The sequence below is a fragment of the Callorhinchus milii genome, unplaced genomic scaffold (assembly GCF_018977255.1).
Source record: "Callorhinchus milii isolate IMCB2004 unplaced genomic scaffold, IMCB_Cmil_1.0 Scaffold2, whole genome shotgun sequence".
NCBI classification, from domain to species: domain Eukaryota; kingdom Metazoa; phylum Chordata; class Chondrichthyes; order Chimaeriformes; family Callorhinchidae; genus Callorhinchus; species Callorhinchus milii.
This window is the reverse complement of record NW_024704743.1, coordinates 116,431,485-116,575,663: the sequence shown is the minus strand read 5'-3', so window position 1 is coordinate 116,575,663 and position 144,179 is coordinate 116,431,485. Positions and strand designations below refer to the sequence as shown.

The 144,179-nt window shown below is 42.5% G+C and overlaps 3 protein-coding genes and 1 non-coding gene across 4 annotated transcripts in view; 1 reads left to right on the top strand and 3 right to left on the bottom strand.

Moving 5' to 3' along the window:
• Positions 1 to 69,652, bottom strand: part of ankrd12 (ankyrin repeat domain 12) — an 87,635-nt gene extending 17,983 nt beyond the window's left edge. Inside the window, 4 exon segments of the mRNA XM_007897250.2 lie at positions 1,068 to 1,229; positions 8,909 to 9,056; positions 12,687 to 12,835; positions 69,467 to 69,652. Coding sequence (XP_007895441.2) covers positions 1,068 to 1,229; positions 8,909 to 9,056; positions 12,687 to 12,773 — 397 coding nt within the window. The 5' untranslated portion in view covers positions 12,774 to 12,835; positions 69,467 to 69,652.
• On the bottom strand, positions 724 to 795 carry trnaa-cgc. Its single transcript has one exon. It is a non-coding gene; the product is annotated as a tRNA-Ala (tRNA).
• An 11,936-nt stretch (positions 69,653 to 81,588) lies between the features above and the next one.
• ndufv2 (NADH:ubiquinone oxidoreductase core subunit V2) lies at positions 81,589 to 108,567 on the bottom strand. The gene is made up of 8 exons (XM_007897253.2): positions 108,484 to 108,567; positions 93,704 to 93,769; positions 89,607 to 89,669; positions 88,962 to 89,078; positions 86,180 to 86,348; positions 85,138 to 85,247; positions 84,444 to 84,520; positions 81,589 to 81,821 (listed from the first exon to the last, which is right to left on the bottom strand). Exons 1-8 carry the CDS (start codon positions 108,523 to 108,525, stop codon positions 81,728 to 81,730), a joined length of 738 nt encoding a protein of 245 aa, XP_007895444.1. The 5' UTR covers positions 108,526 to 108,567; the 3' UTR covers positions 81,589 to 81,727.
• Positions 108,568 to 114,403: 5,836 nt separating this feature from the next.
• On the top strand, positions 114,404 to 143,909 carry acss2l (acyl-CoA synthetase short chain family member 2 like). Its single transcript, XM_007897254.2, has 18 exons — positions 114,404 to 115,097; positions 117,904 to 118,099; positions 126,025 to 126,116; positions 126,802 to 126,905; positions 127,588 to 127,660; positions 127,823 to 127,898; positions 128,896 to 128,989; positions 129,813 to 129,950; positions 130,942 to 131,112; positions 132,414 to 132,547; positions 134,821 to 134,953; positions 136,219 to 136,275; positions 136,378 to 136,458; positions 137,324 to 137,432; positions 138,710 to 138,778; positions 141,185 to 141,361; positions 142,729 to 142,803; positions 143,225 to 143,909. The coding sequence occupies exons 1-18, from the start codon at positions 114,968 to 114,970 to the stop codon at positions 143,350 to 143,352; spliced, it is 2,037 nt and encodes a 678-aa protein (XP_007895445.1). The 5' UTR covers positions 114,404 to 114,967; the 3' UTR covers positions 143,353 to 143,909.
• Positions 143,910 to 144,179: the final 270 nt, after the last annotated feature.

Genomic DNA, 144,179 nt, shown 5'->3' with positions numbered 1-144,179 from the left:
CTTTACTTTAAATAAGTAAAATAAAGAGTCCACAGTAAGTAATTTGTGGATCAGTCTGTGGAAGTAATGAACTTGTAGCATTTTCACACTCAAGACCTTATGTTCTGAAAACATTTACAAAAATACATTAAAATTAATTTTTAAAATGAATTCCACTTCTTTAAACAAATGGTCATTCGGGTAGTACTTTTAGAATTTAAAAAACAAATTCAGAGATTCTTGATACTGCGTAAAAGGATGGTGGAAGCAGATTCAATAATTCAAAAGGGAATTGGATATATACTTGGAAAGAAAACATTTGTAAGGCTATGGGGAAAGAGCAGGGGAGTCGGGACTAATTAGATAGCTTTTTTCAAAGAGCCCAATGGCCTCCTTCTGTGCTGTAGGATTCTATCATTCTAAACTGTTCCTGTGCTATGATATAAGATGTGCATATTAAGACATAATAAGAATTAATAATCGTTGTATTTGATATAGCGCCTGTCACATCTTCGAGACATCTCAAAGCACTTCACACAATATACTGTAAAGTGAATTTATTGTACATTTTGTGGGCGAAATTGCAGTGCCCCACAAACAGTCATGAATTGAAGTAACCAATTTTGTTATTATTTTTAAGGAATGTTTACACCCAGAAAAGCGACCCGCAATTGACTAACAACTGGTTCCTACTTACTGCTAGGTAAACAGAGACGTGAGGAGCAAGGAAACTTGCCCAACACTTGGCCCTGCCGGGAATCGAACCCAGGTCTCTCGCTTGCGAGGCGAGTGCTCTAACCACTGAGCTACAGGACTCTACATCCTACTATATTTAGTGAGCTTATTGGTTCTCAATGTAAAAAGCAGTCCTTCCATATAATGAGCTTTAGTTTGCATACATTTTCATACCACTTCATGACTATCAATTCCAAATACTAAAAGTAAAAATCACATTACCTAACTTGACTTTGTTTTAAATAGTTTTGAAAAAAAAACAAAATCCTCTATCTCCCATCCTTTCCTAGAATGTTAAAATTTTGACTATACACTATACACTTCACAAGGAAAAAAATTATGGTTGGTATGACCTGGACTGTTATCTCGTGCTGTCATCTGCATCACTAGAGCCATCTGCTGACGCTCCGATAGTGGATACCCGATCAGTATGCCCCCAAGTGTGGCCTTGACAGGAACAGATTTCTTGCAGCCAGACTCCTTTTTCGCTTTCTTTTTCTCAGGGGGTTCCTTTTCTGCAATTATAAAAAAATCAAACAAAGTAAGATATATTTCTGAAAGCTCAGACTGACAATTGTTTGTTAATAAGAATAAGGAATGGAATGCACCCATCAACAGTTCAAAAACGCTATTCCCAAACATTCTTCTAAATTATGTTACAGTAGTTGATATTGTAAGGTATTCTTTAGAATATGTAATTTGTTGTTCCCCTTGTCCACACACAAAATGACAGAATCCTAAATCGTAAAGCTGTAAAGGCAGAAACAAATCCTAACATTGATGAAATAAACAAAATACATACTGAACTCATCACCAACTTTTATTTGCTCTACATTGTTTCCTTTCCTTAGTTTCAGGGCTAAAAGCATAGCCACTGATAATGCAGTAGAGGGAATGAGGGACATTCAGTAACCTGGAGTCAGCTGAGTGAAGTTGGTAGGTAATGGAATGAAGTGTAAGCAGGTCAGAAAGTAGGGAGGTGCCAGAGCATGAAGTGATTGGTAGAGGAGTATGAGGATCTTGAAATCGATCAGTTCTGCAATAGGAAGCCAGTGGAGTCTGTCAAGGACAGGAGTGATGAGGATATGGAGTTTGATGCCGGTGAGGACACAGGAGGCGGAGTTTTGAACTCATTGGATTTTTATAAATTGTGGAATTGAGGAGATCGGTGAGGAGGGGATTGCAATAATCAAAGCAGGAGTGACAATGCATGGATAAGGGTTTCAGTTGCATTGGATGTAAGGTACGGATGGAGATGGGCAATGTAACGGAGGTGGAGGGAAGTGGTCCTGGTTAAGGAGGTTAGAGCTGCCAGTGAGAAGATGTTGACGGAAGCCTCAAGGATGGCTTGCATCTTATCAATATGACAGAAAAAAAAGTGGAAAGTTGGTGTTCATCCAGGCCTTGATATCTGGCAAGCAAGAGGACAGCACATTGCTGGACCTGGCATTAAGGCTGGAGTAAATTTGAGTGGTAAGCATTCCAAGATGCTATCTGAGGGAAGAGTGCTATATAACTGCGAATTGTAATTGCTGTTGTTGTTTCCTTCCTCTCACATAACTTTCTCAGCCAAGAGGAGGGGTAGCAGGAAGCCAATTCCCAAGACTACTAATTTCACAATGAATTGTACTTTTATAGCACCAAACACCCAAGATAAATGAGCAGGTAGAAGAGGGAGTCTGAGTGTTGGCCAAAGGTACAGTCAAAGCAATTTTTTTTAAAAAAAGGTTTGAAAGGCAGAGATGTTACTTTAGGACATGTTACTAGGAGATCCACAAGAGCAGCTTGGGTTGATTGACTGATGTGTACCCTCTGCTCAACAATTGCTCTCAGCAACATGGGCAAGATTAGGAACTCTTCATGTGCCAAAATCATTGGCATAAACATGATGGAAGCTGCTGAGGGGAAGGAAAATAAAGTAATTGAAGGAAAATGGATATTTTTCTTTCAAGTAATAATTATTTGGAGACAGGAGCATTTTGATTGGTTCTTCAACTCTGCTATAGACAATTACAGCTCAACGTGTTGTGCCATCTTACTACCTTCCAAACCAACTCCAGGTATCAACTAAAATACTTGGAATGGATTTTTTTTAAGATGAGTTTTGCAATACCAAAAGAAGAACTTTACTACAATAGTACCATAGTACTGAAACACAAAATGCAAGATATGCAACATGAAATGTGTTAGCAGGCGGTGTTAAGTTGAAAGATTCCACTCTCCATACCCTTCAATATTCCTTCTCTTCAAATATCTATCTCAGAGATTTCATGTACTTTGCTTCAACATATAACACAAACCCTTTTATATAGTAAAATTGATCCACAACACAGGTCGTGATATACGACAATGCAATAGAAGCTCAAAAGATGTTCTCATGTATAATAAGCATTTGTTCCAGCCAAATGAGGCACACTGAGTTTCTCCTTGCAGCACAGGATGGATACATATGGTGCAGCTGAAGAAATCGTCACAACACCTCATACAGATTTTAAATTAAAATTTAATCTGTATTAAAAAGTGGCCAGAAAAGAAGCAGCTACCTTCTGCTGCAGAAACACAATGGAAGCTGATGAGGGGAAGGAGGATAAAGTAATTGAAGGAAAATGGATATCTTTCTCTCAAGTAATGATTATTTGGAGACGGGAGCATTTTGACCTAGTTATATTTTCTTCGGGGAGGGGGGGGGGTGCCAGGGAGAAGAGAGAAAGGCATTGGCAAATTGCCTCCGCACCTTAATCTGGTGGTGAAGTTGATTTTACCTGCATATGTTGTGTAAGGTGGTATTAATCGTTCCCCCCAGGTTTCACTGGAGTGTCTATAGATCAGAATCTATAGATCAAGAGAATGCAAAGAGCAGTATAAAGAGTTCAGCAAGTTCCAGTTGGGAACTTAAGAATGATGCATTCGTTGCATACTCTTTAACATGTTCCTGGCTAATAGGAATTTCTGGCTTGATGGCTATTCACAAATAATACTTTTTTTTAAAATGATTAAACAATTCATAAGCATTTATAATGTGAATGAGTGGTTAAACATTTTTAAAAAGATTGTTGCAGAATTAGTTCACAACAGCCAAAACTAAAAATCCCTGCCTCTGCAGAATGAGGACAATACCACTTGAAACAGAGTCACTTCAGAGAGTAACAGTCATTATTTTCAATAGTGCCCATAATCACTATTAATAATAATACTTGCATTTGATATAGAGCCTTATCACATCTTTGAGACATCTCAAAGCGCTTCACAGAACATATTGTAAAGTGAATTGGCTGTATATTTTGAGGGCGAAACCCGGCAGACAATTGTGCACTGCAGTGTCCCACAAACATGGATTGATTGACCAAATAGTTATTTTTTTAATACATAGACATAAATGACCTACTCCTTTTATGATTTAATTCTGGAAAATTCAACCTATAAAATTGAAAGATCAAAACCAAACTGAATAGTTTGACTGGTTCAGGAATCTTTCTTCGCTAAGATCAAGACCAATAACCACTTAAAACCATGAAAAAGTCACGTGTGTTCCATCTATTATTAGATGCATCAAGAGCAAGAGTCTGAAATCAAAATTTCCAGCCTTGTGACATTGGAAAATTAAATGTCTACATCTGACCAACCAAATGTCAAGTTGAGGGAACATGACCAAGATCAAGACAAAAGGGACTTTCCTTCTTATTTCTAGCATGGTTGGTTGAAAACGTGATTCATTTAAAACCAACCCAGAAAATAGGTTTTGCTTTGTATTTATAGCATCCACAATTAGAATAAATTGTGTGATAACATAGTTGCATGAGAATCAGATTTGGTCATGTGGAAGACAGCCAGAGAAATGAAATCACACCACAGTTAAATGTGATTTACAAAATAGGCACCATAGAAGGTGCAGTTCATGATCACCTATAAGCTGAAATCTGAGGCCAATTCTACTGATTGCCCTTCCAACTTGAAATTCCTAAAAATAAGATGGAAATTCCTAAAAATAAGAAAGGGAAAGTAAGAGAGAGAAAACGTGGGCATTTGTTTATAAGGCACAATTGTACCACAAACCAAACCATATATTTTAGCCACAAGAGGCACTCTTAATATATCTGATCCAACTTCATGCAGATTTTAAATTTCTGCTTTTCGTTGTATACTGGACATAACCATTTGTTTTATGCTAAAAATGAACTAACAAAAATGTAAACTTACTTAGAATGTAATTTTGATCAAATTGCTAACTGCACTATACCAAGCCAAATCTCTAACAATTTCCTGATCCGAGCTCAATCTTAAAATCAAAAATACTTCAGCCATAAGACACAGTTTATGCATTTTTATAAATGACATTTTCCTTCTAGTTTCAAGTTTGAGTTTTTGAAACCAGTGATTTAAAAAGTAGATAATTTACTACTGGGGTCTGCTGGTGTTTAACTCTCCTGTGATACAAAGTGCAATGTCAGGAGATGTTACAAGCAGTCTCAACAAGAACATAAGAAAATAAAGCAAAGGCTATTAATGTGTGCAATCCACTCCTAACAGACCATGTACAATTTGTACTCTTCCTAATTTTAAGAATGACCAGAGATTTAACAATCATAAATTTATCTTCCGTCACCCCATCAAAAGACAACTGAATGAAATTCCAACCCCAAATTACATCCTGATCTTCAAAAATGTTTATACAATCAGCTTAATGTAATTTTGTTGCAACCCTCAAAGTTATATCATTTTGAAACATTCACCTATTCCAACAACTGTCAATGTGTGGAAAATAAAAAACAAGTTCGACCCAGAAATCTCACAACCACAACAACAAAATTACATTTATAGAGCACCTTTCACGTCAGGAGGATGTCCCAAATAGCTGTAACCACCAAGTAATATGACCTGAGGGATTAAAGCCAGGATAGCTGTCATCAGACAGAGAAGTTAGTCTTCTCGTATAATTTAATAATAATAATAATAATAATAATCCTTGCATTTGATATAGCGCCTTTCACGTCGGGAGGACGTCCCAAAGCGCTTCACAGAACAGACTGTAAAGTGAATTGACTGTATATTTGTGGGCGAACGCGGCAGCCAATTGCGCACAGCAATGTCCCACAAACAGTCGTGGATTGAAAATGACCAATTTATTATTGTTTTTGGTTTTGGAGGGATTATTATTAGGCTCTGTGTGGAGTAAGGAAACTTGCCCAAGGTTTCGCCCTCTGCCTGGGATTGAACTCAGGTCTCTCACTTGCAAAGCGAGTGCTCTAACCACTGAGCTTCATTCCAAGAAAGGTGGTTACCAGTCTTAAAAACTTTCCAGAGCTTTCAAGAGCAAGAAGGCTGTGTACATGTATTTTGGTTGCAGCTGAGTAAGGCATTTTGTAGTTTGACAAGCTCCTGGATTCATGGCAGTTCCTGGCAGATTCTATTCAGCTAGCTGTATTCGAATACATGTATTCCCCAGAAAGACGTAAAGGAATTTGCCCATTGTCCAGAAATGGGTTAAAACCCTTCAAGGCACTCGAAGAGCCAGCATCTAGGAAGAACTGAAATCCTTGTTAGACACCCAGACAGTCCATGCTAAGGCACCTCAGGTTCTTCCAATTTAGGAAAAGCTAAGTGTCCCCGTGTAGTCATTGCGTTGTTATCACCACAAATGGGATCAGTAGAAACACACTCCAGACCGTCCAAAGGAGACAATGTTGAACCCAACCAGATGAATCAGCATGGCGTTGATACAGTACACATTACTGCTTAATAGTACTGTGTTCAATGTTTTTACAGGCTTTTTCTTTCATTTGGGAGACCTTTTGCATTTTGGCACAGGACTCTTTGGTGCAGACTGTGCCGAGGTATATAGCACCTAAAATGCCCGCTGGTACTGATAATTGTAATTGGGTACAGGAGTTTTAAGCTTTTCGCAATGGCCTGGGGCTAATGGAGGATGGAGGACTGAAGGCAGATATGACATGAGTGTGTATCATAATTGGGCAACTATGATTTCAGCTCCGACACATGGCCTGCTAGAATGTGAAAACATGCCATGTGAAAGCTACCAAAATGATTCTGCAGCTGGGTGACTGCAGAATCATTTTGTTAGTTTTCACTCTTCTCTCAATATTAAAATTTCCTACCAAATCTCACTGGTTAGGTTAATAATAATAATAATAATAATAATCCTTGCATTTGATATAGCGCTTTTCACGTCAGGAGGACGTCCCAAAGCGCTTCACAGAACACACTGTAAAGTGAATTGACTGTATATTTGCAGGCGAACGCGGCAGCCAATTGCGCACAGCAATGTCCCACAAACAGTCGTAGATTGAAAATGACCAATTTAATTATTGTTTTTGGTTTTTTGGAGGGATTATTATTATTAGGCGTGTGGAGTAAGGAAACTTGCCCAAGGTTTCGCCCTGCCTGGGATTGAACTCAGGTCTCTCACTTGCAAAGCGAGTGCTCTAACCACTGAGCTACAGGACTCCACAAGGTTCTTTTATAATGGTCACTTGGACAAAGTGTTGGAAAATCAGGATCTGAAAGAAACGAGCAAATTGGATGGGAAACATAGTATAATTAAAAAAAACACTAGATCACTGAAAGGAGGAATAAGTGAAACCGTTCCACTGAACAATCAATCCTGCAAGGAACGTCGATGCTGCATTAATTAGGAATTGGCTGAAAGGGTAACTAAGGAGTCAGGTTACAGAACTGCAACAACATTGCAGTTGGATGATCATCACTTGAAACCTTCTTTGGATTTATTGCCTTTTAATTTGCACCATTTCTAAAAAAAAGAAATTGGTCTTCTTTTGATGTTGAGGATGCTGCCAAATACCAGAGCGCATTGGAATTTTTTTACTTGGCAAATTTAAAAAATCAGCTGGGTCCTAAATGGCGAGCACCAGGAGAATTGTGTAGACTAATATTATGTGTAAGGTGGAGAAGTAAGTTTTTCCCATAAGCAGCCGTAAGCACTGGGTCTTTTCCCTCTTTCGTGCAAGTATTACAATCCTCTATAGATACAAAGGGAGATCTCTGAACATTCACTAGTATACTGTAAACCTCACATAAGTCATATCAGTTGGGACCATACATTTAATATGATTTATGGAAAGGATGAATTATGTCAAACTTGCATAGAATATAAACTCTTGAACGGGACTTGGGCAGATGTATGACTTAAGCGATTATACGATTTATACAGATCAGACTTGCATGAATTTTACTGTATTGACAGCACTGCTCGTCAATTCAGGCTGTACATTCGCCATTGAAGGCATCCTTATAAAGAATCTTCTGCAAAATTTTCCCAACATGACAATTTGCTCCATTATAATCAAGTCAAGTACCTGGACTCCAACTATCAGGAAGTTGTATGGTTGGAATCACCAAAAGCCACATCACAGGGAATTGTTCCAAGTAAAATACCTGTCTCTATGTTGTATTTCCAGCAGTTGTAAAGCATAAAACACAGGAGCAAATGACACCTGAGAAACACTAACATCTTCATTTGAGCATAAATGTGTTTATTCTGTGGTGCTAGTTACAATGTTCTAGGTCGGTTTTCTTCCTACTACTCTAGTGATTAGCACTAGAGGTAGTTAATCAGAGAAAGTACAGTAAACCCCAACATCATGTATCCAGAATTCTGAATCAGCCCCACCACCCTGTGTTTTCAAACTCCCGCCAGCCAAGTGATGCCCACAGCTTGACTGATTGGTTTCACCGAGGGCCTGAATGGAGCTGCATCGAGTCAGTGATGAGTCCAGAACTATTGTTTTTTCGTCTATTTTATGCATTTAAAATTCATTTTTATGTTGGACTTTTTCATTTTTTCTTTATTTTAAATGCTAAATATATGGATTAGTAGTTGGCCAAAAAATCCAGCTTGCCAAACCAAATCCCCAATATTAGTTGAATGACTGGGGGGGAGGGGTATTGTAGTCTAAAGACACCTAGCCAACAGTACTAATGATTTAAGGCAAACAAACTTTAAGGGGGGGGGAGGGGGGGGAATACCTTTGCTACATGGACGGCATTTGTAACAGGCTTGAAGGGTTCAATGTACTCTTCCAGTTCTTATGGTACAACGATTTTGTATTCTATAAGCTAAATATCTTAGTTTTTTTTCTCTACACAATGTAGTAGTATGCATAGGTTACAATTATTTAAATAAGCTCTCATATGAAACAGCTTAAAGGGAATGGTTTACCTGTGTCGGAATCCCTCTGCTCACCCCTCGATGGACTAACAGTGAAGGGAAGTTTACGCTTCATGGAAGACTTTTCTTTCATCTCTTTCTCCAACTCACTTCGATCTAATTTGGGTGTTCTGTTGTAAGATGAAATTTTTTCTTTATTCTAGAAAAAAGATATCAGTATCAAATGGTAGTCAAACAGTTAATTGCCTTGTTTAGTGATTGCCATCCAAGCAAGTTAAGATTTGAAAGAAGAAATCATTTGGAAGGAAAAATCCAACCTGTGGAAATTGCTTGTTCTCACCTACTCCATTTGACATAATGGCATAGATGAGATAAGCTAAATTGCATCTGACTTGGTCAGGCTATCTAGACACCCTTTAAAGAGTTAGCTGTAGTGTGGCGAGGAATGATTTAAAGCATACAAGGTATTGGCAATTCCCTTCAACTGACTTTTCCAGTTGGCTGTCTGTTTCTGTCACTTTTGCTTTGATATAATGTTTTTAATTCGACTTCACAGAAATTCTTATGTACAGGATATTCCCTGCTTTAAGTTAGACTTCCCTGTGGGTGGCTTACCTTCATGTTCCAGCTGGTTCTCGTTCCAGCTGCATTGCTTTTTGAAGCTGGCATGCAGAAACATACCCACCACACTTGTGGGGGAAAACCAGAAATCTTTCCAAATGATTGCACCCTGAGCTCTGCCACATTCCCACAGGAAGACTCTAAGGAGAGTGAGCATCTAGTCACTCAGTTCAGGCAATTGTAAAGAACGCACGTGACGAAGAGACAGATGGGACACAACACACTCCGCCCCTCCCCCCGACTAGGCCCAGATCTAAATTTTTGCATGGGCTTCTCTTTTCAGTCTCGATGACTAAACCAAGCATTACCTCGCTGTCAATTACATTGTTTCCATTGCTTTGTAATTTTTTTAAAAAATTCAAACATAAATACATCATTGGCTATATTCTGTGCATTGAAGCTTAAAAATGTCTTTTTTGCAAGAGCTCATTCATGTGCCTGAGACATAGGTTTGGAAACTTTTTTTTAGTAAATGACAAAACAGTAACAAGACTTGTATCTCTCCAAAATGCTAGATATTGCTTGCTCAAGTGATACAGTCACAAGCAATAGTCAGCAACAAGGCAATCAGAACTTTCCTTATAACTAATTCAAGAAGTGGCTTTGATACCAAGGCCAAAACTTTAGTTCTTAACTAGTAACCGACAAATACTTTAGCCCTAACTGCCGTTTACAACAACTTTTTAGCTTGTGGCATAAACTTGCTTCTGCCACAAACCAGGATAGTAAGGGCAAAACATTAGTAGGTACTATACCAATGTCCCTGAGGGCTGTACTCTCCAAATATTTGAGCACTTGTTTCTTAAAGTCTATAAAATCCCAGCTCAGTGTAATAGCTGAATTATTATAGAAAAGGAGCACAAGCTGCATCACTTCTGGGACATATGAAAGATAACACACCCCAGCAAATATGGAATAAGCACATTATTCAGTGGTCAACATTTCTAGTGGCGAACAGATTTATTTTCCTATCCTGAAAGGGGAAATAATACTGCACAAACAAGGTCCCCATTTGTTCTCAACCCCAGTCTCGTCTCTCCAATTCCATAGAATGCATCCACAGTTGCCTTCAAAACCCAGTTTTTACTGCCAACTTCAATTACCTTCACACTTAATTTAAGTAAGTCTACTTCCATTGATGTAAAGAAAGGGGGGGAGGGTTAAAAAAAAAAGGAGTTGGTAACTGGGATGGTAGGGGCAAAACAAATGATTCAATGACTAGGCTTTGACGTCAAGGCTGGCCAACTAATGTTCCATGCTTGCTTTATCCTGTAACCACTTTACAGCAGATTGGACATTCGTATTTTAGTCCCTTATCAGATTTCGTATCCTTTAATTTTCAGTCTCTTTTTGAATCCAACAAAAATTCACACAATGCTAATAATTAAGTGATACATTCTGTTAACAGCTGTGATTGGAACTAGTACGCCTTCTTTCAACTTGCATAAATTTTAAATCAAAACTTTACATTCAAAAGATTTGTAAAACTTTCACCATAACTAGAAATTTGGATCTCATATCCTTAATCAAAATTGGACACTAATTATACACTAAACTAATCCTTATATTTGATATAGTGCCATTTATGTCAGGAGAACATCTCAAAGAATCACCCCCAGCACTGGATTTGAGCGTCAGCATAAACTACGTGAATTTCAAATGCTGACATGGGACTTGAACTCGAACCTTTTGACTCAGAGAGTGCTACCGACTAAACTAAGTTGACACGCTTCACAACATATTTGACCTTTTCGAGTTCAAAAAGTACCCCTCGACAATATAAACTTCCACAGAGAATACATTAAGATTAGGTGTCAGCTTGGCTCAGTAGTAATTCTCTTCCCACCGAGTCAGAAGGCTGTGAGCTCAAGCCCCAAGTAAGGACTTGGAATTCATAGTCAAAGTGACACTTAATGCACTGCTGGGGTGTGCTGAGTTGTTGGAAGTGCTGTCCTTCAAATGAGACGTTAAGTTGAAGGCCTGTCTGCCTGTTCAGGTGGATGCTAAAAATCCCATGGCAGTATTTGAAAAGAGAAGGGAGTTTGGTCATTCACATCACTGCAGTTTGTGGGGCATTTTGTGCAAGTCAGCTGCTGCATTCACCCACAAAATACAGTTACTGCCCTTTACAGTATAACCTGTCAGATGGAATGTGAAACATAGGAGCAGTCAGCTATTTTGTTAATTGGAAGTTGTCAATCCATGGGTGCCCAGGCTAACAATCCTCCAGATTTAAATAAGTTATTTGCTTCATTATTATTTGTGGGATCTTTCTGGAACAAATGGCTGGCCTGACCCACTCCAATTTTTTAGGCACCTCCCTACCCCACAGCATTAAGTCAGTCAGTACTTTTGAAATAAATCCATGTACAATCTCATTTTGCAACTCAGCTTTCACACTGATGCCACTGATCTTTTAAGACTTTTTTTTAAAAAACAGAATCTATGAAATATGGCAGACTGAAAATAAATCAATGATTTAATACGAAACAAAGGGAAGGATGAGTTGAGTGTGTGAGGTTCTACTCCAAAAAATTGCTCCAGAGTAGTTTCCAATTTTTTAGCCTTTTCATTTAAAGTATTTTCTTCATAAATTAATTACTTTTCACCTTAGGTAGCAAATTTGAAATTACTACGGAACATGCACTTAGTTCCAACTCACTTCTAAACATGTAGGTGTTCAATGGCACCCAGTATGATTAATGTAACTGTGTGCTTTACTTGACTTTTAAAATTTGGCAACATATCTCATGAAAAGTGTAGTTAACATAAATCATACTGACTGCATGCAATATATTACTGTCAAGTGCCTCTGGTATAGGAGATAAAGCTGCAGTTTAGGGACTAGAAATTTTTGCTTTCGTCTTCTGCATTGCTAGAGCCTGTGTTAATGTTACAATAGCCACCGTATTGTGTATTTGCCTGTTCCGTCCCCCCCCCCACCCAATTCATGCTAATTTTTCCAACACTTCCCACTTAAAGGGGGGTGGGTGGGGGGAGCGGTTAATCAAGTATTTTCTTTTTACTGATAGTGAATGAGACTTCATCTATAGCTTTTTCCCCCCCATGCCAAGATAAAAAGCAATATCTACAAGAAATATCAATTTTATAATCAACATTAAGAGTCACCAAATTTGAATATGCCTAGTTTTAATAAATAGAACAGATAATAGATTCCACTATGTACAAATTTGAAAGCATATCCTACCTTCTTTCCAGTCTGTTTTTCAACCATGTTGCTGTTGCAGTCAGAGGTTTCAGTCTGTGCTGTTCTGGATGACCCAAATTTGGGCATTTTACAGCAATTTTTCCTCTCAGGTGCCCGTTTCAGGCAACAACAATATGGTCATCCTTTATCTGAAAAGCAAAGAGTAAATTATTTGACAAACAAAAATGGAGTTTGTCTTGCTGCATTTAGTGTTTCATGTACGACCTTCTTTTAACAGTATTTGAGGTTTATTTTAAAGTTGACAAATTGGTTATCATTCTTATACTGTGCGCCCATTTCGCCCACAACATATACAGTCAATTCACTTTACAGTATATTCTGTGAAAGCTTTGAAACGTCTAGAAGACATGAAAAGCGGCATATCAAATGCAAGGATTATTATTATTATTATGAAAGTATACTTCCAGGGGTATGAAGCCACATTTAACAGAATCTTTTCTGTTAAATATACTGTAAGATATACAGACAAACTAATAAAGCCCACTACAGACTGATACTGACCTCACCCAATGGCCAGATATGAATATTACAGACAGAGTGGAAGACTATCTGCATATCTATACCTAAAATTCCTGGTAATACATTAGAGGGCCTGGAATGGGGAAGGTAAATCCACAGTTCATCATCCAAGAGCAATGGCACACAAGTTTACAGAAGGTTGACCACTGGAGAACTCACTCCCTTAACGCAGCATTTAAAAAGCCATGGACACCAATCCAACATTACTCTGGTCACTTAATGAAAACGTCCATCATTCTGCCTTTGATTTTGTCAGTTCTATTAAATTTATTCTTTTGTGCACCGAGTTTTTTTAATATAAAAGTTTCCATGATAGTATTCAAAAACAATTTTAAAATTTCCAAATGTTTCTTAAAAAATAATTTCTGTTACAGATAAGTTTGCAAAACCCTTCTCATCTTTGGTGTTGAGAATCTGCCTGCATTGTTTCAACCTACAGCTTGGTTTTAAAACTTCGATTTACTTGCCTAAAACTGCCTAATTTTTAATAATTTGACCCGGGATTACCATTTCATCAGAGTGGACGTATTATTGACCATCAATGAGAGGGATTATCAGAGGCTCTACAAACCAGGAAGAAGAGTGTATACATGTCAATTGGGATTTGTTCTGTAAATTGGACTAAAATATACTTTTTAAAAATTGTATTGCTTTGACCAATGATGTAATCTCTATTTGACACACTCCCAAAGAAAGGTAAGCTTTATTTAGCAATAATAGTCATGAGTGAAAAAACAGAAAAAACAGCGTGTGAGGTTCTACTCCAAAAAATGGCTCCAGAGTAGTTTGGAGAAATTTTAAGATGCTGTTTATAATGGAATGAATACAGTTTGGACATGCATTTGAACACTTCCAATTAAATTTAGCTTTGGCACAGCTTACCAGTATGAACTACCCTGTCACTGTATTTGTCTACCAGGAACCACCTTACATTCCAAGTCTCACCGATGAACCATATAGGCTGACAAGCTATCAACAATGGCTTGTATTGCTGCAGCCTAATGCCATCTTTCCTCAGAGCACAAGAAAAACCCTTTCACTCTTCCTACAAGCAGGATATTTCAATACGCATAAAGTCATTTTCAAATGAGGGCTTGCTTAGTAAACATTTCATTTCCCTAGATCGTTTTTTTAATTAAAAACGAAACAGAAATAAAAACAATGGGTTCAACTTGAGTGTACATACATGCAAGAGGGCGAGAGATGCAGACTAAATGCAGATGGTTTATAATTCATAATAAAATAATCCTTGCATTTGATATAAAAGCTTTTACATCAGAAGGATGTCTCAAATAGTTTCACATGATTCATTGTGAACTGTGACTGTATTTTTGTAGGCAAACGCCTGTAGGACGTATACAAGTCAGGACTGAAGCATGGAAAAGAAGCCCATACATATTAAAATGTACATGATTGGGAGTAAATATTATAATTTCCATAAAAGTGATTTTAAATTCATATTTTCCAGACCAACTGTTCATTAAATCATTAAATATATTGTGCTGGGCAGTGAAGCAAAATCCCAGACAGAACGCCTACACAAAATTCTAAAATTAATTATGCGCACTAAATTTAATTGGAAGTGTTCAAATGCATGTCCAAACTGTATTCATTCCATTATAAACAGCATCTTAAAATTTATACTGCTGAGACTAAAGGATGGTTTGCCAAATGTGGGAACACAGATGGTCTAAGGGGCTATACTAAAGTTGCAACCAACCCCAGGGGCTATTTTCATGTTTACCATTTCTCTTGTCAAGCTGCGCATAAAAAAATACATGCTACTATCTTTTACCAACACTCCCACAGTCGATCACGATTAGGCTTTTCCTGTATTCTCTGATATTTAGTTGTTTTCTTTTGAATAACTCGAAAAGGCCAAAACAAAGTACTGTATGGAAACAGTGAAAGCGGGTTTTACACATTTGTGCTCTCCCACATACGTACACACACAGAAACACCCACCCAAGGTTATCACATTACATATTCAAAGAACTTAGTATTTTACCCTTTCCCTCATGTGAGAATGCTCTCACACACCATGCACATTTATGTGCCTCCCCACCTCATGTGCTGACAGCATCATCATCCAAGGATACACACCCCACCTCACCGAGCCAGTCTGGAACCTTGGCGTCTTGTTTGACCCTCATATTCTTTCTACCCCACATCAGTGTCATGACCTGCTCTGCCTTCCCCCACCTCTGTAACATCATTCGGCATTGCCATTGTCTCACTCCGCAGGCTGCCGAAACCTTCATTCACGCATTCATAATATCTATGCTTGACTATGCAAACTCCCTGCTTGTAGACCTCCCCAATTCCTCCCTCGATAGGCTGCAGATCATCCAGAATTCTGCAGCCCCTGTCCTCCTCCGCACCAGGCTCCGTGATCATATCACTTCCATCCTTGCCCGACTCCACTGGCTAACCATCACACAGAGGATACAGTTCAAGATCCTGATCCTCACCTTCAAAGCCCTCCATCGCCTTGCTCTCCGCTATCTCTGTGACCTCCTAAACCCCTACCAGCCTGCTCGCTCCCTCCGCTCAGCGGGATCTGGCCTGCTTCACATCCCCAGCTCCCCCATTGGTGGGCGGGCTGTCAGCCACTCTTCCCCCACCCTCTGGAACTCCATCCCACAGTTTGTCTGCTTCGCCCCCTCCCTTGCCTTCAAGAACTGTATCAATACCTTCATCTTCGACCATGCCTCCGGTCACCCTCCTTCCCTCCACCTTACCCGATCCCCAGCTCGGGTCCAAAACACTGATTGTCCAGTGACTTGGGACATCCTCCTGACATGAAAGGCGTTATACAAATGTAATTTTGTTGTGTTTTTGCTTTTGGTCTTGAGCACCTCCCTCCCACTCCTGCCTATTCATCAGATGGCTGTCTCACATCGCAATCACACCACACATTTGTGTAGTTTCTCAAATATGCCTATTTATTTCTACCCCACCCACACAGTTTTATCATGCCAGGTTTTGGAAAAACAAACAAATTTTCTTGATTTAAGTGTCAGCATTCCTGCAAAAAACCAAGGTACTGAATGGGTGTCAGTTTGGCGCAGTGATAGCACTCTCACCTCTGAGTCAGAAGGTTGTGGGTTCCAGTCCCATGTCAGGACTTGGAACTCATTGTCTAAGCTGACACTAGAAGGCAATGCTGAGGGCGTGTTGCATTGTCGGAGGTACCATCGTTCAGATGAGATGTGAAACTGAGGTCCTATATATCTATTCAGGTGGATGTTAAAAGATCCCATGGCGGTATTCGAAAAAGTGATGGGTGGTTTGTGAGATACCGGGCAGCTGTGTTTGCCTACAAATACATAGCCGCTCCATTTCACAGTAAATCCTGTGAAGCGCTTTGGGACATCTGATGTGATAAGGCACTACACCAAATGCAAGCATTATTATTTATGTGCCCGGCACTAGACAAATTGATGTAGCTTAGTTTTCATTTCTGTTAAGTCAATTGACTTGCAGCTTTCCACATTCTGATCCAGGTTATATTATAAAACTAAATTTATGTAGAACATCATAATAACTTATTTTCAGACAAAGTCCATGGTCACACAATCCAAGACAACAGTAATCAAATTGACTAGCATTGTAAAAAAAACTAATCTTCGCACAACATGAACAAAGAACACTCGATTAGGGCAATAAATATCTAAATGCTCCCAGGAAACTCTTTAACAAATTACTTATTTGTATCGATTAAAGAAATATATTATAGAATAAAAGTGAGCCAATTAACAAATAAATAACCTAGTAAAATGACCACACCTTCCTTCAACTGTTCTGAGCAGGTTGTTCGGACCACCACACCACAGAATATGGAATGCTGAGATACAGCCTGTCTTATTAACCAGTTAGTTGATTTTTCAATGGATGTGATGCTGCTGTAGGGTGAGAAATCTAAATGGGTGCTGTCTACATGCCAATATTGCACACCCTCTTACACTCAGCTCAGAGAACCAGTCCTGGGTTGGACAGGACAGCTCTCTTCTAGCACTGCAGTGGAGTGTCTGTCTGCTTTGACCATGAGCACAAAGTCCCAACATGAGGCTTGAACCTGCAAGCTTCTAACTGAGAGGCACTACCAATTGATCCAATCTGATATTCTTTCAATAGGATGAAACTTGGAAGGAATTTTGTGATGCAGAACATTGCTGGGAGTATCTCTTTCTAGCAAACTGAATGCTTATAATGAGCTTGAGTCCTAACCACAAGCCAATCTAAAAATCTTTTCAGACATATTTCATGAGTATTAGAATCCTTCAATTGACTGAAGTTAAGGATGAACTAAGGCACAGTCACACCTTCTAAAGCAACACAAACCTCAACCAACTTAGGATTTGAAAGTGAACACACTTTCCACAATTAGATATGGATATTTTATGTTGATAATTAAAAAAACAATTTTGGTTTGTTAAATAAGTACACGTTCACAAAGTTTGTTTGTACTGACACCAGCATGGGCTCCTGCTGGCACTGGGTGGGGGGAGGAGAACAGAGATATGCTTCCAGAATACGGTCAATCCAAAGCAGGCTAAGGAAAGACCATATGACTGACATGGTTCTTGAAAGTCACCAATCTCTTAAAGCACAGCATCCACTACTTAAGGCACATTAATCCACAACAATCTTTTCTGAGAGTGTTGTTCTGATAATATTTACAGTATTTTCAAAGACACTTGGGTCCCAAATCTAAATGGAAGAAGTAGTTATCTTTCCAGGAAATTGTCACAGTTGGAGATAATAATAATAATAATAATCCTTGCATTTGATATAGCGCTTTTCACGTCGGGAGGACGTCCCAAAGCGCTTCACAGAACACACTGTAAAGTGAATGGACTGTATATTTGTGGGCGAACGCGGCAGCCAATTGCGCACAGCAATGTCCCACAAACAGTCGTAGATTGAAAATGACCAATTTAATTATTGTTTTTGTTTTTTTGGAGGGATTATTATTAGGCGATTATTATTATTATTATTAGATATTATTATTATTATTATTATAGATAACACACACTGGTGAATCGGCACATTTCAGCATACAGTAGTATAACGTGAGTTTGCATCATGATCTATCAGAACCAAGCAAAATAGGTTACATCATTAACATAGCACAATTTTGATCAGGATGCAGGAGCTTCCTCATAAAGAGGGAGAAGATCGCATTATTTCACTCTGTAAGCAATTACAAATGCTACTAACTTTACCACAGTAGTTTTGAATCGTGGATAACAACAACAAAATTATAGTGCGTCTTTCATGTCGGGAGGACGTCCTAAGGCGCGGGACAGTCAGGGGTCAGAACCCGAGCATGGGGGAGGGATGGTCTAGGGGTGAGGGAAGACACAGCGGTGGGAGGGCGACCGAAGGAAAGATCAAAGAGGAGGGTCTTGAGACCGGTCTTGAAGGAGGCAAGGGAGGAAGTGAGGTGAAGGGACTGTGGGATGGAGTTCCAGAGTGTGGGGGCAGAGAGGCTGAAAGCCCGGCCACCGATGGTAGGGCAGATCGGGTAGGAGACATGGAGCAAGCTGGAGCCCGCTGAACAGAGGGAGCGGGCAGGTTGGTAGGGAGTCAGCAGGCCAGAGAGCAATGACCATGAAAGTAAGGACGAGGACCTTGAATTCGAGCCTCTGAGGGATGGGGAGCCAGTGGAGTCGGGTGAGGGTGGGAGTGATGGGGCCATGGAGACTGGTGCACGAGAGTACACAAGCTGCAGAGTTTTGGATGATCTGCAGCTTGTGAATGGAAGAGTTGGGAAGGCCGATGAGGAGGGAGATTCCATAATCGAGCCTTGAGGTGACGAATGTGTGGGTGAGGGTTTCGGCAGCCTAAGGGGTGAGGCAGTGGCGGAGTCTGGCAATGTTGCGGAGGTGGTGGTAGGCAGTGCTGGTCATGGCGCGGACGTGGGGGAGAAAGGACAGTTCAGAGTCAAACAAGACACCCCGGTTCCTGACTGGCTTAATGAGGTTGAGTGTGCAACCGTGGAGGATGATGCTGCCAGCACCTGAGGTGCGCAGGCACTGGCCTGAGCCAATCAAGAGGGCCTCGATCTTGCTGACATTGAGTTAGAGAAAGTTGGCCCTCGTCCAGTACAATCGGTCAGGATGCCAGTAGTTCTGGAGTTGAGGGTGGAGGCAGAAAGATAGTTGGGTGTCATCCGCATACATGTGGAAATTTATCCTATGTCTGCAGATGATATCACCAAAGGGGAGCATGTAGAGGGTGAAGAGGAGGGGACCGAGAACAAAGCACTGAGGAACACCGCATGAGACGGTGCGGAGGATGGAGGAGAAGCCGTTTGCAGAGACGAAGTAGAGGCAGTATGAAAGGTAGGATCTGAACCAGTCAAGGACAGAACCTTGAAGGTTGAGGTGGGAGGAGAGGCAGTGGAGGAGGATTGAGTGGTCCACAGTATCAAAGGCCGCGGAGAGGTCGAGGAGGATGAAGAGGTAGAGGGAGCCCTGGTCACACATGGTCAGGACGCCGTTTGTGACCTTGACTAGAGCAGTTTTCATGCTGTGGGCCAGTAGCTGTAACGTGTCAAGCGAAGGTTTCTTCAAGGTGGGGGTGATAGTGGCTGTTTTGAGGGGGGTAGGAACAGTGCCAGATGACAGGGAGAGGTTGATGCCAGCGAGTAGCGAGGCAAGGAGGTAGAGCTGGAATTTAAGGAGCGGGGTGGGGATGAGGTCCAGGAGCAGGTGGTGAGCTTCATGGAGGATATGGTTGTGATGACAGAGGAGGGGGTGACAGGTTCAAAGGTGTAGAAGGAGGGATGTGTAGTGTGGGGGTAGGGGGTAAGGAGGGGGTGGAAGTTGGGAGGGCAGTGGCAGCTGAGCGCATTCCCTCGATTTTGGACTCGAGGAAGTCCAGCATTTCCTCGCAGTGGGAGTCGGAGGAAAGAATCTGCGAGGCATGGTGGGGAGGGCGGAGGAGGCGGCTGAGAACAGGAGCCTGGGATTGCCCTTCACCTCCAAGATTAACCTGGAACGGAAGGATGATTTGGCCGAGGCGAGAGTGGAGCGGTAGGTTTTGGTGTGGTCCAGCCAGATGTGCCGGTGGACTGTTAGGCCAGATTTGAGCCAAGTGCATTCGACAGCCCGCACCTGGCCCTTGAGCGAGCGGAGGTGGCTGGTGAACCACGATAAGGATTGGGAATAGAAGGCAGTTCGGGAGGTGAGGGGAGCAAGGGCGTCGAGTGTGATGGAGAGGGTGCTGTGTAGGAGAGTAAACGCAGAGGATAAGCTTTGGGAATGAGAATTTTGCTTCAGTATTTCTTCCCACAAACGCTTACATGCTTGAGTTCTGAAAATATAGAAAAAGGGTATCCATATTTGATGTCTGTACTGGTCAACTTTTCTATTTTTGGGCGGGAATTTACTTGGGAATTTATACAGTGAATCACAAATTAATGAAGGCATTTTTCACACACTAAGAAAAATTTCTGTTACATCAGGCTGTAGCATGGAACATATTCTTAAAAGCCAAATACTTCGCCGTGACAAGTGAGCACACAATGCTTTGGCCAAAGGAATAAAGCCTTGGAAAAAGATTTACAGTAATAGACATGTATAAGTGATAATAAGAAACACACTTTCCCCACAAGAGTTCAGTTCCTCTTTTAGTCATTAAAATTTGTTCAGGTTGACATGAACTGTAACTGAAGATACATGATTGACAGGGGCTCAAAATGTCAGTTAATTTCACAGAGAACCTCAGTTTATTTTCACCCACAATATATAGTCACTACACTTTACAGTACATTGTGTGAAGCGCTTTGAGACACCAACAATTTGATAAAGCGCTATTTCAAATCAAGGATTATAATAATAATACTTGTATTAGATATAGCGCCTTATCGCGTCTTCAAGAGTTCTCAAAGCACGTTACAGAATATACCATAAGGACTATATATTTTGTGGGTGAAACTCGACAGCCAATTGCTCACAGCAGTGTCCCACAAACAGTCGTAGAGTGAAGTGACCAATTATTTTGCTGTTGAGGAATTATTACCCCCAGAAAAGCGAAATACCAATCGACTAACAACTGGGTTCCTACTTACTGCTACGTATACAGAGTAACACATTCCAGCAGCTGCAAATACATCAGACAGGTCTGACCAGAGTTCTATTGAGCATAAGCAGGACTTCTGGATTCAACTGATTTGGCAAGATAACCAAGCATTCAAACACTTTGATGCCATCTCACACCATTTAAATGTGATGAGCAACAAATGAATATTGGAACCAACAAAGCTATTTCTCACCTCTTCCCACTGTATATTTTGAAAGGAAAGCCCTCTTTTCAATAAAGGTAACTAAACACCAGACTACATATTTAATCCTAAATTCAAAGAAGGGATTCAAATGGTGCGGCTACATTTAAAACATCCAATTTTAAGGATTCTAACTTCCAAAAGACATTCAGATAAAGATTCTGTGGCTTAAGGCTCTAGATTGCTTTCGATGGAGAAAAGACTGGATCAGTAAGAAAGGACAAGAGTATATACATTTAAGTAGGCTAAGTGCAGAACTGAAGGATATAGGAACATAAGCTTAAAATTAATATGAGGAAGGCGCTCCCAAGGATTACTTTCATTTCAATCTTCCCTGCCTTAAATATGTGCCGATAACTGCATCCTCACCTATTGCCGCTGACACAACCAATTGCATTCATGGAACTCTCAGAACCCTGGTTTGATTTGGAGACACTTAAGAATGGTGATGGTTTTCTGCAGGATTCAGGGTGTAATGAAGGGTACAAGGGGTGACTTTTATGCTTTAATGGCAGAGGAGGCATTGTGCTGGACTTCACCCAGGCAATTGCTGCCTTTCTGCACAGGATCAAATCAATGGAGGGAACAATAACTAATTGTTTTATTTTTGTAGTTTCCTGTACATTCATCATCTTTTGAGACCACCTTCTGCGCGTCAGTACTCAGCTTGGGAACACACTTAATAATAATCCTTGCATTTGATATAGCACTTTTCATGTCTTCTAGATGTCTCAAAGCGTCTCACAGAATAAACTGTAAAGTGAATTGACTATATATTTGTGGGCGAAACGCAGCAGCCAATTGCACACATCAGCATTCCACAAACAGTCGTGGCTTGAGTGACCAAATAATTATTTTTTTTGTGTGAAGGATTATTATCCTGAGAAAAGCGATCCACCAATCAACTAACAACCAGGTTCCTGCTTACTGCTACCAGAGGCGTGTGAAGTAAGGAAACTTGCCCAACATTTCGCCCTGCCGGGAATAGAATCCAGGTCTTTTGCTTGCGAGGCGAGTGCTCTAACCACTTAGCAGTTCTATTGGACAAGGGGAAATTGAGAGAAGGGCCCCCTCACCACGCCGTGATAAGTGCTGTCATAACAATTTAAAAACAGTCTAAAACTATTCAATTATCAGCAATGGAAAGTTATTCTTAAAATGCTAAAAACTAGACTGATGGAACATTGCCATGAGAACGCAATATTCCGAGAAGCACATCTACGAACTGGCTCATCCAAATTTGGTCAATGACACTGTCTTGATATTTGGGAGGGTAATGATTATTCTCCCCCCCCCAGATATTTGTGATGTGCTCTCTGCAGTTGTAAGCAACTGAATAGTTGGATGTTTCAAACAGTTTCCCTTTTGTTGGTAGAATGTTCAACACACCACTGGAATAAGTTTCAACTCCCCAAATCATAGAATTGCAGCACAGAACTAGGTTTTTTGGGGGCTTACAATGTTTGTGTCATCTTATCAACTAGAAGTTACTGCACTCTAATCCCAATTCCTTGTTCCCTTTTAGTGTTTCTCTTAAAATGTTATCCTATTCCCTTTAAAATGTTATGGTGTCAGCTTCAATAATTACTTGTAGCAAAGTGTTCCATATTCTAACAACCTGCTGCACAAAGTGCCTTCAAGCTCAACTCAACTCTCCCACTCCTGAGTTTACGTATGGCTCCTCGTTCCCAAGTACTAATGCCCCTAAAATCCAATTTACTTTTAATTAATCACTTACCTTTCAGAATTTTGAATCCTCTATTAAGTCCTAATACAGTTTCCCAGGGAAAAATACTAACTACATATAGCCAATCTGAGTAATACCCACAAGCAAGAGACCTGGGTTCAATTCCCGGCAAGGCGAAACCTTGGACAAGTTTCTTTACTCCACAGGCCTGATAAAAATCCTTCAAAGAAAACAATAAAAAAATTGGTCACTTCAATCCACAACTGTTTGTGGGACACTGCTGTGCACAATTGGCTGCTGCGTTTCGCCCACAAATATACAGTCAATTCACTTTACAGTCTATTCTGTGAAATGCTTTGAGACGTCTAGAAGACGTGAAAAAGTGCTATATGAAATGCAAGAATTATTTATTATTACCCACCTAGCCCTAATCAACCCCCATCTTTGAGCCATGTCACTAATTTACCTTCAACACAATGTGCCTCAAAATTTCTGAACCATATGAGGCTCCTTAACAAACACCACCTACATTTCCCTCCTGTATAAATTCCTTATATAAAAATAAATAATAACCTCATGTTTGTGTTACTCAGGTGGATTTGAAATGTATGCCACGTACAAAAGGGATTAACAAGATAATGCTCACGCAAATTCAAGCAGCGGTGTAACCCACAGGAAGCATCAATGCTTTGCTCCACAGCAGTCATTTCCACAAGAACATCAACAGCCAAGCTTATCACAACATCACTACTAAAACAGTACATTAGTTTTAGCTTTTCTCAAACATAAGTGGAACTCACATGCAGAAATAGATCACCGCATTGGAGGTTGTTGAAGTTGATGTTTGTTCTGCAGTGAAGGTGACCAATTACGTGCTTGTCACCACACATGGAAAAAGGCCATATTTAAACCATCCTCAATCAATTTCCTTCATGATTTGATTACAATTACCTCGGCTCATAGCTGCTAACCTTAGATCATCAGGATTGTGTTTGCTTTTGCACTTATCTTACAGCATTTCATCAGTTTACAGAACAGTGAGAGCAAAAACTTCACCCACATCAAGCGGTACACCATTCCATGAAAGGTTATTTTAAAAGTGGTGCAATGCAGATTTACTCTGGATTAGTGAAACATTCTGATGTTACAAACATGAGAGTTTGGGCCTTCAGCCACTGCATGGCAAATCTCTGGGTCTCCCTGCCTCAATCCTCTGTAATTATTTTTATTATCCAAGTCACTGACTACAACAACAAAATTACATTTATATAGCGCCTTTCACTAGCACAGTAGTCGGTTGAAATGAATAAACTCCTCATCCCAAAATTCTCCCCAAAGTAGTAGTTCTGACATACATTTATTTTGCTTGTGACTGTAGGGTCTGCCTTCTCAAGTCATTTAAGATATTAAGAGCAAGTTGGGATTCAGCTCCCAACCCAAGAGCACTCAAAACCTCAGACAGTATAATCTTGACATTTTTGGAAGAGCAAATGGAAAGTTGGGGTTATACTCATTTGCAGCAGTGGACAATCACCAACAGCAGCAAATGTTCTGGTTTCCACTGGATAGAACATGTCCTTTTCAGCCAACCCATTGCTGTGTGGACGATGCAGGTTAAATAATTAACTTCACCATATGCACTTTACGTAGGATGACATTGCTCGGCACAAGCTCCTCCATCTTAGACAAGAGCCAATGGGAACCTTCCTGCAGTTAACATGCCTTGAAATTCACCTGTTTGGGCAGAGGTTGTAGGACCAGAAACTAATGGGTTAAAATGTGATGCTGCCGATTTCTAGTTTAACACTAATGGGAGTAACAAGTTTTTTTTACTCAAAAGCTGAAACAGCTGACAAGTAAATGGGTGTGGTAACATTGATATATGACCAATTAATTACTATATCTGGATACAAGATATGCTGAAATGGGGTGCATTCAGATTAAAACTGTACCTTGTCCAATACAGAAATAAATACTGCAGTTTAAAATTGACACAGGCAGCCATTTCTTGCTGCTTGATGAAGCTAGTATTTACACAATGAATGCAGTATTTTGAGCCAATAAATAGACCAACTGTTGCTTCTATTGCTGACTCACCCTCTAGCATAACAGATATCTCCTTACTTACCTTGTCCCTGAGTGGGTACTGGCAAAGGAAATTCCATATAAAAGTTCTTGTAAATGTTCAGAAAGGTTCTCCTTTTCTCTGTAGAAAGTGCTGACTCTTGTTGGAATACAAGGATGCCAGCTGCCTTCACTACCTCATCCAAGTAGCCATTGTCAACATGCAATTGTGAACAGTAAATGTCGCAGTGCTTTTGGCTGTGGAATATCAAAGCTCAGCCTGATAATGTTCCAAGCTAACAGCCATGTGCATTTTCTAGAAGAGGTCAATGGATAACAATCAAATACTAGCCAATTCTTTTCATCCTTGTATTAAAGTTAAGTAGTATCCCAAATATGTGCCCTGGCTGAATTAAACCTGCAAGGCACATTTACATGGCAACCCCTTGATAAAGCACAAGTCTGCTTATAATGCGGGTGTTCTTTGAACCCAAAGTTACTGGAAGTGTAGGGTTCTTCAGTTTTCAACGGTCTGGCCTCCTGCGCGTGTACATAACATTCCGACCAGTCAGTTACGACCACTCTCCTGAGTTTCTAGTGTAAGAAACACTCACAAGAGTGGTCGAGGCTGAGCAGTCAGCTTTTGTCTGCTTACATGAAGTCTGCCAGTCCCCATCGGAAGTGATGTCAGCAGCAATGTGACAATTCGTAAGTGGGACAGCGGCCATTTTGTTCTGCAGAACAGTTAGAACTTGGGGACTAACATTATGGAATCATTGCATGTATTATAGTTTACAGTGCCCGTTATCCACCAGCCCTTCAAGATTACCTCTTTTTAAAAAATTGTATTTGGAATTTCTTCTAAATAAAAGCTTGAAGGGATTTGGGAACAGAGCAAGGCAATGGGATTGAATGACCCTTGCTCAGAGTTAGTGCCGACTTGATGGACCATATGGCCTCCTTCTGCATTGTAAATGTCTATGGTTCTAAGATACCGCTGGGGCCTACACAGTGGACAAAGCAAGCTAGATCAAAGGAGTTGCAGCTTTTTTTTGAGGCGGGTTTTGATTTTGTAGTGAACCTTGCACAAAACCTATACTGCTTTGTTAGACCCAATGCTGAAATAGAGCTAAATTGGAAATTGAATAGTTTATTATTTATCCAAATATGCATATACAGCTATATCTTTTTTGTGCAGTATTTACAATATTAAAGGAAGCTAAACATTGCAATGCAGTCACTTTGTAGTGCACATGCAGTCTAGCATTATTTATTACAACAACAAAATGACATTTGTAAACTGCCTTTTATGTCAAGGGGACGTCCCAAGGCTCTGGACAGACAAGAGTTACAGACCCGAGTTGGGGGTCGGGGTGGGTGGAGGGCAGGGGGGAGGCAGGAAGATCGAAAGCATGGTTGAAGTGGGAGGCCTTGAAGGTGGCAAGGGAGGGGGTGAGGCGGAGGGATTGCGAGATGGAGTCCCAGAGGGTGGGGGCAGAGTGGCAGAAGGCCTGCCCGCCAATAGTGGGGCGAGCAAGGCGGGGGACGTGAAGCAGGCCAGAGCCCACTGAGCGGAAGGAACAAGCAGGATGGTAGCTGGCTAGGAGGTCCCGGGTGTAAGGGGGGGGGGGGGGGGGGGAAGAAGCAAGACTGTGGAGGGCTTTGAAGATGAGGACCAGGATCTTGAACTGTATTCTCTGTGTGATGGGAAGCCAGTGGAGTTGGGCAAGGATGAGGTTGATAGGGTCGCAGAGCCTAGTGTGGGAGACGACACGGCTGCAGAGTTTGCATTCATTAAACTCATAATAATAATAAATAATAAATAAACTCATTCCTTAAATATTCATGGATAGACTGGATTCAACTGCAAAATGCACAAAGCCACATTATTTTACGGTACATCCTGCAATATGCTTTACGTTGATCTTGATGACGTGATAAAGGGCTATATCAAACACAAGAGTTATTTGTTATAATTGTTAGGATTATTATTATAATAAGAGAGAACAGGTGCATTTATTATTGCAAATCCAGGCTAGGAGAACATCTGAAAAGTAGCAATCTAGACAGTTGGGCACCGTTATATTCCTCTACAATACATAATGTGCTGTTTCTATGCTGTGATCTGCGCACAAACAGAGAGTTCAACACATAAATACATGTATTACACAATCATGTAACATCACCCAATTGCTACATGCCAGTTAGTGCTGGAAACTGCACCGCACTTGCAAACATAGATGCTACTGGTCTACGGTGAGGTGCCTTCAGTTTTATTCCTATCTTTGGAAACGCAAGGTGAATACAGAGGAAACAGGCTGTGGATATACTGCAGATTTAGCTGACAAACTGCAGTGCCTATGTTATTAAAGGCTAGCAATGTGTGTGTGGAAAATGCGTCAATGGTGTGTGCAGCACTTCATTTAAAATTTGCAGCACCATTGTAAATGTAACCCAGCATTAAAGACCCACCTCCAAACAGGTTTGCAATTGTTTTTTTTAAAAAATTCAATAAAGAAACTAATACAATTAGAGGCAAGAAAAGGAAGGCAAAACTGGAAGATAGAAAATCAAACAGATTGGACAAATTTCCCATAATAATATTACAATTACCAAAATCCTATCAGTTTTAAATATTCGGGTCCTGAGGCATTTCACAATCACATTTTATAAAAATCCTTGTACATATTACACAAAGTTAAACACTGATGTAAGAAAATATTTAATCAAAAAGGTTATGAAAAACAATTTTGCCGTATCAGATAGCCAAGACACCCTTACCCTTCCCTGCTGTATTTATCCTCACCATAAAGTCATTTGAGTCATATTGTTACACAAGGCCCACTCTGGCAAGATCCAGTCTCATTATTGAATAATAATTTACTCAAACCAGCAATAAAACTCCACTGGAAGCCAGAATACATAAAATGTGATGATGAAAAAAAACGTTCAATGCTCTAGCAAGCTCATTAAAGGTCAATACGTATTCAAAAAAAGCCTTCAACCCATCTTCAAAGAAGTCTGCCTTCCCATAGTGGAATGGCTGTAATATATTTTGTACCTCTTCATAATATTAGCCTTATTGTTCCTAATCTGACACATTGGTATTTTAAACAAAATCTTTCTTAAAAATAGAAATACACATTTAAGAAAATCACGCTCATTGGTGAAGGATGGCAACACTAGGTATAGAACATTTTCTTATTTTTTTGTTCAGCCGAGCTTCTGACACTTACACAAAGTCTATGTGATTCCCCGTCGTGGGGCTTGAACCCACAACCTTCTAATTCAGAGGCGAGAGTGCTACCACAGAACCATGCTGACACACAGCTTTACAGTAATTACTGTGAAGTATCTGCTTGGCAGGCAAACAGCAGACATTTGGTGCACAAAATTCTATTTAAAGCCATGAAGTTAATGAAAAATTTACAGCATCTGTAAGATTGTTGGCTAGGACACGAGAAAAACTCCCTTGTCTTTTGAAATACATTTAACATCCTATCGGACTAAAGATAAGTGTACAAAGTTGCGCTCTCCCCACTGAGTGACAGCCTAGACAATGATCTGAAGGCCCAATGTAGGGCTTGAACCCACAAGAAGAAGCTAGATTACTACTAACTATACCAAGCTGACAATATTAAGTTGATGTGTTTTACAATATGCAAATGTAAGGGTGTAGAGAAGAGGATGCTAAATAAATTTTTATCTCAAAATAAGTCAGTTTAGTCAACTCTCCCTCCAGCAGCTTAGTAAATGCAATGTGTGATTTGATATGGAGATGTGCAAACCAGGAAGGTCCCAGATTTGACCCTCGTCTGTGTTGAATTAACTAATCTCAGCTACGGCTGAAAAAGAAAATGATTAACAGAAGGAAGAAAAACAGGAAAGTTCACGAGGCAACAGAAAAATACATGGCAGAAGAAACAATAGAGCAATCAAGTCAGAACTTTCCTTAGTTTTTAAACAAGGAAACTGTGTGCACCACTCGTACATCTAAACAGTTACAAAAGATAAGTCAATACTAGCTCAATTACTTTTCATTTATAAAATGTTCACCAGTAATCAAGTTTTCAGTTTCCAATATATATTTTTAAAAAATTCAAAATTAAATACATCATGTAGCATTTTGAATCAGATCAAATTCAGTTTTCAATACATTATCGGGGAACTAACCTATCTGGGTGAGGAGAATATCACCCAGAATATTTTGTTAACAGCATGTCTTATGAACAAAAAGGAAGTTTATCAATCATCTTCGACTCAATAACATCCCCATGAGGTTCATCTAGATGCAGACAGCTGTGAAAGATCTCCCTTTCAAAAATATTCACATTCAAGAGCATTCAAGAGTGTTCTTCATCTGAACAAATCTTTTGTGATGTTACACTTGATACCAGTTAACCGTTTGCAAAACAGCTTTTTGAATGGTACTTTACCAAAGACCTTTTGGAACTCTAGACATACTGCACTAAGTCATTTCTAACTATTAATCACCTCCGTAAAAGGTCTGAAGTTAGTCAGAAGATCTATCTCTTCTGAACCACACTAACTACTATTTATTAGGTTATTTTCAAAGCAACGCTTTTTTTAAAAAAAATCTTCAGATATTGATTCCACAAATGTGCAAAAGTTCTGGCTGCAGTTACCAAGTACCCAATTGGCCTCTTGAACGCAAGGAACAAATTTGCCCTTTCCAGTCTTTTGAAAGCTTCTGTATGTTCATCGACTGAGACATCTCTCTCCTCTGCCTCTGTTCCACTCCCCCTGAAAACCACTGTTATCACAACCCTCCTAAAAAAATCCACCCTTGATCCCTCTAATCTCTCACACTACCATCCCATCTCCAACCTACCCTTCCTTGCCAAAGTCCTGGAATGCATTGTTGCAGGTCAATTTTGGTCATACCTCTCCCTCTACTCCTTCCTTGAGCCCCTGCTGGTTGGTTTTCACCCTGCCCACAGCACAGAGAGCTTATGAAAGTCACAAACTACATCCGCTCTATCTGTGACCTGGGCTCCCTCTGCTCCTGGACTCTCTGCAGTGTTCGACACAGTCAACCACGCCATCCTCCTCCACTGCCTCTTCTTCCTTATCCACTTTTGTGGGACTGCACTCACGTAGTTCAAATCCTACTTAACCAACCGCCTCCATTTCATCTCGGCAAATGATTTATCCTCCCACCCGGTCACATGCGGGGTACTCCAGGGCTCCATCCTTGGCCCTCTTTTCCTTATCTATATGCTCCCTCTAGGCGATGTCATCTGCAGATGTCAACTTCCACATATATGCGGATGACACACAAATCTATTTAGCTTCCTCCAGTACCAACTCCAGGTCTGCCGATATTCGATCAGCTTGTCTGGCAGACATCAGGACCTAGATAAGTGCAAACATCCTGGAGCTGAATGTGGATGGAAAGCATATTCCTTGGCTCTCGTCAACGTCTTCACTCCTGCGGATCTAAACTCCTCAACCACCCTGGGCTCTCCATTAGACTCACCGAACCAGTGCATGATCTAGAGTCCGGTTCGACCATCAGCTGTCCTTCCTTCCCTCTCCACATCTGATCCCTGACCGGGGCTGCCTTCTTCCACCTCTGCCACATTGCCAGCCTCTGACCTGTGACCCCACATGCAGTCAAAACCCATGTGCATGCATTTGTCACCTCCCACCTGGATTACTCAAATGCACTCCTTGCCGTTCTCCCCAGCTCATTCGTAAATCTGCCGCAGACAAACTTACACGGACCAAACTCCGTAACCATATCTCACCAGTTCTGGCCAGGCTCCGAACGGATCGACTTCATGATCTTCAAATCCCTTCACTCTCTGACACCTCCCTACCTCTCCAACCTCCTCACTCCCCAATCCACCACCCGGCACCTCTGTTTGACTGGCACCGGCCTCCTGCTCGCCCCTCGCACCCACCATCGGAGGTGGTGCTTTCATTCATTCAAATTCATTGAACCTCGCTGAATCGCTTTGTGGTTTTTTTTTGGGGGGGGGGGGAGGGAGCAGAGAGAAATGGGTCATGAAAAATTGCTAAAATAGAAAAAACTGACTTTATACTCTGCCAACTGGGAGCCCCAAATGTACACAGATTATATAGCTTTTGTTTTGAGTAAGCATTTTCAGTTGCGATTTAAGTTCATTTGAAATTGAAATGACTGCAATACGTTAGTTTATTCAATTTAAACTGCAATAGGAAAAGATTAAATTGAATGCTCATGTTGAAATAAAATGGGCAACAAAGTGCAAAACATTCAGCCTTAGTGCTCGAATCTCTTTGTATTGTCTCAAATTTGTTCTGCTCAATACATTCTTGCCACTTAATGACAAATACTATAAGTGCACGTTTTGTGCAAACTTAAAACAAGTCAGTAGAAAGTAGTTCACTTAGTTGCTACTAATATGCTGCACATCTGTGAGGCATTAACTTTGGAATAAATTTGCTGCAGTTGCTGTTGATCTTTGAAGTTTGAAGCCTGCTCTAAAAGGGATGAGGAAGCTTTCAGTGAAAGGAGCTTTTCTTTGTCTGGAAAGAAGATATTACTGCTGCAAAAACATTGCAAGTTACTCTGATAAAGCTTGGGCAGGGAATCACAGTTTGAGATAAACGTGCCCAATGCACATAAACATCACTACAAAAGGCAGTAGGAAGAGGTATATTTGCAATTGTAGAGCTTGCAGAAAGGAGTTTTGGCTTTGGTAGAAAGCTTTTTCTTTTTCAATGCATTTTACTCTATTGCTTTGTCTTGGGACATTTTTGGCAGAACACTAATTCATGCTCTATATCAAGCATAGGATTAAAATTTAAGGCCATAGTTGTACTATTAAATATTAGTTTGATTAATGCAGCTAAACCAAAGGCATCAAAGGAATTCTGACAAATAAATCTCCATCAGAAACATGCAACTTTTTAAAAAGAATATGTTAGCTTGATTTTTTACTCTAAATCCATCCTGTGCAGAGCATTAGAAAATGGCAAATTAGGGAGCGATTTAGCAATAGTTTACCAACTTAAAAAAAAAACTTGCCAGCAAAAAAAAATACAGATCACTAAAACTTTATTCTGAAAATTAACCAATGTGCTACTTTAAAAATAATATAAAAATTGGTAGATAGAATTAACAGATTTCTTCCAGGAATATAGACATAAGATACCTCTGAGGATGGTGTTTCAAAAAGCTACTTTTAAAGGAATAATGAGAACCTAACTATTTTTCCAGGGCTGCTTTTGCACAGTATTGAGACTGCCTTTTGGAACATATTGCCTTAGGCCTGGGAAAAGGCCCCAATAGAAATTGAAAAGGTCATCTAAAATGTAGAAGGGAACAAGCATTTTTCAATCAAATAATGAATACTGAGGTGGGAAGTTAATGTTTCATTAATGATATAAATATATAAATACAGTGAATTCACTTTACAGTATATTCTGTGAAGCGCTTTGAGACGTCTAGGTGTGAAAAACGCTATATCAAATGCAAGGATTATTATTATAGTACTGTCCACTGCTCTAGTGGAGAATGCTAGAACCATCACATATGATGGGCAGAATTACCACATTTGTGCGATAAGCATTCTGGAATTTAAACACACTTACACATTGCTGAATATGCACAGAAGCTACTGATGTGGTAAACTACTTACAAGTTACGGAAGGGCAAAAGGGGAACATTTAAACATGTAAATGAGTCTAAGCTTACCTTAGTTCTAAGTAGATAAAGATGTTTTAGAAGTAGAAGTTTCTCAGATGTTTGTATAAGGTCAAACACAGAACCACAATACAATGCACACCACACAACTAGCAGAAACAAGGAACAATAACCATAAGTTGCTTTATTTTTATAGATTTTCCTCCAAGTGCTCTAAGAAACACTTAGTCAGAATTGAGGATTAAACTAGATTCTGAGTGCATTGAACTAAGTTGACTTGAATCACTCCACAGGACCGCTGCCTAGACCAGAAAAGCTGACATAAGGTATTGAATTACAAGCTAAAGCACACATAACATGGGCCTGGAGCCAAGTCACCTTTTACTCAAACCTAATTGGAATTAATTTACTTTCAGAGTGGGGTTTAAACTGGAATCAAAATTAGGACGTATAATGAGGACCTTTTAAAGAGCTTTTAGAGAACATTATAATAATAATAATAATAATAATCCTTGCATTTGATATAGCGCTTTTCACGTCAGGAGGACGTCCCAAAGCGCTTCACAGAACACACTGTAAAGTGAATTGACTGTATATTTGTGGGCGAACGCGGCAGCCAATTGCGCACAGCAATGTCCCACAAACAGTCATGGGTTGAAAATGACCAATTTATTATTGTTTTTGGTTTTGGAGGGATTATTATTAGGCTCTGTGTGGAGTAAGGAAACTTGCCCAAGGTTTCGCCCTGCCTGGAATTGAACTCAGGTCTCTCGCTTGCAAAGCGAGTGCTCAACCACTGAGCTACAGGACTCCACATTGTGATTAAGAAAGTCTCAAAGTTCTGGTAAACATCACCTAGTAGTGGAAGAAAATCATGACCAGAGATTTTAAAGACCACCCAAAAAATCAAAGCTGAGAAAAGTGGAATTATCGAACACTGGAAGCTGAAAAAAAAGGATGCTTGAAGAGCCCAATCAAATTCAAACATTCGAAGCTTCATAGGTTACAAATTGCTTTTTACCTCAACTGTTATATTTGAATAAAAACTGCTGGTCAAAGTTTTTGCATCTGGAAGGTTTGATCAGGCAGGAATTGCTAAACATAAATCTATAACGACCAGTTCAAAACACAACACTCTAAATTTGAATAAAACCCATTTTTCTTCCCCTGAGGAAGTCTAAAGGTATAAAGCTATTACTGAAATATGATTTTTGTTAAACTACATTTGAAACTTGCAAGAAATTTTGAAAAGCAAACAACATTTAGATGGTAAGAATAGGTTTTGGAATTTCAAACATGGTCAATGAAGTAGCAAATTGCTGTTCAAAGATAGTCCAGACTGTTTGTTTCAGGTTACTTACACTATCGGATTCTAGTGTGTTCGATTTGAAAGGAACCTGCTCACTGCCAGAAGGTGCTGTGATGGCTTGGATAAAAATTGCTCTCAGCTAGAACACACTTTCTGCTAGAAAACAACCCAAAAAATGAACTTCCATTTATATAGCACCTTTCACATCAGGACGATGTCTCAATGCGCTTCACAGTGCTGGATGTGTCACCAGAGTCAAATGTGGGAGGGATAGGGAGGAAAAAGATGACCGAAAGCACTGTCAGAGGTACGTTTTGAGACCCACATAATAATAATAAAAATAAAACTAATATTTGCATTTGATATAGCACTTCTCATATCAGGATATATAAACGTGCTGCACAGGATATTCTATAAAGTGTAGTGACTGCAATTTTGTAGGCAAATTCAGCAGCCAATTAATGCAGAGCAATGTTCCACAAACGGTTAGTTTGGATAAAATGGCACATTCGCTTTTAAAAGAGTTACTTGGTCAAGGGATCAGTTTGCAGTAGAATACCTAATTTAGCAATTCCACTAATTTTTAAAAAAATTAAATTTAGAAAGCACAACTGTTCCTTGTCCTGGTGCCCAGCCTGCCATTCTAAGATTTACACCAAACAAGAATCAAGTCATGATTTCCCACACCCTTCACTACGTGATGTAAATATACCCTGTTAGTATGGTATATTGCACAGGAGAAATGCATTCAGCATGAATAATATGTGCTTGACTGAAATGTCAGTCAAGGCTGACTTTCAAATGTGATGCTGGGGAACACTGCATTGCCAGCAATGCAATCCTTTAGGTGAGACGCTAAACTGAGGTCCCATCTACTTTAAAGTGTACATTAACGATCCCATGACAAAATTTGAAAAGAGAAGCGAGTTTCTCCCGATATCCTGGCCAACATTCCCCCCAGATGTCACGTTCAACTATGAATAATCAACAAATTACAGACACTTTATAAAGTATTTGAGATGCTCAATATTACAGGTGCTCTATGAAATGCCAGGGTTATTACTATTATTAAAAGTAATTGATTTGTAAAAAGTTTGTATTCTTTTATCCAAAAGATTTAAACCAAAATTACGCATGAGCGCTTGAGTTGCTTGAGGTGGTTATTGTTTTGGAATAAAACACCTCGTCATCTCAGATGCATTTAGACTCTGAATGGGGAGGCGGAGAAGAGCAATTTATATTCCAGGGCAGTGCAGAATCATTTCTAATAGCTTCGGCAATACCATGAACAATACTGTGAATTTTGTCCTTTTAAACCATAGGGGGAAATCCACAACACAGGCAGCAATGCAAAAATAACTGTATACTGCACATTCCAAGCCATGAATCACAATGTTTTCCCTTGCTGTGGACTTTCCCCATTATTTGACAAAGGCCACGACAAGCCAGAGGCACAAAAGATTATTGACCTGCAATGTAATTGAGAAGCAATGGGGTTTAACATTTAGCATTTTGTGCCAATCTAGTTATTTAAATGTTACAGATGCAGCATCTTTACAGAAAGCTATATTTCTAAATTACCCATCACAACCATCACAATGTTTTTTTTAGATACTGCAATGGGTATGTATTCTCAAAGTTAGATAATTTCAGTCAACTATATTTTCAGGATTTTAATTCTATTCATGAATTCCTTTTTCTAATAGAGTTGAGTCCACTTTTGGAAAGTGCCCTCTAGACTTCAGGCAGCTGCCACTTCTAAACAACCCGAAGTTCAATGGATGCCTTGTTCTGTGGGATTTCCTGATTTGGTAGGGCTTTGCTTCCGAATCAGCTTTTATTAAATTCGGTTAGTACGAGGTTCTGCTTTAAATCAATGGCAAGATGATATTTTCTGTTGCCCTTCTGTTTATGTGCTGTAACCAACCACAATTTCATAATATTCTACAGAGAACGTGAATATTATAGATCCACAGAAATGTACAGAAGGTAATAATTTGCCGCTTTAGGTTTCTATGTGCTCAATTTGACTGTCAATTGGCTCTTCTATATCTCTAGACTTGGATTATTTATGCTCCCTGTAACCTGAATTTACTAAATATTTATAATTTGCATCTTGAAATTTCTGTTGCAGCAACTATTTTTGACTTGGAACGTGATGAATGGCAGGCGCACATGCACTTCCCTGATGTGTAGCTCCCTGCAATCCTGGCAGACCTCAGCCAGCCACGACCCAGTCAGTCATTTTATGTCGCTCGTAATCTGGTCATTTATGTTGCAAACTTTCCAATGGACACTCACTGAAACGAGTGGACTATATTCGTTTGTGGCAGAGATGACACTTGCAGGAAACATTGCAGTTTGATTCAAATCAGGAAAATTTAATTATTTTTTTAACATAAAATACTGTGGGTACTTAGAAAAGTTATGGGGGTGGGGGGAGAGAGTTTGGAGGAAATATTTTGTTACAAAAATTGGGATGGGGGTAGGAGAAACTATTTCATTAAAAACAAGTCTTCAGAACAAATACAGTAGTTGTACTTTTTTGAACATTTATTAATTGTTTACTTCAGATTTTTTTGCAACAATAATAATTTTAGAAATAGATTTTGGAATCTCCTTTCAAGTCCTGATTTATTGGTGTTGGACAATGTAGCAACAATTCCCCCCTTCCTCCCAGTGTTTAATTTAATTGCAAGTGCAATCATGTCACCGTCATAAAATTCTGAGTCATCCTCTGCAAACTCCATTACATGTATAATACAGTAAATAAATGATTTAGTCCTCTGCAGTGATCTAGAAACTCCATTCAGGACATGGGACTACTCTGAAGCGTTTCTTCAGACCTTCATGCACAAAAGCACACAATAATACTGGAAGCTTCAATAAAATTGGTTTCTAAAGCAGTGCTGTAGTAAAACAGATTATATTATTACGTACGCTCCCTGCACATTCACTGCTGTAGACAACAACCACGAGTCCAGTACGAGTATTTTATTCTGTCACATTGACAACCCACAATAGCACACCAGCCTAGGAGGAGATTGAAAATCTGAATGCGCCATGGTTAAATATCAGGTGGGGGAGGGGAGAGAAGCGTCTAAATCAATACTCAATAGGTTCACATCTAGATTTCAGCTATGCTAATTACTAAGGTGTGTTGGAATGAGTGGGGAGGGGAGGAGAGGGGGAGAAGGCCATAGGCACATTCGAGAAATAGGAATTAGAAAGGGCGAGATGGAATGGTAGAGGAGGTGTTTCCAGAGGTTAGGGACATAGAGACTGAAAGTTTGGTCTTCAGTCTCTATGCCACTAACCTCTGGAATGCCCCTGCCTTCTCTGCAGCAATGGTGTGGTGGAGAGGGCAGGGATCAGTAGCAAACCTGAGTTAGCTGAGTGGAGCGTCGCAGAGTAGTAGGGGAATATAATAGATTTACTACCTACGATTACAAAGTACAGTGCTTCCTCTAAATATTCTAAACCATTTCAGGAATAACTAGAATACAGAATTAGTCGGTGTTGCATTCTCAGCAAAGAGGTCAGATTTGGGCAAGTGTCTTCTCTGCTCTGATCTCCTGTGAACCTAGTACAAGTACCTATCTACACAATTTCAATGATTTTCAATGCAATTTTATCATGTATCGTTATCTCAACTCTCTCAGATAATTGAATCAGATTGAATTAGAGTGATCATTTTAAGACCCAGTCTTTCTCTCCATTCCCCCAAAACATTTGTGCGCACATGGCTAATCTATTTATGGTATGCTATCAAAAAGCTGAATGTGAACGAAGGTAGGCAAAGGCTAATGATGCTGGTGAACCATAACTAGGTGCGATGACGAGAGAGTGAATAATTGGACAGATGAGCTTTAGTGACTTTTCTTCTGATATGGAATTTCTCTAGATTGAAATTGCTTTTTTAAAAAAAAGTCATTCTTTTATCTAGGGAATATACTTGAAAATCATAAACCTAAAATGTGCTGTATTACAAAACATAATTGCCCATTTTTGTGCAGGAACACGTATAGCGGTACCTCAATCTGCTTTCCTGATTGCAGTGGTTGATTATCAGCTCAGTGCCTGCCACCCCCTCACCTCCCAGACTCAGTTCCCAGCTGCTCCCCACATCCAGTGGCACGTCAATTATCTGACAATTTCAAATATCCACCGGCTAGTGGACCCCTCCATTATGCCGGATAATTGAGGTTCCACTGTGGTGCATTTTGTAAGCCAAAGTACTTCATGCAGGTCTGTAATTACTATGATCTCTGCAGTTTCCAATTCAATTGGAAAAGAAGCTATGTGTCTAGAGTGAAGAGTATTGTTGAAAACTTTGCTAGGGGAGGAAAGAGAAAGTTTCATATAAATTTGTGCTTTATAAATTATAGTTATTTTAACAGTGAAATCTAGTAATTAGCAAGTACGAGCAATAGTAGAGAAAATTAACAAAAATTATAAAAGATCACATTTTGTTTATGAGTAATCTGAGTAATAATCATTGCATTTGCCATAGTGCTTTATGCTATTGACACATCTCATAATGCTTCATGGGATTTTATGTGAAGTGTAGTGACTGTATTTGCAGGCAAACAGCCATGGAATGAATGACATAGTAATAGATTTAGAAGCATTGTGTTTATGTCCGTTAGTCTGAAATGCTGTACTCTGTCCAGTGTCTTGGGACGTCCTCCCAACGTGAAAGGCGCTATACAAATGTAATCTTGTTTTTGTTAGCAGTTACTCAGCTACCATCAACTTTAAAAATCAAGATTTTAGACTCATTGCCACCTTGAGCTAAAGATTAATCATATATTGTGTTAGAAACCCATGAAACAAGTCATCTCTTCAGCCTGGCCTGAATTTGAACTTAGGTCTCAGGAGGTGAAAAGGGCTGAGCTTTAAATCATTGCACTTCCAGTTGGTACATTTCTTGAACACATTTTCAATAAAAGAGCCGAAAAAACCAATCTACATTGATTTCTCTGCAGAGTAGTTGGCTAAAGTGTTTTTGAAACAAGCAGTTATGTTAGTGGCTCTAATTGTTTTTATAAAGCTACCTGTCCTACTATTATTACTAGAAGCTGCAGATTTAAATAGTTGAGCTGCAAATGTACTAACACCACAGTTTCCATTTACAGTAATTAATTTCTCTCAGTCCTGATGAGGTGAAACTCAAGATACAAAACCAATGTTAAAGATTGAAGACATGGAGACTAAAAGCCTTACAACAACAGTATGTGGATCGATTTTCACCTTGATTATTTAGAATGTTTTTCATTTTCTCCCCTACCATCTTCTTTGTTTCCTGCGTTAGCTTTCTGCATGAGTAAAGAAACCCAACCAGGCTGTGCTGAAAGTGGCAACCTTAACAACCCAGAGGCTGGGATGACAATATCCCCCCCCCACCCAAAGTATTCCATAAAATTTGATTTTTTTAAAAAAACTGTTTTGCTGCCATACATCTACATTTAAAAAATTGCCAGTAGGGGCTCTCTGACATCTGGAATATTGAGAGAACACCATCTTCTAGCTGGTACAGCTCGGGTGTGAATTTAAGGTAGTCGAAGACGATGGCCAAATTCTTTCACGTCCCAAGTTGAATGAGTCCTTTGCAGTTCCAACCTAAACTTCAATGTACGGTCTATAAAAATCAAATGCCCTCATCAAGGTATCATCTTCCTTCTGGAAGACATTTTAATCTTTTTTTCCTCCCATAAGGGTGTACAGAAGACATCATGGCTAGAGTGAATCCAAATGCATGAGAAACATTCTTGTTGGAATTTCTGATTAAAAAATATTTCCAGACTGACTCACTCAAGACCAGTCATAATAGAAGCTAAAATATATACAGCACAAAGGCCTCAGGTCAAATCTAGCTTGGGAATTTCCAAACCACTGAGTTCAAAATAATTTTGAATAGTATAGACAAACTCCTATTTAAATAAAGTTAGTACTGAAGTAAAACATTTTCTATACTGTAACGGTATTACCAAGTTTAGCTGTACTATCATGCAGAGATTCTGAGCAGAAAAAGCTGGTTATGCACCTTTCCGAGGAAGAACACCAGTGGAGGCCTGTGAGTCCTGCTGCTTGTCCAGCTAGGGCCACCTTACCCTTTAGGATATTAGCTTGCAGGATTAACAGGAGTTCAATGGGAAGAATCCCTGTTCCCAGTGACTGCTCCTCCATTACCACAGCAGACACACCTGGCTTAAGAACTGGACAAACAAGATTGCCACCAAGTTGATTAATAAAATAATATAGCAGATTCCCAGTACATTTTATAATTAAAAAAACTTAATTTAACAGTTCTGGGGAAGTAGATTCCTGGCTCCTTATTAAAAAAAACTAATCTGCATTTGGCAGCATTTAGCAGAGCTGTGAACACACACATTACTCCTCAGCCACTGGTGAAAGTGATTCACATTAGGCAGTATAAAATGGGGCTTCCCGCTCTACATCCATTTTCTGCTGCAAGAGATGTCAAATCTTCCAGCAGTATAAAATGGGTATTAAAATTTAAAGCTCTAGCATCCAGACTGCTCATTGCTCCACATCATCAAATAAACAATGTTGTGAAGAACGCACAGCACGATGTTCATCTGTGAACCACAAATCTTGCTGCTTAATCTCTTCAAATTGCAGTCCTGTAGCTCAGTGGTTAGTTAAACCTGGTTCAATTCCTGGCAGCACAAAACCTTGGGCAAGTTTTTTTTACTCCATACGCTTGATAACAATCCCTCAAGAAAATAAAACAATAATAATTTGGTCACTCAATCCACGACTGTTTGTGGGACACTGCTGTGCACAATTGGCTGCTGCGTTTCACCCACAAATATACAGTCAATTCAATTTACAGAATATTCTGAGAATCACTTTGAGAAGTTTTAAACATGAAAAACGCTATATCAAATGCAAGGATTATTATTAATTTTCAAGCCTGCGTTTTCAGGGAACAGCTAAATAAATTCCCTGTATCTAGAAAAGCATCTTCTTCAAGGTATTAATTTTTATGTCACATTATGTTCTTGTTAGGTATCAATTTTAATGCCAACAAAGGAGCAGAATTGTTCTGAATTTCCAATTACAATCAAATAATTATTAGACATTGTTTTTGTACAAAAGATGCTTAAGGAATCTCAAATCATGTCATCTGAATGCTGAAATCCTTTGCTCGAATCTGCTTCAAAAGATTGAACATCTCAATCGTATTTTGTATTCAACATCAAGATGCCTTCCATCAAGAGATTTAAGAACAGGTGAAGGCCTGGATGCAGGTCACATACCCATCTTTTTGGTGCAAAGTCTTGGCAGCTGTGACAAGAGGATAAGAGGAAAATAACATGCAGAAGAAGCATGTATCCGGGGGAGGGGGAGAAAGGAGCAATTAACATGGGAATACATTTTTCAAAAGTTCTTCTAGTAAAATAATATACTTACTATGTTCCAAAAAGCTATAGGTTTCCAATGAAATGTGTAACCACAACAGATAAATCCTCCCCACCATGCCAAACAATTTTACCATTTTTTTAAAAAACCTCAAAAACTGTAAAGGCCAGCTGGTTCAAATGAATATCTTAGAGAACTACCCCAGACATGAATGGAGCACACAGCGCTAGAAATCATTTAATTTTAGGTCAGTTTGACATAGACAAATGAACCAGTTATTATTATAACGACATCTAATCCATTTCCTCACTCTGCTCAGACAAGGACACACTAAGGCAGGAAGTGCTGAATCCTGCAGAGAACACAGCGCCAGTGAAAATTTTAATCCCAGCTGCTCAGAGAGATCACCAGAGACCTGATTTGTATTCTTTTCTTGGGTTGATCAACTACAAAATACACTCTCAGCATTTTCAAACACAACCATCCCTTTTATTTGAGAAGGCTCCATTTTGCAGGTGCCCAAAACTAAAGAAAATTTAAAACAAAAATTAAACAGAATAATAGGTTAGAAAAAAATTCTTTACACACAGAATGTGGTTGGAATGTAGCATCTTTTTTNAAAAAGGGAAGTAGGCAGAAGCTTGAAAAAGATGAATGATAAAGGGTATCAGGAGCAAAGAGGAGAGAGATTACATTGTTCAATTTGTGTGGAGTAAATCAGTGCTAAACCCATTCCTGTGCTGTAATATTATATTTTATATGTATAGGTATTTAAAGTGCAATGTAGACAACTACATCAGATGCTAATCTACATCAAGAATCTATTGTTAAAACTTGTATTATATGCCTCTCTTCCCCGCCATTTTCAGACCTTCAATCCATCATTTGACAAGAACTAGAGACCACGTCAACAACCTCCTCCCAAGAAGTGTGAAGAACGCATGTTGCTGCTCCCTGGAGGATTGGATCAAACCCCAGGATCTCACTGGCTGCAGGATAATGTTTTAGGCATTTCTCTCTTCCAGTCTGAACTTGGCATATGGTTTTACTGTAAGGGAAGGCAAACAGTTTTGGTTGCTTTCCATTCCACACACTTTTACAATTTCATGTTTAAAACTTGGTTATCTTTATTGCCATGTGATCTAATCTTCTGTTGTGTCCCTGGAACAGAGATCCAGATGGTGCTTTGTGAAGCAGTCACATGTCTAGACAAGTGACCTTAAATCAATGGAGTCAATAAGCACAAATTATGGATGCTATATCATACCAGTTTTATTAAGGTTACAACCACAATAATAACCACAATTAAACTTGCATCCACAGTATATCTGTTATTCAGAGGGATGTGGATTGCTCATTTACCTCATAGCTGTTTATGAGTCTATGCAAATCGTTTCCCTATGGCAGTCGCAGCATTGGACAGTAATTATGCAAAGTGCTTTGAGATAAAGCACTATAAAAATGAAATTTCTTTCTTTTCTTGCTTTCATTTCACTTAATTACAGAATTGACAACGGAAATCTCTAGGCCAAAGAAAGATGCAGAATAAGATAACCTACACAATATAAAATGGGAATACAATAACATTACATTTGGTGTAGTGCCTTTCAAGTCGAGCGGATGTCTCAAAGCACTTCACAGGATATACTATCAACTGAAGTGACAGTTTTTTTTAAGTCGGCCAAGTGTCTGACACATGCAGAAACCCATCATCTTGCTTAAGTGTATCCAAACATAGCTCCATGCATGGAAAATCCAGATATTTATTGGAATGCGCACTCTCTCCCTAGAGGGACGTATCCTGCTTACGCAATTCCGGGAATTATTAGGCGCAGGTTGGCAGGAGCCAATACTCATAGTGTGTGTTGGGGATACTGCTGGAGTCTAACCAGCTAAAACTGAATAGCTTACCGTAGAAAGTACTATCTGGCAAGGATACCTGCTGCTTGTCCAGTTAAGGCCACCCTACCCATGAGGGCTTTGGCTTGCAGGGATAACGGCCTGAGTGGGAAGAATCCCTGCCCCCGGTGACTGATCTGCCTTTCCAAGTTCCGCCAATGAGCCAGATGGGTTGGGTTGTCATTAGCAATGCCCTGGAATATGTAGACATCCTGGCTCAGAAACTGGACTACTGAGACTGTCAGAGAATTGGCTTGATTCTAACATTCCATAGCCAAACACGTCACCTTGGAGCCAGTTCAGCTCCAAGAAGACCCCCACTTATCTCCCCACTAAAGAGGGTCACTGGTTGGTCATTAATGCTCTGCTGAAAAAGATGGAACAGAAAAATCAACCAGGATTCCAATTGTCCTCCAGTGACTCTTGCATTTAAGGATATGGATGAAGACATTATCCTATTTTATCCGCTCCCCCGTATAGACGCAAAAATATATCCAAAGATTGGGAAAAGTCCTTCGGATCATCATCAGCAAAATGATAATTATAATCCTTGGATTTGATATTTCACCCACAAAACACACAGTCACTACACTTTATGTCTCTTGGTCACCCTCTTGGTGCATAACCCACAGACATGGGAGTCAACTTCCACAACCTTCTTCAGTTGAACGTCAACAAGACCAAGGCTCTCCTGATTGGCTCCCGTCAGGGCCTCCTCACCTCCTGCACGGATAGCATCACCAACCACGGTTGTACACTCCACCTCGCTAAGCCATCCCGGAATCTTGGGGTCTTGTTCGACCCTCAACTATCCTTTCTTCCCCACATCTGCGCCATGACCTGCTCTGCCTTCCCTCGCCTACGCAACTGTCTCACACCGCAGGCCGCCGAAACCCTCATACACGCCTTCATTACATCGAGGCTCGACTATGCAAACTCACTGCTTGTTGGCCTCCCCGACTCTGCAGAACTCTGCAGCCCGTGTCCTCTCCCGCACTAGGCTCCACGACCCTCTCACCTCCCTCCTTGCCTAACTCCACTGGCTTCCCATCACATAGAGGATACAGTTCAAGATCCTGGTCCACCTTCAAAGCCCTCCACTGTCCTGCTCCCCCTACCTCTCTGACCTCCTAACCCCCTACCATCCTGTTCACTCCCTCCGCTCAGCGGGCTCCAGCTTGCTCCACGGCCCCCGCCTTGCTCGCCCCACTATTGGCAGGCAGGCCTTCCGCCACTCTGCCCCCACCCTCTGGAACTCCATCCCACAGTCCCTCCGCCTCACCCCCTCCCTTGCCACCTTCAAGACTAAACTCAGGACCCTACTCTTTGACCGTGCTTTCGATCTCCCTGCTTCCCCCCCATTGCTCTCCACCCTCCCCTACCCCAACCCCCAGCTCGGGTCAGTAACTCTGTCTGCCCAACACCTTGGGACGTCCTCCCGACGTGAAAGGCACTATTCAAATGTAATTTTGTTGTTGTTTATCATACATTCTGTGAAACGCTTTGAGACATCTCAAAGAAGTGATAAGGTGCTATATAAAATGCAAGGATTATTATTATATTTTATTATATATGGCAGGGCGAAACCTTGGGCAAGTTTCCTTACTCCACACGCCTAGTAATAATCCCTCCAAAAAACAAAGCAATAATAAGTTGGTCATTTTCAATCCACGACTGTTTGTGGGACACTGCTGTGCGCAATTGGCTGCCGTGTTTCGCCCACAAATACACAGTCAATTCACTTTGCAGCATATTCTGTGAAGAGCTTTGAGACATCTGGAAGATGCGAAAAACGCTATATCAAATGCAAAGATTATTATTATTATATAGAACTGTATTATGTCATTGAGATGTCTCAAAATGCTTCACAATTATATTACCTCAACTACGCAAGTCTAAGTCTCTTTACTCCACACACATACCTCTGTTTACCTGACAGTAAAAAGGATCACGGTTGTTAGTTGATTGGTGGATCGCTTTCTAGGGGTAATAATCCCTTCAAAAATTATAATAATTTGGTCACTCAATCCATAACTGTACGTAGAACACTGCTGTGTGCAATTGGCTGCCGCTTTTCGCCCACAAAATATAGTCACTCCACTTTACAGTGTATTCTGTGAATCTTTTTGAGATATCTCGACGACGTGATAAGGTGCTATATCAAATGCAAGGATTATTAAATTAATTAACTGACACTCATCATCTCAGATCGCACATGGATATGGTACGAGAAGGCAGATGGCATCAATGGTACCATATTCCCAGAACATGATGGGTGGGGGGGGGTACACCTTGGTGAAGGGCTAAGGCTCAGTGCATGTTGGAAAGAGAGAAAAACAAGATAAGTTAAGAAATGGTGAGAACACTAATGAATTTTAATTGCACGAATATCAGGCTGCAGAGGTGGAACAGTGTTTGAAGGAAGTTTAAGAGGAATATTTGGAGGAGGAACGGCCATTGTAAAAAAAAACTAAAACTCAAGGAAGCAACAATGACAACCTGACTTTAGTGCAATTAAAATTCATTGGTGATTTCACCACTTCTCGACTTTTCTTGTTTCTCTTCTTTTCAACATGCATGATGACCATATCAAATTTGTTCTTCAATATTGCTTGAGATTTCAAATGCTATGAACTAGTCCCATTTCTGCTGTGGGCTAATTGTATAGCAGCTGTAATAGTTGGTTCTAATTCTGGGTCCTGGACTAATTTCTGGCCGTTGTATCATCACAAATGGCTGTGAAAGTCTATACAGAGCAGTGGGTGAAAAGTTACATTTCTGACATGCATTGGCAGAGTGAACCACTCAAGTTCCAGGCACACAAGAGACAGCTGCTTGCATGTTTGGCAGCTATGTTCTTACTGCACAAGATCAAGAAAAACTCTTGAAACTATGAATGCTGGAAATTCCAAGCAGTTTCTGAAACAGAAAAATAAATTAATGGTGGATATGACTATATATCAATTCTGATGATGGGGCATACATGAGACATTATTTTCTTTTTCAGGTACTGCTTCACTTGCTAACATGTACAAGCTGTGTTAGCTTGATTCACAGCTTTTTTTTATTTCTCCTGAGCACTTTAGCACTTGCGTATGGTGAAAGTTAAAACAACTTGCAACTGACACTCATCATCTCAGATCGCACATGGATATGGTACGAGAAGGCAGATGGCATCAATGGTACCATATTCCCAGACCATGATGGGTGGGGGAGGGTACACCTTGGTGAAGGGCTAAGGCTCAGTGCATGTTGGAAAGAGAGAAAAACAAGATAAGTTAAGAAATGGTGAGACCACTAATGAATTTTAATTGCACGAATATCAGGCTGCAGAGGTGGAACAGTGCACCAACAACTTGCACCATTCATGCTGGATAGTATAATAGATACTCCACAATTAAAGTTAACAAAAACGCATGATAATCATATAGAGCCTCAAAGGTTTATAGCATTTATAAGAAAAACAACAGTGTATATATATAATTCGACATCACACAAAATACAAACTGGCTACAGTACCAACTAAAAACAAATGTTCAATCGGGAGTTATACTGTTTGCATTGAAATAGTATTTCTAAAGCTCTTTTAAAATAATCTATTTAATAGAATTTACTATACTAGTTTCACTTGAAATTTACTCTGTGTGTGTGTGTGGGGGGGGGAAGAGTAGGTCATATTTACCAACTGAGCTCTTAACTTCTTTAGTTGGCCTGTACATTTCACATAACATGTAGGAGCAGGAGTAGGCCATTCAGCCCTTCGAGCCTGCCCCGCCATTCAATCATAGCTGATCTTCTAATCTAACTCCAGCTAATAACCTGACCCAACCTTATCCCCATATCCCTTAATCCTTTTTGCAATAAGAAATCTATCTATCTCAGTGTTGAATATCTCAGTCTTATCCTGCACACTAAACTAAATCTGCAAAATAAAATAACTTTTGGTCAGCAATCTACTAAAAAANTTAATGCAAATATAAAATTTGGTAACTATGGCATAGCAGAATAACTCGAAGAAATGTGCACAACTGTCCATACATCAAACTTATGAAATTTAAGGTAGGAAAACCCATACAAGCACAGAAGGACATTTGGCCCATTGTGTATATATGTTTTTTTTAAAAGCAATCCTTTCTGTCTCATTCACCTATCCTTTCCCCATACACCTGCAGTTTACTCCATGTTTAGATAAGAAAGAGCAAAGCATAAGACACTAGTGGACAAGAGTTCATCCTTTAAAATGATATAATCATTTTAAAATATACAATTAAATGATATTTAATCCTTTATGTAACAGTTCTGTTGATGAAAACTATTTTCAAATTTGTATCTATTCATTTGCAGCTTTATTTTTCCGTAAAATGCAAACCACTTATGTGGTCACAACTTTCACTACAGAATACAAAATGCACACGACTTGTGCAACATCTCTAAATTGCAAGCACACATATGCAAAAGAATATCTGCCTTCCTTTTAATGAATCATCATTTTACAGTTATTTAGAAGAAATAAATGCATGCACACATAGATGTGCAGAATCAGCACCGGAAGAGCCACACCAGCTTGACAGCACATCCTTTATTGTGGTGCTTATCCTGCCTCCGGAGCCGCAAGCTAAATATATTGTTTGAAGATCACCGAAACATCCCAACTAAGTGTACCTTCTGAGAATTCAGTTTCCTCTCCGTCAGACTCGGTATCTACACTAAAATCAGAACTGATGATGCTATTGGGATCTGATGATATTTTACTCCCATATTTAAGACACAATTATAAATTAAAGGCTGTTAAGTTATTTTTAAATGACTGAAGAACCTGTGGCAGTTTTCTCTTTATGCTACCTTAATATTTCTTTCAATCTCATAATTAAGAACAGGTTGAATGTTCTGTGCATTCAAAATGAGGTTAGGGTTCAGCTCTCATTCAATTAGTATCTAAAATTATAACATTTAGTAATCTAGGAAATTCAGTGTTTGAGTTCTATCCATTTACTATACTGGAAAACAGCACAGCAGCTCACCAAGATATTTTGAAAAAAAAGGATATCTGATCAAGTCTAAAAACATTTTGCAATAATAATAATCCTTGCATTTGATATAGTGCTTTTCACGTCCTCTAGACGTCTCAAAGCGCTTCACAGAATATACTGTAAAGTGAATTAACTGTATATTTGTGGGCGAAATGCAGCAGCCAATTGCGCACTGCAGTGTCCCACAAACAGCCATGGTTGAGTGACCAAATTATTATTGTTTTTTTTCTTGAGGGATTACTATCAGGTGTTTGGAGTAAGGAAACTTGCCCAAGGTTTCGCCCTGCTAGAAGTCAAACCCAGGTCTCTCGCTTGTGAGGCAAATGCTCTAACCACTGAGCTACAGGACTCCTAATGAGTTCCTGATCCAAAACTAAGGAACATCAAACTGTAAATTGAAGGAAATAATATGCTTAAGAGTTTCTTTTTCCAAGAGAATTCTCTTCAGCTAATGGCCAGGGAAAATGACCTAAACAACTGATAATCTGAATTTCCTGGAAAATTAAATGATATATGATTTATCACACAAACAATTTGATGAACCCTCTCAATCTGCAGGAAATGCAAGCTTAAAAGATGCTATACGCAATTGGTTGCCAAGTTTCACCCACAAAATATACAGTCAATCCACTTTACAGTATATTCTGCGAATCGCTTTGAGACTTTCAATGACCCAATAACACTATATAAAATGCAAGGATTATTATTATGCATATTACAGATTAAAGTGGGTTTAACGGTTTCAGTTCCCATTCAATAATTAGTAACTAAAATTATAACATTTGGTAATCCAGGAAATTCAGCGTTTGGGCTCTATCCAGTCCATTCTGATAATAGATTCTTACTAAAGTTCAATGACTGGAATAAGACAATGACTAAAATTTTGCTCAGTGCTTTTAAAATGGAAGCAAATCGACTTGTTCTAAACGTGGTACATAAAATACTATAAAGGGCCAGGCCATCTTTCTGTTCTGAATGCTACAATTCCAGAATTGCTCACTTCACATGCAGTGTGAATGCCCTCAATATTATCAATATTAGTACTAACTCAGAAAAAAAATGAGTTAATTTTTGGCTCTTCCCCTACTCTCCAAGGGCCTCCTCTATTCACTTGAAAATGATATTTGAATTATTGTTCCTCCTACTTAAGATACATTTTGGCACCTGCAGTTTTTCAGCCATTATTCATGTTTAAGCATGGATAGTGAGCGATGGCCGACTATTTAATCCTGGGGAAGGAGGAGCAGGAGAACAGATGAGCCAGACCTTGTCCTATCATCACCAGACCTCAAACACGAGCTGACTTCACTGGATAACAATCATTAGAGAATCCAGACTCATTTTCCCCTCCTTACCCCAAAGATGCTGAGCTAAATTATATGGCCAACGTTCCCAGTTGAGAAGAGCTAAACTCCTTTCTTCCCTACATTTCAAATGCCTCAACCACTAAATTAATGGAGTCCTGTAGCTCAGTGGTTAGAGCACTTGCCTTGCAAGCAAGACACCTGGGTTCAATTCCAGGCAGGGCGAAACCTTGGGCAAGTTTCCTTACTCCTCACACCCAATAATAATCCCTCCAAAACAATAATAAATTGGTTATTGTTAATCCACGACTGTTTGTGGGACACTGCTGTGTGCAATTGGCTGCCACGCTTTGCCCAAAAATATACGGTCAATTCACTTTACAGCATATTCTATGAAACGCGTTGAGACATCTAGAAGACATGAAAAGCGCTATATCAAATGCAAGGATTATCATTATTAGTATTATTATTAATAGATTCACTGAGTCACTGAGACGTAACAAAACTTTTAAAAGATGTGTGAAATATTGTAGGGTGGAAGATGAAACACAAAATGCATTCTGAAACATCAATGGAGTGTCCCTGGATTTTACAAACATCTTTGAAACATCGCAAAGACGTGATAAGGCTCTATAACAAATCCAAAAATTGCACAGTCGTTAGCTATTTACACAGAGTACTTGGGGAGATGAAGCAATAATTACAAACTGAAGCCAAACATCTGGACAGGAGTTAATGAGAACACTGAAAACCCATTTGGAGGATGCCAATCACTATGCTCGATGACCTGATGTTTCTAGTGCAAACGATCATCAGCAGATTTCTAGTAAGACCCCATCCTCAGGGTCGGACTTGCAGTGTATTTGCCCCACCTCTTAGAAGTCCATTTACAAATCGTAGACAAAAAAATTATAAATAGTAAACACCAGAAAAAAAATCATACAGGCCTAATGACTTACAACATTTACTCATTCTTAAATTGACTGAGTGGACAAATTTTAAAATGTCACAAATAATAATAAAAAATAACCCTTGCATTTGACATAGTACCTTTCATGTTAGGGGTGGGCAATGGGGGTAGTTTCAAAGAGCGTCACAGAATTTTACTGTAAAGTGTCAGGACTGTATTTGTAGGCCGATGTAGCATTCCCTCTGCTCACAGCTATGTTCTACAAATACCCATGAAGTAAATGACCAAGGTTTTTTTTTAATCTGGGGAATTGTTGACCTGGACACTGGGAGATGTACTTTCTTCAAGTAGAGATAAAATTAACCTGAACAGGCCAATAGGACCTTGGTTTTATCTCATCCAAAGTACGATACCTCTAACAATGCAGTGAACCCCTAGCACTGCATTGGAGTGTCAGTCCTCACGATCCAAGTTCAAAGTCCCAGTGTGGGGCTTGAACCTAAATCCTTTTGAGATAAGAATAGGTGGGGCGAATTTCCTTACTCCACACTCCTCTGTAAGTAAGTAGGAACCTGGTTGTTAGTCGATTGGCAGATCGCTTTTTGGGGGTTAATAATCCCTTCAAATTTTTTTTAAAAAAATTATAATTTGGTCACCCAATTCACAACGGTTTGTGGGAGACTGCTATGCACAATTGGCTGCCACATTTCATCCACAAAATAGTCAATTCACTTTACAGTATATTCTATGAAGCGCTTTGAAACATCTCAAAGACGTGATAAGGCTCTATAACAAATGCAAGGATTATTATTACTACAAACCAAGCCAGGTTGACAGGGATGGATTTAGAGCAATGAGCCGAACAAAACTAACAAAAAAATGCTTCAAATAGAAATTCATTGGAGGCAGTACCTTAAGCAAGTATCTTAAGCAAATACTTCATAGTATTTTGCGGAACACAGAAACAGACAGGAAAAGGCCACTTGACTAATCAAATCTAGTAATTGTAAAGATGGATACATAGTCACTACAATTCATGCATGCACTTAATTTCATTTTAGCAGTTTTAGAAGTGTACCCATTCAAGCGCAGAAAATAAATTAACATATTTACAATATTTTCAGCAGTCAGATTGAAGACCTCATCTAAAACAACTCATGTACAATTCAGTTTATTTGTGGCAACTCAAATTCTGTTCATACAATAAAGACAAAAACATAAATTGGATTGGCAAAGTTGTAAATTAATCTGAATATTCTGAACCTAAAATCAAATTTACATTTTTATTTAGGGTCTCAAAATGGCTCTGGCTCAGTCAGGTGGCGCTGAATCAATAATTTATCATAGTCCTGCACTACCATGTAACCTATACATAGGCTTGCTGATTCTAATATTAGAGAAAGTTCAAAAAAAGTTATTTATGAAGTTCCAATTTTCTAAAGTCAAGGAAAACATGCTTTTTCCATTGATCCTATGATACACACCCATGCACTTTGCAATCTGAATGCCCACCTCTGGTCTCAGCTCCATGATCACATGCAACCACAGCACAATATTTCTTGTGATGTTCGATTATCCATATTGTTTGCCTATCAATGGAACAGGTCCCAATTACTGTGGATAACTATATTATACAACCATTTCCACCATTTACCCAATAATTATCCTTTACTTAACTCACAACTGAGATGTGAAAAAAAGTCGAATAGTATTTAAAGCAGGTTTTACCAGTTGACATCGCTTCACTGTACAGTAAAATCTGATTACTGAGCTATTTTAAGTATTCAGAGCCAACCATCCAGCCATCTGAGCAGTATTAGTACATCTGTGCCTATTATAGACAGACATCTGCAGTAAAAGCACACCTGCAAGTACTGAAGATACTTAGTCTACAGATTCAGAATTTATATATTTTACCGACATTCCAGAAGTTTCTTTACAGAAACTTTCCAACATCTCATTGGAAAGACGGCACTTCTGACTGCACAACCCAGACCATCAGTCTTGAGTAGACTAAATCCCACTGGCACTTGAACCCACAACCTTCTGACCTAGAAGTGAGAGCGCTTGCAAAATATAAAACTAAAGGGAGCCATTATGAGACACATGCAGTTTTTTCCAACAACCTGTCACTAGAGAGTAAAGCGGCAGGGCCTTTGGATGCTCTAATGATGACAATTCCATAATAATGTCTCTACAGAGTAATGCACTATTTTACTTCTCACAAAAGTCTAATTAATGGAGCAAATCACTGGCGCCTCTAGGTTATAGAAGAATCCTCAATAGTTATAGCAAAGGAGTCTATACAAAAAGAAAATGAAGTACAGTCTTACCCATCATCTCAAACCAATTTATGTCGACATTCTGGTTATAACAACCAGAAAAGTGAAGTCCCAATCTCTTCTCCGCACATTAATACTTAAACCTTACTGTTTGTCAATGTTTACAAACTTTGGCACACTTATGTCAACAAATTGTTTAGGTCCCTTACAGTATTAAAGGCATTGTTTTATTGTCACTTATATCAACAATGCACTCTTAAATTACTTACATACGATTATTTCTGTAAAACATTTGTTGCAAATATGGTAATTAAATAAGGTAAATATGGTAACAAATGTTAATTAAATGTATGATTTTTAAAAAATAAATAATTGAAATTACATGTAAGTACACGGTAAAAGTATTTTTTTAATCACAAAATATCTATTGTCCACTTTTGACCCCTATGTCGACAAAACTTCCAATTAATGGAAATGTCTGAAGAAAGGGACAGAGAAAAAAATGTTAATAATAATTTGGTCACTTAATCCCCGATTATTTGTGAGATACTGCTGTGCACAATTGACTGCTGCTTTTCAACCACAAAATATTCAGTCAATTAACTTTACAGTATGTTCTGTGAAGCTCTTTGAGATGTTTCGAAGACGTGATAAGACACTATCATATGCAAGGTTTATTATTTATACTACAACTCTACTTTCATTCACCTACAATATACAACATATACAATGACTCTATTCTAACTAATCATGCAGCACAGCAACACCTGCAATAAATGTATTAAAATGTCTGTCATATCAACTCACTTTCAAGGCAGTGAGATAGGATTTAAAAATTGATTACCAATTATTTCAATTTACAAAAGTCAAAACATTAAAAAATGATTTATGAGCAAGGTTGTAGATTTATGCTCTTTCCACCCTAATACCTTAATTGGCTGCTTTGTTTTTGTAAAAAAAATTCCCCCTTAAAAGCAAGCACAATGACAAAGCCACAACCCAAATTTAGTTTGTCATTAATATGCAGATTAAAAAATAGCTGCAAATTTAATTTGGGCCCATCAAATTAATTTGGGCCCATCATATTAACAGTCCCAAATTAATTTGGGACTGTTAAAAGATACAACTGGAAATACTTTTATAAACATTTCTGAAACATTTTGTATTTTCCAAATACTCAGATTTAAATAAAAGGGATCACATTTGGGCTATACCACTGCATGCTGGTTGAGCTGGAGGCACTGCTAAACCCCATAACAACAACAAAATTACATTTATTGCGCCTTTCACATTGGGGGGACGTCCCAAAGCGCTGGACAGTCAGAGGTCAGGACTCGAGCATGGGGGAGGGGTGGGGGTGGGGAAGGCAGAGAGGTGGGAGGGCGACTGAAGGCACGATCGAAGAGGAAGGACTTGAGACCGGCCTTGAAGGGGGCAAGGAAGGCAAGGAAGCAAGGTGAAGGGACTGTGGGATGGAGTTCCAGAGCGTGGGGGCAGAGAGGCTGAAAGCCCGGCCACCGATGGTAGGGCAGGAGACATGTAGCAGGCCTGAAGCCCGCTGAATGGAGGGAGTAGGCAGATTGGTAGGGAGTGAGTAGGTCAGAGAGGTAGGAGGGGGCAAAGATGGCTTTGAAAGTGAGGACGAGGATCTTGAATTTGATTCTCTGAGGGATGGGGAGCCAATGGAGTCGGGCGAGGGTGGGAGTGATGGGGTCACGGAGTCTGGTGCGTGGTAGTACACAAGCTGCAGAGTTTTGGATGATCTGCAGCTTGTGAAGAGAAGAGTTGGGAAGACCGATGAGGAGGGAATTCCTGTAATCAAGCCTTGATGTGACAAATGCGTGGGTGAGGGTTTTGGCAGCCTGAAAGGTGAGACAGTAGTGGAGTCTGGCAATGTTGCGGAGGTGGTGATAGTTCATGGTGCGGATATGGGGGAGAAAGGACAGTTCAGGGTTAAACAAGACACCCAGGTTCCTGATTGGCTTAGTGAGGTTAAGTGTGTAGCCATGGGGGCTGATGCTGCCAGCGCCTGAGGTGCGGAGACCCTGGCACAAGCCAATCAAGAGGGCCTCGGCCTTGCTGACATAAAAAATGGAAATAATGCTGTGCTCCATGTGAATGAATTCCAAGGCCTCATATAAAAANTTTAGCTTTTTCTTTTTTTGTCAAGTAAGTGATTAATGGTACCTTTACTACCATTTATCAGTTATTTTACAAGCATGGGTGGAGGGGGTGTGGGGTAAGCAGCATCTCCTTGGAGCTGAATTGATTCCAGTGACATGCATGGCAAAGGTATGTCAGAATAGTCAACTCTCAGTTGTTTTAGCCCAGTTTCTGAGCCAGGTGGGCCCACAGTACTCCAGTACTGCTGTCGACAGCTCAGCTAGTCTGGCACATTGGTAAGACTTGAAGGGACAGACCAGTACTGGATTCTTCCAACTCAGCTCCTGTTAACCCTGCTAGCCAAAGCCCTAACAGGTAACGTGGTCCAAGTTGAACAGCAGCAAGAAAACTTGCCAGATAGTGCTTCCAATAGCAAGTTATGTGGTTTTAACTGATTAAATGCCAGTAGTACAATACATACGTGCCCGAAGCCTTTGCTCTTCCCAGCCTGGCCCTGATAATCTCCTGAATTAAGTAAGCAGGATGCATTCCTCCAGGGATAGGGTGCAAATTCTATTCCAATACATGGGGATTTCCTAGGATGTTTGGAACTCATTTTGGTTTGGATACTCTTAAGCATGATGGTGGTCTTCCGCACCAGTCATACACCCAGCTAACAAAGGTAACAAAATAACCCTTGGAGAAAAAAACCTTGTTGAACCATATTAGCTTCCGTTAGCACAGACATACATCAAAAGAAGCCCAGAATATCCAGACATGGTCACAACAATCTAAATGAAATACAGTAGCAAGGCATTTTCCCTAAACAATCTGAGCTGCAGAGGATTAGGTGGCAGAAAATTTCAGCGTTTTCAGGAATGACTAATCAGGTCTACCCAGATGTACTGCAATTAAAACTCAGCTGAACAAAATGCTCTGCGGTGGACTTAATAATCTGAGCAAAGCAGGTAGGTACAAAGAACTCAAGGACATCGTTGATCATTTTCTCTGTTAGGACACGAGTGTGTGCATTTAGTACCTCCAGAATAAAATCAGCTGAACAAATGGTGCATTCAAAACATGACTAGCTGAATAAAGTAATTTTAAAAAATGTATTTAAAATTAAAGTATTAAAAAAATGTTTTGAAGCTTATTTCAGTTGAGAGATTGGTCACCTACCTCAATTTGCTAATCTTGCTTTCTCAGCCAAGTTGTTATTCCCTCTAGCTGAGAACCACGATCACAGTCAAAATACGGTAATAGGTTTGTTACAGCTCTAATCACAACTGGCAATCTTATCTATGAGCTCTAAAAAAATGGATGACTCTCCATTTATTTAACTTAGCTTACAATTTTGTTCACTGCAATTATATGAACAATGATAATTTCAAAAGTTTCCCCATCAGATTTCTAGGTCAAATCAAATGATTGTACAACAAAATATTGTACATCAAATATCATAAACAATATTTAAATTTATTTAAGCACTTTGTGACATCTCAAAGACATCTATATCAAATGCAAGAATTATTATATAGTACAATTTTCATGCATTGACAGAAGGTTTAGTGCCCGGTGTATTAATTAGTTAGTCTTGCCAAATGAACCACAGTACGTTCAAAACACAGTTTAAGTATGCACTGAAGGACATAAAACGCAGCTCTTTTGGGCTGTCAATGACCAGTTTAGGACTAAACACCTATATTTTTGAGAATGGCTTTGTCCAGCTTTTACTAAACTAATTCATTACTATCTTGGATTTTAAGTTAACAAGATACAGCATTATATTTGAGTGTGAGCCACCACAAATTATTTTTAGCTTTTTAAAAAAAATGCCACTCTGGAAAAAAGTATGAAAAGCCATTTTCCACAAATGTGGGTAGAGGCAGGTGGTCAGCTCCAAAGATATCACAAAGGACTGAACAAGTTAAAAACTGCATGTTCTGCCCTTATGTTAATTATCACATACCATACATTTCTCCCTGTAAATTTCTAAGTCAGCACATATTGAATTAATACAGCATACAGTATAAGACCTAAAAATATTTTAGTGCTTGGCTTACTCTAAGCTATGCACATACGATGGTGTGGCAAAGCTGGCTGATTCAACTACATAGAACCATAGAATATTACAGAAGGAGATCATTCGGCCCATCATGTCTGTGCCAGCTCTTTGAAAGAGCTACTGGGCGCAGCAAGAGAAAATGGTCCAATCTGGTTCCATGGTGAAATACCAGATGGAGGGGAAAAGGATCCAAGTCAATTGTCTGATAGATTCTGTGATCCACTACCCACCCAGGCTGGTCGGTGGCACTGTAAGGTACTGTTGATTGACCAGATTGCATGCTGAATCAATGAGAATTGTTGTGGCAGGCATGTCATGAGACAGGATTTTTCCTAGCCCATTCTTTAGAATTCTCTCCTAATGGTTTGCCACTTTGGGTGACTGCTGGATAATCAGTACCTACAGGATTTCAGTTGCAGCAGGGTACAAAGGACCCAAATGCTTTTGGCTTCTACCACCCTGGATACTCTGTGTATAAGTACGTACTGTGTGCATGAAAGGATGTGTGAGGCACACGTATAAAACATCAGAACTGGTAAATAGAAATTCTGTTTCAGTAAGTTCTTAGAAGATGGAATTGAAGCACCTAAACTTTTTTTGGTCGGCCAACAAAATAATATTTCTTGATTTGTACCACAGAATCAAGAAATATTCAATCAAGAAAAAACTGGAAACACTATATTGATTGAACACAGACTTACCTAGACAATTGTGAATGTTCAGGGGTCGCTTCTTATAGGCCCTGAGCAACTTCCAGCCTGCAGGCCATGGGTTGGCCACCACTGCCCTAAAAGCATAGCAAAGTCCAACAGGACTAATTGCTGAATTTGACCCCAGAAAATATGAATATGAACAGCCAAGCCAGCCTGCCACTCGTGGGCAGTTACCTTAGTTACCTAGAACATGTGCCTCTTCTCATCAAACTAAAGTTTAATATTATTTGAAAATTCTGCTTTCAAAAGAATACCTGATCCAATGCATTACCCATGCAGTTTTTCAAAAAAAGTTTATCCCTACAAAATCTACAGTAAGCCAATACAGCATATGAATCACTTAAAAAGGACAAGACAAATGGAGAAGGCAGGTTTTTTTTCTGTTTGTGATACTATCCAACAACATGGGGGGTTGGGGGGGGAGCACAAAGGCTCAAATACTCAAACCTAGAATCTGCCTCCAAAGCTAAGCAAAACATTCTTGATGTAAACTAAGATTCTCAGCATTCCTTCAGGCAGTTATCAGCACAAACTATAAACAGGGTTATCAAAAGAAATGGTTCCAGCGAGCATGCATTTCACACTGAACACACACAGAACCTAATACTGACTGTTGACTTTGATTTAGTTTCTTCCAAAGTTATCAGCTTGGCTGTTAGTAAGTCCTCTCCCTTCTGAGTCAGAAGGGATTCAAGCCCCACATTGCAAATTTGAACTCAAATAGACCAGGGCTAGTCTGACACTCCAATTCAATGCTGGGGAAGCACTGTCAGAAGTGCCGTCATTCAAATGAGATGATAAACTGAGGTCCTGTCTGCCTCTTCTGACGAATCAAACAACACTACTCAAAGAGAAGGGAGTTTCCACTGGTGGCAATGGTTAAAAATCCCTAGATTAATCACTTCTTAGCTGTTTGTGGGACATTGCTGTGTGCAAATTGGCTGCTATGTTCACCTACAAATATAATCACTCCACAGTAAATCCTATAATCCTTTAAGATTTGTGGACAAAGCAATAAGGCTGTACAGCAAACACAGATTATTACATTATGATTAATAAATTTTGCCATACATCTTCAAATCATAGTTTGGATAACAGCACATCAGACAGCACAACAAATGCAAGGATTACAATATTATCATGATCATCAAATTATACCATGTGCCTTTGCATCATCAGAATCATTAAGCGCTATAGCACAGAACAACAACTTACATTTATATAGTACTCTTCGCGCAGGGCAACGACTCAGGGAGCTTAACAATGACAGAGTTTGACGACGAGCTGGGGAGAGGTGACCGTAGGCACGGTTGAAGAAGGTCTTCAGGTGTCATACGTGCTACAAATAGAGCCAGGCTTACACCTTGCTTGCATGATTAGAAGAATTTAGCTCGTGAGATTCATTTAGCTCTCACGGAACAGGTATAGGTTTAATTTAAATAGGCAAGCTGTTTACAATATGTGGAAGATGGAATTAATGCCACTGTATTATGTAATCTGCATTAGACAAATTAATAACTAAGCAGATGTTGACTTTGATTTAGTCTCTTCCAAAGTTATCAGCTTGGCAAGCACTCTACCTTCTGAGTCAGAAGTTTGTGGAGCCAAGCCCCAAATTGCAAATTTGAACTCAAATAGTCTAAGGCTAGACCGACAATCCAGAATATTGTAATTTGGTCACATGGCTGCCTGTCATTTATCTAAATCAGCTACAAGGAATATTTAAACACCACTTTCAAGTCTTATGTACCCACACTTCCAAATCCCCTCGCTTTTAGCCACTAAGCCCCAAAGTTGTGGAACTCTCTCCTTCAATCCCTTCTCCTCGCCATCTCTTTCACCATTTTCAGGTCACACTTGAAGATCTTTCTCTTCGTCCGTGCCTAAGGTCACCTTCCCCCTCCCCCGGTTCGAAATCGGGTTCCGCCACTATTGAGTGCTCCAAAACACCGTCCGTCGTGAAGGCCAGAAGTTGTTGCTCCTCTGTTTGTATTTTCACACAAAGGGTGGTAGAAATCTGGAATTCTCTCCCCAAAAGGCTATGGATGCTGGATAGATTTCAAATTTAAGACTGAGGCGGATAGATTTTTGTTAGGTAAAGTGTCAAGGGATATGGGGCTAAGGCAGGTAATTGGAGTTGAGGTACAAATCAGCCATGATCTAATAGAATGGCAGAACAAATTATATTCGTACAGTGTCTTTCACGTCGGGAGGACATCGCATGGACGTCCCAAGATGCTGGCTCCACTGCCAGAGTAGGCCATTCAGCCCTCGAGCCTGTTCATCGGAACAAGTTCAAGGGGCTGAAGGACCTACTCCTATGTACCTTGTAAGGCTCTCATTCAACACTGTTCCCTCCTTTTTTTCTACCAAAATGAATATTCTCACATTTCACTTCATTATTCTTGCTAGTGCCCTTCCTGAGATCAGCACACTCAGTGTGAACTAGGTTCCTTTCGGATATATGTGGCTTAATTTCACACCGGCAAAGGCTTTACCAGCATAGCCAAAGCAGAACCCCACTCAAGTTTGATAATGAGCAGACAGAATCAATTTGACACCAAACTTTTCAGAGCTTGACAATGTTAAATCGAGTACATCCTCATCCCACAGAAGGGAAATTTATTACATTTAGGTAAGAGAATGAATCAATCCCTTATCCAGCTGGTTCCACTTTTCTTCACACACCACTAGGTCAACTGTAGTGGCAGATATGACTGCCTATTGCATCAGTCACATAGACACTCTGCCTGGGAAACTAGGTCAGACTGCAGGTAAGGCTGCTGTACTGTATCAATTCAGTCTGCCTATTTGCAGAATTATTCTTGGTGGCATTTAAAGTATAAACTGATAGACTTATCAGTGGCTAATTGGAACAAGTTTTCTAAACAAATATTGGAAAACAAAACTTAATCAAACCTTTCGATTTCTGTTTTGCACTTTCTAATTGCACATGGCAATGCGCTCACACATTTCATTCTGAGCTGTGTTGCCTGCCCTGCAGGAAGTTCCTGGTACCTGCCATCCAACTACTGGGGCTCAAATCCATGCTTACCGGATGTCAAATGACCAACTGGTGACTATCCTCCTGAACTGGCTCCAAGGTGACACGTTTGGCATCAGAATGTCAGAATCGATCCAACTGTCTCTGACGGTCTTGATAATTCAGTACCTGAGCCAGGCGAATCCACAGTATTCTAGGGCATTGATAATAATAATCCTTGCATTTGATTTAGTAGCTTATCACATCGCCGAGATGTCTCCAAGCACTTCACAGGATAATAATAATCCTTGCATTTGATGCAGCGCTTTTAACGTCTTTTAGACATCTCAAAGCGCTTCAGAGAGTGAATTGACGATATTTTGTGGGCGAAACACAGCAGCCAATTGCACACAGCAATGTCCCATGGTCGTGGATTGAACTGACCAATTTATTAATTGCTTTGTTTTTTCTTGAGGGATTATTATCAGGCGTGTGGAGTAAGGAAACTCGCCCAAAGTTTCGTCCTGCCAGGAATCGAACCCAGGTCTCTCGCTTGCAAGGCAAGTTCACTAACCACTGAGCTACAGGACTCCAAATAACCCTAAAGTAGTTTGACTGTATTTTGTGGATGAAATGCGGCAGCCAGCTGCACACAGCAATGTCCCACAAACAGCCATGGTGTGAGCGACCAATTTTATTTGGGGGACACCAAGAGAAACTCCCTTCTCTTTTTCAAATAGTGCCATGGCATATTTAACATCCAACAGGGCCTCAATTCAACGTCTCATCCAACAATGCAACACAACTCAGCCCTGCAGTTGCAGCTTAAACTATGTAATTTCAAGTCCCGACGTGGGACTTGAACCCACAAACCTTCAGACTCAGAGGCAAGAGTGCTACCACTGAGCCAGACTGATACATGACAGCCCAGCCAGCATGGCTCATCAGCAGGAATTGGAAGGGCAGACCACTCAATAGGAACAGGGACTCTTCCCACTCAGCTCCTGTTAACCCTGCAAGGAAAAGCCCTAACCGGAGAAGCAGCAGGAAAACTTGCCAGACAGTACTTTCAAAGGCACGCTATTCGGTTTCAGCTGATTAAGACTTCAGAAGTAACCCAACAGAAACTCTGGGGCTCTTACCTTCCTATACCTAATATTCTCTGGAATTAGGTGAATAGAATGCATTCCTCCAGGGGGACTAAGTGTATTCCACTCCAATAAATATCTATGGAATTTCCATGTACAGGTGGGATATATGGATCTGGTTGGTTTGGATACTCTTAAGAGTCCTGGAGTCTGTAGCTCAGTGGTTAGAGCACTCGCCGTGCAAGCGAGACACCTGGGTTCAATTCCAGGCAGAGGGCGAAACCTTGGGCAAGCTTCCTTACTCCACATGCCTAATAATAATTCCTCCAAACCAATAATAAATTGGTCATTTTCAATCTACGACTGTTTGTGGAACATTGCTGTGCGCAATTGACTGCCGCGTTCGCCCACAAATATAGTCAATTCACTTTACAGTGTGTTCTGCAAAGCGCTTTGGGACGTCCTCCCGACGTGAAAAGCGCTATATCAAATACAAGGATTATTATTATTAAGCATAGCATCAGACACGCAGCTGACCAAAAAAAAAACACACAATTCCAGAGTTACTGGTTCAAGTAGTTCCATCAATTGCTTAACCAGCCAAGTAGTTAAGCAATCCCAAGAGAGAAAAAAAATCTATCTTTCCACCCCTCCAGTTTATACTGGCTCAGATATCCAGCCAGTACGATAAAGCACTTGAAACATCCTCCCAATGTGAAAGGTGCTAAATATATATGCAAATTTGAATTGTGTTATGGAGCAGAAAGATTTCCTCCCCTTTCCCTTTTGCAATTCTATGAAAAAAGACACTGCAATGTGAGTCATGCATTAGGCAGGGAGTACCGCAGTATAACTTTGATCAATTCCATTTTGCTTGAATAATAAACATCTTCCAGTGACCACATTTTACAAAGAATATAATATAGTGGTGCAAATAATCCTCCATGGTGGGGGAACAGATGCTAAGCTCAGTCTAAATGGGGTTGATCTGGCTCTAGAGTGATAAAATCGGGAGCGGAGCTGAGTCAACTCTTCGAGTGGACTCGTTGATGCAATACTTGTACTAGAAAGGTTTGCAATACTTCAAAGGACCATTAATGATTGACCAGATTTGATACTTGGCACTGTAGATGTCATAGCTAAATGGATTCTTCCCATTCAGCCCCAATTACCCTGCAAGCAAACAGCCTAAAGAATTGGGTGGCCCTAGCTGGCAATTTCCATGGTTTTAAATGGTTCAATTCCAGCAATGAGATACTTCAGTTCCTAATGTCACTCCCTCCAAACTCTGTGTTCTTCAGGCATAGTCTGCAAAAGGTCATCGACCTGAAACATCAACTCACTTTCCTCTCTCCATAAATACTGCCTGAGTGTTCCCAGAGACTTCTGTATCTTATTATAAGCCAGCACACCAGGAAGTTCGGAGGGCTCCTCATTGGAGTCCATACATGTGTGTGATGAGTTTGTTTAGATCACGAAAAAAAAATAGCCCTGACACTCCCTCATGCAAAACCTTTCCGATGAGGTATAACAACAACAAAATTTAATTTTTATAGTGCCTTTCACGTCGGGAGAACGTCCCAAGGCATTGGACAGTCAGTGTTTTGGACAGGATTGGGGAGCGTGGAGGGCAGGGGATGAACCAGGGTAATCGAAAGCACGGTCGAAGAGGAGGGTCTTGAGACGGGTCTTGAAGGAGGCAAGGGAGGCGGTGAGCTGGGGGGGGGGGGCTGCAGGATGGAGTTCCAGAGGGTAGGGGCAGAGTGGCCAGGCTACGTTGCGGAGGTGGGGGAAGGCAGAGTAGGTCATGGCACAGATGTGGGATAGAAAGGATAGTTGAGGGCCAAACAAGATGCCAAGACTGGCGTCTGGACTGGCTTAGTAGGTGTAGTGTGCATCCATGGATGGTGATGCTGTCAGCGCCTGAGGTGTGAAGGTGCCTACAGGAGCCAGTCAGGAGAGCCTCGGTCTTGTTGACATTCAACTGAAGAAAGTTAGCTCTCATCCAGGCCTTGATGTCTGACAGACATTCTGTCAGGGCAGCAGTGTTCCTGAATTCAAGGGTGGAGGTAGAGAGGTACAGTTGGGTGTCATCCGCATACATGTGGAAGTTGACCCCGTGTCCGCATGATGTTACTAAGAGGGAGCACATAGATATTGAAGAGGAGGGGACCAAGGACAGAGCCCTGAGGAATGCCCCACGAGAAGGTGCGGGGGCTAGAGGAGAAACTGTTTGTGGAGATGAAGCGGAGACAGTATTAGGAGTAGGATTGGAACCATTCAAGGACAGAACCATGATGGTTGAGGTGAGAGGAGAGGTGGTGGATGAGAATAGAGTGGTCAATGGTGTCAAAGGCAGCAGAGGGGTCAAGGAGGCAGGGGGAGCCCTGTTCACAGATTGACAGAATGTCATTTGTTTCTGTGCTGTGGGCGGCACGGAAACTTGATTGAAAGAAGCGGCGAGAGTGTAAGGAGCAAAACTGGAAAGCAACGACTTGTTCCAGGACCTTGGAGAGAAAAGGGAGGTTCGAGATGGGCCGGTAGTTTGAGAGCAGGAATGGGTCTAGGGAGGTTTTTTTTAAAAAAGGATAGGAGTGATATCAGACATTTTTAAAGAGGTGGAAGGTTTATGATGTCTGTGAGTAGAGGGGCAAGGAGCTGGAAGGTGAGGAGGGTAGAGATGGGGTCAAGGCAGCTGGTGGTCAGTTTCATGCGGATTTTAGTGATGATGAGAGAAGTGGGAGACAGGTTTGAAGGTGTGGAGGGAGGGATGAGTAGGGGTCTGGGTGAGAGGGGGAGATGGGGAAGGGTTAGTAGACAGAAGGGCAGAGGCAGCTGAGTGGATCCCCTCGACTTTGGATTTGAGGAAGTCCAGCATCGCCTTGCAGTTGGCATTACAGGTGAGGATGGGCGGAGGAGCCGGTTGGTGATGGAGAAGAGGATCCTGGGGTTGTCCTTGGCCTCCAAGGTTGTCTTAGAGTAAAACGACAATTTGGTGGAGTCGACGGCAGTGTGTTAAGATTGGATAAGGTCCAGCCAGATCTGCTGATGGACTGTTAGGTTTGATATAAGCTAAGTGCGTTCAGCGGCATGCACCTGTGCTTTAAGGGCGCGGAGGTGGCTGGTGATATTCGTGAGTAGGAGATGGTTCGAAAAATGAGGGGAGCAAGGTAATCGAGAATGGTGGAGAGGGAGCCGCGGAGAAGAGTGACCAAGGAAAATATGTCATTGCGGGAGGAAGCTCAGAAGGGAAGTTCAGATGACTCCTAGGCAGCCGAGAGGGAGAGGAGAGATTTTTTTTCTAGGGGAGGTAGGAGATGGAGGTGGGTTGGGTAGCAGTGGGAGAAGGATTGAGGAGATGAGGGAAATTAAGTGATGGTCAGAGATTTCTTTTGTCAAAAATGGTGAGGTCCGAGACGGTGAAGCCCCGAGTGATCACCAGGTCGAGGTGACTGTGGATGTGGGTGGCGAAGTGGATGCGGAGGGAGAGGCTGAGAGAGGAGATGTCAGCAGAAGTAGAGCAGGAGGGGGTGAAGCGAAGGTTGAAGTCGCCTAGGATGAGGAGGCGTTCGGAGCAGAGGGAGAGGGAAGATAGGAGGGTGGAGATGTCGGGGCAGGCTGGGGAGGGATAGATAAGGAGAATTTTGAGGGAAAGGTTGGAGGGGGATAACAGGCAAGGTGCTCGAAGGAGGGGAAGGTTCCAGAGGAGTAAGGGGACAAGCCCAGCAGAGACTGAGAAATGAGAGCTTCGCCGCCATCACGGTGGTTAGGTCGTGGGGTATGATGGAAGGTGCAGCCGGGTGGTTTGGCCTCTGTCAGGGAGAAGGAGTCGCATGGAGTGATCCAGGTTTCAGTGAGGGCGTGAATATCGATGCTTTCGTTGACAAAGAGATAATCATGTCTCCACTTCAATCGGTTAGACAGACATATATTTTGGCTTTATTAGTATATAGAAGATGTATCTTTCTAGAAGGGTGTGTGACTTCTGTCACTACTTTGTTACAGAATACCATGCATACCTTTTTGCGGCTTAATTAAAGCATTTTTTAATATAAATCATGTCTCTACATCAATTGGTTATTGCGTTCTTGGCAAACAGATACACATTTCGTTTTTGTTAGTGTAAGTACCGTCTGCGTTGACATTCCAACGCAGTGCAGGGGGTATGCAGCATTGTTGGGAGTACCGCCGTCCTTCAGGTGAAGTGTTTAACTGAGGTCCCACCCACCTATCATGGTGGACATTAAAGATCCCACGGGACTAAAAGAAAAAGGGGGTTCTCCCTTTCTCCCAAGTGATTCACCACCAATCCCCAAGTAACATTAGTCATTCATTTCATGGTTGTGCGCAAGTAGGCTGCACAGTCTACTGTCACTGTACATTACAGTAAGTGCTGTGAAGCACTTTGATATGCCCAACTGACATGAAAGATGCTACATCAAATGAAAAGATTATTAGGATTATTATCGATAAACATGTCTGGGGAAGAGAATGCACACTCCAGAACACTCAATATTAAGTTCATGGTAGCCATGGCTATACAAAACTATCGGAATTCAGCACGGACTGGCTTCCCTTACACCATGGAGTCAGCACAATCAGTTTTTATTGTCAGCTGAGTGTCTTGACGCATGCATAAACCCATCACCATGCTCAAATGCAAGATCCTCATTTTCTCTTTCAAATCCTTCCACAGCTTTAATCCATCTTACCTATGCAATTTCCTGCATTACCAAACCCCAACCCATTTTTTTCCCTTTGCTCAAGGAACACTAACCTGCTTCCACCCCACCATTAGCTTTCAGCATTTCTGCCCCCTACTTTCTGGAACTCCATTACCAAATTCCTGCAACTTGCACCCTCCCTTCTCACTTTCAAAGCCTACCTCAAGACGTGCCTCTTTGACTGCATTTTCAGTCATCTTTCCTCTCCCCACCCTCTTCCTGGCTCAGGCACCCTTAACCAGTGTTAACCGCTTTAACACATCCTCCCAACATGAATGGCGCAATATAAATGCAAACTGCATTAGAAGTATCCTAACCAGAGTGTTCCAAATATGTATTCCAACTGTGCATGGAAATTTCCATGTCTGGAATGAATTGCGCACCCTCTCCCTCGAGGCTCGCACCTTGCTTGCCTAATTGCGGAGTGTATTATGCGCAGGTCGGCAAGAACCATGGGTTACAGATCCCAGACTGAGTTGTGGTACCACTACACTTAATCAGTCAAAAATGCATGGCATGCCATAGATTTCTCAATGCTCCAATGGTACAAATGGAAGAAAAGAAATGTACAAGGATTTTTAAAATAAATTATTCCTGTTTCCACAGCAGCTGAATACATTGTGAGGTGTGGTTAAGCAATTCATAAAATAATAACAATGAGAATTGCATAGAAAAAGACGGGGAAATGGAACTAAGCAGCTAAATGTATTGTGAGGTGTGGTACTAATAAATCCATACAAGAATACAGACAGAAATGCACAGAAAGGGACGGGGAAGAGACCACTATACATCACATCATGAGACCTGGACATAATTCAAGCAATAATATAAATTCCTCTTCTAAACTTGCAAAGTTCTTAGCTACTAAACCCTGGAATCCAAGCTTATTTTAGATCAAAAATATCTAAAATGGTTAAAATAAGTAATTGTAAAAATCAATTCCTAGAAGGTCAAACAGAAGAAAGCCAATCAATGTTCTGTTTAATCATTGTTTGGTGCTTTGCTGTGTTTCTACACTGCATTAAATACTGACAGAAATGTTTGTACCTGCAGAATTATAACCCTCATCTTATATATGAAAACATTATGTGAGAAGCATAATAAAGAACCACAGTTGCATTTGAAAGATAAACCACACGAAATATGAGCTAAAGTCCAAAATACTAAAAAAAAGTAAGCAGCTGGAACATTTAAACTGAAATATCAGGGAAAGTAAAATAATTTTATATAAAATATATAAAACAAATTGAAAATGCAATGCCACTGGAGAACAGTACTGCCTTTTAAAATCAATATTTTGAAGATTCACAAAATGACAAGTGTCCCAATTTAACTCGTAAATAAAATCGATTCATTACATAAAGTACAGTAAAACTGAAGCAGCGAATATTCGTGCAACACTTTTTAAATTCTCAACTATGATGATTTAAAAGCAATAATGTCAACTCTGGTTTATAATAATCCCGATTCTGGTCGAAATGTAAATCCCAATGTCCACACAAAAGGCAGGATTTAGATGACGACGTCGACATTTCCCCGAGAGAATTCGCACTATCAACAGTTGTACCGTAACTAAACCTCAAAATTACGTTAAACGTCTTCCTTCCATTTCCTGTCACTTCTCGTGCACATTTGGTTTTAATTGAGTTACAAGACATTAAAAACTTCCGTCTCGTTTCGCCCCCCCCGACCCCTCGCCCCCGCACAACATTTCTTGACCGATACAATAAATATCCCACTCTTGAGATAAAATGGTTGACTGGTTTGTTTCCTTGTTTGCGTTACACAAGCGTCAAGTCAAGTCATTGAACGGAATTGGCTTTCCTGGTGGCGCTCAGCAGAACGATCGCTCGGACCTGCCATGTATAATGGTGCCTTCACCAGCATTACCGACTCGACTGCAAACGTAAAGCCATTTTAGGTCAGAACAGACGCGTCCACACCACCAAACCATCCCTGGTAAAAAATCTGCAGCATTTTCAACAGGAACTGCTCGGGAATCACACCACCCCCCCCCCCCACCCCATCTTCTTTACACACAAACACACAACGGAAAAAAAAAGGTCGTAACCACAGTCTTTGCCTACACTGCGTCCTCTCGCTGAATCGCAAATCTCTGAAGTCATCTCTCGGTCGTTCGTTATTTCCACTTTTTTTTCAAAAAAAATTGTAACCACGTAAATTTGCTTCATACGGGTTCTAACCCCGGTCACCATTGCTATCATTTGCACAGTACCTGCGTAAATATTTACTCCACGGGGACTCGAAATGGATCGAGGGAGGGGGGGGGGGAAGTAGGTGAAACCCATCAAAAATTACATCTTTTTTTAAAAAAAAAGCCAGTCCGTTCCTCCACCGCTCTCTCTCGCTCTCTCTCCCCTTTCCCCAAACACACACATGCGCCCACAACCACGAAATCAAATTAGTCGAATGCAGCGTTGAATAAAAATACATTCATTCGGACGTTTTAAAGTACCTTAGCAGACAACAAACAGCTCTGGCTGTGCCCCAGCGGCAGCTCGTACCCACACGCTCGCCTCCCTTCTTTCAAGGAGGGCTCCCAGGCGACCCGGGGCTGCACAGAACGGAGCCAACATAGATCTGTGAGGAGCCGTCGCCACCGCCGACACTGGCTGCGGGCCTGCACTTTTCGCCTCCCCCATATACTACCACCCACACAGACATCAGTACACACACGCACACACACACCATTTAAAAACACCACGATCGGTCCCGGCCTTACCTTTACGAAGAGGACGTGGGTCGGTCGGTCGGAGGAAGTCGCGTGTTGAGATGCGAGTCCGACCGCAGTTTTTTTTCAATATATAAAAAAGGACCCGAGAACAAAACCCCGCAGACGGCGCGCGGAAACGAAAAGAGGCTTCGCCGCGACACCCGGACGTTTTGATTTATTTTTCCTCCCCTCACGCGTTCATAATAATAATAATAATTAATATAGCGTGAGTGGAGGGAAGGGGAAGGGGAAGGGGGGGGTAAAAACAATGCACTAAACCCCGAGACCTTCGCTAAGGTCCCATCTCCGGGACGGCCTTTGACTTCCCGCGGGCCCAACGCTCTCTCCCATAGGCCGGGGCTGCGTCACGTGATGCGCCAGGACCGAAGGCTTTTATTACGAGCCCTCTTATTGGCTGACTTAAGAGACGTCGGCTCCCCCACCGCCTCCTCTCGCTCTCTCTTCCTCCTGCCGCGGGCCCCTCGACCGAACGACCTAGAATTCAAAAACGCTCCCGTGTGAAGTTTAACGGGGCGATTTCTTTAACCGCCGCCGACTCGTGTTTATTTACTCTCGCCCCGGCGCTTCGCCACCAAAAGAACCGTTATTTATACGCAGTTTCCCACTGACAACCCCCAAACGCGCCTCGCCCCCCCCCCCTCCTCCTCCCACCACCACACAAACACAAGAGGGATAATACACGAGTACGCGTCTCCCGGCAGCCACTAGTGGAGCTTGATAACCTGTGACGTGACGTCTCGGCGAAGAGACTGGAATGTTCTAGAAGGCGAGGCGCCGAGAGCCGGTTCCCCGACCCGCGGACTGTGAGAGCTTACGGGCTCGAAGGGTAAAGGGGAGGTGGGGGGAAAAAAGGATTTTTTTAATATATATATATATAAATCGGTACTTTTAAAATGGGTTTCTTCAGTCTTGCGATTTGTTTTTTAATCTGTCGAGCGAAACCATTTTTCTAAAAAAAAATCAACGTTCGTTGAGTCGAGTGAACAAAGTGAACGGTTAGTAGCTCTTGTAACGCGGATGATGGAGGAGGAGGCGGCGGCGGCGGGGGGGGGGGTCGTGCGGGGGTGGGAGTCGCTGCTTGGAAGCGGTTGTGCGCAGGCGCGAAGCTCGGGCGGTTGGAAGCGGACGCGAGGGGGGAAAAGGGAAGGGGAGGTTGCGACACCCAATGTGCGCCGGCGCGGTGCTCGAACGGTTGAAGGCGGGGCATGGCGGGGCGGGGGCAGGGAGGAGGAGAGCGAGGTTGCGACACGGATATGCGCAGGCGCGAAAATGGCGATGCGCGCAGGGGATGGGTCGAGAGGTGCAGTATCCGGGAGCGATTGCGCGAGTCTCTGGCTCCGTGTCTGGGAGGGATGCGCGTGCGTGCGCGCGCTCGCGCGGGTACCGGGAGGACAAAGGAGGCTCAAATGGTTTGGGAGGGAGGGAGGGAGGGTTGTGCGCAAGCGCGATTGTGCTGCTGCTGCTGGTGATGGTGGGGGATGGGGGAAGAAGGTGATTGCGCGCGCATTCAGCTATGCGGGTCCGCTCTCCCGCCCGGGAGGTTTGCGGTGCACCAGGCGCAAGGTTTCCAGTGCTCAGCGCAGGCCGCACGGGTCTGAGTGGCGAGCTGCGGAAACACTGCGGGCAGCTGGGAAAACCCCATCCCCGCTCCCTGAACTGGGTGGTGTGGGAAAGTGTTCCCGGGAGATTTGTTTTTAGGGATTTGTACTTTAGAAATAAATTCTCCCTCAATCCCTCCACTTTGCCCCATCGCTCCCCTTCTTGAAGTCCCGTCTGGAAACCTTCCTCTTCAACTGTGCTTATGACCACCTCCTCCCCCACCCCCGGCTCGGAGTCGGGCTCCACCGCGGTTAAGCGCTCTGAGACGCTATCTTGCGTGGAGGGCCCTATATAAGCGCAAGTTGTTGTACATTGGTATGGAGAGCTTGGATGTGCCCAGACTGAATAATTTTTCATTAACAGCTGTGGTTTTGACTGTTAGGAGTAGGTTTAATATGCTTACTAAATATCAAGCAGTTGACGAATTGCTTTGAATAATTTATCACTCATAGAATTAACATTTTTTTTACATACATGCCATTTGGGCTACTTAGCTTTTTGAACAACAACAGAAGCACTTATATAGTGCCCTTCACGCAGGGAAGAGTCTCAGAGCTCTTCACATTGGTGGAGCCTGACTCCAAGCCGGGGAAGGTGACTGTAAGCAGGGGAAAGCTTTCAGACGGGATTTGAAAAGGGGGAGAGAGGGAGCAAAACAGAGGGATTGAGGGAGCGTGTTCCAGAGTTTGGGGGCATAGCGGCTGAAAGCACAACCTTCGATGGTTGGGCGGAGGGTGCAGTGCGATGGATGAGCAGGAGCCAGTGCCAATCGAGCGGAGGAGTGGTGGATTGGGAGCGAAGAGTTCAGAGAGGGAGGTGCCAGGGCATGAAATGTATATAGTGTGTATGTATAGAAGGGAGAATGTGTGACCATGAAACACTAAGTGGTGATATGGTGATTTTTTCTTGATTAAACATTCCCTGAACTGATTTTGGAGTACCAAAATTTTACCATTTTGACTTTTTTTAATATAATGAGGAATGGTTTCGTGGAGAGGTGTGTCTTCATTTCCTCCGTGCTTTGGTTGCATGATTCAGTCCTTCTGTTAATTGTTATGCTATAGGTGACATTGCCATATAATGCTAGTAGTTTTTGTACTTCATGTGGATGATTCCACAATTGAAAATAAACTTAACTGCTTTTTTAAAAAAAATCAATGAGTCATTTAAATTGTTCTGCAATCGCATCAACTTAGGATCCATGTAAAAAATATATTTAACTATTGAAATTGAATATTTGAGCTAAAAACAATTTTTTTTCCCCTTTCCCTGAAGACATTGACCATACCCACTTCAATCATTCCAGGCTTTGCTCATGACTATCAAATCAGTTCACTTTACGCAGGGATTTGGTCATGAATATGAGGTCAGCCTGCTTATAGGAGTCAAAATTCTAACCATCTGGTAATCTGTCTATCTTGGTTTCATAAGTAAAAATGGTCTATAATTCTAAAGCAATGTCGGACTAACAGTGCTTCTAACAATAGAAACCTAAATATCTGGAAATTGAAACCTGCATACAGAAAATCAAAATTAAGGCTTCACGATTATAGGGGGAAATATTTTTATTGGTATTTTTAGAAATTCATTTTATATTCACTTTTGTAGCAGTCTTATGAATTGACATTTTCACAGATGAAGTACATTTTGCTGTGGAAAAATTAAGGGAGGTTTGTGCTGAAGCCATTGATGTTATTGCATTGACTGTTGCATTTTGCCCACAAAATATACAGTCAATTCACTTTACAGTATATTCTGTAAAGTGCTTTGAAACATCTCAAAGATGTGATAAGATGCTATATCAAATGCAAGGATTATTATTATTGGGCACACCTAACGTGTTCCACCTCCTCCATCCCATCTGGGTAACTCATTCTACAATCCTTTGACTTTATATTTTTAGGGGGAGCATATTGTGGATTGGGGAATGGTTAACGGGTAGGAAACAAAGATTAGGGATAAACGGGTCCTTTTCGGATTGGCGGGATGTGACTAGTGAAGTGCCACAAGGATCAGTCATTTACCATCTACATCAACGATCTAGATGAGGACATTGATGCTAATATATCTAAATTCGCGGATGACACAAAACTAGGAGGAAGTGCCAACACAGAGGACGACATTAAAAAAAATGCAGCGAGACATAGATAGGTTAGGTGATTGGGCAGGAAGGTGGTAGATGAAGTATAATGTAGGGAAGTGCGAAGTCATCCACCTAGGTAGCAAAAACAGTAGAGCGGGTTATTTTTTAGAAGGGGAGAGATTAGAATGTGTTAGCGTCCAGAGGGACTTGGGTGTCCTTGTACACCAATCACAGAAAGTTAGTTTGCAGGTACAGCAGCAATTAGGAAGGCGAACGGTATGTTAGCATTCATTATGAAAGGATTAGAGTATAAGAGTAGGGAAGGCTTGCTGCAACTGTATAGAGCCCTGGTGAGACCACACCTGGAATACTGCGTCCAGTTTTGGTCTCCTCATTTAAGAAAGGTGTACTTGCCTTGGAGGGGGTGCAGTATAGATTTACTGGGTTAGTGCCAGGGATGAAGGGGATGAGTTACGAGGATAGGCTGACCAATTTGGGCCTATATTCTCTAGAATATAGAAGAATTAGAGGGGATCTTATAGAAACCCAAAGATCATCAAAGGGCATGATAGAGTAGATAGTGGGAGATTGTTTCCCCTGGTTGGAGAAACTAAAACCAGGGGTCACAACCTTAAAATCAGAGGCAGCCCTTTCGCACTGAGTTGAGGAAGAATCTCTTCACTCAAAGGGCGGTGAATGTATGGAACTCACTATCCCAAAGGGCTGTTGACGCTCAGTCCTTGAGATAGATTTCTTACTGCAAAAGGGATTAAGGGATATGGGGATAAGGCAGGTTCAGGTTATTAGCTGGAGTTAGATTAGAAGATCAGCCATGATTGAATGGCGGGGCAGGCTCGAAGGGCTGAATGGCCTACTCCTGCTCCTACATGTTATGTTATGTTCTACTCTGAGGACTGTTTCTTTTTCCATTCTGCCCCTGCTCTCTGGAACTGAATTCTTCCTTTCCCCTGCCCTCCTCGCCTTTAAAGCCAACCTTAAGACCCATCTTTTCATCAGGTTTTGGTCATTCCCCCCACACCACCATCACCAGCAGCTCAGGTGCCCAGTCACTTTGAGACTTTGTTTGGTGTGAAAAGCATTGTACAACTCTAAGTTGTTACTGTTTCAACCATCTTTTATACCATTCTTGTGGAGACCTGCAGCTCAGTGGTAAGAGCATTTGCCTTGCAAGCGAGACACCTGGGTTCAATTCCAGTCAGGGCGAAACCTTGGGCAAGTTTCCATATTCCACACGCCTAATAATAATCCCTCCAAAAAAACAAAAACAATAATAGATTGGTCACTTTCAATCCACGTTTGTTTGTGGGACACTGCTGTGCACAATTGGCTGCCGCGTTTCGCCCACAAATATACGGTCAATTCACTTTACAGCATATTCTGTGAAGCGCTTTGAGACGTCGAGAAGACGTGAAAAGCGCTATATCAAATGCAAGGATTATTATTATTATTTATTATTATGTAGCTGGTTCTGTTCTCACTGACTTCCATTTAAAATCAATCGAGCTCCATCTGAGTCTATGTAGCAGCAATAGTCGTATTCAAGACCCTCATTCTTCTGAAATAAAGCTATAGATATTTAGAACACAAAAGGCCATTGTGTCTGTGAAAGATCAATCGATTCAGTCCCATTCTGCTTTTTCCCCCTGCAAATGATATTGCACTTTGAGAACAATTTGACAGTCAAATGTGCCTAAAATAGGGCTTGCTCTGATTCAGAACAAGTCAATTTAATTTCCTTATGTGGTTTGAAATTTCTCAAGTGGAAGGCTGCATTGTTCCTTGCATTATCTGTCCAGAGTGATCACTTTCAGTTGAACAACCCAAATTTATATTGATTGTTTGGTTTTTTTGAGTCCACCATAATTTATATTAATTGTTTGGTCCCATTTCTCCACAAGGTGTTTCATTTTGCTTTGAACAGTTAGCTTTTGAATCTCAATCTAATTGTTTGCAGCTTTGGGTTGAAATATTGGGTCATCAGGTAAATGATGATGATGAATGCTGGTGGAATGTAACCTTCACAAACATCATTTGGCAAAAAAATCTACTAAAATAAAAGGCCACTCAGTCCATTCCACAACAGCTCCTCAAGCTTTGGCAGGGTATTTGCAAAATGTTATCTTGGAGTAAGTACTATAGTAATATTTTTAAATAAGAAGAATAGAATGATTCGATTCAGTCTGCTTTTGAATGTGTATTTTAACACCACTGTAGTCGGTCCTACCTCCTCCACAGTTCATACTGCTCCATCTTCTCCCTACATGCAGCTGTGTGTTCGTTCAAGGTTATGCTCCATACTGGCAAACATCTACTTTTGAGCTATAAATACTGCACTTAATGAGTCGAACTTCCAACACCACAATGGTTTGGCACTGAAGTCTCCATGCTGATAGCCAAAGAGCTCGATTTCTTTCATTGTGCCAAACATTTAATTTTCCCCCAACACCTCTAATGCTCTAGATCACCACGTTTGTTCCAATACTGTACATACTGCAGTCCTATCCCATTCCAGAACACAAGGGGTGTACGGACAAGTGATCGTGTTCTAGCCTCTATTTACTCTCTATTGATCCTTCAATTAATATTGCTCCTCCAAAATGGTTCTGTACAAATTACACATTATTTGTATTCTGTTCTAATTCTTGTTAAATTAATATTAATACTGTTCCTTGCATTTGCTGTAGCACCTTATCACGTTGTACAGACGTCTCAAAATGCTTCGCAGGATATACTGTAAAGTGAACTGACTATATTTTGTGGGAGAAATGTGGCAACCAGTTTACACGCAATAGTGTCTCACAAACAGCCATGGAGTGAGTGACCAATTCTATTTATTCAGCTTACTCCCTCTCTTTATTGTTACTGGTTATTGCTCATTCTAGTTTTGTCTGCCGCCCCCCCCCCCGTCCGCAAATGCAGTATTCCATTTACTCTTTCTCCATTCTCTATTCCTCAGTGCTGAATTAAGTCATCTCATCTTATCCCATTTTTTCCCAAAACCTGAAGTCTGTGAGCTTTTTACATCATTCAGCAGTCCTATAGTCTAGGGGGCATTTAAAATCTGTTCAGCCATCACCTAACCACTTTTTAGTGTATGGTGTTTCTCTGTTCCATTTTTCAACCTTAGTGATATACTGGAGTCCTGTAGCTCAGTGGTTAGAGCACTCGCTTTGCAAGTGAGACACCTGAGTTCAATTCCAGGCAGAGGGCGAAACCTTGGGCAAGTTTCCTTACTCCATATGCCTAATAATAATCCCTCCAAAAACAATAATAATTTGGTCATTTCAATCCACGACTGTTTGTGGGACACTGCAGTGCGCAATTGGCTGCCGTGTTTCGCCCACAAATATACAGTCAATTCACTTTATAGCATATTCTGTGAAGCGCTTTGAGACGTCTAGAAGACGTGAAAAGCACTATATCAAATGCAAGGATTATTATTATTGTACTGCACTATGGCCATATGTAGTTTTTATCTCTAACCTGCAAGCAGATATTATACCTAACCTATGCATCTGGTACAGAGACTAATTATACTGCACCTCTGTTGGTGCCCTAATTTAGATTAGCTAACTCAGCACAGGGATCAAATCTGGCGCTAGACCCACTCAGTTGTTGTATGTGTTGTATTTTTTCAAGGAAAGCAGCTATTATGTATGCTAGGTTCATGATGCAGATTGCTGGCAGCTGTTTGACTGAATATACACGATAAACCTGTACAAGACTGAATAGCAACACTGTTCAAAAGGTTGTTTCTATTTGGGGTTTATTGTAAAGTCATGGTGTCCTGAGGCTGTATCTGAATAGTAAATCATAAATGAGACACATGTGAACCAAATTGCACAAATTGGTGGCAGCAGTTCAGAAAATTCACAAATGAATGGTTTGTATGTAAGTAAAACATAAAACTATCTTAGATAATGGGTTGTAAAATTAACCCTATTTAAGGGTGTGTACAAGCTACAGCTTTGTACTTTGCACTATGTAATAAACTCATTCAATACTGCTCCCACTCATAGCAAACATTAAAAAAAAGTTGGTTTGGCTGGAAGTTTGTTTTACAGTCAAATATTCGACTGTTCCTGAAACAAACCTTTTCTGCTTTCTACTTTTTGTAGTATTGATTGTCTTCTGTAAATGCTCACAATAATTACTATTGTATGAAGTTTTTGTAGGCAAATGTGAATCAATTTGCACAAAGCCCTGGAGGATTGTTGGCCAGGACACTTGAAGAACCTGTCTTCTCTATTTGAATAATGTCACTGGAATGGAATGTGCACTCTTTGTGTGGAGGGACGCCCCCTACTTCAATTCTGGAGAGTATTAGGCACAGATTGCTGCGAGCCAAAGCTTGAGCACCCCTGCACTTGGGTGCTAATGGGAGATTAACCAAAAGCTTACCATCGAGTTCACTGACTGGCAAGCTTCCTGCTGCTTGTCTACCTGGGATGACTCTACTTATTATGGCTTTGGCTTGCAGGGGCTGAGTGGGAAGAATCCCTGCCACCGTGACTGGTCTGTCTCTCCCAACTCCTGCTGACAAACCAAGCTGGCTGCGTGTTACCAGCAGTGCCTTGGAGCACCTGACTAGGGAACTGAACTATTGAGACTGTCACAGAGGGCTGACTAAATTTTGACATTCTGTTGCCGAGTATATTGCTTTGGAGACGGCTCAACTCCAAAGGGACCCCACTTATCTCCCCCAACCCCCTCTTTCCCCTGGGAGGATATTAATACATGTGAGGGAAAAAAATCTTCCTACTGTTTCTTCCTCTGATGTTCAATTTCTTTATAAAAGTGGATCTACTAGAGAGAGGATTCTGAACGATTGTCAATAAATTGGAAGAACTTTAATTAAAGGGAATTAAGAAAATTTAATTGAGATTACAGACAACTTTGTTATATTTCAATATATTATCACCTTTTGATGAAACTGGCAGTTGTCAATGCCTTTTTGAGCGAGCGATTATAATTCATTGAAATTGCAGTGCATGACCTAGGATTGTCTTTCTCTTTTTTAAAAAAAAATGCCCAAGTTAGAAACAGGTTGGTTGACAGCTGACAGGGTCTCAGGAACAGAGATATTTACTGCTTCAAATGCTCCCTGAGGTGTGGCGAGATCAGCAGCCAAAATGAGGCAATGGCATATGCAGAAGAGTTTGGCACAGCTTCTGCACAAAGTAGTAAACAAAAAAATCCATACAGCAATGTACTGTTATGCAATAGTATACGAACATAAGAATTTGCTAGGCAAAGGACCATGGTCCAACTAATTCACCTTCCACCATCCTGGCAGTAAGTAGCTTGACATGTCGTGTCCCAAACTATATACTGTATCCTGATATTTTATTTTCTAGCAGAAATCTAGTGTTTCCGCAGATTAGTTCTGAATTTATCCTCCTTCAATTGCGAGCATTTTTTTTTATAGCAGAAGCATATTTAAGATAACCTGCAAATTACTGCTGGTGCCTAATAGTGCAGTATAAATGGTGCTGTTGTAAGACAGCTCTGTAAGATCCTGTTTTAGTTTTGATGCAATAAGTATTGCTCAGTTGAAGAACTGGAATTCCCTCCTCCCCTTTTCCTCCTTTCACAATTATTGCCAAGAGTTCAGACACATTGCATTTGCTTGTTTTGTGCTTCACTCATAAAGATGTATCCTGCTGTGTGATGGCCTTTTCAGTCTACTGCTGGTGTTAACTAATGGTATGGGGGGGCCAGAACAGAAAAGACTTTTTGTAATACTTCTCTTCTGGCTATTTTAACAAATTGGTGCTTCTTTCGGATTTAATATTCAGGAAGCTGAAAAGCATGTCTAGAATCATCTGTAAAAGAACTTCTTACTGGAAATCACTGATTTGTACTATCTAGAAAAAAGCTCAGATTCCTACAGTGAAGACAGTATTAAACTGCCAAGAGTGCTAAAGTGGAGACAACGAAGGCTTCAGTTGCCTGTTGGCAATCACTAAATCTGAATGAAGCTCCTGGACCCATTCAGAATGGTTGGATGTGGTTTGCTCGTACAGATGAGGAATGTTATAGCGGTAGATTATCCCAGTCTGTGCCAGAAGGGTCTACAGTACTGCTTTGCTTTTTTAGACATCTAAATGCTTAAATGCTTGTGGTTAGGAAAGTGAAATGTGTATTGTATGCATCTTCCTTTTAATGTGAAAACGCACAAAAATAGCTGTATTAAAGGGCATCTATTCAGTGGAAGTCAGCAGTTTCATTGAAACCAGGAGATGAGTCACTTTGCTAGAGGGATGAAAATGAGAATTTTGTGAAGAAGTAAGCCAGGAACAAAGAGGCATATATCAAATTCAGATAGCTGGCAGAGCCATGCAATCGAAAGACTGAATGATGAGTTTGGTGGTCTCGGTTTCCTATACCAGCCACTTGCACGTTAAAAACAAACCTCAGCATACAAAGATCTGAATGCCGGAATTGTGCTTCTGGGAACATATCTAGTGCTCCTCAAAAACCCCTTGATGTATAATAAAGCAATTATGAAAATGTGCTTTATTGCAGAGTTGCATCTGAATTTAATCTTTCAAACATGAATTACTAACTGAAAAAGAATAACCGTACAGATACTCAAGGAATTTCAGTCTCTAATGAAAGATCTTTACAAAAAGTAATTTGAATCACTTGAATTAGAGCAACAGATTTTTGTACTATTGATTATATTATTGTATGTTGGTATTTCGTCTTTTCTTCACCTTCCCTTAGGCATGTGCACAAGATAATTAAAAGTAAGTTTTCAAAAACTAATTAGGATGAGTTCGTAATGCAGTTTAATATAAATAGTTTGCTATATAAAAAACACTGTTACACCTTCCCCATACTTGTCAACAGAACTGCAGTAATACTAATGAAAGATGTATTTGAAGACTTTAGAAATAAGCGGGGGTGAGCCTGCAGTGCAAATTAACTGGTACTATTATTACAAGTTTTTATAGCCTTTAAAACTAAGTATTAAAGTTAAAAAACTAAGTGGATTTCAGTTGTCTCAGCCTAAGCATTCATAAGGAAATGATTTTACTCTTTGATATTCATGAATTTAGGATATTTTTCCAATAACAGGACAGCTATTGTGTAATGTCATATCAGTGTAAACTGTCACATCATCTCCAAGACTGAGGCAGTATTTTTTAGAATAAATTGTGTGGAAACCACAATTGTTTGTCTATGAATAATTCAAGTTAGAAAATACCTAATACAGGGTAATGACTAAAACATTCCTATTTTCTCTGTCAGATAGATTGACTAATTTGGATTTTCAATATTTTGGTTTTGAATTTAAGATAATAGCTTCCCAGAGTACACCCTATTCACTTTGCTGACCCTCCATTTCATGTTTAGTTGTAGTTGTTTGTCCTTTATTTGTGATGGTGCATAATCTGCTATGATACACAAGATTAACAGATGTAGTTCGTTCTGATATGCAGTGATACCAAACTAATGTTCAGTTTTCGTGATTGTACTCTGCTGTACAATGTATGTAATACAGTATGAATCGTTCCAATGTAGTGAGAAGATTATTATACTACTGGAATAGGGCAGTGATTTTGAAGCCTATCGTCCTGAGTTTACAAAATGAATCTCCAGAGATCACACATGTGTCACAACCTTGGGCAATAAAGTTTATATTTTGGTACACTTGAGTTGCATTTTAATTTTTTAAATCCAAATAAAGAATTGGTCTTTTTAGACTAATAAAATATAAATCTATTGTGAAACCATTTTCATCATATATAACATTTATGATTTGTCATGGAGTGTTTCATGATACCTTAATGGAAAAGATTTTGTTCAGCCACAATACACACTTGATCTCTACCACTCATATTGAGGCCCAGGCATACAATAGCCCTTCAGATGAATCTCCATAATATAATTGATAACATGGGACATAATACCTACACGAGCCAGGCACCATCTATTTTAAAGTTTACATAATCTGATTTTGAAGTCCTGGATCTTACTGGTTCTGGATTCGATTCCCGGGCAGGGCGAAACGTTAGGCAAGTTTCTTTACTCCACACGCCTCTGTTTACCCAGCAGTAAGTCGGAACCTGGTTGTTAATCGATTGGCAGATCGCTTTTCCAGGAGTGATAATCCCTTCAAAGAAATAATAATTTGATCACTCGACTGTTTGGTGTGCGCAATTGGCTGCTGGATTTTGCCTACAAAATATACGGTCAATTCACTTTATAGTGTATTCTGTGAAGTACTTTGAAGTGTTTCAAAGACGCGGTAAGGCGCTATATCAAATGCAAGGATTATTTTTGAGTGATGCAGTATAAAAGTCTGGAAGAGTAGAAATTAAAGCATCAAATCATGCATAATATTTGCATATATCGCACAATACTGAGCACCGCCCCCAAATGAAAAATGGCTTCAGGCTTCACATTAAACATTTTATTTACATGTGTAGGCTGTGGAGAAACACTTGCATAAATATACAAGTCTAACAATGGGAAGAGAGCTATATATTCACAAATGCCCATGTTGGTTTTATTCTGTTCTGTAGAGGAAAACAGATTTAAAGATCTGGTCGAACTCCAAAACCCGGTCCCTTGGGTGGTTCTGTCAATGAAGTTAAACCTCCAGCAGGCTCACAGGAGAAACGGCCATTTCTAGAAAGTCAATTGAAAACAAAGCATTTTGTAAAATACAAGAATAATAATTTTGTGTAGTAGTAATTTTCCTCCACCTTTACCAATATGCATCAGCATTTGACAATACCATACTAATGGTACTGCTCAAAAGAACTACATATAGAGAAAGTACTGCAAGTTCAATATAAACTTGAAATTTCAGATTCAAACGCAGCCCTACCATGTCACAATGCAGCACATTACTATATGAACATACAAGTGTGTCAGCTTGGCTCGGTGGTAGTACTCTCACCTCTGAGACAGAAGGTTGTGGGTGCCAGTGCCATTCTGTTTGTGGGACATGGCTGTGCACAATTGTGTGCTCCTGTGCTTGCTTACAAATACAACAACAACAAGATTCCATTTATAGAGCGCCTTTCACGTCGGGAGGACGTCCCAAGGCGCTGTACAGTTGGGTCAGGACCCGAGCATTGGGGGGAAATGGTGAGGGGAGGGAAGGGAGGGAGCGAGGAGGGGTAGAGAGTCGAGAGGGGAGCTGAAGGCACGGTCAAAGAGAAAGGTCTTGACACCGGCCTTGAAGGAGGAAAGGGAGGAGGCGATGAAGGCACTGGGGGATAGAGTTCCAGAGCCTCGGGGCTGAGAGGCTGAAGGACGGCCACCGATGGTAGGGCGGTTGGGGCGGGGGATGTGGAGCAGAACGGAGCCAGAGGAACGGAGGGTATGGGCAGGTAAGTAGGGGGATAGTAGGTCGGAGAGGTAGGAGGGAGCAAGGCCGTGAATGGCCTTGTAGGTGAGGATGAGGATCTTGAATTCGATCCTCTGGGGGATGGGGAGCCAGTGGAGGCGAGCGAGGGTGGGAGTGATGTGGTCCCGAAGCCTGGTGCGGGACAGTACACGAGCTGCAGAGTTCTGAATGACCTGCAGCGTGTGGAGGGAGGTGGCGGGAAGGCCGGCGAGGAGAGAGTTCCCATAGTCCAGCCTTGAGGTGATAAAGGTGTGGACCAGAGTTTCAGCAGCGTGAGGGGTGAGGTAGTGCCGTAGTCTGGCGACATTCCGGAGGTGATGGAAGGCAGTGCCAGTTGTGGCGCGGATATGAGGGAGAAAGGACAGCTCAGGGTCGAACAGAACCCCGAGGTTCCTGACTGGCTTTGAGAGGTGGAGAGTGCAGCCTTGGATGCTGATGCTGTCAGAGTTCCAGAGCCAAGGGGCTGAGAGGCTGAAGGCCTGACCACCGATGGTAGGGCGGTTGGGGCGGGGGATGAGGTGCGGAGGCGCTGACTCGAGCCAATCAGGAGGGCCTCAGTTTTACGCACGTTGAGCTGAAGAAAGTTGTCTCTCGTCCAAGACTCGATGTCGGACAGGCAGGCTGTCAGGACATCGGGGGTCATGGAGTTGAGGGTAGAGGAGGAAAGGTAGAGTTGGGTGTCATCCGCATACATGTGGAAGTTAACCCCATGTCTGCGGATGATGTCACCAAGGGGGAGCGTATAGAGGGTGAAGAGGAGGGGACCGAGGACAGAGCCCTGAGGGACACCGCACGAGACAGTGCGGGGGCTGGAGGAAAAGCCATTCATGGAAACAAAGTGAAGACGGTGGGAGAGGTACGACCTAAAAATGCACAATCACTCCATTTCACAGCAATAAGGTGCTTTCCCAAATGCAAAGGTTATTACTATTAAAAGACCATGCTACCAAAATGTCCCCTTTTTAAACAAAAATGATGAGATTGCCAATGAAAAATGGGTAGATATTACTTTGATCCATTAAACTGAAAAGCCATTAGTACAATGCATACACTACTCCTGTGCAATGCCTCTTACCCCCCGATCATTTTTGATACTTGTTAAAAAAAAGTGAAATTTATTGCTTATTCTAAAAAACTAATAAAAATATACAGTCGGCACTTTGAGAGCTAATGGGGGTAGGGGTAAAATTCAGCCATTAACTACTATTTGGGCTTGGCCTGTGCTAAGCCAACCTTTCAGGGTGCTACAAATGACCATAATGGTGAGGGGGGTAAATAGTTACTGCTCTTAAACAATGACAGTGCACATGTGTAAATTGGGATTTGTCTCAAACTGTGATCCCTCCTCTCTTCAGAGTGCTAGTTTCTAAATTCACAAAATATATTCCACTTTACAATATATTCTGTGAAGCGCTTTGAGACGTCTCAATGATGTGATAAGGCGCTATATCAAATGCAAGGATTATAAGTTCACATGTGAAGAGTGAGTACGTAAACCAGAGGGTTGCATGTCTTATGAAGCAGTGCTACAGAAGGAGTCAGTTGAGATGTATAAAATCAAACAACACATCTCAGGGATGGCAACAACTCTCCAACAATCAGTGTTCTTCGGATGTCCTCCCGACGAAAAATACGCTATACAAATGTAATTTTGTTCTTCCTTCAGCACAGTATCAGAGTGTAAGCTAAACTGTTTGTTCAAAGTCACGACAATGCGGGTTGAACCCACAATTTTCTGACTCAGAGGCGAGAGTGCTTCCAACTGAGCCAGACTGATAAAAGCATTTAGGGTTTAAAATAGTACTGTACATTAAATTACAGATATTGAACTTTCTATTCAAGCAAAATATTTTTTCACATTGGAATTCACATGCTATTCAAGGAATTATATTTACCTTGGACCAGGTATGGGGATCTTGCCAGCTTTAAGGTCATCTATTATTTCCTCCATATCTTTGGGAGTTAGATCTTCCTATAAATGTAAATGAAGTTAATGGGATGAAAATAATATTCCAGATACAGTCTGCATTTTAATACAAATTTAAGCACATTTTCAGATAATCAGAACAGCACATCTGCAATGAGTCATGAAACACATTTCCCAGAATAAAGGTTAAAAACACAAATTAATTCAGGTTTAAAAAGGTAAATTCCGAGCTTTTAATGATCTCCCAAACTCATTAATGTGGCCAAACCAGATAAGTCATATGCCCATTCCACATCAGTGATTTGTTTGCAATTTTGCAGATAATGTAAAAATTAATTCATGCTGCAAACTAGAAACTGGAGGAATGTTCCATGGTACTGAATAAAAGCCGTTTGAAGCCTGACATTTTCCGTCAATCCTAAAATGTGCCTACAGGCTTTGGATCCTTTTGAAGCATCTTATACCACTTTATCATGGTGACTTAATAAGTGATAACCCAGTTTCTTCACCATCAATGTTAAATCCCCGAGGCATTATTGCTTCAAGTTTTAGGTTTTTTAAAGCACTTAAATCTGTATCCAGTACACGGTTTACCAGCCAGATATGTTCAACAATTGTGCTCTGGCAGCATGCAAATGCCTAAAAGTGCTTAATAGACTTACATAATAGCTGTCATTAATTTGGACCATTGGGGCATTCACACAGGCACCCAGGCACTCCACTTCTGTGATAGTGAAGAGTTTATCTGATGTAGTTTCCCCAATTGAGATACCTGAAATAATCAAACTTTTTTATATTAATACTGTAGTGTGCAAGAACATACTCACATATTGCAGACACTTTGCAAAAACCTCACCAGCTATGGACAATACGCTTGGGGCTCTATGCAGACAGAAGAGGAAAACACAGCTGAGCCCAATCTTATCATTTGAAATCTACCTCAAAGACGAGTCTCTGGATATTGATGAAGAGCAGGAACACTGGTTGATTTCATCTGCCATACCATGGAGCACAAAGACAGACGTATTGTAATATTCCAAGTGCTGCCAGAGCTGAGACTCGGCAGGGTGGGGTTGAAACCTGGTCTGTTTAGTTCAATTGCTTGTTGGAAAACTTGCTAAGTGATTTCAAGAGGTCAAATTATATTTTGCAACCAAGTGTTTCCCTAGATACAGTGCGACAGAAAGAGGAAATACTTTTTAACAGACATTACTGCTTTAATGAGAACCATGGATAATATATATATATATATTTGTATGAATGAACATTTTCAATGCCTGATTTAAAGACAGGTATCTGTAACTACCCAACCAACCAACAAGGCCAGTTTTCCACGGTGGTACTGAAATGCTTAAACAATTTCCTCTGACCAGACTTGAAAAACTTTACTGGCAATCATAAAAGGATGGAATATTTTCCACTCTATGTTTCACAGGAATATACTTCTTTATATACACTGCACTTAAAATCCATGACACGGTTAAACAGTATGAATATATCATAAATTTGATTAGAAGTCAAGTAGATAACCAAGGTAACTTGGTAAGTAGATCAAAAAAGTACAATGATATTTGGACATTTTTTAAAAATGACACATTTGGTGAAACTAACTGAACAATTTTGGAGAGTAACGTGATTCAGAACTGCTGGTAATTAATTGGAACAAAAATAAAAATAAAAAATATCTGACAATTCTTCGCTTACCAAGCTTTTTCTTGATGCATTCTACAATGCTGTCGGAATTTCGCAGCATGCAGGGTGTGGTGGTACAGATCTGAATGTGGTATTTTCCCACAAACTTCCGATTAAACATGGTGTAAAATGTTGCTACTTCATACACCCTCATTGGTGGCATTTTCAGAATATCAGCAACCTTTAAGACAATACATTGTAGAAATTACATTTAAAAGGATACAGAATCCATCAGAACAATAGAAATTTGCAGCACAAAAGCAGCTATTCAGCCTATTGTGCTTGTGCTGGCTCTTCACTCAGAGAGTAGTGAATTTGTGGAATTCTCTACCTCAGAAAGCTGTGGATACTCAGTCCTTGAACATATTCAAGACTGAGGTTGATAGATTTCTAAAGGATAGAGGGATTAAGGGATATGGGGATAGGGCGGGTAAATGGAATTAGGTTAGAAGATCAGCCATGATCTTATTAAATGGCGGGGCAGGCTCAAGGGGCCGAATGGCCTACTCCTGCTCCTAAGTCTTATGGTCTCTATAGCTTATCCAAAACAAATGGGGTTACAGTTGCTTCCTGTTTGACTGCCCATTTAGCCAATAAATTCTCAACACAATACTGGAACATAATGACTGCAACCAACAGGAAACAATTAAAACATATTATTGTGTACATTTTCATTACTTCTCCCTAGTATGAATCAATCAATAGGCTGAAAACAAAAGACAAACAAAGAAATGAGGATGTATTTGCACTTAAAAGGAATGCACAATACATGAAAGTTTCAAATATTGAAAATGAATAGTATCTTAGAAAAACGTAACTATTCCCACACACTGCTGCATTTTAGCAGGAAAAAAAGTAAGTCTTATACATGAAGCTGCTCAAACATTCATTGTCCACTCATGTCCAAGAAATCTGGCAAAATATTCTTGTTTTTAGTAAGGCATCATGTATTTTGTCACTTTTCAGAATGAAAGGATTGTAGGCATCAATTCACAATCAATGTAAATTTAGTTGACATTTTTACTATTGGGATGCCTGCTACCGTCAGAAATGATGCATGTTTCTGTGATCATTTTTGTCCCCTGGGAAATGGCCTCAAGATTGCTAGCATCAACCTTGGAGCTCAAAATATCACTGACGCAGTCTACTGAACTGAAAAAAAGCATCAGAGCAGAATTGCATTAAACTGGAACAGAAGTCCTACAAAAGTGTGTCTGATTAGATCTAAAATGCAGCAACAAATAACAGATGGCCAACAGTAAAAAGCATCATTTATACCATACTGAATGTAGGTTACTTCTCAGTAATTCTATCCAATCACTATAGGTAGCAAATAAACATTTTAAAGGATGTCCCCTATGTTAGAAAGGAAAACTGAAGTTTTTATTATTGTCTAAGCTGCTGATAGAAAGGGACAATACATATTGATTTGACAACTGAAGAGAATTGCTGAGAACAGATCATGCAGCAAAACACCAGATGGCCAGTATTACAACCCTGACTTATTTACATGCTTTATACAAAATTTGGCTTTCTCAGTAATTCTGAAACGTCATCTGATTGACCTAGGTACAAGCTTTGTGAACATTTTAATATTATCCTAATTCCCTCCTGTTCCTAATATACATAAATGATCTGAATTTTGCAGACTCAGTGCAAGCTTTCACCCACAATATACAGTGAATCCACTTTACAATATATTCTGTGAAGCACTTTGAGACATATCAACTACGTGACAAGAGGCTAAAAATGCAAATGCAAGGATTATTATTATTTTCAAGGTATTTAAATTTGAAGTTGACCCCGAGCCGGGGATGGGGGGGGGGGGAAATGTAGAATCTAAAGAAACAGCCCCAAGATCTTGACAATGTTTACATCTAGGCTGTAAATAACTTCAATGCAGATAAATGTAACAAACTGTACACAAAAGTAAAAATAGCATTCTACGGATGCCAAGGAGGAAGCTGAAAAGGGCAAAGGGGTGTTAAATCACTTGCTGATCACCAAATGAAAATAGTGTGAAGCAGCAATAAGTATCAAACAGGATGCTTAGCTCCAGTGTCAAATCAGCCAAATCCCCCAAACTCATGCTCAAACTGTACAGTGCCACAGTCAAAGCTATACTTGGGGTACTGTGTGCCATTTTCATCATCACAATATAAGTGAGTTGGCTAGGCCCCAGAGGCAGAGCAGAGATCACATATATGATTCCCAATCTTAGATGAATACAATTTGGTGTTTTCAATCCAGAAAAGAGAGGACCTAATATAAGTCTGTAAGATATTTAATTAACAGGATAATGTGAACATTATGTTCACATGTTCCAAGGCAGCTGGACAAAACACAACCCCCCCACCCCCCCCACACCGTATTTTTAATAGTTCAAGAATGACATTAGTAAATATCTGCCCACAGGTCGTTTGACAATTTCTTAGCCTTTTTTTGATTAGTCCAGTATGTGACTCACATGCAAACCCATCACCATGCTTAAGATTATCCAAACCAGACTGAGTTCCACGAAAATATGCCACTTGTGCTTCAAAATTTCCCAGTGTTAGCAAGATAATAATAATCCTTGCATTTGATATAGCACTTTTCACGCATTCTTGACATCTCAAAGCGCTTCACAGAATAGTCTGTAAAGTGAATTGACTGTATATTTGTGAGATAGTGATTTGTAGTGAGATTATTCACTAGGTGCGGGGAGGGAATGACAAAAACAATGTAGGTGTGATGCAGTAATTCCCCCCCTCAATCCCAAATTACTGTACTTTAGATCATGCTTATTACTTACCGTATTCATGGCAGAAATAGGCAGCCAACCATGCTGCCTCTGGGCAAGATCTAACACTGGGATTACAGCTGCTGATTTATGCCCCTCTGGATAGTTATTGAGGATGGACTCTATCCGCTGGGAAAGCAAACATATATAAGAAATATAAGAAAAGTTTCCCTCAAAATATAAAAACACTTTAGATACTGAGAAAGGCTTTTTAAATTAAGTGCCATGGAGCTTCTGGAATGCCTGAAATTGAGCCCAGCAAAGGTTACTGTGTTCCAAGGAGCTTGGAAGATAGGGCTTTGATCATATTCAGTAATGTGTGCAAGTCAGAATTTGTGAAATTTGGTACCTAATGAAACTTTCACTTATAATACTAAATTATGAATCATTTGGTGTTCACACAATGAATATGAATAGATAAAATTAATGTACAGCAGGATATAAAAGCTCTCTGCAACTCTGCTCAGAACCCATTTGAGGAAATTTGCAAGTGGGAATGAACCTGATGCAGAGGTGGTCAGTACTCCTCAGCCTTGCTTCCCAACACTATTATTGAAAGTTACAATTGTAATTCTGTTGAATTCTCCGAGAATGGCTATTTGAAAGCCACTTCAAGAACAGGAGGAAAGACAATGAAGATTAAAATTTTGGTTTTACCTTGAGGTTATCTGCTGTGAAGTCAAATGGTGTATCTTGGTTATTATCAGGAGTATCTCTGTGCTTCAATAAAAAATAAAACACAAAGAACATTTTAGTACAGTCATATTGAACTACCGTTCACTTCACCCGATTCTGATTCCAAGGCAACCTGATTATTACTAATATTACTAAAAACCTAACTACGAGAATTGCAAACATTTCTGCGTAAATACATTTTGGGTTCACAACTGACTCTATTCAAAGCAAGACATTATTTTTGGTTAACTTCTCTACTAATGGCACCACCCTGCTGTTTGAAGCCCAAAGGTTTCCAATAACAAGCTCTGACTCAATTTCACATTCTGCGTTTTATGCAAACGACTCTCTGTATTCCTCCATTATCCGTACTGAGTGTCAACAGATTGTCAAGGGGCTCATGGAGGGTTCGCCTACAAATACACTGTCACTTTAAATCATGGGACGTTTTGAGATGCTCATTGACGTGATAAGGTACTATATCAAAATACAAGGATTCAGATGCTAAAATAATGCTATTCCTATTTTGGAACTGGTCAAAGATGGCTATACAATACAAAATTACATTTGTATAGGCCCTGTCATGTCGGGAGAACGTCCCAAGCCGCTTATGCTGTGATGATGAAAAAAGTTATCGGATATAGAGTGGGGTTAGACGAGGAGGAATGATTCTCTAAGGTACTGGGAGACAGTGGAGGTAATGAGAGTGCAGAGATGCTAAGGAAAGCATTTGAAAGATCCATGCTCAAGATGACAAAAATATGTCAAAGGGTTTCAACATCAGTGAGTATGGGGTAAGGTTAAGTTAGCAGCATTTTGGAGTTGGGTGATTGCTGTCTTGATGAATCAGATACGGGCCTAGAAACTCAACTCAAGTCACGCACAAGGTCAAGTTTGTGTACCACCTGGTTCAGTTTGAGCGGTTGATGCAACAACAGTGTGTCAGTACTGGTGAAAAGCAAACGAGAAGAATTAAGCCACAATTAAAGAAACAACTTATGAAACCACTTTGTGAAGATTATAAAGTGATTTCTACTTAGCATATCTATTCACTGCATTGACCATTCAGTACAGGAATCTGATACTTAAAAGACATTAACAGTGTAAGGTGATGATTTTTGCTAGGTACACTTGGTGTTCACACTTAGTGTATCCTGACAGAAAGAGTATGGCTACAGCCACCCCCCGCCCCCGCTCGAATCTCAGGCGCAGGCTGGTTTCCATGAGAGAGAGAGAGACTTTGTTCTTCAGCCTATGTGTTTTCTGAAGGAGAATGTAATGGTGGCAGACACAAATTGCTCCTGGAGGCAGCTTGAACAAAGACATCCTCTTTGATAAGAGGATGTGAAAAGTGATTAGAAGGCCCGAAGGAATGCAAATATAAAACAAAGAAAGAATCAGCATGAACTGGTCAGGAGTAGTTTCGGCGAAACCACGAGGGACACCTGGTCAGGGGCTGGGATAAGAGTACACTATAAAAGTGTAATACCCAATAAATCAAAGGGAGAGGAAGACACCGACGGAGAAGGACAAGGATCGCTAAGCGGTCACCATCTCTCCCAGAGGAAGGATTTAATCACCCTTGAATCCATACTTCGCATCCCTAGTTGTCCTCCCGACGTGAAAGGCGCTGTACAAATATAATTGTGTTGTTGTATGTATGGTATAACGGCTTATCAATGTCACTTTGGTTGTATTAAAATACTAATATCTTTCTGAGGAATGCTGATCAGCCTCATTGTATTACATCGTGAGGAACTATAAAACCTTAAAACAGGAGGCTGCAGGGTTTAATCAATTTGATATCAATTACAGCTTTAACCCCCAGTCTGGCATTTCTTTGCCAAGGTATATGCTGCGTTTAGAAATGTCTCAGCAGAGCCGTGGCAATGTCAGAACCAGTGTTTCTATCCCAGATGCAGTCCCTTATGAGTGCATTTGTAATATTTGCAAAATGTTTCCATGTCTTTAAATCATTCTTGACGTACTTTGCAATTTCAAATCCTAAATTAAAATACAAAATCAGATTTGTTTTACTGCCTCGGTGTTTGTGGATTGCTAATACATTTCTCCATTGTATGAAAGCATATTGTTGCAAGTGATATGGATGGATTTCCAATCGCCAGGGTTAAAAAGCTCCCCGAGTGACTGAGCTCAGTTTAGATTGCCATGTACTTACTGAGCTCCCCATTGTAACAAAGTCTGCTTGTTATAAACACATCTGGCAAATCAGATATAATAAGCAGACTAGGTCCAGAAGACTGAAGTGTGGGGCGGACATTAGCGAACTGATAAATAATGCATTTAATCTAGTAAATTATGTATTTAACAGACATGCTCCCTCACGAATCTGCAGCCAGTATTTGTTCAGTAAGGTCACTTAAAAGCTAAGACAATATTAAAATGTGTTTGTCAAATATGGCTTAGCGTTATCTTTACTCATTCTGCAATTAAAAAACACAGCATTGTGTTGCTATGGACTGCTTTATCAAAGTAAAAGCATGAAGAAAAATCCCACTGACTGCGATGAAAGCAACTGTAGAATACCACCAGATATCGATCGCAAAACTGCAGTTGGCAACCCAACTGGATTAGGTGATTTGTTTTGGCTGACCTTTACAAACGTTTGCCACTGTTACAAACTGAGGAATGCCCAAGGATAATAAATACTATGAGTACTTGAGCTAAGTTTCATCCACAAAATACAGTCACTCCACTTTACAGTATCTATGCTAATAAAGACAATATGTCTGTGTGTCTATCTGTGTATCCACCAATAACGCAATAACCGATTGACGTAGAGACATGATTTATGCCCCAACGGAAAGGTCTTACATGCATGAGTGTCATGTGCATCTGTTTTTCCGGGGATCTCCCATCGTTGATAGGCTATACTTAAAAAAATGTTTTAATTTTAAGCCCCAAAATGTGAAGTTTCTTCAACAAAGTAGCCAGAGCAAAGCAGGGTAGTGTCTTAGAGTGCTTAACAGTGGCAAAGGCTGATTCCCAGTCAGGTGAGTGGCTGTAAGCACGGTGGAAGAGGAAGGTTTTCAGGTAGGGTCTTGAAAAAGGGGAGAGAGGGGGCAAGGCAGAGGGATTGAGGGAGAGTGTTCCAGAGTTTCAGGGCATCGTGGCTGAAAGCGCGACCTCCGATGGTGGGGCGGAGGGTGCGAGGGACGAACAGGAGGCCGGTGTCAATCGAGCAGAAGTGCCGGGTGGTGGATTGGCGAGTGAGGAGGTCAGAGAGGTACAACAACAACAAGATTCTATTTATAAAGCGCCTTTCACGTCAGGAGGACGTCCCAAGGCGCTGGTAGGGAGGTGCCAGAGAGTGCAGGGATTTGAGCACAAGTGTGAGGATCCTGAAGTCGATGCGTTCAGTGATGGGGAGCCAGTGGAGCCTGGCCAGAACTGGTGAGGGAAGTATGGGTACGGAGTTTGGTCTGGGTAAGTATGCGGGCAGCAGAGTTCTGAATGAGCTGGATCTTTTGAACAGTGGAGCTGGGGAGACCGGCGAGGAAGGCCCCAAGCGGGAGGTGATAAAGGTACACACGAGGATTTCGGCTGCATTTGGCAAATGTATGGCAGACTTTCTTTGCCTTGCAATAACTGCTCGATTACACAGTAAACCCCTTTGGTGAGTGTAGCTTTGACAGGAGTCCTCCCACAGGAGTCCTCCCACGGGAGTCCTCCCAGCTTAGTATAGATAAAGACAAAATGTCTGTCTGTCTGTCAATCTACATTCCATATTGGATCCTTTGGTTGCAAGTGAAGCTGCAACGGATATTTCTCTCTAGTATTCTATGAAGCGCATTGAGATGTCTTGATGATGTGATATGGTGCTACATCAAATGCAAGGATTATTAAATTCCCCTCTTCAATGCAATATCATGTTAACTGCGCTTCTTTCCAAAGGTGCTGGGACGTCCTTCCTTTGGCCAGGATCAAATGGGCCAAAGAGCCTTCATCATTCAAACATCTTGTGACCTTGTGAAGTGAATGACAAAATGCTAACATACTGAAACAAAGTGATAAAATATTAAAACTTAACAAATCTGGTTTAAAAGTTATTTGCTTACCACATATGAAGCTGCATTGCCTCCTGCACACTTTGCTGTCCTGTGCACATAGCGGATCTGTTTCACCTAGAAGGAAAAATATAAACAAAAAATAATTACTGTACAATCTCCAAGTCAATATTTAGAACATAAAAGTTGTTTTATTCTGGATCAATATCAACTAGTAGTCTCATCAATCGAGAAACAGCTGACGAAAGGTTAATGACCTAATCTCAAAATCATTTCCCACAGTAGTGAAAAGACATACAATAATAATAATACTTGGATTTGATATAGCGCCTTCTGTGTGCAATTGGCTGCCGCGTTTCGCCCACAAAATTCACTTTACCTCTCAAAGACGTGATAAGGCGCTATATCAAATGCAAGGATTATTACTATCATGTCTATCACTATCACTTCTATTACTATCAAGTGGAGTCCTGTAGCTCAGTGGTTAGAGCACTCGCTTTGCAAGTAAGAGACCTGAGTTCAATTCCAGGCAGAGGGCGAAACCTTGGGCAAGTTTTCTTACTCCACACAGAGCCTAATAATAATCCCTCCAAAACCAAAAACAATAATAAATTGGTCATTTTCAATCTACGACTGTTTGTGGGACACTGCTGTGCGCAATTGGCTGCTGCGTTCGCCCACAAATATACAGTCAATTCACTTTACAGTGTGTTCTGTGAAGCGCTTTGGGACATCTAGAAGATGTGAAAAGCGCTATATCAAATGCAAGGATTATTATTATTATGTCATTGAGATGTCTCGAAGTGGTTCACAGAATATACTGCAAAAAGATTTTGTAGGTGAAACGTAGTAGCCAATGCGCACAAATATGAAATCTAAACATTCACCAAAATAACATAAACAAATTTACATTTATATAGCACCTTTCACATCGGGAGGATTTCACAAAAGCATTTAACAATCAATATGTTTACTAAAATAATTTAAAATCTATTTTTATATTCTGATACCTCTGCGACTTCCTAACCTAATATCAGCCTGTCCCCTCCCTGCTGCCCAGCCTGCCCCACCATCAGCGGTTGGGCCTTCAGCCTTTCTGCCCCCATCCTTTGAAACCCCATCCCACAGTCCCTTCGCCTTTCTCCTTCCCTTGCCTACTTTAAGTCCCGTCTAAAGACCCTCCTCTTCGACCGTGCCTTACGCCACCCTCCCACCCCTGCCCTTCACCCCTACTGACCCCAACTCTCAGCTCGGGTTCAAAATCCCTGATTGTCCAGTGCTCTAGAACGTCTTTCCGACGTGACGGGTGCTATACGTGTAACTTGTTGTTGATGGTACCCAATATTCTACCAAAAAGAATGTATATGACATGATTCCAGGGCTTTTCCCTTCACCGAGTCATGCAAAAAGGATGTGATAATCCTGAGTTTATCTCACTGGCTGACCTGGAGAAAGGAGGCAAGGGACTAAAGGAGGAGACAAACAGAAAACAAATATGGTGTGCAACGAGGCACACTGGACTCTGAGCATGGTTCATTATGGAATGACAGAAAGAGGATTCAAATCCACTTGACATTTTAAGTGATCTCACCATTGTGGAGAGATGCCAAATTGAAGCAAAGGGGAAAAAATATATATATCATATACACCAGAGCAGTGAGATTCAAAGCAGCAGTGGTAAACAAACACTCAGATTTTTACACAGTACTGCTTTTCATGTACAGCCCAGGAATAAATGTGGTGATATTCCCCTACTATTCCAGGTTTAGGATATCACTGTATTAAGTCCTTGAATTTAAGGCCTTCAGCTGTAAATAGCAGCTGTTCACGCTGAGTTTGACATGACAACTGGCTCCCGAAGCAGAACTTTACTAAGTTCATCAATGAAAATTCAGCTGTAGTTGACAGTGAAAATGTTATCAGATCTGCACTTGATCAAGACCAGCAAGAGTTTGTATAGCCTTATGTCTGACATCGCAGAAGCCAGAGTTAGGAATTTTTTCAAGTTCAATCTATCAGTGCTGTAGATTTTTCTCCCTTTTGAAATGGTATGTTGTAGAATAAATGTAGATGATTGTACAAAAACCTGTTCTGTCTTGTCAAGATACGGAAACATGCTTTTGCGACCCAACTAGCTACTAACTTCTCTCATCTTTCTGTTTGAGATTATAAATATAAATAAGCAATCCTTTCATTTGATATTGCGCCTTTCACGTCAGGAGGTCGTCACAAGATTTACTGAATGTATTTTGTAGGCAAATACAGCAAACAAATTGTACACAAAAATCTCCCACAAAATGCCATAAAGTGAATTACGAATTTTATGTGGGGTATTGTTGGCCACGTCTCTTTTTGAATGGTGTCATTGGGATCTTTAACATCCACCTGATCAGGTAGACAGGACCTTGGTCCAGCACTTTAGATAATGCAGCACTACCCCAGCACTGCACTGGAGTAACAGCTTAGACCAATAAGTTGTTCTGTTTTTCTTCCCCTGCCATTCTAACGTTCTTCTTCCCCCCTCTCCTGAAGAGGGTAAATCATGCTAAAAACTACTGTTTTCTGCCTCCCACTCTCTGGACCTCCATCCGAAGGCACCTCCATCTCGCTCCCTCCCTTGCCTCCTTCAAGGCCCATCTCAAGAGCTTCCTCTTCGACTGTAACTTCGGTCATTCTCCCACCTCGACTCCAACCCTCAACGCTTGGGTGCAAACCCTTCACTGTCCAGCGGCTTGGGAAATTTTCCAACATGAAAGTGGCTATATAAATGCAATTTGCTGTTATTGTTTTCCAATGTTGAGAACAGTAAACTAGATTTGAGGGAGCCAAGAGTACAGACAGAAGAATAGGACTGGAAGCACAGTTAATTCAGGTTTGAAAAGAGGAAGGTAATGAAAGACACCACTTTATTAAAAAAACAATATAAAACACAGTTGGTTCATTTACTTTCTGTACTGCCTCCAAACCAGTTTGATGAGGTTCCTGGTAAAAGTCTGATCAAAGTACAGAATTAACCAAGGAAGTTGGTTCTTTGCACACCTCAAGTTCACTGGGTTCCATTTGACAATATAAACAGGATGCAAAGTACACTTAAATAGTGCAATTACAGAAGCACCCTATGAAACAAACATGACTGTTGCTATAGTTATGCAGCACTTTGGAGGTTGGATCAGACCCAGAATGGCAATGTAAACTTAATTTGGTTTCCTTTTAACAAATGTCATGAACCAGATAAACCAGACCCATCTTAGGGGTTGATATCACTGATAACAATTCAGGCTTATGCAGTTTTGCCAGTTAAATCACACCCACCTTATCTGGAAAATACTTCTGTACTGTACCACCAACCACTCTTTCCTTATAATGTGCCAGAACTACCCCCATTTTAAATAAAATGCTATGTTTAGGTGCACTACTTATTTTTTTCATAAGAAAAGGTCTGGAACTGCCCTCAGCAAGTAGCTGGAATAACAAGCAGCTCCACTAATCTACCCACGCAAATCCAATGTACCGACCCAGATTATGATAGCAGCTCTCACAATGACTAGAGCGAGTACAGTGTGTGCTTATGTTAATTCAACTGTTTTATGCTGTCTGGATCAATAATTCCTCCAACGAACAAACAGGATCTTTCTTGAAAGGCAGATAGGAAAAACAAGAGGAAAGAATCTAATGTGAACAGAAAGCGAAAGATTTTTTAAATGCTCAGGTTCAGTTTACACTAGTCCCATCAGTAACACTGTTGTAAAGCGCTCTGTGTGAAGGGCGCTATATAAGTGCAAGTTGTTGTTGTTGTGAAGAGATTGAGTCAATGTACATTTACTACCAATCCCAATGGTGATTTCAGATGCCTCAGTCAGTAGCAGGAAACTAATAATAATAATAATCCTTGCATTTGATATAGCGCTTTTCACGTCGGGAGGACGTCCCAAAGCGCTTCACAGAACACACTGTAAAGTGAATTGATTGTATATTTGTGGGCGAACGCGGCAGCTAATTGCGCACAGCAATGTCCCACAAACATTCGTAGATTGAAAATGACCAATTTATTATTGTTTTGGGTTTTTGGAGGGATTATTATGCCATGACCATCGTTACTGACAGGGGAGTGAAGCCATTAAGTGTTGTGATGGCATTGGTATCAACCAGCACTCCAAGTCTCAAGTATACGTCTAGTTACACCAGTTTGATCATGTCTAGTTACACTGAATTATCCAATTCTATGCATAATGTTCCGGGCTCCATTTCGATTTCTGATTTCAAACTGATGGCTTTTTGATGGACTTCTGAAAAAATGAAATGCTGCCACATTGAATGAATTGTGAAGACGGGGCTTTGAACAAGCTGGGCATGACCTGCTGATTTGTAGATCATTCCTGAAAGTTTCCATCAGAGGCATTCAGGATCCAGGACTCACCAAATTAATAATAATAATCCTTGCATTTGATATAGCGCCTTATCACAATAATGAGACATCTAAAAGTGCTTCACAGGATTTTACTGTTGAAGTGCATTGGCTGTGTAGTGATCGTGCAGATAAATTACTCACAGCAATGTCTCACAAATAGCCATTGAGTGAATGATCAAGTTTATTTGGGGAATTGTTGGCTAGAATACCTGGAGAAATTCTCTTCTCTTTTTAAGTACCTGTATGCCATGGGATCTTTAACGTGCACCTGAACAGGTATATCAGCATTTGGTTTAATGTCTCATCTCATGTTTAATGGCACCTCCAACAATTCCAGCAGTATACTGGAGTGTATCAGGGTGACTGGACATAATGGGGTTTCACCTGCACGTCAGTCACTTCTCCTCCCCAATCTCTCAGTTTTGAATCACTCTCATAAGGTTCAGCTGCTTGCGATCCGTCCCTCCTTCCCTCCCTCCCTTATGCCATTGTTTGGCTTATTTTCCCATCACAAGTACTCATCTTACAACAGAAACTGCAATGTAGCTGTGCAACAGAGTGTTAGACCGGAACTTAGCATCTGCTTGTTTTATGCCTGAATGCAATTCAGAAGCAAAACCCCAGAATATGAACATACCAACTGACAAGGCACTGAATGCTAGGAAAAATCTAATCCAAACAAATTTTCTCGACCGATTTCTAAGAACTGACTTAGAAGTCCTGTCGCTCAGTGGCCCATTGCTGTGGTTTGAGCACTCACCTCACAAGCGAGAGACCTGGGTTTGATTCCCAGCAGAGCGAAACCTTGGGCAAGTTTCCTTACTTCACACACCTGATAATAATCCCTCAAGAAAAAAAGCAATAATAATTTGGTCGCTTCAATCCACGACTGTTTGTGGGACACTGCTGTGCGCAATGGTTTGCCGCGTTTCACCCACAAATATACAGTTAATTCACTTTACAGTATATTCTGTGAAGCGCTTTGAGACATCTAGAAGACGTGAAAAGCGCTATATCAAATTCAAGGACTATTATAGGATTATTATAACTGAATCAGATACAGGGTACTCATTTTTCTTCAGAACATTTGGAGAAATTTAACACAACTTTTCTGCCTACTGTTGTTCATGGAATCATAAACTGTCACAACAGAGCAATGGGTCATTTGGCCTATTACGTGTGCACTGTTTGTTCGCCACATGAGTCACTTAGTCTAAACTCTGTCCTGCTCCCTCGTCGACCGTTCAGTCACAACTTGCTATGGGGAAAAATGATTTAATGTTTGAGGCTTAAAAGGCGTGGGCAATTAATCCTTTGCATCAGATCTTCAAAACTATTCATTTTTACAATTTTAACTGAGGAGTATTGCGACCGTTCGGTTGCTCTTTTTGGAGAACAGTTAGAGAGGCACCCGAGTCGATCAATAATATGCAGAGTGGCCTCGAACTCATGCTGTGACTGCTGGCCTTCCCCAAATATCTATCTGAAGGGCAGCAGCAAATCCCACAGAGGCCTGGGAACCTCACTGGAGAGACCTGTCTGGCACTTTTGTTCCCTGCTGCATTTTACAGCATGTATTTCTTTTAACAGTTCTATTATGTGGGCCCGTTGTGGTGTCGTTGCCAATTACCACAACCACCTCTATACTGCCCCTGAGATGCATCTTGATTGAACTTCCAGGGACTGTTTGCAAATAGCCCTGATTTTAATAATTCCGATAGTCTTGGCCTCTCCCCCTTGTTGCCAGATTAAATGGAGGAGATTTATAGCCATTGTGCATGTACTTTGGATTGGAGGATCGATTTTTTTTTAATCAGTTTGATTTCGAAATTTGTTCTTACCCTTTGACAGGCTAACTGCTACCATCTTTTCTCTTTCTTTCTTTATCATGCAATGGTTTCCAGAATAGCATGATTTTGTGTTTGACATCAGTAGGGGGTGTCCATGTATCATACCATAAATTCACAACTCTACAGAGCCTGGAAGCAAATTTCCAATAAATATCTTTGATCATATCTTTGAGTTTGTCACTGGGCTGCCAGATTTGCGTGGCTTTGGGATTCTCACTGCCTTTGAGTAAAAAACGATCCATAGCCAGGCAATGTATAAATTTGGGTGCTCCCCAAGTGTTGTTTCTACTTTTTTAATTCTTTGTTTTTACTTTTAATCTCGTTTCCATTAATTCTTTATCAATGTACATTTAGTTTTCAATGGACTTCCCAACATCTGTTGTAGCAAAACATGGTTAAACACCGTTCCCATATAACACATCTTAATCAACTGCATTAAAATCAAAATTCCCAAAATACAAAGAGCTTTAAAATTGAATTGGTCAGTGGCTGCAGAAACATAACCTGACAAACAAAGTACAGCTGCAGCCACCTCCCTGCTCATCTCAAGCAGCCAATGACCATGAGCATATTATTTTTCCATGAGTAAAGAACTTATAAGGAGTTGTCCTACAGATGTGTTTTTCAGCCTTGAGAAAGGAGAATGCTATGGCACAGACACAGATGGCTCCAAGAAACAAGAGTGCCCACAAACCACCATTTCTCTCCTCTCTTCAAGCACGAGAACTTCTTTCTTCCAAAATAGATAGTTGTAGCCACTGGTAAAATAATTATTGTGCCATTCGTAAATCTCTCCCCAGCAAACTGTCCTTGAGATGTCCTCCCGAAGTGAAAGGTGCTACACAAATGTAATTTTGTATCAACATCAAATTAGGCCGTTTGACACAGATGGAAACCAAATTAGAAGAAGAGAAATCAGTGGGGATGTGGGCGTGTAAGGATTTTGGTTTTAAAAACTTGCAACATCGTAGAGCTCTTTGCAGGAATGGGATTGGGCACCAAGCAAGGGACAGGGGGTGAAGGGGAAGAGGGAGGTGGTCATAATCGTGTTCAAAGAGGTAGGATTTAAGGTGGGGCTTAAAGACGGAAAGAGGGGAAGAGGCTGAATGGTAGAAAAAGTTCCAGATTTTAGGGGCAAAGGAACTGAAGGCTTGGCCACTGTTAGTGGTGTGGTGTGGTGTGGAGAGAGCAGCGGACATGCAGCAAATCCAAGCTGACTTGAGAGAAGGGTCAGAGGGAGGAACAGGGTAGGAGGTCAGCGAGATAAGGAAGTGCTGGGAGTAGATGGATTCCCCAAATGCACTATAATATTGCACTATGTAATAAAGCACTACAATATTGAACATGGGCAAAGTGGATTTGGTCAGCTTGCTACATGAGATCTCCTCCATTGTGTAATAAACTGTAAAAAGGTTTTGGATTGTCCCACTGTTTTTTTCATGAAACAACCTTACACAAACCTTCAGTGCCAAGATTAAAAAAGGATTTAGAAAAATGCAGTTGAATGTGCAAAATCAATACTACCCTCATTTAAAATTGGCTTCCAAATATCAGTTGAATTGTTTGCATTTTAAAACAGCTCCCGGTTGCAAAGAAAGGTTCAAAAGTAGTGTAATCAGGAGCCCCCTGATGGCTTAGCATAGCAATGCCACTGCAGTGTAAAGCAGAGCTGCACAGACCAGGAGTATCCCAGATCCTCGTCTGCGCTGTTACCTGATCTCAGCCAGAGAAGCAACGGGGGCATTGGAAGGGGGAAATCAATAATTGTTTCTATAGTATTATAATCTTGGGGATGGGTCTTTCTTTCAGCCCCCACCACGTATTGATGTCCACTAATACCAGACATCCATATGGTAGCCATTCTACGAGTGTTTATGCGAGAGAAGAGAGGAGGGGGACAAGAAAGAGAGAAAGAGAGAAGGGTCACAGCCAAATCAAACACACGCTTTCCAGCAGGAAGCAATCTGAAAATAATTTCCCCTCGCCCAACAGCGCAGATGGTCTGACACCAGTTGCAGGATCCCTATATCCTCCCTGGCAGAAATATAAAACTGTAGGCCTCTGCAGTCATTAAATGAATGAACAAAGAAACTCTATTGCACCATAGACCTGCAGTGTACTAGAAAGGCGTTATAATGAGGTCTGTCTGTAGTACAGTATGAAAACAACCATGTTGCATGGTAAAGGTGATTAAAGGTGATTAACTGGCTGGCTGGCTTCCTGTGCAGAGATATACATGCTATATGCAGTGAGTGCCACTAATAATTTGGTTCGTCTATGACCTTCCTTTTTCCTTCTCTCTTTGCCTCTCTCCCCGTGCACAACTTAGGCTTCAGGTTCGATCCCCAGCTTTCCTTTGCTACCCCGACATCTGTTCCCTGAACCAGGACCGCTTTTTGCCACCTCCATCACATTGCCCACCTGTCCGTACCTCACAACCGAAACCCTCGTACACGCCTTCCCGGCTGGACTATTCCAATGCCCTCCTCTCTGGTCTCCCCAGCTTCACCATACACAAAATTCAATTAATTCAAAACTCCATCTCCTGGATACTCAACCGCCCAAAACTCCGTAACCCCATCGCACCAGTCCTTGCCAAACTCCACTGGCTCCCAATTACTGAACGGATCAATTTCAAGATCCTCTCACTCGTTTTCAAATCCCTCTATGCCCTTGCATCTCCCTTCCTATCCGATCTGCTTAACTCCCACTCCACCACTCGCTGCCTCCACTCGGTTGGCACCAACCTTCTATTCGTCCCTCATCCCCTCTGCTCCACCATCAGTGGCTGTGCCTTCAGCCACGACGCCTCAAAACTCTGGAACTCTCTCCTTAAATCCCTCCATCTTGCCCCTTTCTTCCCCAATATCAAATCCCGCCTAAAGACCTCCATTTTTGATCGTGCTTACGGTCACCTTCCCTCCTCCCTCTCCCTCCCTCTCCCCCTGGCTCGGCATCAGACTCTGCCACTGTCAAGCGCTCCAGGATGCTCCCCGCATGCAAAGTAACAAATGCCGTGCTCTCTCTCTGTGCCCAGGGCTCCCTCTGCCTCCTCATTCTCCTCAATCTCTCTGCCGCATTCGACTCAGTTGATCACTCCATCCTCTTCCACCGCCTCTCCTCCCTCATCCACCTTAGTGGGACCACACTCGCATGGTTCGAGTCCTACCTGACTAACCAGCAACAATATATCTCGGCAAACGGTTTCTCCTCCCGTCTCTGCCCAGTCACATGCGGGGTACCCCAAGGTTCCATCCTTGGCCCCCTTCTTCTCCTCATTTACATGCTCCCTCTTGGCGATGTCATCCACAGATATGTGTGGATGACCCCCTAATCTACTTCTTCTCCAGCTGCAACTTCCATTCCGCTGATGTCCCGTCAGCTTCTTTGACGGACATCAACAACAAGATTACATTTGTATAGTGCCTTTCACATCAGGAGGACACCCTAAGGCAATGGACAATCAGTTGGGAGTCAGGATCAGGGAGGGTGGAGGGCGGGGGGGGGAAGGAGGGTGAAGAGGAGGGCCTTGAGACGGGCTTGCCCTCCAATAGTAAGGTGAGCGAGGCGAGGGACGTGAAGCAGGCCGCAGCCTGCTGAGTGGAGGGAGCAACCAGGTTGGTAGGGGGTTAGGAGGTTGCAGAGGTAGTGGGCAGCAAGACCTTGGAGGGCTTCGAAGGTGAGGACCAACATCTTGAACTGTATCTTCTGTGTGATGGGAAGCCAGTGGAGTCAGGCAGGATGGGGGTGATAGAGTCATGGAGCTTGGTGCGGGAGAGGACACGGGCTGCAGATTTCTGGATGACCTGCAGCTTATGGAGGGAGGATAGGGAGGCCAACAAGCAGGAAGTTTGCATAGTCCAGCATGGATGTTATGAATGTGTGTACAAGGGTTTTGGCGGCCTGCGGTGTGAGAGTGGCGGAGCCGGGTGATGTTGCAGAGGTGTGGGAAGGCAGAGCGGGTCATGGCGCAGATGTGGGGTAGAAAGGATAGTTGAGGGTCAAGCAAGACACCAAGGTTCTGGACTGACTTAGTAAGGTTGAGTGTGCATCCACGGGTGGTGACGTTGTCAGTGCCTGAGGTGTGGAGACACTGACGGGAGCCAATCAGGAGGGCCTCGGTCTTGTTGACGTTCAACTGAAGAAAGTTAGCTCTCATCCAGGATTTGATGTCTGACAAACATTCTGTCAGGACAGCAGTGGTCATGGAGTCAAGGATGGAGGCAGAGAGAAAGAGTTGGGTGTCATCCGCATACATGTGGAAGCTGGACCCTGTGTCTGTGGATGATGTCACCAAGAGGGAGTATATAGATATTGAAGAGGAGGGAATAGAGCCTTGAAGAACGCCGCACGAGACGGTGCAGGGCTAGAGGAAAAACCTTTTGTGGAGTTGAAACAGAGACGGTCTGAGGGGTAGGATTGGAACCATTCAAGGACAGAACCATGAAGGTTGAAGTGAGAGGAGAGATGGTGGAGGAGGATAGAGGGACAGTACTGAAAGCAGCAAAGAGATCAAGGAGTACGAGGAGGCAGAGGGAGCCCTGGTTGCAGATGGACAAAATGTCGTTTGTTACTTTGACCAAAGCTGTTTCTGTGTTGTGGGCACCTCGGAAACCTGATTGGAGGGGTTCGTGAAAGGAGTGGTGGGAGAGGAAGGAGCGAAGCTGGGAAGCAACGACTCGTTCCAGGACCTTGGAAAAGAAAGGGAGTTTGGAGATAGGGCAGTAGTTTGAGAGCAGGAATGGGGTCCAGGGAGGGTTTTTTCAAGGATAGGTCTGATGAAGGCCGTTTTAAAAGGGGTGGGAATGGTGCCAGTGGTCAGGGAGATGTCTATATCTGTGAGTGGAAGGGCAAGGAGGTGGAGCTGGGAGGTAAGGAGAGCGATAGGGATGGGCTCAAGGGAGCTGGTGATTGGTTTCATGGGGGTTATAGTGGTACCCATCTCCCCCACCTCAACCTCCGCAACATCGCCCGGCTCCGCCACTGTCTCACACCGCAGGCCGCCAAAACCTTCATGCATGTCTTCATTACATCGAGGCTCGACTATTCAAACTGATTGCTTGTTGGCCTCCCCAACTTCTCCTTCCACAGGTTGCAGATCATCCAAAACTCTGCAGCCCGTGTCTTCTGCCGCACTCGCTCCGTGACCCTACCACCCCCATCCTCGCCCAACTCCACTGGCTTCCCATCACACAGAGGATACAGTTCAAGATCCTGGTCCTCACCTTCAAAGCCCTCCATGGTCTTGCTCCCCTCCTACCTCTGTGACCTGCTAACCCCCTGCCATCCTGTTCAGTCCCTCCGCTCAGCAGGCTCCAGCCTGCTTCACATCCCCCGCCTAGCTCACCTCACTATTGGTGGGCGGACCTTCTGCCACTCTGCCCCCACCCTTTGGAATTCCATCCTGCAGTCCCTCCACATCGCCCCCTCCCTTGCCACCTTGAAGTCCTATCTCAAGACCCTCATCTTTGACTGTGTCTTTGATTTCCCTGCTTCCCCCGAGCCCTCCACCCTCCCTGACCCCCACTCAGGTCCGAAACTCTATCTGTCCAGTGCCTTGGGACATCCTCCCGACATGAAAGGTGCTATACAAGTCTAATTTTGTTCTTCTTGTCGTTGTAGTGAGAAAGGAGTGGGAGACAGATTTGAAGGTGTGGAGGAAGGGATGGGTAAGGGCTGGGGTGCTAGGGGGAGATGGGGAAGGGGTAGTGGAAGAGCTGAGTGAAACCCCTCGACTTTGATTTCGAGGAAGTCCAGCATCACCTTGCAGTTGGCGTTGGAGAGGGTGAGGCGTGAGAAGGTGGGTGGAGGTGACTTTCGTGAGTAGGAGACGGTTCGGGAAGTGAGTGGAGCAAAGGCATCGAGTGGTGGAGAGGGAGTTGTGGAGGAGAGTGACTGAGGAGGATAGATCATTGCGGGAGGAAACCCAAAGGGGAAGGAGTTCAGAGGACTCCAAGGCAGCGGAGAGGGAGTGGGGGGAAGATTTTTTTTCTAGGGACGGTAGAAGATGGAGGTGGGTTGACTAGCGGTGGGGAGAGGGATTGAGTAGTTAAGGGAGATGAAGTAACAGACCGAAATGGCTTTGTCAGTGATGGTGAGGTCCGAGACGGTGAGGCCCTGGGTGATCACCAGGTCGAGGGGGTGACTGTGGAAATGGGTGGCAGAGTGGATGTGGAGGGAGAGGTTAAGGAAGAAGAGGAGAAAGGAGAAGTCAGCAGGAGGGGGTGAAGTGAAGATTGAAGTTGCCTAGGACGAGGAGGCGTTCCGAGCAGAGGGAGAGGGTAGATAGGCGGGTGGAGAGGTCAGGGAGGAAGGTGGGGCGATAGATAAGGAGAATTTTACTCCTCTGTAGTGTTTCAAATGTATGCGGTACTTTATCAATGCAGCTGGTAGATGTAGTTGTGGTGATGTGAGTTAGGAGATAATTTCCATTAGGATTTATATTATTTGGGACCAAGAAATCATTACGACTTAGCCGTTTATTTAACTTGTAAAATCCAAAGAAATCAAGTTTTTTTTTAGTAGGAAAACGAATGGGATTTGGGTGTATCCAAGACTTATAGAGTCAGACAATTATATGACCTGTAATAAGACGTACTACAGAAACTATTGTTGATTCCTCCCTCTAAATACCGTGGAGTCCTGTAGCTCAGTGGTTAGAGCACTCGCCTTGCAAGCGAGAAACCTGAGTTCAATTCCAGGCAGAGGGCGAAACCTTGGGCAAGTTTCCTTACTCCACACACCTAATAATAATCCCTCCAAAACCCCCAAAAATAATAAATTGGTCATTTTCAATCTACGACTTTTGTGGGACATTGCTGTGCGCAATTGGCTGCCGCGTTCGCCCACAAATATACAGTCAATTCACTTTACAGTGTGTTCTGTGAAGCGCTTTGGGACGTCCTCCCAACGTGAAAAGCGCTATATCAAATGCAAGGATTATTATTATTATGGGATCTTTAGCATCCACTTGAACAGTCAAACAGGACCTCGGTTAACGTTTCATTTGAAGGACGGCACTTCCAACAATAATAATAATCATCCTTGCATTTGACATAGCGCCTTATCACGTCATCGAGACGTCTCAAAGTCCTTCACAGAAGATACTGACTGTATTGACTGTATTTTGTGGGTGAAACTCAACCTCCCCCCCTCCAACTATCAGCCTACACTGGGTTTACGGTCCAATGTGGGGCTTGAACCCACAACCTTCTGACTCGTGGATGGTGAGAGTGCTCCAGACTGAGCCAGGCGGCTGGGCTGGTCAGGGCAGGGCTGGGCAGGACAGGACAGAGCAGGGCTGGGCAGGGTAGGGCTGGGCAGGGCAAGGCTGGGCAGGGCAAGGCTGGGCAGGGCTGGGCAGGGCAAGGCTGGGTAGGGCTGGGCTGGGCAGGGCAAGGCTGGGCAGGGCAAGGCTGGGCAGGGCAAGGCTGGGCAGGGCAAGGCTAGGCAGGGCAGGGCAAGGCAGGGCTGGGCAAGGCAGGGCAAGGCTGGGCTGGGCAAGGCTGGGCTGGGCAAGGCTGGGCTGGGCAAGGCTGGGCAGGGCAAGGCAGGGCTGGGCAAGGCTGGGCAGGGCAAGGCTGGGCAGGGCAAGGCTGGGCAGGGCTGGGCACTGCTGGGCAGGGCTGGGCAGGGCAAGGCAGGGCTGGGCAAGGCAGGGCTGGGCAAGGCTGGGCAGGGCTGGGCAGGGCAAGGCTGGGCAAGGCTGGGCAAGGCTGGGCAGGGCAGGGCAAGGCAGGGCTGGGCAAGGCAAGGCAGGGCAGGGCTGGGCAAGGCAGGGCTGGGCAAGGCTGGGCTGTGCTGGGCAGGGCAAGGCAGGGCTGGGCAGGGCAGGGCAGGGCAAGGCTGGGCAGGGCAAGGCTGAGCAGGGCTGGGCAAGGCTGGGCAGGGCAGGGCAAGGCTGGGCAAGGCTGGGCTGGGCAAGGCAGGGCTGGGCAGGGCAGGGCAAGGCAGGGCAGGGCAGGGCAAGGCTGGGCAGGGCAAGGCAGGGCTGGGCAGGGCAAGGCAGGGCAGGGCAGGGCAAGGCTGGGCAGGGCAGGGCAAGGCTGGGCAGGGCAGGGCTGGGCTGGGCAAGGCAGGGCAGGGCTGGGCAAGGCTGGGCAGGGCAAGGCAGGGCTGGGCAGGGCAGGGCAGGGCAGGGCAAGGCAGGGCAGGGCAAGGCAGGGCTGGACAGGGCAGGGCAAGGCTGGGCAGGGCTGGGCAGGGCAGGGCAAGGCAGGGCAGGGCTGGACAGGGCAGGGCAAGGCTGGGCAGGGCTGGGCAGGGCAGGGCAAGGCAGGGCAGGGCAAGGCTGGGCAGGGCAAGGCAGGGCAGGGCAAGGCAAGGCAGGGCAGGACTGGGCTGGACAGGACCTGCTGTAATAAGAGGGTGAGTGAGGAGTCAGCGCTTGTGTCTGTGGTGAAGGTCAGTGGATGCGGCGCCGCCATAGCGACTCCCGGCCCAGGCCCGGGCCTGGTCTCCGTTTCCCACTCGCTGTGAGACGCCCAGTTGCCGGGGCGCGAGAACCGGCACTAAGTTACCGTCAACAGCCGCTTCCCTGCCTCTCTGCAGGACACCCGGAGTCCGGTACTTACCGAGTGGGAGACGGCGGCTCGGAAAGGGCCCGACAGCAACATGGCGGCGCTCAGACCCGAGGGCGGCCACTGCGCAGGCGCGTACGGCGGTCTCACAATCAAACGCAGAGCAATCCATTCATCCACTTGCGACGAGCTGCGCGCAACTTGGCAGCCCCCTTCTCCAGAGCCACTGCACACAGTCACTACACTGTACAGTAAACCCCGTGAAGCGCTTTGGGGCGTCCTCTATACCAAGTCTGATTATTATTATTATTTTTATTGTTATTATTTAATGAAGAAACCCCCCGGTGAGAAATAATAATAGTCCTCGCATTTGACACAGCGCCTCGTCACGTCTTCGAGGCGTCGCAAAGCGCTTCACGGGATACACTGCGAAGTGAATTGTGTGAAATATCTTTTATGGGTGAAGTGAAAGAAATAGCACCAGTTACACCATCAAGCTGTTTCTAAAATTACAAATTAACAACAACAACAACAACAACAACAACAACACGATTACATTTGTACAGTGCCTTTCAGTGCCTATGATGTCGGGAGAATGTCTCAAGGCTCTGGGCAGTCCGGGGTTTGCACCTGCAGCCGGTGTCCCTGTCTCTAGCACCTTTCCTGGTCACCCGTCTGTGTTTCACAAAGTTGAGCCTGTGCTCTCTTCGTCTGCTCCTTGGCAAATCTGAAAATATTGTTCTGAATTTACTTTTCCAGTCACGTTTATCATCTTATATACCTCTATAATGTCGTCTGAGACATCTCTTTTTCAGGCGTAATGCGCTTGCATAAATCGTCTTAAATAAGTCACCTTTCTTAGCTCAACATTCTCGGGAGTCCGTGATGCCCCTCTCTGCCTGCTTCAAGGGTCTGGAGTATAGCTTTTTCATGAAGATATGTTGGTATTTCAACTCCTTGAGCGAATCTAGAACTCATAGACATCTTTCAAATTACTGACCAATTTATATGGAGGATTGTTGGCCAGGATAGCAGAAGAAACTCCCTTCTCTTTTCAACTTAGGAGATCTTTAACATCCACCTGAAGAACAGGTGGACGGGACCTTGGTTTAATGGAACCGAGGTCCTGTCTGTTTGTGGGACACAGCTGTGCACAATAGGCTACCATGTTTCTCCCACACAATATACAGTTGATTCACGTTACAACAATGACAAAAAAATTACATTTGTATCACGCCTTTCTCGTCGGGAAGATGGCCCAGGGCGCTGGACAATCAGTGATTCGGACCCGAGCTGGGGATCGGGATCGGGGAGGGTGGAGGGCAGGGGGGAAGGAGGGTGACCGAAGCCACAGTCGAAGAGGAGGGTCTTGAGACGGGTCTTGAAGAAGGCAAGGGAGGGGGCGAGGCGGAGGGACTGCTGGCTGGAGTTCCAGAGGGTGGGGGCAGAGTGGCAATGGTGGGGTGGGCGAAGCGGGCGATGTAAAGCAAGCCAGAGCCTGCTGAGCAAAGGGAGAGGGCAGGTTGGTAGGGCGTTAGAATATAATATAATAATAATATATATAATAATATAATAATCCTTGCATTTGATATAGCGCTTTTCACGTCTCCTAGACGTCTCAATTGTAAAGTGAATTGACTGTATATTTTGTGGGCGAAATGCCCACAGAAGGTTGCAGAAGCACCATATATTCTGTGAAGTGTTTTGAAATGTCTTGAAGACGTGATAACACGTTTACCTAGCAGTAAGTAGGAACCCGGTTGTTAGTAAATTAGTGAATCGCTTTTCCAGGTGTAATAATTCCTTAAAAAAAATAATAAATTGGTCACTCAATCCACGACTGTTTGTGGGACACTGCTGTATGCAATTGGCTGCCGCATTTCACCCACAAAATATAGTCAATTCACTTTACAGTATATTTTGTGAAGCGTGTTGAGGCATTTCAAACACGTGATAAGGCGCTATATCAAATGCAAGGATTATTATTAATAACCTTCAGTAATACAGGACTCAGGTGTCAGCCTAGATGACTTAACGTTCAAGTGTGTTGCTAGAATTCAAGATCCTCATCCTCACCTACAAGGCCATTCACGGCCTTCCTCCCTCCTACCTCTCCGACCTACTATCCCCCTACTTACCTGCCCGTACCCTCAGTTCCTCTGGCTCCGGTCTGCTCCACATCCCCCGCCCCAATCGCCCTACCATCGGTGGCCGGGCCTTCAGCCTCTCAGCCCCGAGGCTCTGGAACTCTATCCCCCAGTGCCTTCGCCGCCTCCTCCCTTTCCTCCTTCAAGGCTGGTCTCAAGACCTTTCTCTTTGACCGTGCCTTCAGCTCCCCTCTCGACTCTCTATCCCGTCCTCGCTCCCTCCCTTCCCTCCCCTCACCCTGACCATTCCCCCCTGCTCGGGAAATGACCCAACTGTACAGCGCTTTGGGACGTCCTCCCGACGTGAAAGGTGCTGTATAAATGGAATCTTGTTGTTGTTGTTGTTGTAGAACCCACCATCTCAGGCCCAGAATGCTACCGACTGAGCCTCATTGATTCAAGAAATAATCATTTAACATACTTATTAAATCCATCTTTTTCAACACCATTTGGATCTCTTACAATTTTCATACCTTCTCTTTTACTGTCCCCTAAATACTGTGGATAAAGTGCTGTGAGACATCACCCACATGAAGGGGTTATATAGTTGCACTTTATTGGATTGTTATGTTAAAAATATATACTAATTCTTATTAGAAATTTGGAAATTCTTATTAGTAAATGACAGTCATCGTAAATCACAGTGCTGCCAATTAACATCTTGTGAAATTTGGGTTCAAGCGTTTGTCAGAAACCACGCCAAGGATATTATTATAACCTTTTATTAGCAATTATAAAACCACACAAGCATAAGCATCACATTACACCCGACGCATTATCATTACTCATCGCGCTTAAACGACTACTAAAGCACTATCTTAACAAGATACATTACTAAAGCACCATCTTAACAAGATACATTACTAAAGCACTATGTTAACAAGACACACTCAATATTAAAATCCTAAACATATTAAAAAAATTATGTAACATACGAAATGTGCCTGAATAATTTCTTACTGCTTTGTATGTGTGTTGGGTGCGTGTTTTAGTAAGTAGGAGAGATACTACCAAGCAGGCAGGAAATCGTGACAAAGTTCTAAGGCTGGCACAAAAGTTAAACACTGTCTCTGGCTTGCTGCTGGCTGCAAATGTCCTTGGCTTGCTTCTTGTTGCAAACGTCTCTTGATGGTCCACTCCGCAAGGGCTGAACTTGTCCTCTTTGCGGTCCACTCCGACGAGAGCTGGACTTGTCCTCTTTTCCTCAAAGGCACTCTTCTTCCTCTCCATGGAGGTTCGTCCCCTTCCTCTCCTCTGAGTCTCCAAAAAAATTATTTTTGTCTATCGATTTTTATATCCTTTTTTGCCAGTCATCTGTGTTCTAACTTTTTTTCATGACTTCTTTCTCATTCTCTGTACTTTTCCCAGGCATTCCCAGGCATTCTTTCCCTATCTTCAAGTTGTTTCTCTGGGTACCAGCTAGGGTATGTTCTACAAAAGAACAATACTCCTCCTATTCCATCTTATCTCGTCTGTCCTTCTTTCTAACTCTGTCCATGTGACCTGCTTACTTTAAGTTTTTCCTCAGGTTTAATTGCTAGTTTATATCCCATTCATTCTCCTGGTCCAATTATCCCTATCTTCCCTGGCATTCCAGTGTACTCCTCCTAGCTCGGTGCCTCTTTACTAGGACTATGGGTTTGTGTGTGTGTCACATGGCAGTTTTTATTTCTTTAAGTCATTCTACTTAATTCATCTATTCACTACATGATTAATACTAATGATTCTTATACTATAATCCCAACCATTTACAATCCTTATACTTGAGTTCAATCCAGACTGATAAGGTTTATGATCACAAAGGAAACTGGTTTAGAAATTTCTCAATCTGGTTCATTCAAACGTTGAGTTTATTGTTCGATGTTAAAGGTCACCATAAATAACAACTTGTTAATATTGATGAAAAGTATAGTACTTTTAACATGTATTTTTTTTAAAAAAGCCTACAGCTTTGGGGTGCCCTTAATGAGGTGCCTTAGTTATGGAAATATGGATATTTACAGCATAGAAGGCCATTTGGCCCAACATTTCTGTGCTTTAAAAGAGGAATCCATTCAGTCCGGTTTTCCAGCAAACTCCCCTTCATGTTTTTAAGGTATCTCTCTAGTTCTCACTTGAAAGCTAATATTTCAATCATATTTAGATACCTTAGCATGAAAATTATGTTAAGAGCACAGGGCTTTAGGGTAAAACCTATACACCTCACTTACTATGCAAATGTCAGAAATTAACCCTTGGATAGATTATATTGCATATACAGGTTTAGGTGACTAAATTGAGAGGAAAAATGGTAAACAAAACATAAGAGGAAAACAGCCTTTATTGTATTAGGTACAGAACAATCCAACTCCTGAGTAGCCATCTGTATCTCAAAAAAACATAGTTCTATGTTTGTCAGCCTACTCAGTGGTAGCACAAAACGCTTCACAGAATATTAATTGGCTGTAAGCTGAATTGACTGTATATTTGTGGGCGAAACGCGGCAGCCAATTGTGCACAATAGTGTCCTACAAACCGTCGTGGATTGAAGTGACCAAATTTTATTATTGTTTTTTTTCTTGAGAGATTATTATTAGGTGTGTGGAGTAAGGAAACTTGCCCAAGGTTTCGCCCTTCCGGGAATCAAACCCAGTCTCTCGCTTGTGAGGCGAGCGCTCTAACCACTGAGCTACAGGACTCCTCCTTAAATATGGTTTAGCTGTGCATCAGGCAAGGGCACTTTTCATTAGACCATGATGTGTAAAACAATAATCATAATGTAATTTTGTTGTTGTTGCAATAATAATCCTCTGCACCTCAGGCTCTGGCAGCATCAACTGCCATGGTTGCACACTTCAACTCACCAAGCCAGTCAGGAACCTCGGTGTCCTGTTCGACAACTGTCTTTTCTCCCCCACATTCAAGCCATGATCTACTCTGCCTTCTCTCACCACCGTAACATCGCCTGACTCCGCCACTACCTCACCCCTCAGGCCGCTGAAACTCTTGTTCATGCCTTCATCATCTCCAGGCTCAACTATGCAAACACCCTGCTTGTCGGCCTTCCCAACTCCTCCCTCCACAGGCTGCAGATAATCCAGAACTCTGCAGCCCGTGTCCTCTCCCGCACCAAACTCCGTGACCCCATCTCCCCCACTCTTGTCCGACTCCATTGGCTCCCTATCCTTCAGAGGATCCAGTTCAAGATCCTGGTCCTCACCTACAAAGCCCTCCATGGCCTTGCCCCACCCTACCTCTGCGACCTCCTAACTCCCTATCAACCCGCCTGCTCCATCCGCTCAGCCGGCTCTGAGTCCCCCGACCCACCCGCCCCACCATTGGCGGGCGAGCCAGCAGCCACTCTACCCCAACCTCTGGAATTCCATCCCCCAATCACTCCTCCTTAGCCTCCTTCAAGTCCCGCCTCAAGACCCTCCTCTTCGACTATGCCAAATATATCACTGGTATATTTGCATTGTCATAATAAAGTTACTGTGTTATAAGTGCAAAACTTAGTAATTATTATTATTAATACCACGCTGAGCTCTCAAAATCCCCTGAACCAATAGGCCTTAAATAATGCAGAACTAAAGAAAAGAAAACACGAAACAAAGTGCAATAAAACTGCGCTCGTTAACAGGAAATTGATCCAGGACAAGCAAACAAATAATACCAGGTATAAACCTGCCTCTAGTACAGTACATGGGAGTGTTTGTCACTTGGTTCCTGGATGCTTTGCACCTTAACCAGATTGGCAATGTCAACCCCTCCTCCCCTCCCCTCCTTGCACGTACTGACATGAGTTCACTTCCTTGCTTTCACTTGGATGTGTTTTGAATCCAATGGCAGGAGGAGGAGCAGCAGATCTAGGAGGGGAGCCTTGATGCCTGCGATTGGACAAGTCGACACTCAGGAGATGGTCAGCGTGTGTGGAGGGGACAATTCACCAGAGAGGGAGGTGGGGGGGAGAGAGACGTGCCAGCCAGAGCCAAAGCCAGGGGAGGGTAAAGCAATAAAGCAGAATGCAAGCAGCTAGCCAGTCAGTGTCAGGGCACAGGCTCACAGGGTGCATGAAGTGAAATGACTGTGTCACTTAAGAGGAAGATTAGTACAATCATTGCCACTGTACACGCTCCCATTTTAGCAGCTAGGAGCAAGGTGTTTGTGTGAATGTTTTGTGTGTGTGTGTTTGCAGTGTCAAGGAAGGGCTGGGCTTGTTCAGGTCAAGGAAGGCGGTGTCTGTGACAGGTTACTGTAGTCTGGTGCCTGAATCTGATTGCTCTCGTTCACTGCTGTGACTCTGCCAAGGAGATTAAATTGTGTGTGTGTGTTTAAAAAAATAAGGAGATAAGCTGCTCAGGCTTGGTTAACCCGACCTCAGCTGAAACCGTCTCTCTGTGTGGGGGAGAAAGATGAGCTGTGAGACAGCACTGGCTAATGAGACTATGTACCAACCCGGGCAATCGCTCCAGCCAACCGCTCACATCCCGGATTTGGAAACCTACAAGGAATTGTACAAGAAATCCATCGAAAGCCCTGGAGGTACAGTACTGTGTTTATTCATTTGCAATAATCCCAGATCAAGAGAGAGACAGAGAGACAGCAAAGAGAGAGAGAGGGGGAGACTGTTTGTGGGACATTGCTGTGCGCTATTGGCTGCCGCGTTCGCCCACAAATATACAGTCAATTCACTTTACAGTGTGTTCTGTGAAGCGCTTTGGGACGTCCTCCCGACGTGAAAAGCGCTATATCAAATGCAAGGATTATTATTATTATATTATTATAAGGATGGATCCTTGGGATATAACTAGTTGGTGATATCACTGAGGGAATTGAGATGATCTCATAGTTAGAGCAAAAGAAACTCGATTGGATTATCACTGATTTTAGCATAATCCCTCCAAAAAAAAAAAAAAATTGGTCATTTTCAATCCACCCCTACTTGTGGAACATTGCTGTGTGCAATTGGCTGCTGCGTTCGCCCACAAATATACAGTCAATTCACTTTACAATATATTCTGTGAAGCGCTTTGGGACATCTAGAAGACGTGAAAAGCGCTATGTCAAATGCAAGGATTATTATTATTATTTCTGCACAGAAATCACCCCAGGTATCAATGCTGCTTTTTTTTTAAAAAAAGGAGGGAAAGAGGGAGGGGGATATTTGATTGTGGATTTTTATTTGGTCGATTGGTGGTATAGTATCTGTTGTGATAGTTCCCCATCCAGTTGGGGTGTGATGACATTCCAGCTGAGCCAGTACTGTTTGTGGTGGAACATGAGCTTGTAGCATATTTGTTAAGAGCACTCCCTTCACAAGAGAGATTACATTCCTGGGGTAACAATCCCTCAAAAAAAATCTTGGTCACATGATTGTTGGACCATATCTGTAATAATAATAATAATAATCCTTGCATTTGACATAGCGCTTTTCATGTCGGGAGGACGTCCCAAAGCGCTTCACAGAATATACTGTAAAGGACCCTGCTGGGTGCCCTGCTGGGTGCAATTGGCGGTTGCATTTTACCCATAAAATGCAGTCAATTCATTTTACAGTATATTCTGTAAAGCGCTTTGAGACGACTCAACGATGGGATAAGATGCTCTGTCAAATGCAAAGATTATTATTATTATTATGAACATTGTCTTATTCCCCCCCCATATCTTTTGATTTCCCCTTTTTCTGTTGCCTCTGATTCCCTTTTCTTCTGTTACCCAATTCCCCTCTCTCTGTTCCCCTTGATTGCCGCTCACTCTGATTTCTGATTAGGATGTCTTTCCAAAGTGAAAGGCGCTATATAAATGTAATTTGTTGTTGTTCATCTCCTCCAATTCCTTTCCCTCTGTTCCCCTCTGATTGGCCCTCTCACTGTTCCTCTCTGGTTTCCCTTTCTCTGTTCCTCTTTGCTTCTCCTCTCACTATTCTGTTCTGGCTCTCCTCTCTCTGTTTCCCTCCGATTGCTCCTCTCTCTGATCCCCTCAGCAATTGGATGCTGCAATTGAGGTCAGTGTTCTCCTGTTAGAAAGGAGAAAGGAAAACCAGCCAAGGTTCTTACTTCTGACCTCGATTCAGAGACCGTTCCAGTAATGTGTGTTACTGTTGTTTTTGGACAGGATCAAGGTTGGTAATCATATCACACAATAACCTGTTACTGAAGAGTTGCAGCCACATGCGGAAATGTATCTCGTGTAACTCTTTGAGCAAATGAGAGGACAATAGAGGAGGAAATTGGAATGTATTGGGAAAATTGTTGAATGGATTTACAAGAAGGATTATCTCGAGGCTGACTTTGCAGTGCAGTGCTGAGGGAATGCTGTATTGTTGAAGCTGTTATCCTTATGATAAGACAGGTGGTCTATTTGCGGCATGTGGGCCGATTGCATCTGACACATGAGTCATTTCTGCACCCAATACACGTAGCTCTGTTACTCATGTTCCAGCACACACATTGTGTCATTAGGTCTGCCCATTACCTGGGCTATTGGTCGTCAATGCCTCCACCCTCAATCTTTGTACCTGGTGCCCAATTTCAGTATCTGCAACCCCATTCCCTGTGCTCCCTGATCTGTGGCCAGATAACAAAACATTAAATTGATGTACTGTCTCCCTGTTCTAGTGGCTTAGGTGGATGTTAAAGTTCCCATAGCAGTAGAGTATTTGGAGAACTATCAGGAGCAAGATCCCTGGCTGATTCTTTTCTGCCAATCCCTGTAGCATTGAGGTCAATTGTAGGGGTTATATAATAATAATAATCATAATAATAATAATCCTTGCATTTGATATAGCCCCTTATCACTTTGTTTTGATATTTCAAAGTGCTTCACAGAATATATTGTACAAGGTGGATGATGTGCATTTTGTGGGTGAAACGCGGCAGCCAACTGCGTGCAGCAGTGTTCCACAAACAGTCGTGGATTGAGTGACCACATTTTTTTTTGTGGAGGGATTACCACCCCCAGAAAGTGATCTGCCAATCGACTAACAACTGGGTTCCTACTTACTTCTTGTTAAACAGAGGCATGTGGAGTAATAAAATTTGTCTAAGGTTTTGCCCTGCCAGGAATCGAACCCAGGTCCTCTCGCTTGTGAGGCGAGCACGCTAACCACTATGCCACAGGATCCCACTTTGCTGCCCCGGGCGAGTTCAGCTAACTCAGCACAGACTAGTAATGGAACATACAATTTACATTGACACAGAGCCTTTCACATATGGGTCTGCACTTCTTAGTTTCAGTCTAAGCATTTCCTTTAGCAACCAAGACATTGCATTGCGAGCTGCTGGCACAGTTCTTGAAAGGTATTTTGGGATCGTTAGCAGGAATATTATAGCTATCTTTTCTCACACAGAATTCTGGGCCGAATTTGCCAAAGAGTTTTACTGGAAAAGTCCTCCAACTGGAGCAATTCTGGACTACAACTTCAATGTGAAGAAAGGGAGCGTTTACGTAAAGTTCATGGAAGGAGCAACGACGAACATCTGCTACAACCTCCTGGACCGAAACATACAGCAACATGACCAGGGAGACAAAGTGGCTTATTACTGGTAATGGCAAGGGTTATATTTCTCCCATCTCTTATTTTAGACTAGTTGTTTAAAAAAAATCTCCAATGGGAGACAGATCTGCTGTGTTCTGTTGAACACTTTAGTGTAGTGTTATAGTTCAAACAGACCAAAGGGCTGAAATTCTGGTTAGCATTCTATGTGATGGCATTGACAATAATAGTCTCTGAAGGAATTCTCTCCCATTGTAACTGTGCTCCTCGAAGATGCTTTAAGGAATGCTAACTGTGATTTCAGGACTCAGAAGGTTTAAGATTTGATATGTAGAGTGATACAGCATGGGGATGGCCCATTCAGCCCAACTAGTCCGTGCTGATATCTATAATCCATACCCTTCCTTATCACATCACCCATACCTTTCTGTTCCCTTCTCTCTCATGTTTGCATCAAGTTTACTCTTAAAACAGTGATTTTTTGGGTGGTTTGTGCTGAAATAATGATCTCAGATGATGGATGCATTTAAGAGGAAGCGAGGTATACACACGAGATAAGGGAATAAAAGGGTTTTGGAGGGTGTAAAGAATGGGTGGAGACACATGTGGAGCATCACGGACTGGTTGGTCCGATAGGATCTTATCTGTGCTGTACAGTCTATGTAAATCTTAGTTGGGTCGGTTTGCGATTGACTTGAGTGCTCCTGAGCTGTAAAAATCATACAATAATTCTGCCTTCCCCCCACCCTACCTGATTATAATAATAATGTCTGAACATCATCAGCTAGATTGTGCCTCCGCTCCCCCCTCCCTGCCTCCCCCACCCATTAACTAGTGTCAACCTGTCTCGGTTGGTAGAAGTCTTGTCTCTGAGACAGATGGTTGTGGGTTCAAGCATCAGGTTGAGACTTTGAAAACACAATCAAGGATGATGCTCTGGTGCAGTGCTGGGGGAATGCTGAGATGTTTAAACCGAGGTCCCACCTGCCTGTTTAGGTGAATGTTGAAGATCCCATGGCACTATTGGAAAAGGGAGGGCAATTTTTCCCGATCCCTGACCAACAATTCCCCAAATAAAAATGTATTTGGGGGATTGGTGCATGCAAATTGGCTGCCGCATTCACCTACAAAATATAGTATATTTGCAGTATATTTTGCAAAGTGCTTTGAGCTGTTTCAATGTGATAAGATGCCTCAAGGATCCTCCCCCACACTATCTCTGTGGGATCATCTATGACTCTTTTTCCTGACCACTTTCTCTGCTTCACCAACTCTGGCCCACTTCATTCCCTCTGCCCACCTCTCCCCACCATCAGCAGGGGAACTTTAAGTAACTTTGCCCCACCCTAGCGAACTCTTTTTCAAATTCCCTCCACCTCATCTTCTCCCTTTCTGCTTTAAAAACCTGTCTAAAGATCTACACTTTCGGTGACCTCCCTCCCTCCCACTCAGGCTCAGGTAAATTGCATTCTAGGAGCACAAGTGATTTTCAGGAGAGATGGATTAAATAAATAATCCATTTAAGAGTGAAATCAGGAGGCAATTTTTCACTCAAAGGGTCGTGGAAAGGTGGAACTCTCTCCCCCAAAAGGTTGTGGATGCTGGATCCATTCAGATTTTCAAGACTCAGGTGGATAGATATTTGTTAGGTAGGGGTATTAACCTCTGTACCCCCATCACACCAGTTCTAGCCAGGCTCCACTGGCTCCCTATCGCCGAACGGATCGATTTCAAGATCCTCACACTCGCTTTCAGTGCCATGGGACGTCCTCCCGACGTGAAAGGCGCTCTATAAATGGAATCTTGTTGTTGTTGTTTTCAAATCCCTTCATGCCCTATCTTTCCGACCTGCTTATCTCCCTACTCACAACCCATTGCCTCCACTCAACTGGCTCTGGCCTTTTGCATTTCTTCCGTTTTCTCTGTTCTCTGTTCCCATTCCCCTCAAAACTGCCACCATCACTCCCACACTGAAAAAACCCTCCCTTGATGCGTCGCAGCTATCAAGCTACTGGCCCACCTCCAACCTCCCCTTCCTGTCCAAGGTTCTCGAAAGAGTCGTCGCCTCCCAGCTGCGCTCTTTCCTCTCCACCCATCGGTGGCCGGGCTTTCAGCCTCTCAGCCCCTAGGTTCTGGAACTCCATCCCCCAGTGCCTTCGCTGCCTCCTCCCTTTCCTCCTTCAAGGCCGGTCTCAAGACCTTTCTCTTCAACCGTGCCTTCACCTCCCCTCTCAACTCTCTACCCCCTCCTCGTCCCCTCCCTTCCCTCCCCTCACCCTGACCATTTTCCCCCTGCTGTGGTCCCGACCCAACTGTCCAGCGCCTTGGGACGTCCTCCCGACGTGAAAGGCGTTCTATAAATGCAATCTTGTTGTTGTTGTTGTTGTTCCTACCCCATCTTTGGGTTGCACTTGAAGACTTTCCTTTTCGACTGCACCTAGGTCACCTACCCCTCCCCCCGGCTCGGTGTCGTGTTCCGCTATTGTCAAGTGCTCTGGGACGCTGCCATGCATGAGGGGCGCTATATAAATGCAAGTTGTTGTTGTATCATGGGATATGGGGCAAGGGTAGGTAATTGCAGTTGAGGTACAGATGAAACACGATCTAATAGAGAGGCTGAATGGCCTAATCCTGTTCCTATGTGGAGTCCTGCAGCTCAGTGGTTAGAGCACTCGCTTTGCAAGAGAGAGACCTGAGTTCAATTCCAGGCAGGGCGAAACCTTGGGCAAGTTTCCTTACTCCACACAGAGCCTAATAATAATCCTTCCAAAACAAAAAACAACAATAAAATTGGTCATTTTCAATCTATGACTGTTTGTGGGACATTGCTGTGCGCAATTGGCTGCCGCGTTCGCCCACAAATATACAGTCAATTCACTTTACAGTGTATTCTATGAAGCGCTTTGGGACGTCCTCCCGACGTGAAAAGCGCTATATCAAATTCAAGGATTATTATTATTATTATTATGTTCCTATGGAGGAGAGGGAAGGAATTCTTAAACTGGCTAAATGGCTGATTGTGCAACTCTATACTTTTCTCTCTTTTGTACGATAGAGCATTTGGTATTTTATTCACTTAGTCAAATAAAAAGCAATTTTACTAGAGCTCCTCATAGCCTATTAATGGACAGAGTAGCACTGTTCACTTTTCGCAGGTGCTCCACTGGATTTATGGCTGAAAAGAATGACTAAACTGCCTGATACTGAGCGACACTAGCACAAACATGGGTTTGTTTTCCATAAGGGTAATGATCGACAGGGAATGTTGTCACTTTGTGCAATCAGCCTATAAAATGATGGTTTGCCAGGTTTTAATCTAATCAAGTTTAGATGATTGTTTACTTTCCCATGAATCTTGGTGGTAGCTGACCTCACTTCCTGGTATTGTGGTTGCTTTTGTGATAGATACGCTATCTGCTTGTCAGACAACTTCTTGTCCGCCCTCTCAAACACACTGAACCAGTGCACGGCCTTGACGTCCAGTTCAATCCTCAGCTCTCTTTTCTCCCTCATGTGCGGTCTCTGACCAAGACTGCTTTTCTTCACCTCCACCACATTGCCCACCTCCGTTGCTAACTCACGGATGCTGTCAAAACCCTTATCTATGCCTATGTTACCTCTGCCACGACTTCTAAAATGCACTCCTCGCTGGTCTCCACAGCTCCACCATCCATAAACTCCAATTTATTCAAAACTCTATCACTGGATCCTCACCCTCTCCAAACGCAGCATACCTGTCACTTCAGTCCTCACCAGGCTCTATTTGTTCCCGGTTTCCAAGTGGATCAATTTCAAAGTCCTCAGCCACACCTACAAATCCTTTCCAGCCCTAGCACATGCCAATCTCTCTGATTTCTACCCCACTCCTCTGCTCTCCCCTGTCAAATGGCTAACTCGGGCTTGCTGCACCCCTCCACCACCACACCGGCCAATTCATGCCACCTTTGGTGGCCAAGCTTTCAGATCCTACGCACATAACTTCCTGAACTCCATCCATCTGCCCCTCTGTCTCATCCCCTCGCTAGCTGTCTTCAAGTCCTTCCTTAAAACCTACCTCTTCATCCGCAAACCAATTAGCTAATTGGTCACCAAGCTAACCACAGAAAAGAACACATGAGCAAACAGATCTCACCTTCCAATATACTTCAACTTAATCATGTTTTCTACCAGACAGAGGGGCAGATGGATGGAGTTCAGGAAGTTATGTGCATAGGATCTGAAAGCTTGGCCACCAAAGGTGGCATGAATTGGCCGGTGTCGTGGTGGTGGGATGCAGCAAGCCCGAGTTAGCCATTTGGCATGGGCGAGCAGAGGAGTGGGGTAGAAAGCCAGTCAGGAACCTAGGTGTCTTGTTCGACCCTTAACTGTCTTTTCTACTTTCCCTCACCTCCGTAACATTGCCCAACTCCACCACTACCTCACCCCTGAGGCCACTGAAACTCTTGTTCATGCCTTCATCGCCTCCAGGCTTGACTATGCAAATGCTCTGCTTGTCGGCCTTCCCAACCTCTCCCTCCACAGGCTGCAGATAACCCAGAACTCTGCAGCCCGTGTCCTCTCCCGCACCAAACTCCATGACCCCATCTCCCCCACTCTCGCCCAACTCCATTGGCTCCCTATCCTTCAGAAGATCCAGTTCAAGATCCTGGTCCTCACGTACAAAGCCCTCCATGGTCTCGCCCCACCCTACCTCTGTGACCTCCTAACCCCCTACCAACCCGCCTGTTCCCTCCTCTCAGCCGGCTCTGGCCTGCTACATGTCCCCCAACCCACCCGCCCCACCATTGGCGGGAGAGCCTTCAGCCACTCTGCTCCCAATCTCTGGAATTCTATCCCCCAGTCACTCTGCGAGCCCCCTCCTTAGCCTCCTTCAAGTCCCACCTCAAGACCCTCCTCTTCGACCATGCCATCGGTCACCCCTCTTCCCCTCCCCTCCCTACCCCCCCAACCCCAGCTCGGGTCTGAAATGTGGTACTCTGTCCAGCAGCTTGGGACGTCCTCCCGACGTGAAAGGCACTGTACAAATGTAGTCTTGTGATTGTTGTTGTTGTTTTCACCAGAGGACAAGCCTTGAAAATCCACTCAGTCTTAGACTGTAAGGTCATTTTGCCTTAAAATACAAGATTGTGCAGAATTTTGCAACTGCTATTGCCTACACTATTACCTCTCCTTTCTCCAGTTCAATGGAAAGACTAAATGGAGATGTTTAGGCAATTGAGAGAAGGTGCAGGAAATGACAATGGATGGACTGACAGGGAGTTTTGATTTCCCTGAAGTGAAGCGATCAGACCACTGACAGCCACCGTCCATCTTATCCATGTTAAGCTGCAGGAAATTGCTGCTCATCGAGGCCTTGATGGGGTGACTAGATGCAAAATGTCATTGAATGATCCACTGACTGAATCAAAACATAATGGTGTGGCGGGGGGCAGTGGGGGGGGTGGAAGAGCGGTGGTCAAAACTGTGGTCGCATGGAATCACTGGAGGTGGACTCTGTCTCTATCACTGGAGTGCCAGCTGAGACGTGAGCTCAAAGACTGAAAGTCTCTCTTGACTCAGAAGGATGAGTATTACCAACTAAGCGGCTGACAGGGTGTTCCCTGAATCACAAGGCAGATGGAATCTAAATGAGTGTTGTGGCACAAAAGAAACATTAGCATGATATTTATTAATAATTAATAAACTGGACACGCTATAAAATAACAACATGCCTACAAACACACCATCGCTATGACATCAATGACACCACTAAGTTTTACAGCAATTCTCTGTGAAGTGTTGAACCGTTTATTAACCTTTTACCAGAGTGGCAAATAAAGGTACTAGAGATGGTCTGTAGTTCATGGAACCGTAACCTAGTTGAGGGAATGTATATAATAATAATAATTATTATTTAATAATTCCTGTAATAATAATCCTTGCATTTGATGTAGTGCCTTAATATGTCATCAAGATATCTCAAAGTGCTTCATGAGATATACTGTAAATTGATGTGACTTTATGTATTTTGTAAGAGAATGCAGCAGCCAATTTGCACACAGCAAGATCTTACAAACGCCATAGAGTGAATGACCAATTTTATCTGAGGATTGTTAGCCAGGACACCGAGAGAAATTCTTTGCCCTTTTCAAATAGAGAGGTATCGCTGAAGTGATAAGGTGGATACTCATGTGGAGTATAGATACTGGCATGGACTGGTTGGACCGAATGTCCTGTTTCTGTGCTGTGTTATTCTGTGTAACTCAACCTAAGGAAGAGCTTAAAACATAGAAAGAGATGAAAATTGGGGAAAGGGAAAATAAATTCCAGTTGAAAACCTTTTATTCACTGTTGAATGGTCGGTTGACTCATATCACAGAAATCCAGTTTGTGTGTCTGAACAAACTGCTGACTAGCTGCATCAGGCCATGGTCTGAGCAAAACCTTGGATTTGGAGTTCATCGACTGCTCTGTCTAGTCTGAATCTTGCATAATGGTCTGTGAAGCACCATGTCCCCAAGAACTATTTCCTGAATGGTTGGCAGCACTGCTGGTTTCACACTATCTCTGATGTTTGTGGCCACTTGATAACTGAGTGGCAGTAACAGAGGAGCACAGTCTAATTGGCAAGTCTAATAAGTTGAATACATAAACCTGTGAAAGATGAAAGATCCTACATCATTCACACCATACAATAATTCACATTCTCACTGATGTGTTCAGCTTTATAACCCTTTGTAAATCCCTTGCTCGGCATCCAACCCAGCCACTATGAAGCGCTCATTAACCAACGTGAAGGGCACTAAATCAATAATAATAATAATAATCCTTGTATTTGATATAGCGCTTTTCACGTCGGGAGGACGTCCCAAAGCGCTTCACAGAACACACTGTAAAGTGAATTGACTGTATATTTGTGGGCGAACGCGGCAGCCAATTGCGCACAACAATGTCCCACAAACAGTCGTAGATTGAAAATGACTAATTTATTATTGTTTTAGGTTTTGGAGGGATTATTATTAGGCTCTGTGTGAAGTAAGGAAACTTGCCCAAGGTTTCGCCCTCTGCCTGGAATTGATCTCAGGTCTCTCACTTACAAAGCGAGTGCTCTAACCACTGAGCTACAGGACTCCAAAATAAATGCAAGTTGCTGTTGTTGTTTATCTTTTTGCCTAAAATACACAGTCACTCCACTTTACAGTAAATCCCGTGAGATGTCCTCCTGATGTGAAAGGTGCTTTAGCACCTTTGTAAAGATGATGAATTCCACTTATAAGTGATGTTTTTTTTTACTGGTCAGAAATTACACCATTGAATCCCAATTTAGTTAAAGATTTCCACGCTGTCCCCATGTGGACAGATGTCTCAGATCTACCCTTAGCATAGCAGCCATACTAAACTGCTACCAGTTGTTTAGCTATGTAAGTACCAATTTCCTGTTTGTAAGAAGTGTTGTATTTTAGCTCACAGTGCTTGGAATTTCACCAAGCTGAGGCCTGTAAGGTATCATTTTTGTCTAAAAAATTAAGAAAGCATTGAATTGTGGCAAACGCTTGATTTGCAGCTTCAGAATTTTTAAAAAACTGCATGATAAAAATTGAAATAAAATGTGGTCACTCAATCCACGACTGTTTGTGGGCCACTGCTGTACTCAATTGACTGTTGTGTTTCGCCGACAAAATACACAATCGATCTGCTTTGCTATATATTCTGTGAAGTGCTTTGCGGTCTCAACGACGTGATAAGGTGCTATGTCAACTGCAAGAATCCGGTTTCTTTGGTAAAAATGGCAGAAAAACTATCTTTCCAATATAATAATAATAATAATATCAGTCTGAATTGAAGAATTTACCACAATTCTGCGCAATCTTAAATTTTAAACCAAAATAGTCTCACAGGTTAAGACCAGCTGGAATTGTGGCCTTCCAACCTATTGTGACCTTGTTTTGTTTTGGAAAGGTATAACTGCATATTCCTTGTATTGGTTTGTTGCAGGGAAGGGAATGACCCCAACGATTGCTCCACCATCACGTACTCTCAGCTTCTGAAGCAAGTCTGCAAATTTGCTAATGTGTTACGCTCTCTGGGTAAATGATTTCCCTTTTGCTCATTCGTTCGTTCTTTTTTTTGCCAGAGAAGGTTTCCAGGAATTAGTCAAGAATTGTTGTTCTAGTCGGCAGCTGGAGTTGCTGTGAGTTCTCACTAACAAATCTCTGTGCAGTCAGTTTCAGAGGTTTCTGAGGGAATAATGAGATACTTCTCCACGGGGAGGGAGGGAAGAGCAGAAGCAAGAGGCAGGTGCCTCTTGTTGTACAATATTTAATGGTTGACCGACAGAGGGACAATGGAAGAAGCATGGCAATAAGACATTGAGAGACACTTCGCAGTAAATTTACACTCACTCACTACCAGGGCTCACACATGAATAATGGCTTTATGGGCCAGTTACTCACACCCCAGCAATACAAGGCCAGACCAGAAGCACAGAGACGTGTGCTCATGGGGAGAAAAATATAGATTAAATAATTGCACACCCTAAAATGTTTTTTAAAAAATAATCAAATTGAAGTATTTTCTACAATTATACCTGATCTTAAATTTGACCTTGAAGTTTCAGGTTTCCGGGAACTAGTCAACTTAAAATCTTATTTGTTAAACCTCAAATTAGTTAAAACCTTCCAGTTTTTTTCTAGCCCCTGAAGACTTTGACTTCATCATACAAGTTTAAGGTTTAAGAATAAACAGCAGAAATATCTCATTGCTTTTATACAGGGGTGCAGAAAGGAGACAGAGTTGCCATCTATTTACCTATGATCCCGGAGCTGGTCTATGCAATGCTGGCATGTGCAAGAATAGGAGCAGTACATTCAATAGTGGTAGGTATACCTTCAGACAACACGGCCCGCTGGCTGATCTGGGAACGTAGGTCCACACAGAAAATAAATTTGTCAGCAAGGTAGTTATTATTTGTTTTTTTTGGGGGGAGAAGTAAATTTTGTGATGTGTTAATTAGCACCGATGGTGTTAATCAACACAGACTCAATTTAGCGATCTTATGATCAAAAAAACATGGTTGCCAATATCATAAGGTGATTAAATTGAATATATGTATTTATTTGCATAAACACAAACATATTAAGTGTCTCTCTCACTAGTACTTTTGTCTTTGAGTCAGAAGGTTTTGGGTTCTTGGGGAGTCCTGCATTGTAGGAGGTGCTGTCCTTTGGATGAGATGTCAGACCAAGGTTCCAGATAGACGTAAAAGATCATGTCGCCTGATTCGAAAGGGGAGGGAGTCTCCTGGTGTCCTGGTCAACATTATCCCAGATTAAAAATAAGGGTCATTCAGTACCACGACATACATTCTAGCGTCCTCAAACCACGTTGGGCCAACTGGCTGACTCCTGTTCCTATGGACTCATCAAAGCAATTGAGCACTGAGAGAAATTCTGTTTTAAGAGTTGAACCAAAAGTTTACTGACATCAGCTAGCGCCATTATAAGCCTGGGTGTTGGGAGAAGAAGCAGATATTTCAGGTTGTATTCATCTATTGTTCAGTTTGCAGGTTTCTCATCAGAATCTCTGTGTGAGAGAATATTAGACTCCCACTGTTCATTCCTGGTTACTGCAGGTAAGAGTCCCTTGTAACTTGTACAACACTATCACTTATGGAATGATCATATCCCATTTACCCTTTCCCCTCCCCCTCTCATCTCCTTGTAATCTGACGTAAACATATCGGACACACACTGACCCTCTGCCGTTCCTTACTCTTTCTTTTTCTGTCACTCAGATGGTTTTTACAGAGGAGAGAAGATTATAAATGTGAAGCAGATTGCAACCGAAGCTTTGGAAAAGTGCCAAGACAAGTGAGTTTTTTACTATTGGGTCTTGCTCTCGATTGGTGTCACTGGGTGGAGATGGGCTCACCTGCGCGTGAGCTCCTATCTTCAAGTCAACGCGGTCTAACTCTTCGGGGTTCCTTCTTGGGCCATCACTTCATGGCAAGGCGTTCTGCGAGTGACGCTTCATTTTCTAACTCCTTTGTCGGACATTTAAGATGCTTTCCGAGTGGAGTTGAGCTGCCTCCAGAATGACATGCTTGGCAACTAAAAACTATGTTTCAATAGTCCGGATCCTGAACCAGGCAGATCCCCAGTACCCCAGGACAATATTAATGACAGACCAGCTAGCCTGTATCAATTGACAGGACTTGGAAGGATTACCGATCGTTGGAAGCAGGCATTCCTGCCACTACTGCCACTTTCCTGTTGAATCTGCAAGCCAAATCCAAAGCTCTAATGGGCAGGATGATCCTAGCTAGACAAGCAATGGGAAGGTTGACATACAGTGCTCTGAATGGTTAGACTCCCAACAGTTTCCCACCACCCACACTGGGGTCCGTGACTCTCGACAACCTGCACCTAATACTTTCCAGAATTAGGTAAGCAGGGTGCATCCCTCCAGGGAGGGGAGTACGAATTCCAATTCATTCGCAGGGAAATTTCCAGGTACAGGTAGCATACATATGTGAAACTTTCAGTCTAGTTTGCTTGCTCTTAAGCACTTTGATGAGTTTCTGCAGGTGTTGAACACCCCCACGCCCCAAAAAANTACCTCAAGTGTTTCCTTCACAGACAGCCAGATGTCCCTCAGGGTGCATAGCAGTATTTTGGGTCAGGGAGAGAAGATAGCATCAGGAGCATGATCATGGAGAGGAAAGACTCTGTGTTATAGGACAAAGGGTGTCCTATAACACAGGATATCAGAGCCATAGAGGTAGATTCACTTAGGTGATTGTCAGGGGTATTTGGATGTAGTTATGATAAAAGCTCTAAGATTTTGGATTCTGACACTTTTTTCCAGAGAAAACTTCGCTGTGAAAAAGTGTGTTGTGGTGCAACATTTTGGCAACAGGACAAGGGACAATGGCGTTAGACTTGACAGTGATAACCTGCAGGTAAACACTTTGTGTTGATCGTAATTTTACCAAAGCCTCAGTGTAATACAATACAATTTACATAATGCCTTTCACATCAAGAGGATGCTCCAAAGTGCTTTCACTGCTGGTGGGCACTCAAGCTCGGGGTGGGAGCTGAGGGGGCGTGGGAATTATTATCCCCGGAGGGAGAGATGGCTGAAAGCACTATCAAAGAGGTATGTTTCGAGATTGGCCTTGATCGAGGAGAGAGAGCTAGTCGGAGGAACTCCAGAGAATTTGAGAAATGGCTAAGTTACCTGTTAATGAAAGTTCTTTCATTTAAGCCCAGGGCTCCCACGATGTATATCTCTTTGTATCTTTAGTCCACTCTTCGTGCTTTTCCTCTAGTTACCTTGGAAGCCACTCTTTGGTTCCTGGGTTAGCTCCTTCTCATAGTTTTGTGTTCACTGAGAATACCCGCGTAGGCTCATCTGTGGAGTCTTAGACGTTTCACCCGGCAAGTTTTCTTACTCCACACGCCTCTATTTATCTAGCAGTAAGTAGGAACCTGGTTGTTAGTCGATTGATGGATCGGTTTCCGGGGATAATAATTCCTTTAAAAAAAATTGGTCATTTAATTCACCGTTGTTAGTGGGACACTGCTGTGCACAATTGGTTGCTGGGTTTCGCCCACAAAATATACAGTCAATTCACTTTACGATATATTCTGTGAAGCGCTTTGAGAAGTCTCAACGACGTGATAAAGTGGTATATCAAATGCAATGATTATTATTATTATATAAATACACATTGATGATGATGTTGTTGTTACAGATCAGACTCTTTTATGCTTTTCCTCTAGTTACCCTGGAAGCCAGAGACGGACATGTGGTGGCATACTGTAATGCAGGGAGCTGACGAGGAGTGTGAGCCAGAATGGGTGGATTCTGAACATCCGCTCTTCATCCTCTACACAAGTGGGTCCACTGGGAAACCCAAGGTAAGTCAGCCTTTCCCTTTTATCTTCCTCTCCCAACTTTCCTCCTCTTCCGTACATCTTGGTCTCCATTATCCGTCCACCAGGGCGGTTCTGCGAGTGCAGGCCCTTCCTGTAACTCGCTTAACGGTGGTGAAGCCCAACTCCAAGGCGGGGGGAATGCGGAGGTGGCTGTAAGCACGGTCAAGCAGGAAAGTGTTCAGGAGGGACTTGAAAGAGCATAGAGAGGGGGCAAGGCAAGGCTCCACTGGCTCCCCATCAACAACAACAACAAAAACAACAACAACTTGGATTTATATAGCGCCCTCCATGCCGGACCATAGAATGTTGTGTTCAGGTTACTGCTGCAGTTCAACTAGATAAAACCACATAGTTTGCCAATGAAAGCACTGGCTTCTTCACAGCACTTGGACGGGCAGTCATTGGAGGCAGGGAATCCTCCCACTCAGTTCCTTTTAACCCTGCAAGCGAAACCCCTAATGGGGAGGGTAGTCCTAGCTGGACAAGCAGGGAGAAAGTTTGCCAGACAGTGCTATCAATGGCAAGCTATGCAGTTTAGCTGGTTAGACTCCAGCAGTACCCCAATTCACACTGGGGTCCCCAAGGTTGGGTTCTTGCCAAACTGCGCCTAATACTTTCTGGAATTAGATAAGCAGGATCCATCCCTCCAGGGAGAGAGTGCGCATTACGTTCCATCAATTTATCTCTGAAATTTCCATGTGTAGGTGTGAGATGCATGGAATTCTCAGTTTGTTTTGGATGCTCTTAATCTTGGTGATGGTTTTTCACAAGTGTCAGACACCCCGGCGACCAAAAAAAAGGTTTAAAATTTCGGACGAGACAATTTTCAGCACATTAAAGACTGGCCACTGGGAGATAATGGTCAACCTGGCCCCGGAGGCTACGACACAGCTATAATAATACTGTGCAATTGTGCTGTTAAAGTGCAGTGAAGAAGTCAATGGTCAATGGTCAATGGTCATCTTTATTCCAGGGTGTCCTGCACACTGTGGGCGGTTACATGATTTACACGGCTATCACGTTCAGGTATGTTTTTGATTACCACCCTGCCGATGTGTACTGGTGCACGGCTGACATTGGCTGGATTACCGGACACTCCTATATCACCTACGGGCCGCTGGCAAATGGAGCCACGAGCATTCTGGTGAGTGTTTGTAACTACTGGAGCAGGGCCTCGTGGTCTGCTCGCTCGTTCTGTTTCTACCCTGCAGTTTTCTCCCCTCCTCTTTAACATTGGAACAAGAGGGGCCCATTCAGCCCCTTTCGAGCATGTTTTGCCAGTTTGTTACCTAAAATACAACGGCCTGGAGACAGGCTATTCAACCTAACTAGTCTGCATCAGTGCTTGTATTCTTCATGAACTTCTTCCTCTCCTCTTCCCGCTTCCACACACCTCTGTTTCTTCTATTAGATTGTGGCAGATTTCACCCACAAAATATATAGTCAATTCGCTTTACAGTACATGTCTCGAAGGCGTGATATGGTGCAACTCAAATGCAAGAATTATTATTATCTTTTAGTCGCATTTCCCCACCTTTTACCCATACCCTTTAATATCCTCGACTCCACCGACGTCCTGACAGACTGCCTGTCAGACATCAAGTCCTGGATGAGAACCAACTTTCTACAGTTGAACGTCAGCAAGACCGAGGCTCTCCTGATTGGTTTGCACCAGCGCCTTTGCACCTCAGGCACTGGCATCAGCATCCACCTCACCGAGCCATTCAGAAACCTAGGCGTCTTGTTTGACCCTCAACTGTCCTTTCTCCCCCACATCTGGGTTATGTTCCGTTCTACCTTTCCCCATCTCCTCAATATTGCCCGATTCCACCACTGTCTCACCCCTCAGGCTGTTGGCCTTTGGGTGAGACGTTGAACCTGTCTGTCTGGTCTTGAGGTGGGTGTTGAAGCCCTCTTCCCCCATGATGCTGTTTGAAAAGAGAAGAAAGTTTTTCCAGTGCCAGTGGCCAACAATCCTCCAAGCTGATCAGTTATTTTTTATATACCCTTTCCGGGGTGGGGGGTAATAATCCCTCCAAAAGAAATAGAGTTGTTCACTCAATCCATGACAGTTGGTGGGACACTACCGTGTGCAATTCGCTGCAGTGTTTCAGCCATAAAATAAACAGTCCAATCCACTTTACAATATATTCTGTGACGCGCTTTGAGACGTCTCAATGATGTGATAAGGCTCTATATCAAATGCATGGTTTATTATTATTATTATTCGCTCCATGGCTGTTCGTGGGACATTGCAGTGCATGAAATGGCTGCCGCACTAGCCTAGAAATACACAGTCACTACGTGCAATAGCAGTTAACACGTTTGCTTACAAAAGCGGTCATTGTTTGCACGTATGGATGTGATCAAGTGCTGCAAAGATGACAGTTTTTTCTTCCTTCCTGTATAAGATAAACCCCTGACAGCTACTCCCTGTTTTTCCAGTTTGAAGGTGTTCCGCTGTATCCTCACGTGGCCAGGCTGTGGGAAATTATTGAGAAGTACAAAGTGACAACATTTTACACAGCGCCTACGGCAATCAGAATGTTGATGAAGTTTGGCGAGGAACCTGTGAAGAAGTAAGAAAGTCAATGGTCGGAAAGCCAAAGTTTAAATCTGTAATCATTATTATTAATACGTTTGAATCTGCACAACGTTAAGGTTTTCGAATTCAGGTTTTACTGTACAAAAAAAACCCTGACAGAAAAAAAAACCCCTCTGTAAATCATTATGGTTTTTCAATTCCAATTTAAACGCTCTGAGACCCTGTCCTGTGTGAAGGGGGCTATATTAATGCAGGTTGTTGTTGTTCAGACCTTAACACTGAGCTAGTGTAGCATAGGTCAAAGGCAGAAGCATCGCCTGCTATCAGCCACGTTTGCAAATATTCCAGAGGAAATCCTGCTTGCAGGACATGACTCCCAGCTGATCTTTTCATCAGAGCTTGTGATGATGATTTACAATGAAGAACCAGTAAAAAGAACTGCTCTTTTATGTCCCAGAATCATGGTTTCTTATAACTACTTGGTCACAGCTCCCACTAACAGCACGAGCTGGTAAACGATCTGTTACAGATTAAGGCCTTTTAGTGCTTGCTGCCTTCGGGCACTGAGGATCTTAAACCTTGTTTTCAGTGATCGCAACACAGATGTTGTCCTGATTTATTGAGGCCGTGCAGGAAGTGACTCAATGTGAGAACATGCTGGAGCCAATGCTCAGCTCTTGTGAAATCTATATGTCTCTGTCCCTTTCAACATCTCCGTCTCTCCATATCTGTCTCTGCATCTCTGTTTCTCTCTAACTCTTGCTTGTTTTCTGTCTGTGATGGATATCTGATGTGTATCTTCCCTCTTTCCCGCCTTCCCTCCTCCCTCCTTCCCTCCTCTGTTTAGGACAAACAGCACAAAATAGACCTTGACACAGAGGGTAATCGACAAGGAAAGGATGGTTGATACTGTAGTAAAAGACATTAGGGTAGATATTCCGGAAAGATGAGACAAAATAGTTATAATAAGTTGAACGGATCTTCAAATATTTCATCTAAACCTCCCTTTACTTTCTGCTGATTCTCCCTTATTGTTTATTTAACAACAGCAACTTGAATTGATGTAGCGCCTTTCATGTAGGGTAACATCTTCAAGCACTTTATGGAGACTACAACTACAACCACAACTTGCATTTACATAGCACCCCTCACACAGGGTCACAGGTGATTGCTCTGTGAACCCCAGAGCACTTGTTCAGACGATGCCTGAAACCGATTGCAGAGGGTGGGGGAGGAGGGAAGTGACTGTAGGCACGGTTCAGAGAGGTAGATTTTCAGGAGGCTTGTTAAAAGCATTCACCCTTTATCAAATTGTATTAGTCTCTGTTTCCCTGGTTGTGTAATTGTGATTTCTTGGTTCTCTCCCATCTCACCTACGCTTTTTATCTGTCTCTCTTGGCCTTTATTTACCAGCTCTGTCCTTGTGATCTCTTCGCTTCACACATAGGCTTTGGATCAATAGAGGCGGGTGGTGCTACCATGTTATAACCAATGTTATAACATAATGTTATAACATTGGTAGCACCCTGATACAACCTGATACAACATCAGAGTGCAAACAAGACAGGGTGGAAGTTGAGCTTCAGCGAGAGTTGAAAGCAAGCTGTTTTGATAACTATACAGAATGAATTGGGTTCTGCCAATGACTTTTTTAAAAAACATTTTGCTTTCCTGTATAGACTGCTGCTTTCAAGCCAATTCTTTATTTTAAACACAGGCACACAAAAAACACAGTCACACCACCTTATAGCCTGTGAAGCACTTGCGATGTCTCAGTGACATATTAAGGTGCTATATGAATAATAGTTTGGTCACTCAATTCACGACTGTTTGTGGGACACTGCTGTGCGCAATTAGCTGCCACGTTTCACCCACAAAATACAGTCAATTAATTTTACAGTATATTTGGTAAAGTGCTTTGAGACGTTTCAACGATGTGATGAGGTGCTATATCAAATGCAAGGATTACTGTTATTATGGAATGCAAAGATTTCATAGTCTCATTGTGCCCGGTATAGACCTCATGGTGCGTTGTTTAGGGTCATTTTGCATGGTATAGCCCCACCTTGCCTGGTATAGATATATACTATAGTATAGTATAGCCTAGCATGGTGTTGCCTTATGATGCATGGTGTAGACCCAATGAGGCCCATTATTTATTATCAGAAAGAATCAAAGAATTTTTGAGAACAAAATGTCCGTTAGTTTTCTGAAAATACTGAAGATAATTCTGCGTGCTTCCTTCTCAACAGCATTCTATTTCCTAACTATAAAGTTTATGAAACTATACAATTTGTTTCCCCACAGGTACAATCTTGAGTCTTTGAAAATCCTGGGGAGTGTTGGAGAGCCCATAAACCCCGAGGCTTGGCTGTGGTTTTACAACGTCATTGGAAGCGGCCGGTGCCCCATCATGGATACCTTTTGGCAGACGGAGACGGTAAGTGGTCTCTGTTTTGTGTGTGTGTGGGGGTGGGGAGTGGGTGCAGGCAGGAAAGGCTGGGGGGGAGATCTTTATAACTTCGAGAAGCAAAGAGATTTGAAATTTCTCTGGTCTTAGCCTCAAAACTACCATCTTAAATTTTAAGAGTTTGTGGCCCATTCTTAACCTGGGGGTAATAATCCCTCCAATTTGACTGTTTGTGGGATGCTGCTGTGCACAATTGGCTGCCACTTTTTTCGCAGTCAATTCACTTTACAGTATATTTTGTGAAACATTTTGAGACGTCTCGAAGACGTGATAAGGGGCTATATCAAATGCAAGATTTATTATTATGATAATTTTTCGCTCAATATTCCTGTGAGACAAGGACGCTAAAGTCTGCCGTCGCCAATCCCCTTCTCAGGCATTTCCTCAGGCTCTTTCAGAGCCTGGGTGTCAGCCTGGCTAGGTGAGTAACAGTTATCTCCTCTGAGACCGAAACTTGTGGGTGCAAGACTGAAATCAGGGCTCACAGCCTGGACCAGGGAGGTCTCCAATCGGTTGATTGCCACTTGGGGGCACTGTCGTGCATGATCCAAAAGTCAATTGGAAGGAGTGATACAAGTACATCAAGTTATTGAGTCAAATTGGAAACCAAGCCAGATGTGCGAAGAAATAAAAATATAAACAGAAAATATAAACTATAAAATATATAAATTTCATGCAACTGGAAAAATAATATAAACTTTAATGTTTAAACTGAGGTAAATATCGCTCCTGATTTTATTTTTATTGAGCATACGTGAGATGCCACCTAGTGATCATCGATCAGTTGGAGACCCGGTTGGGGTGTGCTGCATGGTTAGACACGCCATCCTTCGAATGAGGCATTAAACCGAGGTCTGCCTATTAAGGTGAACCTTAAAGATTCCATAGCGCTATTCGCAAAGTGCAAGGGGAAAAGAGAAGGTTAAGTCCTGGCTATTAATTTGCTTCATGGCTGTTTGTGGGACGTTGTTGTACGCAAATTGGGAGTTGCGTTCACCTACAAATACTCAGTCATTACACTTGATAGAAACTTTGCGAAGAGCTTTAAGGCTTTATAGGCGTTAAATCCAATTAATTTATTACTGTTATGACTTCACTATGTTAGCTGGTGCAGTACGGATGAGAGGGTGGGGTGGTGACTTAACTCGTTGTTGGTTATGGGTTGACACATTGATCCACATTGATCTTCTAACCCTCTGCTCACTCTCTCGTACTTTGTGTCATTTCCGCACCAGGGTGGCCATGTGATGACTCCTTTGCCGGCAGCTACGCCTTTGAAGCCAGGATCCGCTGTAAGACATTAGAATTTGCACTTTTTTTTGCTTAGTACATTCCACCTTCACTTTTATCAGGCCGAAGATTTTGCAAACCCTTTCCATCAATTCTTTTTGCAGACGTTCCCGTTCTTCGGTATTCTTCCTGCTATCGTGAACGAGCATGGTGAGGAGCTGGAAGGGGAAGCTGAGGGATATCTGGTAGGTGCCTAGTCCAGTGTTGACGGATTGACCCAACTTTGGAGTCCTGTAGCATAGTGATTAGAGCACTCGCCTCGAAAGTAAGAGGACCTGGGTTTGATTCCCGGGCAGAGCGAAACTTTAGGCAAGTATCCTGACTCTACATATCTCTCTTTACCTAGCAGTAAGTAGGAATCCGATTGTTAGTCAATTGGGGATAGTCAGTCATGAACCTGGGATCAGATTGTGGCCATGAGGTGAAATTTAGTCACTTAATCCATAACTGTTTGTGGGACACTGCTGTGCACAATTGGCTGCTACATTTCGCCCATAAAATATACAGTCAATTCATTTTACAGTATATTCTGTGAAGCGCTTTGAGATGTCGCAACAAGGTGATAAATGGCTATATCAAATGCAAGGATTATTATTATGATTGTTATTATTATTGGTTTGCTCAACATCTCGAACAACTGGAAGGTTCATGGATAGTTCCTGCGATGGCTCAATACTTTTCTTTTCGCCGGGAAAAGAATTGCAGGGAGTTGTACTTGATGCTGTCTAGGATCATCACAGCAACGCTAATCAATTTCTGCAACAACAATAATAAGCATTAATAATAATCCTTGCATTTGAATGTAGATATCGATAAAGGAATTGGATATCCCCTTGAAGAATGAGGTTGCGAAGGGTTAATTGGAAGGAGGAGGGAATGGGAGAGTGTGGAAGTCAGCACGTCACTGGGGCTGTGGCACAGATGGCTTTGATCTGTGCTGAAATGTACACGATTCTGTGACAACCCCCCAATAGACCCATTAACTGACCCTGAGATGTTACTCTGGGCACTGGTGTTTTAACCCCTCACCTTCTGGTTCTGTTGCTCCAGGTGTTCCAGCAGCCGTGGCCATCCATAATGCGCACCGTGTACGGGGACAGCGAGCGTTACGAGTCCGTCTACTTCAAGAAGTTCCCGGGCCTTTACGTGACCGGAGATGGTAAACGACACCGTACATAGAGTCGCTCTCACCCCACAGCCGCATTCTGATCCCAGACTGTCGAGCAGTTTCAGTTTCAGTTGTGGCTTCACACTGCGATGTGACCGGCACCAATAACAACAACAACTTTGCATTGATATAGCGCCCTTCGTGTGGGGTAACGTCCTGGAGCGCTTGAGCACCGGGACTGTCTCCTCCGATTCCCTCTCAAGCAGGAAAGACGAGACTTTGAAGGGATTTTACTTTCTGTATTTTCCCCAAATTAGTTGTCTCACACCTAAAAGTAATAACGTGCCATCCCCTGGAGGTGTTAGCCTGGCTCAGTTGGTAGCACACTCACCTCGGTGTCAGGAATTTGTGAGTCTTATGCCAGGACTTTGAACTCCATAGTCTTGGCTGACAATCCAGTGTAGCGCTGGGCGGTTGCTACGCTTTTGGAGTTGCCGTCCTTCGGATTAAAACAGCGTCTCATCTGCCTGTTCATGTGGACGTTAAAAATCCCACCGCACTATTTCTGAAAGAGATGGAAGTTTTTCTCTTGGTGTTCTGGCCAACAATTCTCCAAATAAAATCGGTCATTCACTTCATGGCTTTTTGTGGCCCATTGCTGCGTGCGTATTGGCTGCTGCAGTCAATCACAAAATACACAAAATACCACAGAGGACATGTTGTGAAGCAGGGATCCAATCCAAGGATTAGTATAGGATTATTGTTACTATAAGATATTAAGTGATCACCTGGCTGTTCAGGTGGACATTAAAGACACCGTGACAATACAGTATTTGAAAATAGAAGAAGACTTTCCCCAATATCCTGGCCAATAATCCTCTCAGATACAATTAACCATTCATCTTAGGTATTTGTGTGGCCTTTCTGTGCTTAAATTAGCTGCTGCATTTAATCATAATAATAATCCTTACATTTGGTAAAGCGCCTTTCATGTTAGGAGGACATCCTAAAGCTCTTCACGGGATATAATATACCATATATTGGATTCACAGTGATTTTGTGGGGATCACTATATTTGAAAACGAAAAATTGCTTTGAGATAGTTTGTCATCAAAGTCGCTATATAAAATGCAAGAATTATTATTGCAACTATTAATAACAGTAAGTCAGCCGTTTTAAGAGCTTTGTGACATCCTCCTGACATGAAAGACACTATATAAATGTAAATTGTCCTACTATAAAGCCCTCACTGTGCAGTTTGCTGGCCTCAGCCTCTATGATAGCTGACTGAAAGCTTACAGCAATGTCTATGTCCTCTTCCCGTGCAGGGTGCCGGAGAGACAGAGATGGCTATTACTGGATCACTGGGCGGATCGATGACATGATGAATGTCTCAGGTAATGGATTCTCATAGCATAGTGGTTAGCGCGCTCGCCTCACAAGCAAGAGGACCCGGGGTTTGATTCCTGGGCAGAGTAAAACCTGAGGCAAGTTTCCTTTCTCCATGTGCCTCTGTTTACCCAGCAGTAAGTATGAACCCAGTTGTTAGTCCACGTTAGTTGTTAGCGGATCGCTTTCTGGGTGTCATAATCCCTCCCCCCTCAGTAATAAATTGGTCATTCAATCCACGACTGTTTGTGCGACACTGCTGTGTGCAATTGGCTGCCATGTTTCGCCCACAAATACAGTCAATCTACTTTACAGTACATTCAGTGAAGTGCTTTGAGATGTCTCAATGACATGATAAGGCGCTATATCAAATGCAAGGATTATTATTAGTGTGTATTATAAAGGCTGTTCACAACCAGGTCATCCTCGGCTCACGTGCAGGCAGCGGCTTTGCCTCCAGAGGCAACTTGTAATGTAAAACGCTTAGCTTTCCCGGTGCCAAATTTGGTGGGAAGCCTTTTGGGAATCAGATTTCCCCTGGACCCGGATACCCGGCTGCAATGAAAGAGCCAGCGATCTACTATACACAACAGGAGGCTGTGTTGTCCACCAGCAGAGGTGGGGAACCAAGGGATCTTGTGATTGTTGACATTCACTGATTGACATTCACTGAAAGCTTTGAATTACCGTGACGCTCATCAAACAGCAGCCTGCAGCTGTAGGGCGTCTGAGTTGAATTAATTTTGTTTGGATCAGCCGGGCGTCTGACTCGCACGAAACCCCATCACTGGGGGACTCTCTTCTTAAGTCTAAGTTCAGAGAGTATTAGGCACAGGTTGGGAAGAGTCAAGGTTTGGGGAGCCCAGAGTGTGTGTTGCGGTAACTGCTGGAGTCTTGACTGGCTAAAACTGCATAGCTTGCCGTTGAGAGCACTGTTTCACAAGTTGCCCGCTGCTTGTCCAGCTAGGACCACTTTACGCATTAAAACTATGAAGAATCCCCGTTACAGTCACTGATCTGCCCCTCCAAGTCCTGCCGATGAGCCAGACTGGCTGATCTATCGGCAGCAGTGCCTTGGAATACAACCTGACTCAGGTTGGACACCCAAGACCACCACAGTGGACTGACCCGATTCCGACAAGCCTTTGCCAAGCGCCTCACCTTGTAGCAAGCTCAGCTACCCTGCCAAGGAGAATAGTCACTGGTTGAATGAAGTTGTGACCTTGTGGATGGAAATATTTTGGGGTTAGCTGTATAACCAGTTTGCAATAAAGTAAGGAGCAATTATCTGCACTGTTTCCTTATCTGCAACCTGGCTGGTCCTGATTATATGCTGATCATTGGCCCTGTACTGTACATGAAAATCCATCTGCCACTTCTTGTCCCATCTGTTGAATTGGCCCGATCCTCTTTTGCTGAGTGGATTAGGTTAAAGAGAACTGACAGGAGCCAGGTTGTGACAAACGCCAATGCGGGAAATCTGATTTAAAACCTAGAAAAATACTGGAAATGCACAGCGGGTAATGAGCAACAGACAGTGAAAGATAAGCTCGCATTTCGGGTATGATAGACAACAGGGAAGCCAGCATTTAAAAAGGAATCAGATAAGTGCTTGGGAGTGGGGGGTGGGGGGTGGTCCTTAGAGGGTGTGGGGAAGGAAAAGTGAATAGGCTATAGGATAGATGGCTTCATTAAAGGAGTAACACCAACACTTACCAAAAGCCGACTGCGAGGTTGGTTTCTATAGTTCCTTTTGTTCTGCTTCCTCTTAGAACCACAGAAATTTACAGCAAAGAAGAAGACTGTTTGGCCCATCGTATCTGTGCTGGCTCTTTTAAGAGGAATCCTTTCAGTCCCTAGTCTCCTGCGTTATTCTTATGGCACAAAACCTAAAAAAGCCAGACACTCAAAATGGGTAATAATGGGATAAAATGAGATACGTGATTATTATTTTGATAAATACCATGACTTGCTGGGCTCTGCCAAACAGTTGGTTCAAAGTAGCTCAGCACTTTGACTTTTGGGCAAAACCAGTTCATCGAAGTAGGGGTTTGGTTTCCCGCGATATATCTCCAGGGTTGTCTCATTCAAAGGACAACACCTCCCTCCCACTCCTCCTCCTCCCAAATAGCTCTACACTGCAGCATCAACCTACACTTAGGAGCTCAAAGTTCCAATGTGGGTCTTGAATCATTTGAGCCAGAGGTGAGAGCGCTACACAATTGAATGCAATGCAATTTACGTTGACGCAGTGCCTTTCTAGTTAGGAGGACATCCCAAAGCACATTCGCAGTGCTGGATGGTCACAGGAGCTGGTGAGAAGCGAAGGTGGGTCAGGAGGGGAAGATGACCGAAAGCGTAAAACTGTTAAAACCGAGCCAGGCCGACAATCTTTGCCTTCTGCCCTCAAACAGGTCACCTGCTGAGCACGGCTGAGGTGGAGTCAGCCCTGGCGGGGCACGAAGCAGTTGCAGAGGTGGCGGTGGTCAGCTGCTCCCACCCTGTGAAGGGAGAAGGCATCTACTGCTTTGTGACCCTGAAGGATGGGAGAGACTTGACGCAATCCGTGACAGAAGAGCTGAAAAGACACGGTATCTGTGGGGTGGGGGAGTGGTGGGCAAGGGGAGGCTTGAATGAGATGGTAAATAAACATTACTGCTGTGATAATAATATTGACCTCAATGTTCCGGGCTCAAAGGGCTGAATAGCCTTGTCCTGTTCCTATAATAATCCTTACGTTTGGGTTAGAGCCTTTCACGTTGGCCATTAGACTATAAGACGTAGGAGCAGGAGTAGGCTATTCGGCCCCTTGAGCCTGCCCCGCTATCTAATAAGATCATGGCTGATCTTCTAGCCTAATTCCATTTACCCGCCCTATCCCCATATCCCTTAATCCCTCTATCCTTTAGAAATCTATCAACCTCAGTTGGGAGGAAGTCCCAAAGTACTTCACAGGTTTTATGTCTCCATTTGGTAACGTAGTAAAATCTGTGAAGCATTTTGGAATGTCCTCCTGACGTGAAAGGCACTGTCCCAAATGTAAGGTTTATTATTGGACAGGACAAGGCCATTCAGCCCTTTGAGTGCATTCCGCCATTTTATGACTTTTTTTTTTGTCAGCCGGGTGTCTGTCTGACACACACGGAAATCTATCACTGAGCTTAAGAATATCCGAACCAGGCTGAGAGTTTCAAATGTGTTTGCTGCCCATCATACGTACAAATTGCCCGGGCAGGAGTGACAACCTGAGCAGTTAGCACCCCCCAGTGACCGCTTACAAACCTGCAATCACAGTAGACTGGGAATAGGTGGCTGGGTGCACGGCACAGGAAGCATCGAAAAATGGGATAAAATATCACCAAAAGATTTTTTTTGTGGGACATTGGCTGTGCGCCAATTGGCTGCCTTGTTCACCCAAAAAGCACACGGTCATTCAACTTTACCGGTAGATGCTGGGATTGTTCTCTTTAGAGCAGAGAAGGTTAAGGGGAAATTTAATAGAGGAGTTCAAAATTATGATAGAATTTTGATAGAGTAGACAGGGACAAGAGGAATGGGTTAGTAACCAGGGCACGTAGATTTAAGAGAATTGGCAAAAGAACCAGAGGGGAAATGAGGAGAAATGTTTTTACACAGAGAGTTGTTACGTCTGGAATGCACTGTCTGAAAGGGTGGTGGAAACAGATTCAATAACAACTTTCAAAAGGGAATTAGATAGGTACTTGAAAAGGAAAAAAATTGCAGGGGTATCGAGAAAGAGCGGGCAAGTGGAACTGATTGGCTAGATCTTCCAAATGGCCTCCTTCTGTGCTGTAATGGGAACCAGCGCCTTGGGACATTCTCCCAACGTGAAAGGCACTATACAAATGTAATTTTGTATTATAGTCTATGATTCTATGAAACTCTGGAGCGCAGATTAAGAGAATTCTGCTTGTTAACTTCCTTTCTCCTTCCTCAGTACGGCAGAAGATTGGACCCATCGCTACCCCGGACTTCATACAAAATGCCCCGGGTCTCCCAAAGACACGATCAGGTAACGACTTCACGCCATTTGCTTTAAGAGGGGTTGGGAGCGGGTGAAGAATAAAGGTTGATGGCCAGGAATCTTCTACTTCACCAACCTGTTCACTCCCTACGCTCTGCATGCACTGGCCTGCTCCATGTTCTACGCCGTAACTGCTCCAATATCAGTGGTGGGACCTTCAGCCTTTCTGCCCTCACTCCCTGGATCTCCATCCAAGTGCCCCCTCCATTGCCTCCTTCAAAGCCCATCTCAAGACATTCCTCTTTGACTGTGCTTTCGGTCACCCTTCTACCCCTACCCTTCACTCCTCTCTGAACCCAACCCACAGCTCAGGTGAAACCCCTCGTTGTCCAGGGCTCGTGACGTCCACCTGATGTGAAAGGCGCTGTATACATGTAATTTGTTGTTGTTGTTATTCCTTTGGCAACAGGTAAAATCATGAGGCGGATCCTGCGGCGCATCGCTTGCAACGAGAAGGATTTGGGGGACGTCTCGACCCTGGTGGACCCGGGGGTGGTGGAGATTCTGTACAGCCAGCGGTGCCAAGTGGCGGCCTGAGACGGTGGAGACCGTACAGCCAATGCACTCCTCGCGACCAGGAGGCAGCGACCTACCTCAAGGCACCTGCGGACGGACCCTTTGCGCCAGGTTTCCCTCCCTTTCCTTCTCTCTCCTCCTCCCCCCAACTCAGCACACATGCAGCGCACCTGGTTACACTGTCTCCTCATTGCCAACAACAAAACGACAGGCAGCGGGACCTGGAACGAAATGCACAAAATTCAGGCACAGCTTCCGGCCTTCGCTCTGGTATCGGATCGATACAGGAGGCCAGGGAATTTTATTACTGGCTGGCACTGCCAGTAACACTTGGGGGTGGGTGGGGGGGGGTGGTCTTAAATCACACCAATCTGTAAACCCACCTGGGTCTCGACTCTGTATTTGCTTAGCGTTTTCAGAGGCTGCAAGAAATTCTGACAAATTCTTAAATTCAGTCTTAACCTTGAGCCGGTTTCCTGGAGGACGGCTTCAAAATTAGTCTAAATTTGCTAGAATGCCAGATGGCTGCCTGGCTCAGTGGTTATCGCTCTCGCCTCTAAGTCAGAAGGTTATGGGTTCAAGCCCCACATTAGGACTTTGAACTTGTATCGTTTAAGCTGACACTTCAATGCAGGGATAGAAGGGCTCTACATTGTCGGAGGTGCCGTCCTTCGGATGAGACTTTAAACCGATGTTCCACTTGTCCGCTTAGGTGCACATTAAAGTTCCTGTGGCATGACACAAAAAGGGAAGGGCGTTTCTTCCAATGTCCTGGATAACTGTCCTCCAGATAAAATCGGTCATTCACTTTGTGACTGTTTGTGTGACATTGCTGTGTGCGAAACTAG

Excerpts from the sequence above, each read along its gene's own strand:
- ndufv2 (XM_007897253.2), bottom strand. The coding sequence starts at position 108,525 with ATGTTGCTGTCGGGCCCTTTCCGAGCCGCCGTCTCCCACTCG. Across the intron at positions 93,770-108,483 it reads GAGCCGCCGTCTCCCACTCG|GTGAAACAGATCCGCTATGT; the intron begins GTAAGTACCGGA and ends TTTTCCTTCTAG. Across the intron at positions 84,521-85,137 it reads AAATTAATGACAGCTATTAT|GAAGATCTAACTCCCAAAGA; the intron begins GTAAGTCTATTA and ends TTACATTTATAG.
- acss2l (XM_007897254.2), top strand. The coding sequence starts at position 114,968 with ATGAGCTGTGAGACAGCACTGGCTAATGAGACTATGTACCAACCCGGG. Across the intron at positions 118,100-126,024 it reads GACAAAGTGGCTTATTACTG|GGAAGGGAATGACCCCAACG; the intron begins GTAATGGCAAGG and ends GGTTTGTTGCAG. Across the intron at positions 132,548-134,820 it reads GGCGAGGAACCTGTGAAGAA|GTACAATCTTGAGTCTTTGA; the intron begins GTAAGAAAGTCA and ends GTTTCCCCACAG.